The 144,179-nt window shown below is 48.6% G+C and overlaps 1 protein-coding gene across 1 annotated transcript; it reads left to right on the plus strand.

The window, feature by feature from the left end:
• Window positions 1–26,081: 26,081 nt before the first annotated feature.
• On the plus strand, window positions 26,082–105,407 carry LOC119373689 (uncharacterized). The gene is made up of 4 exons (XM_037643754.2): window positions 26,082–26,194; window positions 39,065–39,236; window positions 48,103–48,366; window positions 102,040–105,407. Exons 2-4 carry the CDS (start codon window positions 39,094–39,096, stop codon window positions 102,200–102,202), a joined length of 570 nt encoding a protein of 189 aa, XP_037499682.1. The 5' UTR covers window positions 26,082–26,194; window positions 39,065–39,093; the 3' UTR covers window positions 102,203–105,407.
• The last annotated feature ends 38,772 nt before the right edge of the window (window positions 105,408–144,179 follow it).

Here is a 144,179-nt window from a genome sequence, read left to right on the forward strand (position 1 = left end):
TCCCGACGCCATACGGACCGGGACTGTTTTCCCGAATGTTCCGTCGTACTTTACGAAGAAGCTCCCACCGAAAAGGAAAACAGCAGCGTCGAATGGTTGCCTCAGTTTTGAGACCTTGGCACGGTTTCCCTCGCGTGGCAATGTTTCAGAGGGCCTGTTAAATAGCCTTTTGGGTCCGAGCAACAGTTGCGACCTAAAATTTGTGCAAAACAAGCTTGATGATCTTTTAGACGTATCGCAGCTCATAGAGGTCCATGAGATATTAAATGCATGTGATGCCCTTCCAGACCACCGTGATTTGGTTGGGGAAAAAAGTGACTCGCGTGTAACATACTATGTTTGTGGGTATGTAGCTCGAAGAATGCTAAAGAAAACCAAATGTGGTGACTCTGCAGAGTTGTTGCTACAAGGGGACAGCCAGGGCCCGCGTCCAAGATAGTCATGTTTAACAAATCACGTGGATAGAGGAGGACTGATGTGCCCTTCACAAGCACTGAGCTGGTCTTGAAAATGGAAGATGCCTTTACGCACTGCTTTAGCTTTAACAAGCTGAAGAGCAACAGCATAAAAGATCTCATCTCCTGCCTCTCTATTAACAAGCTTAACACGGTTGGCTACGCACAGCACAATGTATAGGTCACAAATGAAGTGATCAGAATTTATGTGATAACTAGGCTTCATTTTCTAGTGGCAGATGAGAACGCATCAAGACAGGCTAAAAGAGACAAGATGAAGCACCTTAAGATGAGGCGAACAACATGATAGAATGCATTTATCTTGTGAACATTAGTGTTTGTATAAATATGAAGTTCCATTTTGCCTTATTTTATGTGAACTCGAAGAGTTGATAATTAAGAAGTTCTGCTGCCTAGAAGCATTCAACATTCCTTACTGCGAATGTGAAGTCTTACCTCATAAGTGTGATGTTTTGCTATATTATTCCAGTTGTACCAGTTAAAATTTTGTGCATTATGTGAGTTTGTTAATATTTTTTTCGTGTTATGTACTTGTACATTGCTAAAGATTTATAGATTTTTGAATAAATGTTCATTTTAAGCATGGCCCTGTCCTGAGCTCTTCCAAGCGAACATGTTGCTCGTTATGTACTTTGAAAAGTAAGGCAGCCAATCCTTGCCAGAACTTAATTTTATGAGAATTGCATGCACTCACCACTTTAATGCCACTGGTCCGTGCGTGTATATATACTCATGCGAAATTGAAAGTTACGGCAAGGTTCAAACCACCCTGGTTTCACCGTTGTCTAACACACGGAGACGAAGGCGACCGTATGTTTTTTTACCTCGCATGATGTCGACGTGAAAGTGTATTTAGTGGAAGATGAACTGTACGACATGCGCGCTGCCATTGATCTTACAAATTTCTGGCAGATAGCTCGATTACAGAGCGTGCGAAGTCCCCTATTTCGCAGCGGAGGCGACCGGTCGCGCGTCTTTCGCATCTCCGTGCCGACAGCAGCGCCGCCGCAGCGTCCTGAAGATCCGCTCTCTCCACGGCGCGCCGTTTCGCACACCTCCCCATCTAGCCACCATACCAGCGGGTCAAACATGAAGTGATTCTTAGAATAACAGAGAGCTGAGCTAGTTGGTAAGTATTCATTCTAAAAAGACAGGGCGTGCAAACACGGACACAAGAAGAAGTCAGGACACCACAAACGGCGTTTGTGGTGTCCTGACTTCTTCTTGTGTCCGTGTTTGCACGCCCTGTCTTTTTAGAATGAAGTGATTCGCCATGTCGAAAATTCCTTCCATCCCCGCCGCAAGAAAATCGTCGCCATCAGACGACGATGAGCCCGACGACGGCACACCGCGCGAAAATGCGTCACTGTTCTGTGTGCTCACGTGACCGAGCGTTTCACTCGCTAGGTGGTGATAGCTGCACCCGGCGGCTTGTCGTTTTTGGAGCTCTGTCAAACCGAAACTGAGGCTGTATCGGTAATGAGGAGCTTATAATTAATTATCTGTCGCGCGCTGCAGCAAACGATGTGCCGTGTTATAACTAACAGGCCCCCAGCAACACACTGCAGCAAAAAAACACGGGGCGAAAATCTTTGTGTCAGGACTCCTTTAAAGCCACGTTCAGCAATGGGTGATCTGCAAAAACAGGCTCCATGCAACAGTTCCCGCTGAGTCCCGGCTAGGCATCCAAAAGCATTGTTTAGTGCGCGCGACGCCTGCTTGACTGGCAGGTTACACACGTGGAGTTTATATATATATATATATATATATATATATATATATATATATATATATATATATATATATATATATATATATATATATATATATATATATATATATATATATATATATATATATATGTTATGATCGACCATTGAACCTTACGCCTGCTTAAGCCACAACGCCATCCTTTTCATTAAAATTCATTATCCTCGTAATCAAAATGGAAAATTCAGTTATTGGAGCAGGATGCTCACTTTGGTTGCCATGTTCTGGCACCATACACTCGAACACCAGTGGCTGCGACGTCACCAGATATTGATAATTTTGCTCAAATCGAGGGGACAAGAAAGTAGCCAGAAAGGAGCCAAGTAGCCAAGATGATTTTTCTGCCGCCACCGGCCTAAAAAAGTAGCCAATTTGGCGCAAAGTAGCCAAACCTGGCAACCCTGTCCGCGAGCCCTCTCCCGCTCAGCCCGCAGCCGCTTTCGCGTCTGCTTTTTTATTATTGTTGTTGTACTTCACTTTGACGAAGACAATAAGATACTGCTGCGGCTCCGTCACTGACTGTACGAAATGCTAAATAGCTGCTCAGAAAAAAATGTTACGTTCCCCATAATGCCTTTATACCCCTGTCACACGGACAGCCTTAACCGCGTTTAAGCTAACTACGGTTACGGTTAACCGCGGTTAGTGGTAGCTACACGGCAGACGTAACCGCAGTTAGTCTCCTAACCGTAGTTATCGCAAACCGAGCTAGACAAGCACGGTTTGCCCTCACAAACCGAGAAGCTGACAAGATGGCGGAGCTGTGAGTGCACCAGCCGCGAACCGGCGCACTTTATTCGGCATCTTCGCGGAACGCGTCTCCAGTTGGCGAACAATAGCCAAGCAAAACTAGTTGAAAACGAGTTTTGGGAAAGGCGAACAACAAAGGTTATTCCGTGTTTGCGAGAGGGCACAGTATTATCGCTACAGGTTTCTTGAGAGGAAGTGCTTTTTGCATTGTTCGTGTCTAGCCGCCTCACAGAGCTGCAAACACTGAATATGTAGTCGAAAGTGGAACGATTCATTACACTGCTGTTGGGGTTAGCGGAGGTGTATCGTACCACGAAACTTGCCGAGGGTGTGCCCAACCATACGAGCAGCACGTGGTTTCGTCGGCTTGCTCAACTGAGCTGACTGAGCTCGTGTAGCAATGGCGAACCCGCGTTCGCGTTAACTGCGGTTAATCCTGTAACCACGGTTTAAGCATAACCGCAGCTAAAGCTGCCCGTGTGACAGCGCCCTGACTGCCGGCGTCGTCTGCTATGGCCACCGATATGGAAACCAGGGGGGGTCGAGCACGCTGCTTTTGCAAAAGGTACGTAACGTATCATTTTGCGTCGAATGGGCTTTAGTGCGTGCTTGCGGCAAAGAAACATACTTTTGCTGCAAAAATAAGATATGCGTGCAACCGTGCAACCTCATTCATTGTAGGTTTGCATATAAAAAAATTAACGGGCCGCGTTTGACACAAGGATGGGCAAATTTACATTCGTGTTTAGTACACATAACCGTATATGAAAGCACGACGAAAGCGGTTTCTCCGATTTGTGGCAAGCAATCCAGCATGCTTAGAGATTCATGCAGCCGCAACCTTTCTCATATGATTGGAGACAAAAACACGATAACCATATGCACGCGCGTGCCTCGTTCAGTGTTGTAGCTAGATAGCATTCCACATGAGTTTGTCTGCGGCACGATTTTATTGTATATCCGTTGCTTCTCATTGCGCGAATTTTCTATGTCACACGGTGCATTTTCGACCGCCACCGAGCCACATCGGGATGAAAATTTTCGACTACTGACTCCGTTATCCAGCTTGCACAAGGAGGCCAATCGCGATCGAAAAATACGGTCCCGCTCGGGCTCGATTGCGATAACAAATGCACCGTGTGCCAGCCGGACGTATTACTTGCGCACTTGAATGACCATGCTGCAAGGTGTAACTTGCCGTGGTCTAAGGGCAATTTTATGTTGCAGTGAAAATACCAGCGTCCAACATTTATAAAGCTTCATTGATAAGCAGTATGACCCTCTGCGGCTGATGTTGAAAGGTGAATCAGTATTTGAAGCTGCTCGCTTGTAGCGTAAAACAACATAAAGAAGGACAAGTGACAGTGGCTATGTGCTCATTTTACGGAAATAATCTATAAGTAAGGGCTGAAGTCGGGAGTCCTAACGGAAACCCTTGAGGTCAGGAAAATACACGAGGACCATTAAAATTATCACGGGAGGGGCGGGGGGTGCAGACGTAATGTATGGCGCATGTATGACGTAAGAAAGGTTTCATCGAACACGCAGAAGCCACGGATATAGACAAGGCAAAAGATAATGGACAGAGAAAAGAACTGGACTTCTCGGCTTTATCTCTGACATGGAGACAACGGCGCACACGTTTAATCGTCATGACGGCAACTTTCCACACATGTCCGCACGTTGCCTACGTCATATTTTAAAACATACATAACCGGACGGTTTGCACAATCATTTTCGCTGTGAAGAAAGCTCTCGTGTGGGAGGCGAAACGTCTTGCTTTTTGCTTTTATGTGAATATTCGTGGTCGGTGTCCATGACAGCACCATAGGCTTGAAATAATAAAAAAGAGACAGGTGACAGCGACATCATGCTCGTGAAAAGCAGGGTAAAAGCTCACGCCTGGCCCCTTCGCGTACGTAGTGCACTGGGGCACGGAGCAGAAAAGTACCATACCGCCGATAACTTTCACTGCACTCTTCCGGAGTGTGTACTCTCTGGGGGTCCACACACAAGACGTGAGATCAAAACAACGCTGTTCAAAAGCGAGAACGCTACGAAATCCCGGTTAAAAACAACGCATTCAACCGTCCGCTTCCCTTCGCCAGAGCGAGGCGAGGTCACGTGATCCAACCCTGCACGTCACAGCGATTGCAGCGCCCGCGTCTCCAGTCGTGGGCCTCGCGCCCAATAGTGGCATCAGCTGCAGAAGGAGACGAGCCTTTTCGTTCCACGAAGATACATCAGAGATCGATGGGTATCGGCAGGAAGAACTTTGCCACCGCGGGAGGCTTTGCCACGTAAGTCGATATCTGGCTTTTTTCCTGCCAAAACCACGATATGCTTATGAGGCACGCCGTAGTGAAGGCACCTCTAGCATATCGCCTCCATCAAAACGCGGCCGGTATCGAACCCGCGACCTTCGGGTCAGCAGTCCAGCACCGTAACCGCTACGCCACCGCGGCGGACGTAAATCGATCATTATGCTGTTTCGTGTACATTTCTCCAAGTCTTTTATTAGATGAAGCTTAGCCTTGATACTGACGCAACTTGTCATTACCACCTACGTTTTCTCGGACGGTTTTGATAACAATGAAAGCGGCACAGCTTGCTCGTATTGGCTCGGCTATGCGTGAAACCGGCGACAGCAATTGCAGCAAAATTTTCACTGTTTATCTTTCTACTTCCGGACATTTACTGCACGTACCAGTAAGTTTCGCTAGAGAACGCTGGTTCCTCTCTGAAGCAAGCACTTGAACGCAGCATGCGATGAGAGAAGTGCTGACCACGCCTCAGGGAAAACCAGTCGGCTACGTCGCATCGGCCGGTGGAAGGAACGCATAGGAAAGTGCGTTCGGAGTGGTTGGCACCTGTGTGCGAGAGAAATCCGCGGGGGACACGGAGGGATTGCGGATCACGTGACCGCGACGTCACGGATTAGTGAGTGGGCGCGACCCCCCTCGCGTCTCCTCGGAGGACACGGGGTCCTATTCCCCGACAGGAGAAACGGTCCCTTGGCGGTTGGGGATATAGCGGAATTTCGGGCTCTTGTTTGGCCACATTGTTGCACTTGCTCCTGCAGAGAGCGGCAGTGGGCGTCCAGTCAGCAGCTGGTGAAACGGCTGGTACAAGCACGGCCGCTGGATGAAAGCGGCCGTGGCGGTAGTCTGGTAACACTGGTCTTCCCCTCCGTCCGTGTGAGTGGGGGACATTTGTGGGGACTTCTCCTCGCGAGCTGACGTCACTAGGCTCCGCCTTTATCCCCCGAGGATTTGTCCTCCGTGTGAATACCGCTTATCGATCCCTCCTCCTTTTCGGGGACCACTCGAAATGCGGCTGGGATGTTGGTGGTGAGGAGGAACCTTCGTTACATCCAAAGGGTGCTCACTAATGCACAATAGACAAGTCAGTAGATTGATTTGATTACAGTATGACATTTCGAGTGTGCCTTTTTTTAGGCTATGTATTAAAAGCGATAGCAGGGCAAAAGTGGGATCAGCACGAAAACCATTTTGTAGCTTGAACGTCATCGCGCACAGCACATCCGTGGTTAAAACCGAAACGTTTCTTTGTGCGATGAAACAGTGACGAAACAAAAACTGGGGAAGATACGGGCGAAGAGGGTAAAAACGTAAGTCCGAACATTTCTTTTTTTTTTATCTTCCTTAAAAATCTAGTGGCAAAAACAGCGGAGCTCGCAACCTTGTCTTCCCTCACTTCCCTTTTCCACCCCTTATTGTCATTATTATTGTCATTATTATTATTATTATTATTATTATTATTATTATTATTATTATTATTATTATTATTATTATTTAGTTTCGCTAGGTATTATTAAGCATTGCCAAGCTTTTGTCAAGTTTTGCAGTAAACCCCATTTGTTGCTTTGAAGGACCCTTCGCAGATGACACATGGCACTGCACCAAGTTCTTTAGCGCTGGTTCGTGGGCTCCGTGATTAACGCCGCAAAAAGAAAAAAAAAAGCGCATTACTCTCACAAAAGTTTTACATCTTGTTTTTTCTGTTGAAATACGTAGCTAACGACCCAATTATCACGGCTGGAATCCTCGAGCGCGCGATGGTTAATTTTTTGGAGACGGTTTCAAAGAGTGAGGCTTTTCATGTAAACGTAGCTTGCTACGCGAGCACACGAAACCGCGTTCGGACAGCGAAGGCTCTTTGGGTGCTCCCCTCTGGGGCTTCAGTAAAGTCCCAGAGGGGAGCCCCTCTGGGATGTTGCAAATATGTGTGACCCTCAGAAAATGCACTGCCGAGGCAAGTACGTCAGCCTTTGTACTCCCGAGCAAGCCTGTCCTCTTTTTTTTTTTGTTTGTTTAAAAGGTCTGCCAGGTGAGGGCGCTCGCAAGGATCATGGCAGCGACTCGTGACGCAGGTGGCGGTTAGTTGTTTACACGAAAACCAAAGGCGCGTTTCGCGTGCAGTGGCGCGAGGCGCACTTTAAAATTGATTTTAAATTTGTTCTACACTACATTATCCGTTGATATTACGTAGATGATGCGTGTGTGCCCACACATATCTATCCCACAATTTATCTCGCCTTCAAAATTTTACGTCAGCGCCCATTATGCAGACTCTAATACATCGCACTATCGAAAAATCAAATGGCAATGCCGCAATTCAACATGGCGACTCCAACGACGTGATTTTCACAGGGGAGATGAAAGACCTATTTTCTGGACTGTGTAACGGGAGTACAAACGCTGTAGTCACAGCATCAGCAATGCATTTCTGGGGGTCACACCTGATTAAAGGGACACTAAAGGCAAATATTAAGTTGACGATGATTGTTGAAATAGCGGTCCAGAAACCTCGTAGTGCTACTTTTATGCCAAGGAAGTGCTTATTTTGAAATAAAATCACGTTTTAGTGGTCCGCATCGCTTTAGCGCACTTCAAATCACCCGCCTGAAAGCGGTATTTCGCACGTCACTGTTGCTGTGCCCAACGTTGCCCGCCTTTACTGCGCGGCGGCGTGCACAATTCGGGCATCCGGCAACATCACATGCATGCGGTATTTTGTCGAACTTTCTGTCAGCGACTTTCACGAGCGTGCAGAACACAGGCGGCAGTACGTGATACCGAAACTACCACTGAGACGCGACCGCGTGAGCGAAGCAGGGCGCCGGGCGAAGCGCAGTTCGGTGGAAACGGAACTTTTCAACCACGCGTGTCGTTCCCCATGGGCAACGCCAAAGAGGTTCTTTTTACCATAAATCAAACAGAAACGAACAAGCAGCATTTTATTACGTCTCTTGATGCACGGAAGGTTCTTTTTTTATTGCAGCTAGTTTGATTACGAGTGATTAATTGTCGTCGGACTCTCCCATGTCATTGGCATCATTTCAAAAATGTCCCGCTCGTGGCGCTCATCGTGTGATACATTTAGCTTAATTTCTCGGTAAGTAGGGCACTGCTGTTGATAATATTGCCGTTTTAGACGTTGTCATACATTGAGCTTTTACTCTAACATAAATTGTTATTTGCCTTTTAGTGTCCCTTTAACACAGCCCAAAAGGTATTATGGCGGCGCCCCTTCGTTGAAAGGGCGCACTGATCTGTGTGCGAGAGTCCACCTCTTCCGTTCGAAAAGTAGATGTGCTTTCCCGCAAAGCAACTACTCCTTTGTCGCGTGTCACTGTGCATGAACGCCTTAGCGAAGCATTTCCCCAACGGAGTGCCCGTGCGTCAGGGGTACCTCTATTAAGTCGAAGGCCTTTTAGTCATACATGAATTCCATGTAAAGGGCATTTTTTTTCGTTCAGCAGATTTGTCGGTTATTTGATTGATCACATGCAGAGGAGAACCATCGACACATTGTTTGTGTTAACGCGTTACTTTTTTCAGTAACTTAGTAGCGTACTCATCACCATATCGGTGCTGTAACGGGTGGCAATGTACTTGCTTTAACATTTTACGCTAACGTGAAATGTCACGTTACTAGTTACAGTTTGTTCCAATTACTAACGTCGCTCTCCTTTTCCAACAAAAAAAATCACAGCATATCCACGGGGTGAATGATGATGAGTGGGGCGAAGCTACGGAGGGAATCATCTGTAAACCGTGAAACTCTTCCGTGAAATGCGCCCAGTACATAATATAAAGAGTGTGAAACATCGTGTATATATTAAACATCAAACTTTTATTGTACTGTTGGTTTACGTGGTCCTTTCATTATCACTTGTGATCGGTGAAATGCAAGGAAGAAGTCCGCTCCCGAGCGAAAGAGCGCCAAGAGCGACCGCATTCCCCGCTCGCCCTGTGCGAATTAAAGGCAAGGCTAGAGGGAAGACAGGACGCGCGTTCCACGACGCGAGGTCGGTAGCATGCCCAACGAAAGCTAACGGAACGCGATCGTGCAAGTGCTCCGGCTTCGCATCGCCTCATGGTTCCATTTAGCGTCCCAAAACCAAACATATTGCTCAAGGTGTGCCTTGCGTTTTTCGTAGAAATAATTTCTTTATCATGTACATTAAGACGAAAAGTTGAAAGCTCACTAGAGTGTATCGCCCGCAAAGTATGTCTTTTAGTGTGATTTAACTCTCGTACGGCAGGGTCCTCGCGCCGTTGCCGGTCCACCTCGCCCGTTGACGATCGGGCGAGGTGGCTACATACAAGTACTACTACTACACTTTAAGAAAAACATCTGGCGTTCTTTCGTTCTGCTTTTACAAAACATCTGGCGTCTTTCGTTGGTTTATTTCATCAATCAACGGCGTTTTGAACAAAATTTTTATTGTTTAATCACGCACAGGAGAAATCTCACCAGGCACTACCTTGGAGGTAAACAATGGCTGCTAATGGCAATGAGAGACAGAAGAAGTCGGCTTTTAGCTAACACTTACACTTCTACTTCTACTAACGTTTCCTACTGAAACATGCCAATGGCTGCTAATGGGGAATGAGAGACAGACGAATTCGGCTTTTAGTTAACGCGCACGCTGCGAATTTTTTATTGTTCAACAACGCACAGGAGAAATCTCCCACCGGCACCACCTTGGAGGTCAAAGCGTAAGACTTGTTACTCACTACTACGACCACGACGACTACGAGGGACGAACGGGTGCCGCCTTAAGGAGCTTCGCCCCTAAAAAAATTCGGCAGATCCCACGCAATGTGGGAATCGATGTAATGCGAAGCCGCGAGCAAACAGCTGCATAAATCGTCTTGTTTGTCATTGAAGCTAATGAAGTCATTGATGTCGTGACATCTAGTTCGCTATATATCGCGAGATTGTCATACATGCATGCGTGTACAATCTAGTATATAGGCTTCTCAAGCAACTCTTAGCGGCGCTGCTGCTCTTGACAGGCAGCGCCATCTCTGGCAGAAAAAGAGAAACTGGGGTGTAAGCAGCGAGCGCTTTCCCTTCTCTCCACCGCGTTGCCGCTCGCTTCTGTGCACGTGCAGAGCCCTCGCGGTGCACTTGCTGCGCCTCACAATGTACCGCTTGTAGTGCGGCTTCAAAAGGATCTTCAAGCTTGACTGGCACTTCCGAAAAGCGAACTTGTTAAAAGGAGAAAGGCTCGTCAATCATGTTAACGGTGAAGAGCAGACGATCGACAACAACGACGCCCGACTCAAAGCGAAATGCATTTCCCAAGTCACGATTACACCGTGTAGCCGTTCCTTCGTCGTACTCGAAAGCAGGCATGCAGTCCTGCTGCGTTGTGAACTGTCACAAAAGTTTAAAAATGACGAAGAGCCGAAAACTTCATGTCATGTTGTACCGTTTCCAATGCAAGCAGTGCGAGGAGCAGAGGCGTGGATTATGGCAGTTCGCCGCACTAAGCAATGCTTTCGCGGTCTTGTCACCTTGAAGTAATTTTTGTCGTACACGGTATTACGAACTATTAAAGGACCCCTGACACCAAATTTGGAAACTCGAGATGCTTGTGTTGTTTGATAGTCCTGCATACGGGGGCACTTCTGACCGATTATGAGTGACGAGCGTTTCCTTTAAGATATTTTAATTTCGTTTTAAAGTAAGCCTGAGGGCTCACCTGAATTTTGAACTCCTATCAACATAACCACTAGTATGACGTAGACGTAGGCCCCTTGTGACGTTGCAGAGGTAAAGCAAGTGTTGTCGACGTCACAGACAGAAATATGCGCGGTGCACTGTGGTATATTGCGAAACATGTTTGCTCTTTGCTCCTCCCACCTTCTCCTTCTTCGGTACGGGTCGGCAGGCAGCGTGAGCTCTCCGTGTGTGTGTTCTCCAACTGGCAGTTCAACAAGCGCGTGGCTGACGTCACCCAATACTGAGCGCACATCTTATCCTCTTTCGGCGCGCGTTTTGAACCTACACTAAAAATGACCATAATTAACGCTGCTACGAATAATTAGACATCACGTAGGAGCATTTACGGTGTCATTCCGTGATTACAAGACATAGACCTACTTATTGCAACATAAATGTCACAAACAAAAAATCGGCTGTCAGGGGCCCTTTAACGGGGAGAAACGCGATGATCGTGCTCACTTGAAAGGGAAGTGCGTTTGTGAACCGAAGCTACAACAAATAGACAGCCGCTGTACATTTCGAGATTGCGCGCTGGCTTTCCGAGTCAATCATTTGTAATGTGACAGCAGCGGAGCATGTGGGCTTACTACACCACAGTTTAAATAACGTACCGTGAGTATACTAAGTGTTTAATTCAGCTGATTGCGGTACATTTCCCGTCGCGGCTCACTGTAAACAGAATTAAGCTGCATGTTTGCACTGAGCGTTTATATTGGCCTTGCATGCGACACGCCGTGATTGCTTAGCAGGCTGAAGTGTTGCGCTGCTAAGATTGTGGTCATTGTTCTCCAATATGCCGAGTATTTCTGCTATCGGGCCCGTAACAGGAACGTCTCAGGAACATAAAATCACCATTACTTTGGCATGGCCAAAAAATTGCCGGAGTTGGCCTTTAAAGCTCAGCTAGCTGCTTCGCGTCTTAATCGGCGGTTGATTCTCCAGCGGCACGGACGACTTGACTCCAGCCTTCTCAGAAAACAGTGCCATGGCCGTATAATTTTTTTTTTTTTCGCACGCTGCAAACGTTTGTTCACGAAAGTACACGGCTGCTACTGTAAGCATGCCATATCAAAACAACAATCATATGATTCGTAGTCCACACCGCAGAACATCGATAGCGTGTAGGGTTTCATTTCGGAGTGCATGGGGACCATTATTCATCTTTAACATGACAGAATGAGACTGGTGTAATCGTGACTTGGGAAATGCATTTCGCTTTGAGTCGTGCGTCGTTGATGTCGATCGTCTGCTCTTCACCGTTAGCATGATTGACGAGCCTTTCTCCTTTTAACAAGTTCGCTTTTCAGAAGTGCCAGTCAAGCTTGAAGATCCTTTTGAAGCCGCACTGCAAGCGGTACATAGGCTTCCAACGCTCAAGTTTGCGCAGCGCCGTCCCACGCCCCAGCAGAGAGAGGGGAAAACTCCGGTAGCTCGGACGGGTCGCTCTTGGTTTCCCCATTGCGCGCGCGGAGAACGTGCTCCCCGGGGCTTTTATCTCGCATACTCGAAAGAAGGCATGCAGTCCTACTGCATTGTGAACTGTCACAAAAGTTTAAAAATGACGAAGAGCCGAAAACTTCCTGCCATGTTCTACCGTTTCCAATGCAAGCAGCAGGAGCAGAGGCGTCAAGAGTGGATTATGCGATGCTTTCGCGCTCTTGTCACCTTGAAGCAATTTTTGTCGTACACAGTATTACGAACTATTAACGGGGAGAAACGCGATGATCGTGCTCATTTGAAAGGGAAGTGCGTTTGTGAACCGAAGCTACAACGAAAGACAGCCGCTGTACGTTTCGAGATAGCGCGCTGGCCGCTTTCCGAGTCAACCATTTGTAATGTGGCAGCAGCGGAGCATGTGGGCTTATTACAGCACAGTTTAAATAACGTACCGTGTGTACGTTAGTACGAGTACTAAGTGTTTAATTCAGCTGATTGCGGTACATTTCTCGTCGCGGCTCCCTGTAAACAGAATTAAGCTGCATGTTTGCACTGAGCGTTTATATTGGCCTTGCATACGACACGCCGTGATTGCTTAGCAGGCTGAAGTGTTGCGCTGCTAAGATCGTGGTCATGGGTTCGATTCACGCATACGGCAGCTGCATTTCGATGGGAGCTAAATGCAGTAACAACGGCGTACTTAGATTTACGTACACGTTAAATAACCCCAGGTGGCCGAAATTAATCCGAAGTCCCCCACCAAGGCGGCAATTAAATTTTCGATGGCTTCGCGAATTCAGATGAGCTTATCATCGGGCACAAATCTCGGCATAATCATAAACTTGCGCGATCCCAGTACGTATCAGGGGCGTAGCCAGAAATATTTTTCGGGGGGGGGAGGGGGGGTCCAACCATACTTTATGTACGTTCGTGCGCGCGTTTGTACGTGTGCGTGTACATATACGCAAGCAAAATTGAAAATTTTCGGGGAGGGTTTGAACCCCCCCCCCCCTTTGCTACGCCCCTGTATAGATGCTGGCCAAGCGAGCTGTCGAAACAACCAAAGCGACATTCGAATAAGCGAACAGGGTGCGTGATCAGGCGTCGATATTATTCGAAATGAAACACGCTTCCGCAAGAAACATCCATGGTCGAAGTGGGCATGAAATATCTATTTTTTTGCGCGTATCATTATGCTGTCAAAGGGAGCTCTAAAAAAATCCAAAGTGGCATTAAACTTGCGATCCGACGTTGTTGTCATCCGATGCAAACCTCGGCAAAAGTGAAACTCCCACGAAACTGAACACTGCGCATTGCGATGCAGCCAGTGACTCAACAGGGCAGATGTAAATTTATGCTCTTCACATTAAGTTCATAATACATTTAAAGCTGCACGACAAACTTGGCATCCAAGCAATCAAAAATTTATCAATAGAAAACGCACGCGAAAGCGTGCTGGATGTTTGCTGATAGCTCCGAGTAGACACGACTGCCGCTACGAATGTGCGTTTTACCGGTAATATAATTACAGAACTCGCGCAGTCACCCCCATATTCATGTCAAAGAAATGTGCCCGTTCAGCATCGGCACGCACGTAGCGCTCGCACAAACAGCATCGTCCTTGACGACCTGTTCGGTCCCGAAAAGGTGGTCGATCGACCATCCTCCTCTGGTGAGATTCCCACCGTGCAAACGTTTTTTCCATCTCTGGGATCTTTCTAAACCTCCAGAGCAAGCGATACATGAAGCTGCACGTGCACGGCGAGCAGACAACAGCGCGTGCAAGGTGCGTGAACGTGCGGAGACAGCGCTGTCAAAAGGCAGGTACGGGGAGAGAAGCGACCGGTTTTTGCGAGGAAGGCGGCGAAACGCGTGCGACGTAGCGCCCCCCTGGCCGAGCTTGGGCAACGCCACCTGTGAGGCGGCGCAAGTGCACCGCAAGAGCTCTGCACGTGCAAAGCGAGCGGCAACGCGGTGGAGAGAAGGGAAAACGCGCGCTGCTAACCACGGCCACCTGGATCGGGGCGCGCGGCGGTGTCCCGATCCGCCGCGCGCCCCGATCCAGGTGGCCGTGTGCTACACCCCAGTTTCTCTTTTTCTGCCAGAGATGGCGCTGCCTGTCAAGAGCAGGTCTTTTGCCTGATTCGAGGGTATTCTTCATCGCTGAAAATGGTTGCGCTGCTCAGCTACTAAAAACGAGGTGGTGCTGCTAGAGGACGGACGTGTTTTTCGTGGGCTCCGGAATGACAGCGTCAGATAAGTGTTTTTTTTTTTTTTTGCATGATTCGAGCTTGTTTCTTTAGTTAAGCCACTAGATTGCAGCTTAATAGAGCTTACAACTTTGTACTGTTGGTACAAAGTGGTGTGACAGTCGCTTCGGGTGTTTTTTTTTTAATATTTGTTTGTTCGGCCACCACGTGGCTGAAAGGTGCACGGGTGCTTTGAAGTGTAACATACTTGCGGAGTTTTTTTATATCATTTGGCTTTAAGTGTATCTAATCTGCCGCGTGAACGATCTATAGACATGGTCAAAAAGACCGTAAAGTGTTCAGGATGCGGAATGGGGCGGAAAATAGAGGTTTGTGAGGATGAGACGACAGAGAGAGCTGACGCCAAGTGTAAGCAATGCGAGTTAGAGGCGAAGATGGAAATAATGATGGCCGCCCAGAATGAGCTCATGGTGAGAATCTCCGAGCTGGAGAAAGCGGTAGCGACAGAGCGGGAAAAAACGATGGCTATGGCGGAAAGGCTTAAGTCAGCCGAGGAGGAATTAGCAAAGGTAGCCATGCCAGCAAAGGTAGCCATGGGGAACAGGGAAGCAGGCGACAGCGGGAACAATGGGGCATCGACCCCCACAGTAGTAGGCGCGAAGGGGGAAACAGGTTTTGAAAAGACAGGTGCAAGGGTCACAGGACCCACCTTCCGCGAAGTAGTCTTGGGAACGGGAGGGGACAAAACAACAGCAGTAGCACGCGCTAGTAACAGGTGCAGTGGCCAGGTGCGGGAGAGTCCAGCAGAAAAGTCGGATCACGTGATAATCGCCGGGGACTCGAATTTAGCTACATGCGCAGAAGCAGTCAAGGAAAGGGTGAGAGGCGACAAACGAGTTTTAATAGGGAAGTTCCCGGGCCATAGGCTGGGATCAGTGATGAGACAAGCTAACGCAAAACTCGCAGCTAAGTCTAATGGACGTAACCTCGTGATAATCGCGGGAGGTCTAAACGACGTCTTGAGTAACGAATCAGCCGAACTAGCGACCACATTGGCGAAAGGGGTCGATGACATGCGCGCCATTTCCCCTCAGGTGCAGATAGTGGTATGCACAATACCGGAGGTACCGGTGCGTGACGGCAACCTGCAAAGAGCGGTTGTCGACGCAAACAAAGAGATATGGCAGATGAGTAGAGAGAAAGGCATCGAGGTAGTGGAAATAAACAGAGAGGTGCACAGGTGGGGTGGTTTTCGAAGAGACGGAATACACTTCGATAGCAGGCTTGGCCATGAGGTGGGTTGGCGTCTTGCAGGACGCGCAGTAGCTTTTTTGGGGGGCACGCGGGCCCTTCGGTGCCCATGGTAGCTTGTAATAAGGAAAACAACCAGGGGGACTCTTTGACAGGTAGTATAGCGAAAAAACAGAGAAAAGGTAAAAGAAGGGAGAAGGCGCGTGTTGCAATTAGTTACATTAACATGCAGGGTGGCAGAAAAAAGGCAAAATGGTTAGAGATTGAGGGACAGTTAAACAAGGAACAGATAGGTGTTTATGCGGTTACAGAAACACACCTTAGAGACTTGGAAGAGCCACCACATATTGAAAATTATGTTTGGGAAGGATGTAACAGGATCACATCAGAAAGGAGAGGTGGGGGGGTTGGAATGCTAATTCATAGCAGAACAAAATGGGAGAGAGTGAAACAAACGTGTTCAGAGCACATATGGGTTTCGGGCACAGTAGGTGGAAAGAAAACGTGGCTAGGTGTAGCTTACTTGTGGACAGGGAATAACTGCAGAGAAAAGAATCTGGAGATAGTGAAATGCATAAGCACCGATATTAAAGAATTTGGTCATGATGCCGAGATAATCCTTCTAGGGGACATGAACGCTCACATTCATGACCTTGACGGATATTCAGACACCAATGGCAAGTTATTGCTAGATCTCTGCGAGCAACATAGTCTTGAGATAGTTAACGTGGGGCCTAAGTGTGAGGGGCAGATCACGTGGGAAGTCAGAAACAGGCAATCGAGCATTGATTACTGTCTCATGACAGAAGGAATATATGACAAACTTAGAGAGATGAGAATAGACGAAGAAGGCATTAACAGCTTGGGTAGTGATCATAAACGCATAATATTACAAATGGGATATAAAACTGAAAATAAGAACATAGAATCAAAGTTTGGCAGCTCGTATCTAAATGACAAACAAATAACAAATATAGCCGCAAGAGTCGAGGAAAAAGTAGACGAACTACCAGGCAAAGACTGGAAGTATAGTGAGCTGCTACATGTAATCACGAAAGAAATGGAAATAGAGAAGAAAACTATTTGTTGGAAAGGAAAGAAAAAGCCAAAAAGTTGGTGGAACAAAGAAATCCGGGAAGCGATCGAGATGCGACGTCAGGCATCACGGGAGCACAGACAGGCAAAAAAGGAGAAGCGGCCACAGGACGAAGTCAACCAAATATGGGAAATATATTTAGAGCAAAAATCCATTGTGCAGAAATTAGTCGAGGCAAAAATTAAAGGTGAAAGTGAACGCTGGATGACAGAGATTCGCGAAAAGAAGAAGGCCGCGCCTAGGATATTTTGGAGCCACCTAAAAGCGCTGGGTAGGAAGTCTGTCACAATGCAACAACATATGGTAGATGAAGGAGGAAATAAATTGGAAGGATATGAAGCGCTAGGTTACATCCGACAGATAACAGCCGATTCGTTTAAAAAGGTCCCCCAGGGGATTCCCCCGGTGAGTAAAAGTACGCAAAGGAGTGCAACCGACGAAGATGTAGTACTAGAGAATTTCAATTGGAAGAAGGCCGAAGGAAAAATTCCTAAGCGCACTACTCCGGGCTTAGATGGGGTTCCCGTCAGCCTCATTAACGAACTCGGACATAACACTAAAGAAGCACTGCTGAAAGCTGTAGAAAAGTGCTTACAGGAGAGGGAAATACCAGACAGTTGGCGAAAAAGTAGAATGACCTTAATCTATAAAGGCAAGGGAGAAAAGGATAACATTCGCTCGTATAGACCGCTAACCATTACATCGGTGCTATACAGGTTGGCGATGCAGGCAGTAAAATTAAAAATAGAAGCGTGGGTAGAACAAAATGATATTTTGGGAGAACTTCAGAATGGATTTCGAATCGACAGGCGGTTAGACGATAATCTGTTTGTTCTTACCCAGTGTATAGAAATATCTAAAATAGAAAACAGGCCCTTATACGTAGCTTATCTAGATATCACCGGGGCGTATGACAACGTTAATCAGAAAATTTTGTGGGATATATTGAAGGAAGTGGGCATGGGTGACGACTGTGTACAGCTTTTGAGGGAAATATACCGAGAAAATACAGTTTGTATAGAATGGGAAGGAATAAGTAGCAAGGACAGCGTTGAAATTAGCAAGGGGCTGAGACAGGGATGCCCTTTGTCCCCGCTGTTATTCATGCTGTACATGGCGAGGATGGAAAAAGCGCTAGAAGGTAGCAACATTGGATTTAATTTGTCACACAAACAGGCCGGAGCGATGGTTGAGCAGAAGCTTCCAGGTCTATTTTATGCTGATGATATTGTCTTATTTGCGGACAGTCAAGATGATATACAGCGACTGGCAGATATATGCGGAAGGGAGTGTGAGGCTCTAGGACTAGGATTTAGTGCAACAAAATGTGGATTGATGGTATTCAATGATCACGGAGACCATACGGTATTAATACAGGGCCAAAAAATACCGAGGGTAAGCGAGTACAAGTACCTCGGAGTATGGGTAAATGAGGGGGACAGATATATGGAGGTACAAGAGAAAGAATCGGTAGCAAAGGGAAAGAGGAATGCTGCAATTATGAAGCACAGAGCTTTATGGGGATACAATAGGTACGAGGTGCTTCGAGGGCTGTGGAAGGGTGTGATGGTTCCGGGGCTTACATTTGGGAACTCAGTGGTGTGCATGAAGTCAGAGGTGCAATCGGGAATGGATGTAAATCAAAGGACGGTGGGCCGCCTCGCGTTGGGCGCTCACGGGAAGACGACAAATGAGGCGGTAAAGGGTGATATGGGATGGACAGGCTTTGAAGTGAGGGAAGCGCAGAGCAAAATGAGATTCGAAGAGAGGCTGAGGAAAATGAAGGAGAGTAGATGGGCAGAGAAGGTTTTCAGGTATTTGTATAGAAAAAGCGTTGACACGCAGTGGAGAAAAAGAACTAGGAGGCTCACCAGTAAATATACGGCTGGCAGTGCGGGCGATATGGCAACAAGGAGCATTAAGCGGAAGGTCAGAGAGGCGGAGAGGACTTATTGGATGACAGCGATGGAAAAGAAGCCGGCTCTGAGTAACTACCGAAAGGGAAAAAACGAAATAAGGAGGGAAAGGTTTTATTATAATTCAAGGGGAAGCGCTTTACTGTTTGAAGCAAGGTCGGGTTGCCTTAGAACGCGTAGTTATAAAGCGAGATTCAGTAACGAAGAAGAACAATGTACATGCTGCGGGGGAACCAAGGAAACGATGGAACATGTACTGATTGAATGTGGCGATATTCACCCAGGTGTACGTGTGGGCACGAGTCTACATGAGGCCTTGGGTTTTAGGGACAACGATGGAGGGCTGAACACGTCCGCGATAGAAATAAGTAAGAGACGGTCGGAGTGTTGGTGGCAGAAAAGTAGAGATAAAGTACAAAAATAAATAATTGGGGAAAAGAAAAGGTCATTCTGCCTTAAGAGGCAGAGAGATGGACCGTGAATTTATATTTTTGGTATAATAACATAGATTTAATCAATGTAGATAAGGCATTAGGACAACATGAAACAAGGAAGTTTTTTTCTTCTTTCTTTTTTTTTCGCCTTCGAGCCTGGTGGCAGACATGTCACCGCCCCGTTTTAAAGGGGACGCTCATAGCATCCATCCATCCAGCAGCGCCGCTAAGCGTTGCTTGGGAAGCCTATAGGCCTCCCAAGCTCGGCAAGGGGGCGCTGCGTCGCACGCGTTTCGCCGCCTTTCTTGCAAAAACCGGTCGCTGCTCTCCCCGCACGCCGCTGGGAAGACACGGACAGCGACATGCGGCGTCAGAACCACCGGCCAGGTTAGTCTACCAGACTACGTTGAAAGTGTTCTAAAACTTGGACCTAAGTTCGCCGTGGAGCCAAGGTTGAGTGCGCCGGAACTTTTGAGCCTTGTGCGACGGATATCAAAGTGTGCCCCGGAAGGTGAAGTGAATCGATGTATATCAGAAGGGGTAGATGTGATCTCGCGAAACAATCCCAATGCTTCACGTGTGCCTGTAAGCCGCGTAGCGTCTTAAGGCAGAAGCAACTGTGTGTTCTGCCAGCAGATAAGGAAGGTGGATTTGTTGTCCTCGGGGAAGGTGACTTTAACGAGAAAGCCTGCTCTGCAGTTGCCAATGTTTGTAACGAGTGTCACGATGTGTCCCTTAGGAAGATACAACTAGAAGCAAAACGCCTTTGCAAAAAGGTGGGCCTTAGTAGGTTGTTCCGTGATATTGACGAAGCCAAGAAAGATAGCCTTCACATCATGTTTAGCGCGAAGACGCACAAGCCCGAGTGCCCTTTAAGGGTAATAGTATCAGAGATAGGATCATGGAAGAAAAAGTTAGCTCTTTTCTTGCAAGGAAGACTCGGAATTCTAAAAATTGACGACCCTTTTTTGGTTAAGCTTTCCGGGGAAATTGTAGAGTTCCTGAAGAATAACGCAGACAAAAGCTTGTTGGCCTGCTCCTTTGACATAAAGGACCTGTATTCTTCCTTCCCTCAAAACGAACTAATCGCATGCGTTGAAGAATGTATCGACGACTATGGCGCAGTTGCTTTTCAGAACTCAGCCGGGGTATCTGCTCAATGCTTTTTAGATTTGCTTCGCTGCTATCTCCGCTCGACATTTGCCACATGGAATGGGAAAGCTTTCCTACAGAAGCAGGGCGTCTGTATCGGCTCATGTTTGGCGCCGATACTAAGCGACATTTTTCTAGCCCACCATAACAGGAATCTGGCACAGGTCTTGTCAGAGCATAGGGTGGTCAAAGTTGTAAGATACGTGGACGATTACCTTGTCCTCTTCGAGCCGGAATCACAGGTATCGGTAGATAAACTCAAAAACGTTTTTTCTGCTGGCCTTAGCCCACTCATTGTAACAGTTGAAGAGCCGTTCGATAACGTGCTACGGTTTTTAGATACTGAACTTGAATTCATGGAACAGCACACGTGTTGGGAATATAAACCCAGAGCTAATAAGCCCATGTTGCCATACCAATCTGCTCACTCGAAGCTCGTAAAAAGAAGCATTGCCAATCTGTGTTTTGGAAACGCATTGAAGGAATCCTGCCACCATAAGATCCATGAAAGTCTTATGAGTCAGTCCAAAAGGTTATTGGCAGCTGGTTTCCCAGAGTCTGTACAGGTGTCGGTTGTCGAGGGTCTGCTTAAAAGGTGCCGCTTTGACAGTAGTCCTCAGGACGCAGCCATCCAACAGGCGAAAAGTAGGAGCAGAGTGGCAGTAGTGCCTTATCTGCACAAAACGGCTCACAATCTAAAGAAAATAGCTAGTCGTGTGGACATCAAAGTAGTGTTCTCAGCCCCGGAAAAACTTGGCAGATTATGTAGCTTGACGGACCCGTACCGCAGGCCAGCTGTCAGATGCTCCAAGAAACATCGCGACCCTCTAGTGGATCGTGCACAAGAGGTGGTTTACGAGCTCCCACTGACCTGTGGAAATAAGTATATAGGTCAGACGGGAAGATGCCTTAATGATCGTCTTCGTGAGCACAAGTTAAATGTCAAAAACAAGAATAATTACGGCCATTTGTCTACACATTGTTTGGAATGTGGTTGCGTACCGGTGTATGATTCATGTAAGGTGCTTGCAAAGCATAAAGATAAGACGTCCGAGAGATAATCGAAGCCCAGGCTATATCTGGCAATGGTGACACGTGTGTGAGTGCACCGTCAATTGACCTTCTAGATCGGGAGAGGGCTTTTCTGGTTGGCTAGTGGTTGGACTGGTGGCGTCACTGTGCACGGATATATAGTTTGGTGGTTTCTGGAAATAAAATTGTTGAAGTTAGCGCATTGTGTTGTCGTGTTGTCGTCACCCTTACGTCCCCATTTGTAAGCGCTCAATATGTTTTCGAATATTTTCTAATTCATCTCAGAGTTGACATAGGGGCGATATCGTCAGACCAGCTTTGTGTAAGTATAAGTTTAATGGGGGGACACGGCATCGAAATCTGGTGATCGTAACTTCAGATTGTCTAGATTGGCTCCAATGAGACTTCCATGGGAAGTTTAGACGTTTGTATTCCGGCCACGTTGTTTTTGATTCCGTCCTATCAGTGTGAATTGCCAATTTTCTGTATCTGATTGCAGTGAAATATTCTACCACTGTTTATGCCGTTTCTTCTTTCTTTCATCCTTTTAAAATTTGGATCACGGGCCAGTGACAAGTCAAATAATCAGTAGAAAATGCCCCTCAAACAGATTTGTATTTGCAGAATATGTTGTCTTAATAAACAACTGAAGCGACCGCTTAAGCTATAACAAGTTAAAGGAGCACTGACACAAAATTTCGAAGGCGAGATAATGAGTTAAATAGATGTATGTGGAGCCATACACAACGTCTACGAAATATCAAGGGCCAATATAGCCTAGAACATATTTAAAATCAATTTTAAAGTGCATGCCGCGCGACTGAGCGAGATGCGAGCGCTTCGCGACGCCGACATCAACGCGGGGGGTGTGTAAACAAACCTACGTCACGACTTTGTGTTGGCTGGTGGCTGGTTGTGCCCTTGCGCTTGTGCCGTGCTACCTGCATGGAGGAAGGAATACTTGGCTACCTGCCATTTGTTCCTCCGTGCCTGGGGCTTGGCGTGTTCTAGTTGTGTTCTCTTCCGCTGTTCGCTCGTCGTGCCCGTTGGCAGATGTTATGGCTCGCTCACGCTAGCGGCAAGCCTGCCACAACGGCGCGGTGCCGCAGAACGTCGGCCGTCGCCGCACGCGCGAGAGCTGTCCAACTTGCACGGCAAGCTTCGCCGGCGAGGCATTCGCGCCTCCGAAAAACATGGCAGCACTACCAAAAGCGGTTGTCGTCCACTTCGAATCTATCAAGTGGCCGCCGTGCGCTCTGTAACGTGTAAGTTCCGAACTGATGCTTCCATTTGCTTTAGATTCATGTCCTTAAGCTTCGACAGCAATGTATTCGTCCCGATTCGGCGCCGTTTTTGAGAGCCATAGTCAAATAATCGATGCTGTAAGCTTAGCGAGTCGAGATGGGCGCTTCCGAATGCTCGGAGGACATAGATTACGCGTTTGTTAGTTGTTTCTAATCCTCCATAGCTGGCGCCACTTGACCTGGTTCGGCGCCCACCGCACTCGCACTCGCGCGTCGCCTACGTGACAATTTTGCGTGTTCACGTGGCCAGCTGTGGATATACCTGTCCTCCGGAAGTAGTGCTGCCTAGCTCGGTGGTTTGAAACCGAAACTGCGACTGGGCGCTCTAAAAACGTCTCTAAATAAATAACCGTCGCGCACTCGCGCAAACTAGGTTTGCAGCCGTGATCAGTGGATCATAAGCTATCTATTGCAACTAAAAAAACAAGGTGCAAAATTTTTGTGTCAGTGCTCCTTTAAAAGAAGTCGTGAACCGCGTAGCGACTGGTTTTCAGAAAACAAAGATGCTTCTGAGTATACAAAGCATCTCCAACACAGTGAGTCAGGGAATGCCTTTGCACAGACTTGCTCGTTAATAAAAAAAGTGTAATTTCTTGGTTGTCTCAAATGGGTACCCTTGGCACGCCTGCCAATAAAAGTGCCGAGAAAAGATGATACGCATTTTTGTTTTATCAGCAAAGGGTTTCACTGCTAGTTCAGTCACCGAAGAACAATTCATATAGTCGTCCAGAAAACAACCTTTGGCGGAAAAATTCGTAACCTCAGCTTCGCACAAGGTGTAGTGGTAGCAAATGGTATTTGCTACCATTTGAGAATTCTTTCTGGCCATCTTAAGTTGAATCCACTGGCATAAATAAAGCTTCTTGTGCCAGAATTAACCCGCTCTTTCCTGTCCGGTGCATGTTTTAACAAAGTAAGTAAAGCATGACCATAAAAAAATTCGGCACATCCCATGCATTGTGGGAATCGATTTTATGCGTAGTCAGCGAGTAGCAGCCTAAACGACATTTTTTGCCTTGAGCCAATCGTTACGAGGTGGATCGACGTCTTTGTGTAGATTGAAAAATAAATGTGGAGTTTCCCACCGGAGATCTTCATAATGATGTCGCGGTGCCGGCACCTAAGAGACTAGAGTTATATTAAATTCTTTAATTTGGAAGTCGGACACTCTCTCCTCTCTCTTTATATATATATATATATATATATATATATATATATATATATATATATATATATATATATATATATATATAGTGGGAAAAGAATCACGCGGACCCCGATAGAATAAGGAATGAAGAAAGAAACTACGATTTTCGTTAGTTTGGCACTGTATATTTTCACTAACGTTTCGTCTGGTGGACCTGACTTTGTCATATATATATATATATATATATATATATATATATATATATATATATATATATATATATATATATATATATATATATACCCCGCCACGGTGGTCTAGTGGTTATGGCGCTCGACTGCTGACCCGAAGGTCGCGGGATCGAATCCCGGCCGCGGCGGCTGCATTTTCGATGGAGGCGAAAATGTTTGAGTCCCGTGTACTTAGATTTAGGTGCACGTTAAAGAACCCCAGGTGGTCGAAATTTCCGGAGCCCTCCACTACGGCGTCTCTCATAATCATATCGTGGTTTTGGGACTATATATATATATATATATATATATATATATATATATATATATATATATATATATATATATATATATATATATATATAAAGAGAGAGAGAGGAGAGAGATGTGAAAGAGCAAGTCGCCCCCCCCCCCCCCCCGAGAAAAATGAAACTCTCCGCCTATGCTCTGCACAAGCGCGGGGAGCTCGCGACTTCCGGTCGAATCCGTCGCTTTTCGCGGAGTAGAGAGAGCTGCTCCGTGAAGTGAATGTGGCGGTGGAGCTGCTCCAGATCTGCCATTGAAACGTACAGGGATGTGGAGAGGGTGGCCCGCTATAGCGTTATATATATATATATATATATATATATATATATATATATATATATATATATATTTCTGTACTTCATGATGAAGTCCAACAAAAGAAAGAGCGCTTTGCATGAAATCGCCTTCCGAACCGTTGCTAACCTTGCTCTTACTATTACCTGTAGTCGGATATGATCGAAGCGCAGCAGCCTTCGCGGCTAAGGAAATAGTCTCGCTCGTGCACTCGGCAATGTTCTCCGAAGGCGAGGTGGCCGGCCCGTGACGTCAGTCTGGAGTGCATGCATTGGCGCAGGCTTGTATGCAATCGCCTTCGAGGAGGAAATGCCGCAGACTTGTAAAGTTGTATTGGACGATATGTAGTGTCTATTCTAGGACGCCGATTCCTGTGGTCAGTGCAGAAAATTATTGGACGTATGATGACTTGCAGTGGATCAGTCCTCGTTGTTTAATCGGCTGGATTGCTATCGGGTTGCCACGCATTGAGATTCCTTTAAAAGTTGAAGGATCCATGAGGAGTTGTGCACTCTCATTTAGTAAAGGGGCTGTGACCCAAGAATTCGCGGTTTTCAGCAAAATCTAGAAGTAAATGGTCTATTGTACCTATACCATAGGCGTATCTACCGGGGGGGGGTGGGGCAAGGGGGGCGCTAGCCCCCCACTTTCGACAGTAGTCATTGTCGGCTGCAGACTGGGAAACTAACAAGTCAGGCAAAATTTTACTTGAACGCAGCAATAACGTAAATATGTTATGAAATTTGTCCTCCAATTCAGCTGTGACGACTGTCCTCCGTGCGTCATGACCACGCACTGTAGGCTCTCTGCGGTGCGGGCTGCCTATTCCACGCTTTCACGCTCTGCACTCCAGCATTGCAGAGGAGGCTATCGCTCAGCTGGGGCTCTATAACATTACAGCAATCTGTCATTATTTTATTTCGTTCTGCCTGGCCTGAAATTTACGTAATCGGCGACGCAACTACGGGCGGGAACCAGTGAACGTTTTATAGCCCGATCAAACGCTCTCTTTTTTTCAGAAATTTAGTTTCTTTGAAAACGATTAGCATCGCCACTGCTCCATATCCAAGTTGCTGTGAGTTGAATAGTGTGCAGAAGTGTCGAGTATTTTAGTTGTATGATAGCCACGAGAGCTGAAATAGATTCCCACTTTAGTCTCCGATTAACCTGCTTCACCTTGCTTATATGGTAGCCTGGAGCGGTCGCGGCGGCTTTTAACAAGGCTGTGGAGTCGATCACATTGAGAAGCCCAGCTTTCAAGTTTGCCCCATAACTTGATCTACCTCTCCAGGGACAGGATCAGCGCCCACGGATTTCTGAACTAAGAAGGCTGCACACCTGCAAAGGTTTGTGTCTGTTCCTAATAATGTTTATTTCGCTCTCTACCTCTCTGTCAGCAAAGATGAGTTCACAGAAAGTTGTATACGCGCAAGAACAGCTCAACATCGTTGCACTACTACTGAAAGTATCTATCATACACACATGAATCCATCTCGCCCGCTGCTAAAAGTAGCCGCTGCCAATGTGATTGGCGGGCAGCCTTCTTGAATTACGTTCAGAAAGAGACACTGTGGCTATTCCGAAAGAAAATATTGTTCAGCACAGTAATGCGCTGCCTATTGTGCAGACTTCATTTTAACACCACGAGTTTTCGTGTACTCGTGACGTCGCCTAACAAGGAGGTGATTTTATGGCACACCGAAAATTTTTGACGAATAGCAAATAACCAATGACCAATAATACACCGTATTGAAGATAGTTTATTATTATTTTAACACGAAAGTGTTTTATGCCGGGGTCCACCAAGACTTCAGTGACGTATTTCCGTCACGGAAACGACGTCGAAAACATTTACACGATCGGATGGCAAAGAAAAAAAGGTTCCGTCAACGGGCATCGAACCCACCCCGCTCGGTCCGCAGCAACACATACCGGGCACGCTATCCGCCTCGTGCGCTGCTGCTTTGAGATGTACTGGTGGCGCCACCAACGGCGAACGGTGGCGAAAGGTGGATACGCGCGGCTCATAGAAGCCGTGGGGAAAGCGCCCGTTACTCGCCGTTTTTCTATTCATTTTTCATTCTGGTTTGATATTTGTACTGCCGACGCTGCTCCACTAGACAACCATGCCGTTTGTTACGTCGATTGTTCTATATTATTTGTTTTAAAATGACAAGCCCGTTTTTTTATGCGTGCGCGCGATGCACTGCGTACGTTTCTTACGTGCATATGTCCAAGTTGTTTGCGTGATCTGTTAACACAGATGAAATAAAAACTGTTCCAGTACAAAACAGCATTCTTGTTTTATTGAACACCCCAAACAGTACAACAACAATGACTATTACGGCTGTATGCCTGCTTAAGAAACGCACAAAAGACACGCGTTTTTATCTTCGCCCAAACTCGCAGCACTCAACTAGGCCAAGAAAACCCAAATCTAACTTGCTGAAAGTTTTAACAGCCGTCACACAGCTGCATAATAATGCGTGAAAGTATTTTAGCAAAGGACCAACAAACATTCACACAGCGTTTTTTTTTTGTTCACAGACCGTGTTAACGTATAAGAAAGTTCTAACTGCATTGCAATCACATATTTCGGAATATATCTAATCACGTTCACCATTGAAGCCACAATCCTCTAACACATGCGCTTTAAATTGAGCATGGCATTACTCAGACTTATATATGAAATGCGCACGCGTGGCATTACTCAGATTTATATAGGAAATGCGAACGCGTCTAATGTATCTCGTATGCTAGGTTCTCCTTTGGTACGTGCAGCTCAACATAAAATACCATTCTGGAAGTAATGTTCGTGGAGTAGCGAGCATATAGAAGGGCAACTACTTACAGCTTCACTTACCTTTGCAAAAACGGTATTCCAATTGCAATTCAATATTAACCGACGCAACAACGATAACAACACACTTGTTGCACACAGGCGTATCAGGCTGACGCGCGAGGCCAAGCGCGGTATTTTAAGTGTAGCACAATCGTGCGCGTACAGTACGCTAGAATATTCTGGCACAATGTCGTCAAGCTTGCAGTCACTTCAGCGGTTCCCACGATGTAGCACCAATTGACGTCCTCGCGTCATCAAACTGCTACGACGCCGAGAACTTCACACACAGCTGACTTGGAAAAACGCGGTCTTGCAGGAGGCCATCTTGTCCAGCAACCAACAGACAAAAGTCCACAACTGAGGCCTCTGAAACATTGCCGTTGATGAGATGGCAGCTGAACAAAATCAGGGCTCATCGTCCGACGTGTGGTCACCGCCTGAACACAATATTAACGTTGCAACGTTCAAGGAAGACGCGACGAAAGCGACGAGCCCAGCCGGTCTAGTCGGGTGCGCTACTGCACATAGGAGTGCCTCGATGTGGAGGGTCTGGCGACGAGGACATCGAGGTACTCTAACCACTCTAACTGCACAAACTGCACAGTGCACAGCGCGCGCTCTCACGGCCACCGAAAGAAATAAAAGAAAGTGGAGAGAGGGGTCACCTAGGAGCATGTCGTATCGGTGGAAGCAAGAGGAAGTGTTGCGTCGTCGGTGTGGCGTATTGTCGAGAGATTGCGCTAGTTTGTTTTTGCGCAACGGAATCGCAAACTTCATTCGAAATGCATGGGGGGTTGGGAGAGGGTGCAACCGCCTGAGCCGAGCGGTGGCGCCACCATACCGATGCACGAGGCGGATACACTGCGTCACGGTCACAGATTCTAGAGTCTTTACAAACACGCCTTTTATATCTACCACTCTCCCGGTCGCCTCCCGGTCGGCTAGAGTGCCTCGATGCGCGCGCCCCCGCTTAGAGTGGTGCACGGTGTAAGAAAAATAATTTAGGTGTGGACACTCTGCCCGACGGCGCGTCCACATAATGTTCGCCTCTTTCCTCCTCTCGGCCCCCATGTCGCAGCGCCTCCCACGCAACCGCGGCCGGCGCATGTATTAAAGGCGAACATTATCTGGACGCGCTCTCCTTCGCGGCGGGCGGAGAGTGTCCACACCTAAATTATTTTTCTTACACCGTGGAGTGGTGTCAGCTTTTGAAAGGGCAGGTGCCGCCTCCTCGGCCTTGGCGGCAGCGTGGCCGCCATTTTGAATCCCCCGCCCGGTCACTTGTGCGTGGTGCGCGTGCTGTTTTTAGGCCGGTGCTCGTTTCCCTCCAGTTTTATGCGCTCGCTACCGTCACCATGGCCGGATGTTGCGTGCCGCAGTGCACCAATCATTCCAGAAACGCTGGGAGCTGTATCGTTTTAGAAGATACGAGGTTTCTTTGGACAGTAAAAATCAAACGTGATAAGCGGCATCCGAAGAACACATTACGCACTTGCAGCGTAAGTTTCTGGCTGGTATTTCGAATGCACATGCAAGGATAAATTCTGCCGGTGTTAACCTTGCGTAATAAATGGACACACTGATATCAGCTACATGCTTAAAATGCTTTGGTTCACGTGTGCATGAATCCTGCATTTTTCTTCGCAAACATTCTTTACTGCACTTGGTTGGTCCTGTATCTGCCTTTGATTTCTTTCTTTCGCTTTTTTTGGGGATGTGAAATGTATCATGGAATATATTATGCGCCTTTGTCTGCAGATCAGATCCTCTTTTTCGCTAATAATAATTATTTGTGAGAATTTACGTCCCAAGAAACCCGATATGATTATGAGAGGCGCCGTATATGGTGGAAGGCTCCCGAAATCTTGACCATCTGTTGTTCTTTAACGTACACCTAAATCTAAGTACGCGGGTCTCTGTCATTTCACCTCCATCGAAATGGGGCCGCTGCGGCCGGGATTCCATCCTGCAGCCTTCGGGTCACCAGTCAAGCACCATAACTAAAACCACGCCGGGTTCTTGTTTTTTATATTCCTTTCCGTGTTTCAAGTACGCCTTTTGTGCTGGTCTGATGCCCATGTATGTATGTGTGCAGTTACATATTTTTTATCCTTCCCTGTTTCTGTGTTTCAAGGTTACATTTTCGCCCTGTCTTAAATAATTACGCAGTTCCTGTCTTTTTAATTATTTACGATCACTGTGAATTGGCTAGGGGCAGTTGTGTTTTATTGTGTAATTTGCGTTTTATTTGTGTAATTGCTTCTGTCAGCGCAGCATTAGTGCGCACAAATAAATGGCCTGTACACTGGATATTAACGCGCACGCGCGCGCACACACACACACACACACACACACAAACACACACACACACACACACACACACACACACACACACACACACACACACACACACACACACAACACACAACACACACACACACACACATTCAGTATTTTATTTCTTTGAGCAAGCATATTTTATTTATTAATAATGTAAGCCCTGAAGGCTCATACAGGAATGCGCATACAAACAGTTCTCGCGAAGCGTCTATACAAAGAAGACGCGTGAAAACAACAAGACGGGGAAGCATTGTGTACAGTGACACGCTATATGTCAGTAAAAAAATACAAGAAACAAAGTCAAGTTGTACAATGAGTACGTCATGGAAAGCCAGTTAATGAAATAGAAACTCACAGGCTCCCTTATGCGTTCGCTTAAAGGCCAACTCCGGCGATTTTTCGAGGTCGATGGATCTCAGTGAAATTCACTGGGTACGTTCCTTTGCACGTTTCCGTCATTTATGCCAAATTACAGGCTTGAGACACGCGCAGATTGTTTGCAAATGAATTTTAAAGATTGTCTGCAAACGCCCTCCTGGCTTCCCACAATTATTGGCAACATTGCGTCTGTGACGTCAGTATTGGGAAGGCGGCGGAAGTGACGCAGCCGAGGGCACCGCTACTTCGGCGCTTCGGCCGCTACAGCGAGCGTCTGCTGTGCACAAGGCTACAGACAGCGTTGGTTTGGCCCGCGCTTAGCTGGTCGTCCCGGCTGTCACAGTTTTCATACTCCGCGCCGGCGTGACCGGAATGCCTTGCACGACTTCCGGTTCGTTCGTAACAACGTCTACGTCATACATAGACAGTACACTCGGTTGGGTTTCGGTTTCGGTGTTGCGCTTTTTTGCTTATTTAAAATTATTCTCCAATTTGCCGAGTATTTCTGCTATCGGGCCCGTAACAGGAGCGTCTTAGGAACATAAAAGCACCATTACTTTGACATGGCCAAAAAATCGCCGGAGTTGGCCTTTAAAACGGCTCGAAAGCGAAAGCCATCTTCTTCTCAGTTTTTTGCGCACAAAGCGCGGTTTTGCATTGCCTCCAAGATCGGAGGCACCTTACCTGGTTTTGTACTGCCTCCGTGATTTGCCCACTTTTGACCAAGCTACGATGTCATGTGATAACGGCATCATATGACGTCACGTCAAAATTTGTGAAGCCATGATGACGTCATCACGTGACGATGTTTTTTTGCATCCCTCGTCCTCAACGTCGTGGTACGCTGACGCCGTAGACGCGGGACGCCGACGGTCAAATTTCGCGTTTGATGAGGCATTTGAGGCTTTTGCCTTAAAAAATACGTCCGCCACGGTGGTATAGTGGTGACGGAGCTCGGCTGCTGACCCGAAAGTAACGGGTTCGATCCCGGCCGCGGCGGTCGCATTTAGGTGGAGGTGTGCGATGTCAGTGCAGGTTAATGAACACCAGTTGGTCAAAATTCATGCAGCCCTCCACTACGGCGTGCCTCATAATCATATCATGGTTCTGGCAAGTAAAACCCCAGATTTTATTATTAATAAAAGAGACAAATAAACGACGCCGTGCATCTGCCGCACAAAGTGTAAAAGAGTATTGGAAACACTCAATAATTTGGGCATGCGAGAAAACCTGCAGATACAGAAAAAGAAACTGCTGATACAAAAAGAAGAACGAAAAACGCACTGATACTGCCCGCATGCAGTTTCACGGCATTGAAAACAAACAGTTTTGAAAAGAAAATCATCTAATAATCTCTATTAATATAAGAAATTACGTGAACTTCAGAGAAAAGCGCTAGCCCCCCCCCCCCCCCCCCCCCCCCCACTCGCGAGCGAGTTGGTACGCCACTGACCTATACATATATATAGATTGGACTATAAAAGAATATTTCAGTGCAAGATAAGCGTTAGCAGTCGCTAGCCATTTTACCATGGCGTGTGTGACGTCATGTGCAGCATGTAGCGAAGCCGTCGTCTTCTATCAAAGTTTCAGCCGTTGAAAATCATTCAATTTCAATGCTAAGCTGAACAAATCTGAAATAGCTCGATTGCAGACGCTCGCACAGCAAGCAGCTTGTTACGTCATGGCTCGCGAGTGCGCCAGTGTTGCCAGACTCTCAGGCCGCCCGAGTGTTTATAAAGATATTCTATTATAGATTAAAGGGGTGGTGCCACTAAATTTGTGGCTTGCGCGTTCTTTGCTGTAAGCGTTTCCTATAGCTCCAGGAAGCATGATGCACGCACCAAGATTCATGTATTCTCGCTAAATAATTTAATATCGCCGTTTGATGTGGACAACTTTCGGTTTTGGTTTCTGGGCGCCGAGGTTGGGCAGTGACGTAGAAGTGTAGGAGGCGTGGTCACGTGACCACACAAGGCTGTGACGCACTTACCCAGGAAGCTATCGAAACTCGGCGAGTGATGTAGCAACCGATGCTTTGCCGGTACTATAGTGAATTAGAATATATTCTAGTTCACTACAGCCGGTACGTACGTTGCGGAAGTGGCGGAGGTCAGGAGGTCACTCATGTTACTACAGCAGATCTGGCGTGACGTCACTACAACTTTCGTTGCCCATCCTACAGATCTACGTCAGAGTTGGCGCGCTAGCGATGGGTTTCGATCGGGAGAATGGGCATTTAGGTACACTTTGGAAGTGAATTAAAATATATTCTAAACGTTTGCTGTGTCCGACGCTTCGTGTGGAATGTCCTTACATACAGGGGAAACCCCCAACAGGCTTGTTATAGCCTCGAAATTTAATGGCACCACCCCTTTAATTGCACGACCGAATCGCTAAAATTTCGCCAGCTTTTTTGTGAACGCACGAGAAGTTTAGCCCACGTAACACGGATTATTATTGGGTTCAAACGCTGGCCTTGAGAACGGCAGCGTGCGGTGCGAAACCTCAGGCGATGATGATGATGCCCTTGGGAATAATGAGATTCTTTTTTATTCTTCTGTATTTATGGATTCTTCCGTTTTGTAGGGTTTCTCAAAAAGGCGTCTTTTTCATGATACGAGCGTCTCGGAATGCGGCGCGTTTCAGCTTTACCTTCCTCGGCGCCGTTTCTTACTGCAACTTTCACGGCAGCCATTCTCGGATGCACTGAACCGGTTTTTTTTTCTTTTTTCTTCTCTCCCAGCCTAACTTCCTGCCCGCGGGTCACTGGGTTGAAAGGTGGCTTTGCAGACCCGGTCCGGCAACTTCTCCTTCCTCGGCTTGCCTTCTTCTAAAGCGTCTCTGCATCTCAGTGACGCCTGGATGCTACTTGGTCATGGTCAATGACATGTGGTCATTTTCATGGTCACATTATAAACTCGTTTTTCGTTTCTTGTTTGGGGCTTGTACCTATTGAATTGCTCATTGGCACTTTCCAAGGTAGTTAGCGGCAGGTGACACTGTCGAGAAAAACCGGTGCTTGGGAATCGAGCCCTTCCTGCTCTCTCTGCAGAGAAATTCATAGGGCGCTCACCTAAGACGACTGGAAGGCGAAAGCCATCTTCTCAGTCGGTGTCCGGTCCCGCCACCCTTCGAAAGCTTTCTGCATCTCCAGGATCGGAGGCACCTCGCCTGGTTTTGCACAGCCTCCGTGATCGAACCACCTTTGACCGAGCTACGATGTCATGTGATGACGTCGTCATGTGGCGTTACGTCACGTGACACCAGGATGACGTCACAAATTTTGTCGATCTGTGACGTGACGTTTTTTTTTTCATTACTCGTGTTGACGCCGCCGACGGGGGACACCGCTCAATTTTCACGTTTGATGAGGCATCTAAGGCTTTGGCCTTAAAATGTACCATCAGCTCGATGTTGTAACTATAGGCGAGACATATTGCCACGCCCACTTCTTGTCTTGTTTTGATGTATTCGGGTTTGACCGGCAGGGACGGTTATCAACGCTCGACGCTGTCCGCGAAGCATTGTTCGAGAAGCTTCACGTCTATAGTAGATCGTTCTGTTAAGATTGCGCCCCGCACGCGAACGTTCCAGCTTTGTCTAGAGATAACGCCGCCACCAGCGATATTGCTGGAAAGTTCGATACCGCCTGTATAAAAGCCGACGCGATTGACCGCTTGTCAGTTGATCGACGGACGACGCCCTGTTCGCCGCTATATTTGTACAGCGTGTATTGCTGTAGTTATAGTTCTCATTTTCCGGCCACAAGTTCGGCCAAATAAACAGTTTCATCCTGCAAACGCCGACTGCTGTCTTCATCGACGTCACGACCACGTGACATCTGGTGGAGGTGCTGCTTCGCTCATGTTCCGGTCGCCCCCGTCAGGCCGTGAACCCAGTCCGGGCCGCAACGAAGACATCGACGCGTACCCCGAACAGCGAGCAAGCCGCAGGACACAAGGACTACCTCCAGAATACCAGCCTTTACCCGACAAGACCAGGAAGACCCCGACCATGACCAACACAACAGCGACAATGACAGCAACCATGCCGCTTGCACCCGTGCTGCTACAGCGCCCAAAGGAACCACCGACCTTTCACGGATCATCTGCTGAAGACCCGGAAAGTTGGCTGGAGAAGTACGACCGCGTCGCCATTTTTAACGAATGGACCGATGAAGACAAGTTAAGACACGTCTACTTCGCCTTGGAGGACTCTGCCCGAACTTGGTTCGAGAACCAAGAGCGAAGCCTCACGACGTGGGACATTTTTCGCACAAGATTCCTTGCCACATTCACGAGTGTCGTCCGCAAGGAGAGGGCCGAAGCTCTGCTGGAAACCCGTGCGCAGCTTCCAAACGAGAACGTGGTGCTGTACGCGGAAGAGATGAGCAGACTGTTCCGACACGCCGACCCAGCCATGCCCGAGGACAAGAAAGTCTGCTTGCTCATGCGAGGGGTAAAGCAAGAGCTCTTCGCTGGGCTAATGCGGAACCCACCGTCGACAGTCCAAGAGTTCGTCTCAGAGGCGACGACGATTGAGAAGACGTTGGAAATGCGCAACCGGCAGTATAATCGCCGATCGATTCAAGACAACCCAGTTGTTCATGCTGTCGGCTCCGACGATCTGCGCGAAACGATCCGAGCGATCGTGCGGGAAGAACTACGCAAGCTCTTACCCTCACCACAGCCTGAAGTTGCGTCGATCGCTGACATCGTCCGAGAGGAAATCCAGCAGTCTCTGGGCACCCCCGAGTCAGCGCAGCCGCAGCTGCAAGCAGTGACCTATGCTGCTGCAGCCCGACGCAACGCCCCCCCTCCTCGCCCAAGTCAAGACGCCGCGCCGCCTCAACAGTTCCGCCGCCAGGCACCACCGCCGCCGCCACCGACGTCACACCGCCCGCCAGCCGGCCAACGATACACGCCGAGGAAGACCGACGTTTGGCGCGCCCCCGACCACCGCCCACTCTGTTACCATTGCGGAGAAGCTGGCCACACTTACCGCCGCTGCCAGTACCGACAGATGGGACTGCGTGGATTCGCCATCGACGCGCCGCGTCCACAGCGAGGGGAAAGACCACGTGACATCGCCGACTACCTCGCGGGAACGCAATGGACGCCCCGACAACCTTCCCGTTCGCCGTCGCCAGGCCGCTACGTCTCTCCCCAACGCCGACCATACACTGGCCCAACTCGGGGCCGGTCACCTAGCCCGTATCCGGAAAACTAAGGGCAGCAACCGATGGAGGTGCGGTTGCTGTACGACGAAATACCGAAGATCCTCCGCCGCCGACGACAACGCCGCAACGACATCTAAAGAACACGCCGCAAGCCGAACGAAGCCCTGACGTCGAAACTTCACGGCCCGAAGAAGACCTGACGACACAACGACGAAGCAGCGGGACAAACCGACGTAGCCGTGATCCGACGCCGCGACCAAATCGAAACGGTAGGCGACGAACGAGTGACCTCGACGTTCTCATCGACGGCCACAACGTCACCGCTCTCGTCGATACTGGAGCCGACTATTCCGTCATCAGTGGACCGTTCGCGACGAAGCTGAAGAAAGTCAAGACCGCCTGGGAAGGCCCCGAAATCCGCACAGCGGGAGGTCACCTAGTAACGCCGGCAGGAATCTGCACAGCGAGGGTCTCCATCAACAACCGGATTTATCCCGCAAGCTTTGTAGTCCTTCAGCATTGCTCCCGAGATGTCATCCTTGGTATGGACTTCTTAGGCCTTCATGGTGCAGTCATCGACCTCAGATCGAAGTCGATAACACTACCTACAGAAAAAGCATTACCGCGGTACACGCCGCCAGGGAAGCATGCCTTGAATGTGCTGGAAGACCAAGTCACCATTCCCCCTCGCTCCAGCGTCATCATTTCCGTCGGCTCTCAGAAAGTAGCAGACCTGGAAGGCGTCATTGAAGGCGACCAGCACCAGTTGATTAACCGCGAGATTTGCGTCGCAAGAGGAATAGCAGAGTTGCGGGGAGGCAAAGCAACAGTGATGCTCACAAATTTTAGCAACGAGTATAAGCACGTAAACAAAGGCACGACAGTCGCCTACATCGAAGAAATCACGGCTACGTCGATGGCTTTCGCCATCGCCGATTCTTCCGAGCCAACACCGACGAACCAAGCTTCTCAACCAGTTTTCGACGTTAATCCTAGCCTTCCGAAGCATAAACAAGAACAGCTCAAAACCCTGCTCTTGAAATACAGGGACTGCTTTTCGTCATCGTCAAGAATCCGCCAGACCCCAGTCGCAAAACATCGCATCATAACAGAGGAAAATGCCAGGCCACTCCGGCAGAGCCCGTACAGAGTTTCAACGCGAGAACGCGAATCCATAAAGAAACAAGTCGACGAAATGCTACGCGACGACATCATCCAGCCGTCGAAGAGTCCATGGGCGTCACCCGTGGTGTTAGTGAAGAAGAAAGACGGAACCCTACGCTTCTGCGTCGATTATCGCCGCCTGAACAAAATCACGAAGAAGGACGTCTACCCTCTCCCACGGATAGACGACACCCTGGATCGACTCTACAACGCGAGGTACTTTTCGTCGATGGACCTCAAGACCGGCTATTGGCAAATCGAAGTCGACGAGAGAGACCGAGAGAAGACTGCCTTTATAACACCAGACGGCCTCTTCGAGTTCAAGGTTATGCCCTTTGGTCTTTGCTCGGCACCTGCGACGTTCCAGCGCGTTATGGACACCGTGCTGGCTGGACTGAAGTGGCAGACTTGCCTTGTGTACTTGGACGACGTCATTGTGTTTGCCTCAAGCTTCGACGAACACCTCCGGCGCCTTGACACTGTACTACAAGCAATCAAGACGCCGAGACGAGGGCCCTGCCTAGAGGCAGTGCCGCCGAGGTAGCGAAGTTCTTCGTTGAGAACATCGTCCTGCGTCATGGCGCCCCAGAAGTTCTCATCACCGACAGAGGTACGGCGTTTACTGCTGACCTAACTCAGGCAATACTGAGATACAGCCAAACAAGCCACCGCCGGACCACAGCGTACCACCCACAGACAAATGGCCTGACCGAGCGGCTAAACAAGACCATCGCCGACATGTTGGCCATGTATGTCGACGTCGAACACAAGACGTGGGATGCCATCCTTCCGTATGTGACCTTCGCATACAACACGGCCGTCCAAGAAACGACGCAGATGACTCCGTACAAGTTGGTCTACGGAAGGAGCCCGGCGACGACGCTCGACGCCATGCTACCCAACGTCACCGACGAAGAAAACCTTGATGCCGCCGCTTACTTACAACGTGCCGAAGAAGCTCGACAGCTCGCCCGCCTGCGCATCAAGACCCAGCAGCACACCGACAGCCGTCGCTACAATCTTCGACGACGCTTCGCGGAATACCAGCCCGGCGACCGTGTTTGGGTCTGGACGCCGATACGCCGACGTGGGCTTAGCGAAAAACTCCTTCGGCGATACTTCGGGCCATACAAGGTTCTTCGACGCCTCGGCGCTCTTGACTACGAGGTGATCCCGGACGGCATTACGAACTCCCAGCGACGCCGCGCACGACCTGAAGTCGTCCATGTCGTGCGCCTTAAGCCGTTTTTTGCGCGTTAGCGAACCTGGGGACTCTATTTTTCTTCCTTTGTTATTGTAATTTATTTTTGTATGCACTTGTTTTTTTTTCTCTCTTCTATGTTCTTTCACAAGCATCGGGACGATGCTTTTTCAGAGGGGGGCAATGCCACGCCCACTTCTTGTCTTGTTTTGATGTATTCGGGTTTGACCGGCAGGGACGGTTATCAACGCTCGACGCTGTCCGCGAAGCATTGTTCGAGAAGCTTCACGTCTATAGTAGATCGTTCTGTTAAGATTGCGCCCCGCACGCGAACGTTCCAGCTTTGTCTAGAGATAACGCCGCCACCAGCGATATTGCTGGAAAGTTCGATACCGCCTGTATAAAAGCCGACGCGATTGACCGCTTGTCAGTTGATCGACGGACGACGCCCTGTTCGCCGCTATATTTGTACAGCGTGTATTGCTGTAGTTATAGTTCTCATTTTCCGGCCACAAGTTCGGCCAAATAAACAGTTTCATCCTGCAAACGCCGACTGCTGTCTTCATCGACGTCACGACCACGTGACAATATTTATTCACTTATTTATCTTACCCCGGAAGGAACATTCACTAGGGGGGTTTCAGTGAAGTGACAACAAATAAGGCATAAAAAGGAACTGCATAGAAGGCGAAACAAAGAGGCATGTGCACTGAAAAAGGAACACTGTATGCAATTGTACTAAAGGAAAAAAAAAAGTTAGTCAAGATATGAACTTGCAATCGTTCGCGAAATTCAGCAGGGTTTTTTTTAACGAAACGATTGGAAAGTTATTCCATATAGTGGCATGGCACGCTGTAATGGAAAATGTCTGCGGCTAAAAATGCGCCAGAAACAGGGTGTTATGAAGTCGACTGTAGATTTGCGTGAAGGAATTTCAAGCGAGAGTCCACGATTCATGGCAGCAACAGAATGACGGAATTCAAGTTAGTAAGCGAAATGTCGGGAAAATATATTGGTGGAAATGATAAAGCTCTTCGTTCCTAAGTGCCGTTGGCCGCTAATAATTAATCGTAAACGAACAAAGCTCGATGTAGCTCTCACCCTTGCAGCACTTGGGACGAATCTGGCCCTCGTAGCCATGGCTTGCCACCTTGTCCTCCTCAGCCTGGTCGCGTGCACCGTGCTGGCTCACAGTCCTGCAGTCGGCAGCCACGACAACGTCCTCAATGAAGTCGCTACGGGCAACGCAACCGTCCGTGCACTGCACTCCTCGCATTACAGGTGAGACTGCAGTAAAAGCTCGTTAATGCGGATTAACATAAATGCCGAAAGAAAACATACATCAACGCACTATCATTTCCTTGACGTAAATCCTGTACTTATTTTGCATAAGACCAGTGCCGCAATTTTCGCCATCCTGCGACTTCGTTCTCAATGCGACCACGGCGCCAGAGCCCTCCCTTATTACGTGCCGCCACGCGACGACACTTCTTTCGCAGGTAAAATGGCGCGCGGCAGCTGGTCCATAACGATGTAGCACACGAGTTTTATGCCAGCATACCGATCGCGGCTGAAGGCTCTTCATCTTCAACAGCGTCAGCCATGTTTGAGTTTTGTGACATTGCGCGCGCATAAAACCAAGTATTGTTACTGAGCAGAGTACTTGGCAGTACAGCTAAATCAGTTTTCGCTGAAAAACTTAAACGCTCTAGTTATTGATGATCCCTATATTGTTAAAAATTCAAAATAAGTGACAACGTTTCTGGCTTCTCTTGATTCCTGCAAGTCTGCCTTTTGGATATAGATGTAGAGGACTTGTGCTCCCTTCAAGCTGCCGTGCGCCATTGTATAGACGGAGATGTTGCTTTCCAGAATTCTGCCGATATCTCGGTCGATAACTTTATGATCTTACTAGAGTATCCTCAGCTTATGTGGCTTCTGGCAGCGCGATATTCATCCAGCGAAAGTGAATTTGTATTGGTCCGTGTGTTGCCCCAGTACTTTGCAATATTTTTTACTTGCTATTGACCGTATCTTGAATAACCTATTGGACAGCGAGAAAGTAGAGCACTGCACGGGCTCGGGCCTACCCGAAAACCCGGGCCCGGCCCGGCCCGTGGGCCGGGCGGGGCCGGGTAAAGTAGTTTTCATGGCGGGCCCGGACCGGGCTCGGGCCTGAAGCTCCAGGCTTAGGGCCGGGCCCGGGTTTGATGTGGCGGGCTCGGGTCGGGCCGGGCTTGGACTTTGCTCCGTTCTTAAAAGGTAATTAATTGAAACACCGCGTCTCACAGGCATAATTTTATTATATTACATTTATTACTGTGATTACAGAGCAACATTTGGGATTAAAATAATAACGAAAGCAAATAAAGCACGGAATAGCGAGGTTTTGCTACTTGCATATAAGAGCCTGGTCTATTTACTTTTAGCTCGCCCGTTTCAGATAAATCAAGTAGCTCATATGCAAGAAGCAAAAGCAGTTCAGTTCTTATCCCTCATAAAACTTCTCCAAATAGCTTACCCCACATAAAAAAAGCGTTTTTTAGAGCTAAAATGTGGGACTTATATGTATGCACAGTGTATGCGGAACAAGGCACATTAAAGAGAAAAACGATTTTTCTATTATCAGTAAATTACTTTGACCATTCCAAAAGACCCACGCTCGCCCCGACAAGACTCTTGGTAAGAGAGAAAACTCGCAGGAAAATGCAGGTAACGAGGCCAACTTGAAATTCACGCAGCAAACGCCGTGACGTCATAGATTCTGATGGCATCTACTGGGCCCTACGTAGCTGATAGTGGGTAAAAATGAAGTACATTGACCTCTGAGGGGCCTTAACAGACTTAACGTACCAAGTTTCTGGAAATTTCGTTGAGCCAAGGTCCCCAAAATACGACGAATACAGTTTGAAATCCGTGATGTCACGTGCGGAGATTTCAGCGTGTTAATATATGTGATATAGCGTCGTAGAAGAGCGATGGTGTTTGGGGCCCTTATATACACTACAGCGAAAGCTGTTATGAGATGACAACAAGAGCCAGTTTTGGCGCCGTAGTTTTCCGCTGCCGCTGCCCGTACCCGCTCTCGCGCGAAATAAGAAAAGCTGAAGATAGAAACAAATTCCAGGAACGGATGGGATTTGACGCCGGGCCCCGCTGCATGGCAGTCAAGTATTCTACCACAAGGCTACGCTGGTGCTTGAAACTTCTCGCAAAAATAGGTCTCTTGTCGGACAAGCAATCGTGTTAACATATGTGATAGAGCGTCGTAGAAGAGTAAAATAACAACCAGGCGTCACACAATGTGTATTGCACAACGAGTGACCGGGTCGTTCATTGCCTCCAACCCTTTACAGAAGGTTCAGTCATAATTCTTCATCGTAATCAGCCACAGCACAACAAAGTGCACATAATGACTTACAGATGTGTAGCGGGTACCTCGCTTATCCGTACAATGACGAATAATGGTATAGTGGGTGCTTCCCTACTTCATGAAAGTTACGAATATTTATGGCATAGTGGATACCTTGCATGTGTGCTTGTATTGCCCCAAGAGAGTCTACAACGGGCCCAAGAAAGGCCGCTCTTTCAGCTTTCGCTGTGCTGCGTGTTCCGCGCAGACCTGGTGATTTTTTCGTTGAAACATATTTTTTTTTTCTAAATTGGAGCCACAAATTTGCAGCAAGCTTTGACATCGTTCTGCAGGTTTGCTTTGTTTTTGTCACTTTATTAGGGGGATATATATTTAAGCCGCTAAATACAACTGGCACTTAATACATGCTTTGCAATTGCAACCTTGAATTAACCACCTTCTGACTTTGTGCGATTTTCTAGCCGCGTTCGCGCAGCAGGTTTTATACGCCTGTCAAGTCGATATCATAAAAAGAGACTGCAAGCATGACGCGAGAGCCGAAAAAACGAGGCGAGCAGTTCATCTTGCTTCACAGTGGTTAAAGCTCAGCTAGCTGCCTCGCGTCTTAATAGGCGGGTGATACTCCAGCGGCACGGACTTGACTCTAACCTTCTCAGAAAACAGTGCCATGGCCGTATAATTTTTTTTTTTTTCGCACGCTGCAAACGTTTGTTCACGAAAGTACACGGCTGCTACTGTAAGCATGCCATATCAAAACAACAATCATATGATTCGTAGTCCACACCGCAGAACATCGATAGCGTGTAGGGTTTCATTTCGGAGTGCATGGGGACCATTATTCATCTTTAACATGACAGAATGAGACTGGTGTAATCGTGACTTGGGAAATGCATTTCGCTTTGAGTCGTGCGTCGTTGTTGTCGATCGTCTGCTCTTCACCGTTAACATGATTGACGAGCCTTTCTCCTTTTAACAAGTTCGCTTTTCGGAAGTGCCAGTCAAGCTTGAAGGTCCTTTTGAAGCCGCACTACAAGCGGTACATTGTGAGGCGCCGCAAGTGCACCGCGAGAGCTCTGCACGTGCACAGAAGCGAGCGGCAACGCGGTGCAGAGAAGGGAAAACGCGCGCTGCTTAGACTCCAGTTTCTATTTTTCTGCCAGAGATGGCGCTGCTTGTCAAGAGCAGCAGCGCCGCTAAGCGTTGCTTGGGAAGCCTATGCCGCCGCCAATCCGATGAACCCCGCGCCGTTCACGCGCCACCGCCGGCGATTTTGGGACCGGCGCGCAGGTCTAGTCACAAAGGTTGCAACGAAATGAACATCACGTATACATGAACTGATCTTCAAAGAAACCGCAGTGAAAGCGATACGACACCGTGCGAAGAAACCGAGTTAAAGCAACAATCAACGCGATGGCAACAAGAAGACGCGCAAGAAAAGATGGCAGGATGAAAATCAACCTTAGCAAAAGTGAAAACGTAAAAACGTGTGAAAATTTCATGAAGGTTGAGTTGTCAAACAAGTTTTTTAACACGAAAGTGTTTTATGCCGGGGTCCACCGAGACTTTCATGACGTATTTCCGTCACGGAAATACGTCAGCAAAATGAACGCCATCAGAGGGCAAAGAAAAAAGCTATAAGAAAATGTTTGGTTGACAGGAGTCGAACCCACGACCTCAGTCCGCGACGATGGATGGCGGGCGTGTAGCCCACTGAGCTACCGCCAAACACATAACGAGGCTGCATGGACGCGCCTTTTATTTATTTATTCATTCGGTACCCACAGCGCCAGAGGCATTACAAAGGGGGCGGATTTCACATTTTCCTCTCACACACTTTCACACTTTCCTCTCACAGTGTTCTTGGATGGATGGATGGATGGATGGATGGATGGATGGATGGATGGATGGATGGATGCTATGAGCGTCCCCTTTATAACGGAGCGGTGACATATGTGCCACCAGGCTCGAAAAAGAAAATCTTTGCCTCCGCAATAGACCCTTTTCATAAATACGCCACCTGACGGTGGGCTTTTCGTCAGTTTCGATTTTGCAAAGAGTTCTGGGATAGGATTCGCCATGTTTAGGGGAAGGGGGCCTGACTATGCGCACGTGCGCCCGTGTAATGTGCCCGTGCGTGGTGCCAGGCGACTGCATCGCTGCATCTCACCGCCTCCGAAACCTCTGCAAATGAATCCCCCCGTGCCTTGCTTTGCAAAGTTAGTGCAACTGACTACGGCGTCGTAATGAGTGACCCGTCGACCGGGTGTACGAACGATCTGACGCCGCGCCGAGGCGGACGCATAACCCCTCCAACTCGGAACGAGGAATATCGTGCGTCAGAGCTAAAAGCTGCTGACGGGAAGTTACGTAACTGTAGCAGCATCGCCTATGATGAACACAACGGTAGCCGGCTTGCAAACGAGGTGGACGCGCGAGACTGGAAGTCTCGAGCGGCCAGTGCCGAGCGCTTTCGCGTACTCTGTTTCGCATACAACAGTTGTAACGGTGTAGAGGCTAGTGATACTCAGAAAAAGATGCGTTTGCGCTAACAAATAGTTCAACATCTTTACCGCCAGACTGCGATTTCGTTTTCTTTTTTTTCAGGCTGAGTAAGACATGATTTCTGCCTTAATTGCAAATAAGCAAACTCTATTATGCGGCTTTTAATGTGCTGTTTCCCATCACTTGACGTTTCGTTGTTTCAGTATTTTATTTGTAGCCGGTCGCGATGCCTCACGCGTAGGCTCGTGCTCGGCTCGCACGAGCATTCACAACCGCGAAAACCAAAGAAAGCAGACACGCGGATTTATACATTTCGCTGACCGAACTTATTGCACAGCTTGAATAGCGGTGCGCTTGATGTGTGAAACTGAGTGTAGTCGGGTCCGCCGAGGCATCGCAAGAACTTGGCTGCCAGCAGCGACCTTCTGTTTGGCAAAATACGCTGTATGCACTTGCTACGGTGGCTTGGCGTCATCGCTGCCCTCGCTATCATGTCCTGACTCCACCGGCTACATCAACAAACTGCCAGTTTCATTCCGCACGCTTCGTGGCCCTGAACCGCGCTGCCAGCAACGCACTTCCCATTTTCCCGCAAAGCTGGCGATGTCGGAATTCTACGTCGCCAGCGTCGAGTACGGAAGCCACTGCAACGCGCTTACGATGTACTATACCACGTCATCCATCGCGGAGACGAGCATTTCACATAAAAATCCACAGCATGCCTACTCGGCCTAGCGCTTCCACGAACATAGTGACATTGACGATGCACTGTACGCAGATATGTGACACGTGTGTTTGTTTACATCGGTCTGTCGCACATACCTTTCCGTTCTCGTAGCGGTAGCCTAGTTGGTAACACAACGGAACACAGCACCTTCCAACCATCTTTAGCAACACGTTTCCGCACAACGCGCGGGCTGACTGCCACGCTAACGGAACGTCGCGCACCGGCAATCGCAGTAGGCAGCCACCTTAGTCGCAGACAGTGTCGTCTGCTGCGGCGCCCTGAACATGATGGCTTGGAGTAGTTCGCGTTAAGGGCGCTTGGGGGCGCCCTTTTACGAAAAGGAACATAGATTTAATCAGTGTAGATAAGGTGTTAAGCCAACTTGAAACAAGGAAGTTTTTTTTTTTTCTTCGAGCCTGGTGGCAGACATGTCACCGCCCCGTTATAAAGGGGACGCTCATAGCATCCAGCCATCCATCGTCTATCAAGCGGCTCAGGTCTCCGTTATATAGCGAGATTCAGTAAAGAAGAACAATGCACATGCTGCGGGGAAAATAAGGAAACAGCGAAGCGTGTTCTGATTGAATGTGGAGATATCCACCCAGGTGTACGTTTGGGCTCGTGCCTTGGGTTTTAGGGACAACAATGGAAAGCTGAACACACCCGCGATTGAAATAAGTAAGAGACGGTTAGAGTACTGGTGGCAGAAAATTAGAGAGAAAGGACAAAAATAAATATTGAAAAAAAAGGACATTCTGCCGTAAAGGGCAGAGAACTCGGCTGAGAATTTACGGTTATTTTTCCTGTAGTAAGATAGATTTAATTGAAGTAGAGACATCAGGCCAACATCAAGAAAAAGAAGAAAAAAGGAAAACATATTTTTTTAATCGAACGGGTGGCATACTTGTCATCGCCCCATTGTAAAGGGGACGTTCATAGCATCCATCCATCCATCCATCCATCCATCCATCCATCCATCCATCCATCCATCCATCCATCCATCCATCCATCCATCCATCCATCCATCCATCCATCCATCCATCCATCGGTCTATTAGCTCCGGCAACGCGTCGTTGCTACCATAGTGTTTCCTACAATACTTACTAGAGGGAACTCTGGCGCTAGTGTCTATGGGAGCTGCAATGCGTCGCGCTTCAGCCAGCATGGGAATCATGGTTGTACACGGATTTGTCTAAACTTCGTTCTTTCGGCTCCATTTGGCTCCGCGTCGCCTGCATCCGCTTTGTCACAAAACGAAGTTCAGCAAAAATCAGCAGTTTAACTTCACCACTTTAACTTCTTTAGGCTCACCGATTCAAATCTGGTCACGAAGTTCACAACGATCCATTCTTTTATCCGAAAGAAAACCAAAACATAGCAATAAACAAAGCCACAAGTGCGTTCGAAGCCCACAAGCACGAAGACTAGGCAAATCCGTGTACTACCCATCACTCCCATGGTGGCTGAACGATCGCAGCGCCAGAGTTCCCTCTAGGTCATTTTAGGAAACTCTATGGTTGCTACGACCGTCCCACTCGGCGCGTTTCCTGTAGGAGAAGTGTAATTTCGTCAGCGCTTTTACACACCACGAGGTGGCGGTTTTAGCCCAAGCGTCGCTCATAGCATCCATCCATATCGAAAAAAAATTGGCCGAGTATCTGCGTGCTTCGCTGCAAATGTCGTCTAAAGACGATAGAAGAGGCGCTGCGTGAGATATGGACGCCATCTGGCAATACGTCGGGAAACATGAGTGCTGTGTTGCGGGCTGTAGTCCCGACGCAGCCACAGGCGAAGACCGGCGGTGACCAACGCGACCGGCGGGGACGCCGGCCAGCCCGAACACGCGGTTTTGCGCAATGCGCCGAAGAAACGTCCGCACTCAACGAGTACTCTCCACAAACTGTTATTTACACGTCGCCTGGGTAAAACAGGAATGCCAGAGCGGCGCCCCCTGTCATTCGTACAATGCAATACTGAACCGAAACACAACATGAGCTTTTGCAGAGGGCACGGAGGAAGACAAGTTTCAGCGCAGTCGCATTTTCAGCGCAGCTTAAGAAACTAGGGTCTTTAAAATTGCGTACTTATGTATTTTCTATTAAAGGAACACACCGCCTAATGCTTACCTAATGATGTTGCGCGTCAGATATGCGTAATATTTACTTTTTTATCGACAACGTTCACAAGTATGAAGAGCCATACCAGTTCAAGATGGGTGGGCGGTAAGCAAGTGGTTCAACCTTGGCCGGGTGGCTGAATCGAGTGACGTGCCGACAAACAGAAAGACAGACAGACCAAAATTTCTGCATTTAGGTTCCCCAAGAAAGACTATCGTCTTTAATAGCTCTCCGACGCCCGCCTGGCTGTCGCACCGCGTTCCCCGCTCGCCTTGTGAGAATTAACGGCCAGGCTAGAAAGAAGACACGACGTTCGTCGCGTTTCTCTTCGTGTTTCACGACGCTTTAAAGGAGTGCACATCGAGTGTCAGTGTTTACTATGTGCTTGTTGATACCATCTTTGCGCGGGATTCACCATATGCGGTTTCCAGGTATATCTTGACAACTTCAGCCACTGCAAAGGTTAAATCATGATGATGGGCGTTAGTCGTCGGTACGGAGATGTGCCACCAGGCGTCAACCTGGGGGCGTCCATCGAGCGGTGCTAAACAACAATAGACATTGCACATGCTCTATACCAATGCACTATAAGCAATCAACTACTTCTGTGGCGACACGTTTCACTTTTGTGTAATACCGATTCCTATGACGCATAGAGTTTCCTACAATACTTACTAGAGGGAACTCTGGCGCTAGTGTCTATGGGAGCTGCAATGCATCGCGCTTCAGCCAGCATGGGAATCATGGGTAGTACACGGATTTGTCTAAACTTCGTTCTTTCGGCTCCGTTTGGCTCCGCGTCGCCTGCATCCGCTTTGTCGCAAAACGAAGTTCAGCAAAAATCAGCAGTTTCACTTCACCACTTTAACTTCTTTAGGCTCACCGATTCAAATCTGGTCACGAAGTTCACAATGATCCATTCTTTTATCCGAAAGAAAACCAAAACATAGCAATAAACAAAGCCACAAGAAGCCCACAAGCACGAAGACTAGGCAAATCCGTGTACTACCCATCATTCCCATGGTGGCTGAACGATCGCAGCGCCAGAGTTCCCTCTAGGTCATTTTAGGAAACTCTATGCTATGACGGAGGGATCAGCCATCTTTTTTTATAAGGATCGACCTGAACTCGAGATCGGTAACAAAACATGGAGAGAATTCAAACCGCGTCGGAGCTTCCACATTACAGATGACTTTCCAGAAAGGCAGTTGGTAAAATTGAAACAGATTATACACACTTGTCGTTGCGGTCATGAAATGCTTCGACAGTCTCTCTTTCTGAGGTGGTGTTTTCTAATTGCGAGGAAACTCACCTTTGCATCATTTACAATGTCGGGCCAAGGCGAGCAACACTTGAGTGTACCGCAAGATGGTCGAAGTGTATCTGTCAAAGGCGGTGTCTTATAGTGATGTAATTCATGCGGCTCAGGTCACCGTTGGAGCTGGGCCTAATAGCCGGCGCGGTGTCTGTGCTGCTGCTGCTACCGCCGTGGGAGAAGAGCGACCGAGCCCTGGGAAACGGGCTGGCCGGCCTCAGCGAGTTCGTGATGACGCGCGTGGACAAGGGCCTCGAGAAGTTCCCCAGCGTTCCGAGCCTGGACCCGCAGGAGTGCATGAAGCGGAGCGTCTGCGAGGCACACAACCAGCCGAACAAGTACGGACTCTTAGGACTCGCCCTGCAGCTGCTGTACCCGTGAGTATGCTTGGTATGGGAGTAGAAAACATCCGAAGAAGCCGTTTGTAGAGCGGATAAGCATGTGGAAACACGTAGACGGATGTCGATGCTGTGAGACCACAAAATATATATTTCGTCTGGAACCATTTTACACGGACGCGAACAAGAAAGAACACGCGCGACCGTCTCGTGCTGGTATATATAGCTTCGTCGTCGTCGTCTTTTCCTGGTAGGATTCTTGTAGCCCATGCTAGTGCGCTACAGGGCCCCTCTTCTAGCGAGGGTTTGTTGCAGGTGGCCAGAAGCGGACTGTTGAGCCGCAAAGTGCACGCGGCGAGTATGCCAGTCCGATGTGGTTGTAAGATGCGACGTTGTCCAAGTGTCGGTGTCCAAGTACGCAGGCTTGAGACGGTCGACGAAAACAGTGTCTTCCCGGCCGTTGATGAGCAGACGGAAGTGTTTAGGTGTGCGGTTGACGACCTCAAACGGGCCATCATACGGGGGCTGCAAAGGCGTTCGCACGGCATCGTGTCGCACAAAAACGTGCGTGCAGTGTTGGAGGTCGAGAATGACATAGCCATTACGAGATGTTCGTCGTTGTGGAGACGGAACCACGATACGCATAGCGTTGCGTAGATGGTATGCATAGTCAGAAACGTCTTCAGATACCGTGGGCGGGTCACTGAAGAACTCACCAGGAACTCGAAGAGTGGTGCCAAATGTCAGCTCGGCGGCGCTTATGGAGGAGTCGCTACGAAGAGACGTGCGGATGCGAAGTATAACGCAATGAACGCGTTCGATCCATGATGAAGGAAAAGTGGAAGCCATGAGTGACGCCTTCCGTTGCCGATGAAAACATTCAATGATTCCATTGACGATGGGATGGCACGAGGCAGTCTTGATGTGGTTGACACCGAGGAACCGAGATAGATTGGCGAACGATGTTGAGTCGAACTGGCGATCACGGTCAGTCGTAATGGTGTAAGGGACACCGTAGCGGCTAATCCTCAGAGCGACGAGCGCTCGGGCTGTCGACTCCGCAGTTATGTTTTGAAGAGGCATCGCTTCAGGCCATCTTGTGAATCTGTCAATGCAGGTTAACAGGTAGCGATGGTTCCCTCATGGACATGGAGGAAGTGGACCGACAATGTCGACGTGTAGGTGGCTAAAGCGAACGTCCGGGGAAGGGAGCGTGCCAAGAGGAGTGACAGTGTAACGATGTACTTTATACTGTTGGCACCTGAGGCAAACACGTGACCAACGACGGACGTCTGCGTTAATGCTCGGCCACACATAACGTGCGGTGATAAGTCGCTGTGTGGCGCGAATGCCAGGGTGAGCCAAGGAGTGCAAGGCATCAAAGACTGCTCGACGGAACGGGAGAGGTATGTAGGGATGAGGACGTCCTGTCGACTTATCACAAACGAGGGGCACGTCACAGTCAGGCACCAAGACGTCAGCCAAGACTAGAGATGTACCGCGGTTTTGTAGCAGCTGGAGCTCCTCGTCATTCTTCTCGGCGGCAGCCATGGCTGTGAAGTCGATGCTTGTTCGGCCGTATTGTGTTGCATGAATAGCAGCGCGAGAAATCGCATCGGCAACGGCGTTGGCTTTTCCACTGACGTGGCGAATGGCGCTCGTGTGTTCCGAGATGAAGGCGAGCTGTCTGATCTCGCGGGGCGCGTAAGAAGTGCTGGTGGACGCTAAAGCAGACGTCAGTGGTTTATGATCCGTAAGGATGTGAAAGACGCGTCCCTCGAGGAAATGGCGAAATGGCCAAGTAGATGGCGAGTAGCTCTCGGCCGAAGGTGCTGTAGCGGCGCTCGGGAGGGGCAAGCTTGTTGGAAAAGAAGGCGATGGACTGCCAAGCGTCAGCAACGGACTGTTGCAAGACGGCGCCGACGGCAGTGTCACATGCGTCTACCATGACGGATGTTGGGGCGTCGCATTTATGGTGGGCGAGGAGCGTAGCGCCGGCAATGGCTGCTTTGGTGTCTCTAAATGTATGCTCAGCCGCATCGTTCCAGGGTATACTGGCGTAGTGGGTGTTTTGAAGCCCGTGAGAAGGTCGTTGAGATGCTGCAGTATATCGGCGCAGAGAGGAGTGAAACGACGATAAAAGTTGGCGAGCAAGAAATTCACGCAGCGACCTGGTGGTGGATGGCTGAGGAAACTCACGGATGGCACTTACACGAGTATGTAGTGGACGAATGCTGTGTGCGTTGACGCGACGGCCGAGGAAGTCCAGCTACGTGACCCCGAGCTCACTGTTAGGGCCGTTAACAACGAGGCCGAACTTGCTCAGTCTATCCAGCACTTGACATAGATGGTGCTTGTGAGCTTCAGTAGAGATACTGAAGACGAGTATATCGTTGAGATAGGCGAAGCAGCAGGTCAAGCTACGTAACACCTGGTCGACGAAACGTTGAAAGGTTTGTGCCGCGTTGCGAAGACCAAATGGCATGCGTAGATGTTCGAACAGGCCAAAGGGTGTTATAATGGTGGTCTTCGGAATGTCTGCGGGTTCGACTGGGATTTGGTGATAGGCTTTGACCAGGGTCGATCTTGCTAAAAATGGTGCAGCCGTGCAGTGCCGAAGTGAAATCCTGGAATGGGGAATCTGGTACCGATCCGGAACAGTGGCCTTGTTAAGAACACGGTAATCACCGCATGGTCGCCAATCACCAGTATTTTAGGGACCATGTAGAGTGGTGAGGCCCAATGACTGGAGGAGGGACGGATGAAACCAAGGTCAAGCATGTGCTCAACAGGGGCGTAGGCAGAAATTTTTTTCTAGGGGGGGGGGGCACCACCTTGATCTGAAGTGGGGGCCGGGCAGGCAGATGTGGTCGAGTGTCATTTTGTGCTCTGTGTGCCATGGCAAAAAAAAAAATCCGGGGGAGGGGCACGGGCCCGGTGTGCCCCCCCTGGCTACGCCACTGGTTCTCAAGCTCCTTTTTGGCAACAGCGAGACGATCTGGTGCGAGGCGACGAGCCCGGGCAAATACGGGAGGGCCCTTCGTGACGATGTGATGTGTCACGCTGTGGGCGGCAGAGGACTGAAAGGAGGGTGGTCGGAAGACATCCGGAAACTCGGCAATAGACAGTTATAGTTTAGCGGGTTTGGCGGAATAGCGGGCTTAGCGGAATAGCGGGATCGAAGTGCGCATGCGCAGTACCGTAAACGACCCGTAGCGTTTACCGTACGCACGCTTTTTTTCAGATTTAGCGTTAGCGTGTTTGCGTGGTTAACGTAGTGTACGTAAGACATGGCGGCGGTTTTGGACGCCCGCTTCGAACTGAATTTAGCGTTGATGTGGACGGATCAAGAAGGTTAAAATAAAATTTGCTGGAGTGGAGGAGGCGCCCGTCAGCTGAAGCCGCGTGCCGCCATCTTGCCATAGGCAGAAAGCGCGTCTTCCGCAACGCATGCTGCAGCGGCCGCATATGTTCTAGCTGTTCTCTGGCGTGGGGCGTGGTGGCGTGCGGACGTTGTTGGATACATTGTGCGTTGCGTACGGCTGTATAAATCGAGCGAAAAGGTACTCTGGGATGAAGTTTCAGTTGTAAGCAGAACATTTCGAGCTCGATGAAAACTTCTCTATATGCCGGAACATATGCTGACAGTCCGCAATCTAATTTCACATCTGACGGTCATTCTTTTTTCCTAACCAGTTTCGTAAGGACTCAAATGTTCGAAGCACGTCGGGGCAGGCTGTTTGACGGGAAGTCTGGAGGCCAAAAGACGGCGATCGCATATGTTAGAGGCACTTTTCGCCAAATTGTTTCGACCGGACTAGGCTGCGACCTGGGAGTTGTTCGACTAGCTGTGCTTGACGCATTTGTAAAACACTTGAAAAACCCAGTGATACACATTCTTGTGCTTGTTGATACTGGTGCGGAGCGCGAATAGGAAAATAACGCACCGCTTGCTATTCATTGAAATTGTAGCGAAGCGTTCGTAGTCGCTAATGGGTCGTCCTCTCGAGCGCCTTCTAGTGGGTCGCCTCTTCTCTGAGAGCACGCTCCTCGTGCAGAGAGTCGGCCCCGCTTTTGACTGTCGCCGTCGCCGAGTGCCCGCTAATAAACGTCTTGACAATTTGGTGGAGAGTGCTGTGCCCTTTCAACAACTACGGTCCGCATTCGATGCCCTTGGAGCTTCGATCCCGTACCGTGCCTGCTACCATGACTCAAGACGCCGCCCAGCAAACTCTTGCGCCGACGCCATGTCCAGGTGTCCCCCGCATCCTCGACCCTCCTGTCTTCACCGGCGCGGATGGCACCGACGTCGAGGACTGGCTCGCGATCTACGAGCGTGTGAGCGTCCCCAATAAATGGGACGAGGCAGGCAAACTGAGCAACCTCGTTTTCTACCTCGCGGGTGTGGCCGGCCTATGGTACAACAACCACGCATCCGATTTCGCTACGTGGTCCGCTTTCAAGACCGCCATCATCGACGTCTTTGGCCGCCCTGCCGTTCGCAAGCTGCAAGCCGAACAGCGTTTACGTGAACGAGCCCAGCAGGCCGGCGAGTCTTTCACGAGCTACATTGAAGACGTGCTTGACTTGTGCAAGAAAGCCAATGCGACAATGTCTGAGTCCGACAAGGTCCGAAACGTTATGAAAGGCATCGACGACGATGCCTTCACCATGCTGCTTGCCAAAAACCCTCGCACTGTGGCAGAGGTCATCACACTGTGCCAAAGCTACGAGGAGCTGCGCCGGCAGCGGCTGATGACGCGTCGACCTCCATCACGCGACGCCGATCTCGCTGGCTTGTCGGCCACGTCGGACCACTCCGTCTTACTCGCCGAGATCAAGTCCTTCGTGCGCGAGGAAATTGCCCGCCAGTTTTCTCTACTGGCCTTCGCTCACCCACAGCATGTCGAGCAGCCGTCGACCACACTGCTGCCTCCCCTACGCCGGGCAATCGAGCAGGAAATCGCAGAGGTCATGCCGGAATACCACCAGCCCCCTCCAGCGCCTGCGCCTCTCAGTTACGCGCAAGTTGCAGCCAGGCCGCCCCCAGCGCTCCCTGTGGTGCCCCCGCTAACTTACGCCGGGGCCGTCGCCAGCCCTCAGGCCTTCGAAGCGAGTGTGCCGGCTGCGTACGCCGACGTCATTCATACGCCTCGACTGCAGACCACCATGCAGTCATATCAGCCGTCGCCCCGTCCCTCGCGTCCTGCGGCATGGATGGGACCTAGTCCGGCAAGCCGATGGCGCACTGCCGAAAACCGCCCCATCTGCTTTGCGTGCGGTTGGGCCGGTCACGTCGCCCGCTATTGCAACCGCGTGCAGCCGCCTCGAGTCGGATCAACCGTCACCAACCAGTCCAGCCGCCCGTATTACGACCCGCCGCCGCCTATGTCGCCGACGTCACGCCCAGCTTCATCTACCCGCCGTTCACCGTCCCCACGACGCCGATCACTGTCGCCGATGCGGCCTCGTCCGGTCGCACGAGAACAGGAAAACTAGTCGTCGCAGTCCAAGAGGCAAGGGCTGCGACGCTATCGAACTGCCAAAGCCCTCAGCAAAGCCCATCAAACGTAGTAGACGTGTTTGTAGATGGTGTGCGCACATCGGCCCTTGTAGACACTGGAGCTGCTGTATCCGTTATGGACGCTAAATTTAGCCGACTACTATGAAAAGTGACGACGCCACTTTCCGGGCTCTCCCTCCGTACAGCCAGCGCCCAAAGTATTCACCCGACAGCGGTGTGCACCGGCCGTGTCATGATTTAGGACGCTCTGTACACCGTCGAATTCATCATAATTTGTTCATGCTCCCACGACGTCATCCTGGGATGGGATTTTCTCGCACGTCACGACGCCGTAATTCGGTGCGCACCAGCCGAAATAGAGCTCTCACCATTCCCAGATTTGACGCCGGCGGACAGTCTACCGGCTGCGACCAAGGTAGACGACACCACACTTCCTGCAAACTCGTCAACGGCTGTGTCAGTCTATTGCACCGGTCTCGCTGACACCGTTGCACTCCTTTCTCCATCTGACCGCGTTTTCAACAGGAAAGGCTTGCTGGTGCCATTTGCGACCGTGCAAGTCACTCAGGGCGACACCGATATTTTTGTTACGAACCCATCCCCGTACATTGTTACACTGGTGCGAGGGGAATGTCTCGGCAGAGCGGAGCCCTCGAAGACGCACAAGTTATGGACGCACCGGGTGACACGCACTGCGCCAGCTCCCGGTCGCTCAGTGCTGTTTCCACATCTGATTCGTCACCCGCTGATGTATTTGGTTCCTCGATTGCTGACAACCTTACATCGGTCGAGCGTTCCCAGCTTCTATGTATGTTGGAAGAATTTCGTTCTTCGTTCGATGTCGCGCAAACTTCTCTCGGCCGCACGTCTGCTGTCACGCATCACATCGACACTGGCACCCAACCACCACTGCGGCAACGTCCATATCGCGTATCGCCAGCAGAGCGTTGTGTAATTAACGAGCAAGTCGAAGACATGCTACGCCGCGATGTTGTTCGACCCTCCAACAGCCCGTGGGCTTCTCCTGTCGTTCTCGTTGCGAAGAAGGACGGCTCTGTGCGGTTCTGTGTGGACTACCGACGACTCAATAAGATTACCCGTAAGGACGTTTATCCCCTACCTCGAATAGACGACGCCATTGACAGCCTGCAAGGAGCAGAATTTTTTTCATCGCTCGATTTGCGCTCAGGGTACTGGCAAGTCCCCATGGCTGATGACGCTCGACCGAAGACAGCGTTTGTCACACCCGACGGCTTGTACGAGTTTAACGTCATGCCGTTTGGGCTGTGCAATGCGCCCGCGACCTTTGAGCGGATGATGGATACCGTTCTGCGCAACTTGAAATGGCACACGTGCCTGTGCTACCTCGACGACGTCGTCGTTTTCGCCCCGGACTTCACGCATCTTCAACGCCTGCGGCATGTTTTGACGCGTTTGAGCGAGGCCGGGCTACAACTGAATCTAAAGAAGTGCCGATTTGCAGCACGGCAGCTGACGATACTAGGATACGTCGTGTCCAAGGACGGAATTCTCCCTGATCAAGCCAAGCTTCGGGCCGTGACAGAGTTCCCCAAGCCTACGTCCGTCAAGGAACTGCGCAGTTTCGTAGGATTATGCTCCTACTTTCGGCGCTTTATCCGAAACTTTGCGACTATCATATCGCTGCTGACGAAGCTCCTTGGCAGCAACGGGCCCCTCAATTCGTGGTCGTCACAGTGCGACGACGCTTTCGCAAAGCTCCGTCGTTTGTTGACGTCTCCTCCCATACTACGCCACTACGACCCAACGGCCCCTACAGAGGTACACACGGACGCCAGCGGTGTTGGCCTCGGCGCTGTCCTTGCGCAGCGCAAACCTGGTTTCCCAGAATATGTCGTGGCATATGCAAGCCGTACGCTTACTAAAGCCGAGACCAACTACACCGTCACGGAGAAAGAATGCCTGGCAATCATCTGAGCCCTTGCGAAGTTTCGGCCTTATTTGTATGGTCGCCCATTCGATGTTGTCACCGACCATCATGCACTGTGCTGGTTGTCGTCGTTGAAGGATCCCTCAGGCCGTCTCGCCCGTTGGGCACTTCGCCTGCAAGACTACGACATCCGCGTGCTGTACCGCAACGGACGCCAGCATGCTGACGCCGACGCCCTGTCGCGCTCTCCCTTGCCTGACGAAAATGCCCACAGCTCAGTGTCTCACTTTGCCGTTTCTTCCATCGACATTCACACCATTGCTACCGAACAGCGCAAGGATCAGTGGATCGCTTCACTGATAGACTTGCTCACTGATCCATCGGCAACGCCATCCACTCGCGCGTTGCATCGTCAAGCCCACCATTTCGCCGTTCGCGACGACCTGCTCCATCGACGCAATTACAACGGCGACGGCCGCCGGTGGCTACTAGTAATACCCCGCAGTCTGCGTTCTGACATATGCGAGTCGTTCCACTCTGATCCGCAGTGTGCACACTCTGGCGTATCGAAAACCTACCACCGCATTCGCCAACGGTACTTTTGGCGAGGCATGTACCGCTACGTGCAGAAGTTCGTTCGCTCCTGCATCGACTGTCAGCGCCGCAAAACTTCAACACACCTTTCGCCGGCAGGTCTGCACCCTCTACCTTGCCCTGACCGACCGTTTGGGCGCGTTGGCATCGATCTGTATGGACCACTTCCTCTGACATCCGCTGGTAACCGCTGGGTCATCCTCGCTGTCGACCACCTCACGCGATACGCTGAAACTGCCGCCCTCCCTGCGGCTACTGCGCGCGATGTGGCCTCCTTCCTGCTCCAACGATTCATGCTGCGTCACGGTCCGCCCCAGGAGCTGCTTAGTGATCGAGGCCGTGTCTTCTTGTCGGAAGTCGTGGAAGCCATTCTCAAAGAGTGCAACGTTGTTCACCGCAAAACTACTGCTTACCACCCGCAGACGAATGGCCTCACCGAACGCTTTAACCGCACGCTCGGCGACATGCTCTCGTTGTACGCCGCCGCCGACCACACAAATTGGGATGCCATTCTGCCCTTCGTCACGTACGCCTACAATACCGCCTCTCAGAGCACTACTGGTTTCTCACCATTTTTCTTATTGTACGGCAGGCACCCGTCGCACACAATCGACACCATCCTTCCCTACAAGCCAGATCAATCTGAATGTGCGCCTATTTCGGTCACGGATCAAAAGCTCATGTCTGAGTAGGGCAGGGCGATGTTCACTGCAGCCTTCCCCAGCCTTCCCCCATACATACAGCAACCCCTAGGGCACGAAAAGGCCAGAAAGGCACGTATTCCATCCGAGCTGCGGGCGTTTTTGTTAACGCTGCACTCCTATATTCTCCATCAGCTTACGAGTATGTACGCACGAAGTTTAATCGCGCACTGTCAGCAGAGCGCTCTATACGAGAACGGTGTACAGAATTCCATCAACGGAAATGCTGGCTTCACAGATGAGTCACTGTCCCGAAAAAGCTAGCCCAATGCCGCACAAAAACTCAACTGTACTTTGATTGTTGATGACAAATGAGAAAACATGTTGAGATTGTGGGCGACTAAACGGTTAGATATGCGGACTTTGGGACTGGAATACACTATGACAGACTCCATATATGCATAAGACTCCCTCACATGACGAACGGAATAAACAGGAAAATGAATGCCGAGAAGTGAGGTGTGCTCTTACGAGGATAATTACAAAAAAAAAAAAAAAAAAACAGTGATACAGGCCCTTCGGTGTGCATGCTTGCAAGAAAAACGCCAAAAGAAACAGAATAAAACTGACCGCATTCTTATCTGCGATTTCGCTTCTTATTCTTGACAACTTCTTCCTTGATGTTCGTTATTGTAACCAATAAAAACCACGGCGGAAAGACGCGGTCAGCGCGGCGGGCGCGCTTTGGCTCCCGTTTCTTGCCTATGGCAAGATGGCCGCCGCGCGCGCGGCGCGGCTTCACTGCGGCCCATTGGTAAGTATAGGCGGCCTCCACTCCAGCAAGTTTTATTTAAACCTCCTTGGGACGGATCCACTTCTTTCGTAGCAAACGACTGTGCGAAATGGCTTCGCTTACCTTCAGGTAGCTTCGACGACACGGTATTACGGATAACTTAGCGTAGTTTTTGAGATCGCTTCTCATTTCGAACGTCCTTAGGCCTATCTAGACAATCGGTGTAAACAAGTCTGCAACATGAAAATTTTCGCTTTTGGTGCTTAGTTCATATTTATTTACTTTTATTTTCACCAAAAGGAGGAGTAATATTGGTGCGTGAGGGAATACAGGCGAGCATTCTCGGTTTTGTTCTTTTCGCTTTTTTTTAACGCATTCACCATTCGCTAGGTGGCGCCACCGTTGGCTGTACGCGCTCCGGAGGCCGCGCATGCGCAGACGAAGCAAGCGCGGCAAAACGCGCGCGGTACGCGAGTGTTCGCGGCGACTGATATCGACCTTGAGACGGCGCGCGCTCGGAAGCGCCTGGAGCCCCAACTGTGGCATGGCTGTTGGCAGCACCGGCTTGACCGACAGATGATGATACACATCATGTGAAAAATTTTAGTTCTTATTTACTTTTGCATGCATCTAACAATAAAAAAGGTAACAGAAGGAGGTTTTGTAAGTATTCTGATGAACTATCAGTAATTTTGTACGAAACGATGTCTTGCACGTATGAGGAAGCGCGCGCTTCGCGTGCGCCTTCGCGCGTAGTGTGTGGGTGGAAACCGCCATAACTCGCCGGAGACGGCCGGGCTGCGCGCGATGACGCGCGCCCCGTGCGCGTTTGGGAGCGTACGTGCGGTTCGGGCTTAAAAGACGCTTTCCGCAACCAAGGTTTGCGGCACGGTAACGCTATTCCCTTAACCCCCGCATCACGCTAACGCTAAACCATAACTGTCTAATGACGCTTGACCGAGGGCCGGGAACGGTTGTGTGCGCCTGGAGAAGCCGGAGTGGTGAAGCGCGACAGGAAACGCCCGGTATGGCTAAGCCCTGTATGGCTAAGAGTCCAGGATGCGGCTATGCCTCATGTCCAGGGGCGGATTATCCAGGGTTCAAAGGGTTCAAATGAACCGGGCCCTCCGGTTTTAGGGGGCCCCCCAAGGGACAGAAAAAATGGCCGACTTCGTTGTTTTGTTCGAAAAAGTTTAACCCTCCTGCTGAATTCCCCTGATAGAAACAGATTATCTATTTCAATAATCAATATACATGCTTCTAAGCGGTTGTTCGTTGCATGACGTGCACAATATTGAAGTCAGTTCCCAGTTCTGCAGTCTGTGGTAAAAACCTTTTACTCGCCCAATACCATGCATCGTGTACAGGGAAAGATCTGATCCAGCGGATGGACACATATAGCAGCCTGACGAGGATTTTAGCAGCTACGGTCCAACACGCAATGCGAAGGCGCATAGAGAGTGGTTCCTGTTTGAAATATCGTTTAATGCGCTGAATGAAAATAACCGGTAAGAAGCTGACGCATAGGTATGCTATAGTATGCTTTCATTATAGTGTAAACAACGCACCATGAAATATTTGTATGTTAAGGAACTTCCTGATTATGCAAGGACTCCGAAGGAGTAATGGTTTGATTCTTCGCTTCTGGCATTGCCGTTCTGTCTTAATTCCTGCTTGGTGGTTATATAGGGAAACTTGAGACTATCACTTGGTAAAGGTTGTGGACAGGAAATATCTACAACATATATCCACTATCTGGCCGCCAGCAGGCCCTCACCGCAATTGCTTGAGCGTTGTGGTGGGGGTCCTCAATCGACCATCACTTTTGAACTTTTACGCAACGCCCTGCATAGCACATGCAACCACGGGCGTCTCAGGTGAACATGATGCTTCTCGAGCCGACCGGATGCGCGCAGCTTGTTCGAGATCACATAACACCGCTGCCGCGCTCAACGATCCACAAGGCAGCACGGCTCTTATGACGCATTCTTCGGTTAAAGAAATTTCGTGCGCCTTCACGCTCTGGAGCTCTGTACTCGTCGTTGTCACTGCAGAACAATCGGATATGCTGACCTTAAAGGTAAGCGCTTCAAAATTTACATTCGTGCGAGTATTGGAAACAACTGCAAGCGCATTTCTTATATTTGGGCACTTTAAGATGGCTAACAGGTACAGTGTGCACTTTTCGTGCGAGAGTTGCAGAGCTTCTATTTTCGTTACTTTGCAAAGATTGAGGCACTACCAACATCTTTGCCAGACCCTTGGGAATATTTAAATAATATTCAGTGGATTAGCATTTCAATGCTTTTATTGCGAATATATTATTACGCAATGACTAAGTGGGTGCATTTGCTCTTGTGTTGCCTCCGTCATTATCAATTAATTTTATGAATAAGCAAGTACGAGCTTTTCTTACTAACTTATTCAGAGCGGCCGATTTCGCCAAGCTTCGACATTTTGTGTTTTATTTTTGCCACCTTTGGAGACTGTCGGTGACCATTCATTGGAATGAGCGAGCATCGCTGTAATATTCACCTGAACCAGAACGCTTGAGAATGCCACCCGCTGCGAAGATATGTGAACCATAATGATATAGATATCTTATTGTAAAGTCAATTCAGGCTGTATCGTCTTATTCTGTGGACTTCCTTCGTATTGTAGACAGATCCAGATCATGTCGAGAGAGTAATCGGTAGACAGAAAGCAGCAGAAACCCAAACTACGCGATAAACTCTCGTCAGTGAGTTATCGCCAGTATCAGATTTCTTCGGCAGCGTTTCATTGTCTTGTTCAACTACCGTAATGTTACTCATAAATTTGTTTTGAGAGTATTCTTCATTGTCCCCCTTAGTAAAAATTATTTCTAGAAAAGCACACTTTGAATAAGTTACTTATAGATCATAAACTTGGCTTGCAGGTTCTGTTACTGTACCATGCCACGGAAAAAGGAGTTCTCTGGCGCTCGAAAGCGCCATTTGGCAACGGAGGGAAAAAAGAAACCTCAGCGACACTTTAGGAAAAATGCCTAAGCTTTCTAGCTATTTTACCAGTGACAAGAGCTCGGCCAGTAATCCGTCGACCAATGAGACCAGTGAAGGTGCCCCAGCAGACCGTGCGCTCAGCGAAACTGTTTGTTCCCAAGCAGGCGCAGTCGAGGCGCTCTCTTCAATGGCTTTAAAGCCAACAGCCTCGACGAGCATGGTCGGGGAACCAAATTCATCGCACACTGCGTGAAGCCCAGTTCTCCAGGGACGAGCAGCCCGACTGAGACAGATCAGCCATTGCCTGATGAGCGTCCTTGCATGTCTATGGAGCCTGCGGACTGGTTTCCTCTGCGCGTAGCCAGTCAACTTTTGGGTGGCACAAACCCAGGATGTATGTGAAAATGCTAGAAACATGCAGGGTGATTACTCTCGCTCGAAGCGGTACTTTCAGCCAACTGACGCGGCACCGAAGGGCCACCACCGCCACTTCAAGCAAGAAATGTTCTATGCTCACCGCACCAGCGGCGAAGTAGTCTTGCGCGAATGGCTGCTGTACAGCCCTTCCAAATGATCTGTATATTGCTTTCCCTGTACTCTGATGTCAGCAAGAAAGGACCAATTTTCGGAACCAGATGGGTTCAGTTCATGGAACAAGGCATATGCAAAGTTACAGACACACGAGGAAAATGAGTGTCATAGACAATGCGTGCTTGGCCTGTGCAAGCGACGTTCTCTCAGAACGTCGGTCATTCGATCCTTTGAAGAGCGGTGATGCGGTGATGTCGATGTCAGAGGGATGTTAGCACATTAATGGCAGTCACGTGTGTGTACACTGACATTGTATAAATGTGCCTTCTTCACAGAAATAAAGATCAGTTGTAAGTCAGCGCCTGTCGTCGTCTGTCTCCCTTTTGTGTTCGTCCAAAGATTCGCGCTATTTTCCCTCCCTTGAAGAGCACTGCTCGGAACGGGCAACTTACTGGAGAAATGTTCTTCACCGCGTAGTTGCAGTGGTAATGTTCCTTGCAGAACAAGGGCTCAGAGTCTTGTTCCTTGCAGAACAAGTTCCTTGGATCTCTTGAACTAATCGCCAAGTTTGATCCTTTCGTTTATAAAGAACTTTGGGAACCTTGGACGTGGAAAAACATCTTACCTCTCCTCAACCATTGTGGAATGGGTTGTAGAAGCCCTCGGAGCTGAAGTCCGAAAAAAAAAATCACTTGCGCGGTTGAGAGTGCCAAGTACTTCTCTCTTTCAGTTGATTCTACACCTGATTCGAGTCACAGGGATCAACTTACAGTGGTCGTTCGCTACGTTGCTAACGATGAGCCTGAAGAACATTTTCTCGGATTTTTGCCCATAACCAGTCACAAAGGAGAAGGTCTCGCGAAGACAACGCTCGACCTCTTAGAAAATGTTGAAGTTAACTTCCAAGACTGTCGTGGCCAGTCATACGACAACGCGAGCAATATGGCTGGAAAATACTCTGGCATGCAGGCTCACTTGAAGAAAATCAATTCGCAAGCAAATTTCAACCTTTGTGTTGCTCACTCTCTTAATCTGGTCGGGGCCCATGCAGTAGATTCTTGTGGGCAAGCCGTTAGTTTTTTCGGGCTTGTACAACGTATATACGTTTTCTTTACCGCGTCCACTCGTCGCTGGGCTGTACTCCAGGCTCATTTGAAACAAAACGCCACAGCGGTAATCCGAAAGCAAATCTCAGACACGCGGTGGTCAGCGCGAGCGGATGCAACGAGGGCTCTCGTGGCAGGTTCTAAGGAAATCAAAGCCGCCTTGAATGAACTATCTGAAGATCCTCAAGAACGAGCAGAAACGAAGCACGAGGCAAAATCTTTGCTGAAGGCAATGCCAACATTGGAAACCGCGCTGATGGCCGAGTTTTGGAATAGAGCAATTGCAGCGCTTCAGCGCCACCAGCAAGGCACTTCAGAGTCCCACACTTTCATTGAATGCTGCCGTCAGCCTGATGAAATCATTGTGTGATTATGTATCCGGCTTAAGAGAGAGTTTTGACGAAATTGAAAAGCTTGCGACAACGCTTCGTACAAAAGCGAAAGCAATCTATACACTGTAGGACAGCACTGCAGGCACAAGCACGCCAGAGCCACAAGATCCTTCCGCAAAATTCCGCTGTGAAACCTTCTTTGTCACTATTGACAATCTCGTACACGCTCTCACGTCCCGCTTAAATGCTTACACCGAGGTCTGCTCGCAGTTTGCTGTTATTACAGACTGGAAATGTTTTTCACCAGCGCAGAGACGCCTGCAGGCAATGGACCTCGTGAAAAAGTACCCTTCTGATCTGGCTAACACATTTCCCGATGAGCTTGAGCAGTTCATTTCATATGCGAGCAACGAAGGTTGTTCTTCTGTGGCAGACATGCTGAAACTTCTAATTCGCGAAAAGCTTGAAGGTTCTTTTCCTGATGTCCATGTAGCTCTTAGAATTTTTTTTGTGCTTAATGGTCACAAATTGCACTGGTGAACGATCATTCAGCAAACTGAAATTGATCAAAAAAACACGGCTGATCCCTCCGTCATAGGAATCGGTATAACACGAAAGTTAAACGTGTCTTCACAGAAGTAGTGCTTATTGTGTAGTGATATATGAGAGCTTGTACAATGTCTATTCGTGTTTGGCAGCTATAGCACCGTTTGACGTGGATGCACCCAGGTGGGCATGTCGATCATGGGCATGTCTCTATCGCGACGACTAACGCCCATGATCGTTATTAAACCGTTGTGGTAGCTTACGGTGTGAACATATATTTGGACACAGCGAATCGTGAATCCCGATGATATCAACAAGCTCATAATCAACACTGGTACCCGGTATGCGCTTCTTCAAAGCGTCGTCAATTAAGGAGAGAAACGGCACGGTGTGCGCTTTCTAGTAATGGGTAGCCGACGCCTGTGCTCATGCATACATAACACACACTGCACTTCAGCAACACGGGAGGTAGAGGTTCGTAGCCTGAGCCGCAAACGCGTGCGTCTCGCTGGCCTCTGTCTCGCAGGCGCTGCTCTCGTTCAACCAAGACAGGACATTCGCCCGTCGAAATCGCGTCCTTTCTGCAACGCATATTGCAGCAGTTTTGTTAGTCGGTGCTCCCGCAATTGAAGCAGTCGGCCGCGGAGAAATCCCGTCGGTGCACGTGGAAGCTGCACTACTCCGATGAGCCGACGCACGCTAACACGAAGCCAAAGGCAAAGAACGTAACTGCGTCAAGGGTGCCTCGGCGACGCCAGCGCGGCCAGTCTACCTCTCTGGTATCGAGACGCTTTAACCATTACCTGCGATATCGCGTGCAATCTCGGAGGAAGCGCTAGTAAGCGTCGATCGTGAAGCATTACTTCTTTTCACCTCTCACAGACGGCGGCACCGCCCCGCTCCGGCCGCCGCGAAAGAGAATGTGCGAAAGATATAAGGCGCGTTCGCGCCGCGTCTAGCATCTCCCGAGTTAGCTTAGTCGGTAGCGCGTCGGGCGCTTGCCGTCGCGGCCGCAATGTCGTGGGTTCGATTCCCAGCGGGGAATCTTTTTCTTGGTTTTTTCTTTCTCACCCTTTGGCGTCCATTTTATCAACGTCATATCCGTGACGGATGTACTTGGTGGACCCCGGCATAAAACACTTTCGTGTTAAAACAGGCTTCGATCAACGATGGCCGACAGCCGGCTCAGTGATTTGTCACTGCTGAGCGTAGAGACGGAGGTTCTTAGGAGGGTAAATGTTGAAGAGCTCATCAACAAACTGTCTCAGCAAAAGGCACGAAACCGCTTGTAGAAACGTACATACCTTCTTTCTTTATATACTTAAAAGAATAGTGAAAACAGAGAACATGTTAATAGGTATACACGCCCCATTTCAAAGTTGAATTTCTGCGAAAGGGTTCACCAATTTTCTACACTGCGTTTAAGAAGAAATATTTCGTAAAAATATCAAGATATTCCGCAGTTTAACCGCAGAAAAGATGTGTGCAATGAATGTGTTTCCTTCTCCTATAGCCCTATGAAAGTGAATATTGCCTGCAAAAATGTAACCCTATTACATGTTTAAAAGCGAACGATTTGTGCATAAATGAACATACGTGTCGTCGTTTTTTATTAAAAACGTTTTTGTGAAAGTTCTACATGGATCTCATTTTTTATAGGCGCCACCTTTTCCTAAAGATTTGGCCCACCCCCTTTCCATATTGAAAATATTTTAATTTTCAACCATCTGTATTACTTGTTGTGATCAGTAGGCATATACAATATGCATAATAGCACTATATCGAAATGCTGCCTTAGAAGAGCTTAAATGTGTGTTGTATGAAATCAAAAGTAGCTAGACGACTGGTAGCGTATTTACGGTAAGTACGTGCGAACAGTTTCTGAAATAGGCCCACCTGTCAACTTCGACAGTGTTCGCACGCAGGCAACCAAAGCGTGCGCTACCGAATCAGTGAAGCTGAAGCAGATAGAGGAAGCTAGTTTTCACAAAGGCGCTCTCTGATTTTCGAGGAAAGATGACCTATCTTGAAATAAGGGTAGGCAACGCTACAGGTTAAGACGAATGGAAGAAACACACACGGTGCTTGGACTGCACTTCTAAGTGTCGTATGCATTCCTTCTTTTCGTCTAAACTTCTCGCACAGTTTAGTCTTCTTTCAGTATGATCCAACGAACCAGACAAATCTTAATGCTGTCCATGTGTCTTCGTCTCCTGGTATAGTTAATTATTACGATGACAATCTCTCCACGTGCTCCGCAAGAAAACGCCCAGGTGATATTAAACACTCCGGAGAGGCTTAGAATAAATAGGGCTTGTGTTCTTTGCAGCTAAATCTAAAAAGACGTCAAGTCTCAAGCATGCGAAGATGACAAAGCGGGAAAGAAAGGGGGCGGGGCGGGGGGGAGGGGCCCCCCTTATTTTTTTTTTAACCGGGCCCTCCGCACTGTTAATCCGGCCCTGCTCATGTCGACGACGAGCTTGTAGTGCCATAGGAAGTCGGCTTCGATTATTGGTTGGCACATGTCCGCGATGACAAAGAGCCAGCGAGAGGTACGTCTGAGGCCAATGTCAAGAGTCACCGACTTTTGACCGTAAGTCCGGATAGTCGATCCGTTGACCGCGGTGAGAGGAGGGAAGTTGGGAGGATGGCGTCTTTCAACCGATGTAGGAGGAAGGACGCAGATTTCAGCGCCAGTATCGACGGGGTAGCGGACCTTGCTGCGACGGTCGGTAACGTAGAAGAGGCGACTGTGCCTGGGGCCGGGAACAGCGGTCGCCGTCACTGTTCGGCCCGGTCGTTTCCCACGTACGAACAGGGCTGGCGACAGTTGTTTGCGCGCGACCCGTAGTGACGGTGGTACCAGCAAGGCTATCGGGACTAGTAGAACGGTGGCCGGAGTAATTAGGGCTGGGGCGGCGAGTTCGTGATGAAGGACGTGGCTGGTTTGTGCGAAAGGCGGCGGATCTGTTAGTTGTTCTACCTTTCGGGTGAGCTCCTCATTAGCAGTGAGGAGACGCGCATAAATGTCGCCAATAGCTGTGCTGTTGGGCTAAGGGTCCTGAGGGTGACGAAGCGTGGTCACGGAGGGAAAACCAACATCCATAATCATGTCAGCCAACTGAGCCAGAGATTCAAGTGTGGATGCTGAAGACGCTGTCAGAATCATGCGGACCTGTGTTGGAAGGCGCTGCAGAAAAATCTCCCGAAGGGCGGTGTTCAAGGACGCAGCGAGATCGGGCGCCAAGGTTTGCATGCGACGCAGTAGGTCAGTGGGTTTACGATGGCCGAGCTCCTCTAACGTAAGGAGTTGCTGCAGTCGATTTGTTCGCTGTCGGTAGTGCGCCTGATGAGGGTCTCCTTAAAGGGACACTAAAGGCAAATATTAAGTCTGTTGCGTTGCGGGGTTTGTGTGGCATTCCTTGGGAAGAACCACACCGCTCGGCTGCTAGGTACGAACTGCTTTTATTGCCAAAAAACGGCGCCTGCTCGCGAAGGCGTGGTCCGTGCGCTTCGTCCCTCGTGAAGGGGAAAACGCAACCCAATATGCCTTGTCGTCGCTCTGGCCGCGCGGCTGAGTGACCGGAAGCCGGTGCTTGCGAGTCCCGGAGCGGCGTCCCGCCTATTTGCCGGGAGCGTCGCCTGTAGAACATCACGAAGTCGACGTTGATTGTTGAAATAGCGGTCCAAAAACCTCGTAGTGCTACTTTTATGCAAGGAAGTGCTTATTTTGAAATAAAATCACGTTTTGGTGGTCCGCATCGCGTTAGCGCACTTCAAATCACCCGCCTGAAAGCGGTATTTCGCACGTCACTGTTGCCGTGCCCAACGTTGCCCATCTTTCGGGCCCACCTTTCGAGCACCATTCGGGCATCCGGCAACATCACATGCATGCGGTATTTTGTCGAACTTTCTGTCAGAGCGACTTTCACGTCGGGATCTTCATTTTTCATTCTGGTTTGATATTTGTACTGCCGACGCTGCTCCACTAGACAACCATGCCGTTTGTTACGTCGATTGTTCTACATTATTTGTTTTAAAATGACAGGCCCGTTTTTTTATGCGTGCGCGCGATGCACTGCGTACGTTTCTTACGTGCATATGTCCAAGTTGTTTGCGTGATCTGTTAACACAGATGAAATAAAAGCTATTCCAGTACAAAACAGCATTCTTGTTTTATTGAACACCCCAAACAGTACAACAACAATGACTATTACGGCTGTATGCCTGCTTAAGAAACGCACAAAAGACACGCGTTTTTATCTTCGCCCAACACTCGCAGCACTCAACTAGGCCAAGAAAACCAAAATCTAACTTGCTGAAAGTTTTAACAGCCGTCACACAGCTGCATAATAATGCGTGAAAGTAGTTCTGTGCCTCGGATGTGTTCTGTTCGCCAAGTCTCGAAGGCTTATTAAAGGCGTGTCAACTGCGACGTCACAAGTGGTGGAGGGTGCTCATCGGTTCCCCGTCCTCTACTCGCCCGCTTTACCTCCTGGAGCTTCGTTCAGGTCGCTGTTTGTGCCAGTTCTCCACCAGCATGCCGCAGGGCGACCCCTCAGGCACTTCTTCATCTACTCATCTACCTTTTCCGCTACGGCTGCCGCGGCTTCTCTACCTTGGATCGTCAGCGGGCCCCATCGCGATCCCCATTTATTCGCTGGACATCGCAGTGAACATGTGGAGGATTGGATCGACCAATACGACATGGTGAGTGCTGCGAACCATTGGGACGATCCGCAGAAGCTCCGCCCCGTCTCCTTCTACCTCACAGGCGTGGCGAAGACTTGGTTTTACAGCGAAAGCTGTTATGAGATCATTTCACCGGCCGTTTTTGGCGCCGTAGTTGTCCGCCGCCGCCGCCGGTGTCCGTAACCAGTATCGCTCGAAATAAGAAAAAAAAAAACGAAATAAGAAAAAAACTCCAGGATGGAACGAGGTTTGAACCTGGGCCCTCTGCGTGGGAGCCCAGTATTCAACCTCTGAGCCATGCCGGTGCTTGAAACTGCTTTGCAAAAAGGTCCTATACAAGCTTCATGTCGGGAAGGAACCACATTAGCACATGCAATATAGCGTGGTAGAAGAGTAAAATAAGCACCAAGCGTCGCACAACGCGAATTCTATAACCAGGCGTCACAGAATGCGAATTGCGCAACGAGTAGGTTGTTGAATGCTTCCAACCCATTACAAAGGGCTCTGCCATAATTCTTAATCGTCATCAGGCGCAGCATCAACAAAGTGCGCACAATGCCTTACATGCGTTTAGCAGGTACCAACGCTTTCCGTAGAATGACGAAAAATGGCACAGTGCCTGCTGCCCTACTTCTCAACAATTACAATGATTTGTAGCGTAGTGGGTTCCTCGCAAGTGCACTTGTATTGGTTTCCAAGGAAGCCCATAAGCGCATGATCCACTTCCTCGGGGTCTCAGTAAAATTACAATGATTTATAGCGTAGTGGGTTCCTCGCAAGTGCACTTGTATTGGTTGCCAAGGAAGCCCATAAGCGCATGATCCATTTCTTCGGGGTCTCAGTAAATTTCTTCGCCCCCCCCCCCCCCCACGTCTCTCTCCCACGTCAACGTATGTTATACAGCATGACGGGAGAGGGAAATAGCGACCGGGCGTCACCCAATGCAAATTACATAACTGGTGGGCCGTTTAAAGATTCCAACCCATTACAAAGGGCTGAGCCATAATTCTTCATCGTCATCAGTCGTCGCGTCAACAAAGTGCACATAATGCCTTACAGACGTGTAGCTGGTGTCTCGCTTCTCCGCAGAATGACGAATAATAGCTTAGTAGGTGCTTCCCAACTTCACAAAAATTGTGATTTATGGCGTAGTGGGTACCTTTCTAGCGTACTTGTATTGTAGCCCCAAGAGAGCTTAACGGGCTCTAGAAACGCCGCTCTTCCAGCTTTCGCTGCGACTGTGCTGCGGTTTCAGCGCAGGCCTGGCGTTTTTTCAACCATCAGATCGACTTTCCCGACTGGAGCACTTTCAAAGAGCGTCTCCGACAAGTGTTAGGTACTCCAGCGGTTCGATCCGCCCTTGCGAAGAGAACACTGGACACTCGCAAACAAGAACTGGGTGAGTCTTATACCTCGTATATAGAGGATGTCCTTTCTCTTTGTCGTCGCGTCAACGCTTCCATGGGAGAGTCAGACAAAGTGCGTCATCTCCTGAAAGGCATCGCGACTGTCGCCTTTAATGCTTTGGCAATAAAGGACCCAGCTACCGTCGCTGATATTGTAGCTACGTGCCAGCGCCTGGACGAGCTCGAATCCGCACGGTTGCAGCCGGACACCCCTCATAACAACCATACTGCCGATCCCTCGTTGCGCGCAATGGTCCGCGCCATCATACGAGAAGAACTGCAGTCGCTCGGCTTTTCAACGGGTGCGGTCCCTTCTCCCACCTCCAGTACCAGTTTGCATGACGTTGTTAAGGAGGAGTTGGCGGCTATGACTGGTGCTGGGTATACAGACCCTCTCGTCCCTATGCCACAACCAACATACGCGCAAGTCGCCGCAGTTACCGCGGCCACCGTTCCATCGATGCCGCCGAAGCCGACGCCAGCCCACCTGTCTTCAATATCCTCCAGCGCACATAACCAGCCCTACTATCCACCATGGAGCCCAACTCGACCTACCTGCTACTACTGCGGCTATCGTGGACACATCGCACGCTTCTGTCGCAAGCATCAGCAAGACGAGCGTCGCGGGTTTGACACTTACGAACGGGACGACTTTGCCACTGGGTCCACTTTCCAGCGCCGTCCTTCTGCTACGCTTCCCGGCCGCTCTCCCTCTCCACCTGCAACGTTTGAGACGGCTCCGAGCTACCGTCCTGCCAGGCGCCGCTCGCCGTCACCCCTTCGTCGCTCGACGTCACCACTTCGACCAGCCTCTCAATTCGCCGACCGTCGCCCGGAAAACTAAATTATGCAGCTTTTGGAGGAAAAGCGGCATCTAGCGAAATGAGAGAAATCCCTCCAGCACGTCCCCATAATATGATCTCTGTTTTGGTAGAAGGCATAGAAGTGGAAGCTTTAATAGACACTGGTGCTAGTTTGTCGGTTATTCACGGTGGTTTGTGTTCGCGTCTCCGGAAAGTTACTACTCCCTACGATGGACCTACGCTGCTCGCTGCTCAAGGGCACGCCATTCGACCTTCTGCCATGTGTGCTTTTCGTGTCTACATTGATGGAGTTCTGCATTATATAGAATTCGCAGTGCTTAGTTCGTGTGCCCAGCAGCTCGTATTAGGATGGGATTTTCTGTAACGGCGTCCGCTACCATCTGCTGCCGGCAACGTGTTCTCCGCATGACTGATACCGCCTATTCGCTTCGCGCAGATGACACACCATTTCGCTTTCTTGCTGCAGAAGACACCGAGCTACCTCCCCGCAGTCAGCGAATTGTTGCCATCACGTCTGATGCCATTGACCATGGTGACCTGCTCGTACAACCATCTGCACGCTGTCTCACCAGATTGATAGCCTTTTTATCAGGGCTGGTGCGTTTAGACGATGGCTCCGCATTCGTTTGTACAACAAACCCGACATCCGAAAAAATTCTGATTCCTAAGGGCATAACGTTGGCTTGCGTCGCTATATCAGAGCCTTTTTCTGTTGTTCCTCTTCAAGCGGCTTCCCCTGAAGATCACTCTGTTGGACGATCCATATCCATCTCCACCCTTGAAGCTGCCATCAGCTCCGACCTGACCCTTTCGCAGTCACAACAGTTGATCGCCTTGCTCACCAAGCATCAAGCTTCGTTTGACGCGCATTCCCCTGTATTAGGACAGGCATGCGTCACCACGCATCGGATCGAGACTGATGGTAGGTCCATCGTTCGTCGCCGACCATACCGCGTATCTCTAGCCGAGCGGAAGGTCATCGAAGAAAACGTTGACGACATGTTGCGACGGAAGATAATACGCCCCTCGGCTAGTCCTTGGTCATCTCCCGTCGTCCTAGTTCGAAACAAAGATGGTTCTATACGATTCTGCGTGGATTAGCGGGCGCTAAATAAGATCACGCGCAAGGACGTATACCCTATGCCACGTATAGACGACGCATTGGATTCGCCAGGGGGCCGAGTACTTGAGGACGATAAAGAAAAGATGAGGACGATAAAGAAAAAACGGCGTTTTCGACCCCATGTGGGCTTTACGAGTTCAATGCCCACATCGGCCTCTGCAATACTCCCGCAACATTCGAGCGCACGATCGACACCGTTCTGCGTGGCCTCAAGTGGAAGACTTGCCTGTGCTATTTGGACGATATTGTTGTTTCCTCGTCAACGTTCTCTCAACACCTACAACGTTTGGAGGAAGTGCTGACGTGCCTCTAACGCTGGCCTTCAGCTGAACACGAAAAAGTGTCACTTTGCCAGCAAGACCATTAAGGTCTTAGGCCACATTGTGAGTAAGGACTCCCGAATGTGAATCGGCGTTAGCCATCTGAAAAACGCCCTCACGTCCGAACCAGTACTTCGCCATTTTGATGAAACAGCACCCACACTCCTGCATACTGACACTAGTGGTCACGGCATCGATGGTATTCTGCAGCGAGATCAGTCATCACGTGAGAGGGTCGTCGCGTATGCAAGCCGCGTACTGACAAACGTTGAGAAGAATTACACCATCACTGAGCAGGAGTGCCTAGATGTCGTTTGTTCGGTGCAGCTGCACTGACCAAACGACAGCTAGGCTTCTAGGAGTTTCGACCTTATCTACATGGCCGTCATTTCACCATCGTTACAGACCACCATACTCTATGCTGGCTTTCAACACTCAAGAACTTATCAGGACGCCTTGGTCGCTGGATTATACGTCTGCAAGCATACCATTTCACTATTATCTACAAGTGTGGTAAAAAGCGCCAGGACGCAGATGCGCTTTCTCGCTGCCCAATTCCTACGGCACCGTGCACTGGTTCTGCTACTAACTTCAGCGATGAATGCTCGGACGGTCCTTCCACGTATGTCTCTCCCTTAGCCGCTCTTGACCAGATATTTCCTGACGATCATGGCTTGATGATGTCTCATCAACTCGCTGACTCTTACTGTCGACGCATCATAGACCGCCTTCAGGGAAATTCGCGGCCGCCTAATGCCCGCCTTCGTCGACAGCTGACGCAGTTCAAGCTTGATAACCACGTCCTTTACCGTCATATCTATCACCCAGACGGTCAACGCTGGGTGCCCGTTCTGCCTCGCTCTCTTAGAGCTGAGGTTCTTAAGGCCTGTCACGACGACATGACTGCTGGTCACCTTGGTTTCCAGAAAACGTACGACCGCATTAAAGGTCGCTTCTATTGGCCTGGCCTATCCACCAGTGTAGCGAAGTACGTCACTTCCTGCAACCTTTGTCAGCGCCGAAAGCTCCCGACATCACCTCAAAGCGGCGAGCTGCAACCACTTACGTGTCCGTCGGCACCATTTGAAGTCGTTGGCATCGATCTGTATGGTCCTCTCCCCACGACTCCCACTGGTCATCGCTGGATAGTAACAGCTGTCGACCACTTGACACGTTACGCCGAAACAACCTGCGTGACTTCGGCGTCGGCTTCTGAAGTGGCTGCATTTATGCTTAAAGCCTTAATCCTACGTCACGGTGCTCCTCGTGTCATTCTGAGCGACCGTGGCAAAGCTTTCCTTTCACAAATTGTCGAGGAATTGCTCAAAGCCTCCGGTACCACGCGCAAGACAACCTCCAGCTATCACCCCCAAACCAACGGGCTAACTGAGCGATTTCATCGCACACTCTCCGACATGATAGCCATGTACATTGAGCCATACCACACAAACTGGGACGCAATTTTGCCATTTGTAACTTTTGCATATAATACCGCCGTACAACGCACAACTGGCTACTCGCCATTCTACCTTGTCTATGGCCGATCGCCAACTTCCCTTCTTGACGTCTCTTTCTTGTCCGCCCCTGTCACTCCATCTGCATCCTCCTGTGAACAATATGTGTCCCGCATCCTCCGCTGTCGCCAGCTCGCCCGAGTGAACACTGAGGCAAGACAACAGCACCGCAAGAGTCTCCATGACGCATCTCACAGTGCTGTGTTCTTCCACCCCGGGGACGAGGTGCTACTCCGGACTACAGTTGGCACTCCTGGCTTGTGCGACAAATTTCAATTTCGGTTTCTTGGCCCATACACAGTCTTGGAGCCGACCTCTCCCGTTAATTATCGCGTCGAACCTGTTATTGCTCCCAATTGACCGGCGCCGTCGCGGTACCGAGATTGTGCATGTATCTCGTATGAAGCCTTTTACAAGGCGTTCTCCGTACCTTTAAGCTGCGGCCAGGATGGCCGCTTGCACGCGGGGGAAATTAGTGTGGGCATTTATAAGGCACTTCATCATGTGTACATTATCATCATCACATGGTGTTCTTCATCATCTTCGCTTGTGGGGACATATCTGGAGATCGTTCTGTGCCTCGGATGTGTTCGGTTCGCCAAATCTCGAAGGCTTATTAAAGGCGTGTCAACTGCGACGTCAAAATATTGTCGTTCTAGACTTTGTCATACATTGAGCTCTGACATAAATTGTTATTTGCATATTGTCCCTTTAAGATGATCGTAAGGATGATCGGCTGGAGGAGAGAGTAGAACGTCGCGAACGACCGCAGCAGTATGAGGCGGAAGCGCTTCGACGACATGGTCATACATGGTCAACTGCCAGGTGAGCCGACGACGACGGAAAAATGACTCCACGGTGATGAACCAAAGTTTCGAGTCCGACGACCGGAACTCGGGGAGCTTGAGAGCGGAAACCTCGGGCTCGCGGCGATGAAAACGGTACCTGCTGAGAAGTCATGACTAGAGACCGCATTTTAGGCAAATGCCTGTTTTGTTCCTTACGCTCCTATCACGCCATTTTGATATATGAGCATGAATTAGAGGCTAAGGAGGGCTTCTATAGTGTTTTTATAGTGCCTATAAATGCCTATTTTCAAAAACTGGCGCCTATATGCATAGGCGTGCGCAGGGTTCTCCATCAGGGGGGGCGAAGGTTCATCGCAGCGCCCCCCCCCCCTTGTAAGTCAATGGACGAGACAGATTTTGCTCCCCCCCCCTTCTTAGGTGACTATAGGGGGTCAATGTATGGGGCAGATTTTGCGCCCCCCCCCCCTCTTACGTTATTAGGGGGGGCGCCCCCCCCCCCCCTGTGCGCACGCCTATGCCTATATGAACGCTATTTAGCTCAAGATTCGCTTCCCGGTGCACTTTGAGCCCGTTATTCAAGTTACCGCGCAACAATGACTGTGCGGAACTCTATGGGGTTCACCGTAGTCCTCCAGTTCAACCAACTCCCGGAAATAACCGCTAGCAGCAGTGAAAAAAAAAATTCGGCAGATCCCACGTACCGTGGGAGTCGGTGTTATGCGAAGCATGCGGCGGGAAGGTGACTGTGGAGTAATTTTTTTACAGAGCGACATGTCACAAAATGACGCTAAAGATTTGTATAAATTTTATACGCACACATATATGTTGAAGAGCCGTATATGTGTTATATAACGAGTTGTTTACTGTTGGGTAATGCTGCCAACGCCAGCGTGGGTATTACCAACACCAGAAGCGGTAAGCTGATATGTAGTGCTTATACTTGTCCCTTATGATGGAGAACGCACACACGTTGCACGAACCCCAGTGCATGTGTGGAATAAGTTCTCGACAGTTCTTGAACAAGGTCATCATTACCGTGATCAGTGAGCACCAGCAGCTGATCATGACTTGTTATAGGATCAGGTTGTGATCGCGGTGACGAGGGGTCCATGTGTAGTGAAGTATGTGGTATAGTAGAGCTGTTGGAATTCGTGGATGCCTCGGTCATTTCGTCGACAAATTGTGAGTCGATAGAGCCGGCGACACGTCGGAACCTGAAGCCACCCTTCGCGTTGGTGAGGTATAGGCCGTCGAGGCTGGTAGGCCTGGATAGTGCTACGCAGACCAACATCAGTGGATGGCGCTTGTCGTATTCGTGGACTACCTGGGCGTATGTGGCCAACGTTGCCTAGTCTAAAAGCGGCTGTCAATCAATCGGGTATATTCCTCAGTCAACATGAGGCCATCACCCAGCGTCGTAAGAAATGAAGAGGACACTGCGTCAATCTGGCGGACGAAGTGCACTTTACGGTTCGATGATGTGGATATCATATGTAAATTTCATTAATGTATTCCTCAGGGGTCGAGCAATGCTTCAGTATAGCTTGCTGAAACATAGGAACACAAATGGAATGTTTATTAGACTGCTATAAAAGCGGAGCCAACACGAACCACCGACGTTAACCTGATATGACGCTTGTATCGTAGGAGTACATATGTAGTGCTCATTGCGTTCTTGTAAAATTAGATAGCAAGCACCACAACCACAATTGACGTTGCACCGACATTACGCCTGCGTAGGCTGTCTTTCCAAACAAGTTTATAGACCTGGCGTGGCTCAGTGGTAGAACACCTGATTGCCACGCAGAATGCTTGGGTTCGATTCCTGCTGGGATCCTAATTTTCATTCTTTGCTTTGGTCAAGTCAGCGCTGACGATGTTGGTTTTTAACTCTCGCATTTAAGTTACCAATGTCTGTTCTCGCCGTTCCTGGGTAGATGTAAACTGTCTATCACCTGTGGCGCATACCCGTACACCGCGGCCCGTGGCAAACGGGTATGTGCCACACGTGTCCAGTGGGAAGGGTTTGACGACGTACGCGACAGGATTTTCACATTAATCATGTCATGACCCGACAGTCATATTCGTCAAATCCTCTTACCCTCCCATGTCAATTTTGTTCTACATTAGGTTAAGGAGGCGAGCATGAGAGCACCCAGACGTAGGCGGCTGATAGATAGATAGATAGATAGATAGATAGATAGATAGATAGATAGATAGATAGATAGAAACGCTCAAAGTGCCAAAGGTTCGCTAAGAAATGCTTCGCATTTAATACGCTATAGCAACAGTGAAATACGGCTAGCATACGCCGCCGCGCTGACATGGCGCGAAGGATTGGCGAATGCGAAATTGCGGAGAGCCATCAGGGGGAGAGTGAAAGAAGAGAGGAAAATGTGATGTGCATTTTTGAGGAAAAACTGGTATGGCGCAAAGAGGACGAAGTGAAGACACGAATTAATTTATTCATTTTTATTGCCATCAATATTCAATACTCAAAATACTTTTAAAAATTTCATAAGATGAATTCTTGGCCAATCCCCGTATGAGCCGTGTGGCAGAGGGTACTACTATACTACTGTCAGACACGGGTGCCGTGATGTGCACGCGGCTTTTGTTTAGCTTGTAATTTACGTTTTAAGCCTTTCCCTGCCAATGACGAGCTGAGCTTGTCCACAAAGTTTGTACCGCTCCAACCGATGACGAACTGGGCTCGTCCACAATGAAAAAAGCGTTTGCAAAATTAAGCTATACCCTCATCCCATTTTGCTGAGTTTTCTTTGGCTTGAAGAGATGGTGCAGTTAAAAAATTTAAAGGGCCCCTCACCAGGTTTGACAATTTTGAGCTAACGAGCGCAATGCATACACTGGGCGTTCACGATCACGTCTGCCAAAATTTGCAACGCTGCGCGCCGCGGAAATGGGTCAAATTTCAAGCTGAACGCTGCTTGCCCTTCCTCTCGCGGGCGCGCGCTTTAGAGAATGAGGGGATGACGTGCATGAGAAAATGGCTCTACGTAGATCGTAGTGCTGTGACGTCGCTACTCTACGTAGACGACTGTGCTCTGACGTCGCCAACAGTAGCACGTGACACGGCGATAATTATTTGACACGACATGTGTAGTTTGTGTAATTTGTTGCTTGAATAGATTAATAAAACTTGAGAGAAATAATGAGACACACAAATGGAATGTGTGCGTCTTTTTAATTTTTTTTTCGTGAATTGCAGTGAGATACGGGGCTAATGTGACTCCCTTTCCCATGCGTTCGTGTCCCCGCGGTTAGCGCATCGAGCAGACGCCAGCCCTGGAAACGAAAGTAATGTTCTGGTGCGTTCGAGCACTCATTATGCTCATTTATTCTACCGCGTCCAAGTAAACATTAATGCGGCACTGGCTCGTGATACCGCCACTCTCGTGCCCGTACAAATGTTTCAACTTTCATGCCCGTCCCGCAGAAACAGGCAGTACACCACAGAGAACGCCGACAAAGCGCCCACGGCCGCTACATAAAAAAAAAAATTGGCCGCGTATCTGCGTGCTTCGCTGCAAATGTCGTCTAAAGACGAAAGAAGAGGCGCTGCGTGAGATATGGACGCCATCTGGCAATACGTCGGGAAACGAGTGCTGTGTTGCGGGCTGGTAGTCTCGGCGCAGCAGCAGGCGAAGACCGGCGGTGACCAACGCGACCGGCGGGGACGCCAGCCAGCCCGAACACGCGGTTTGGCGCGAAGCGCTGAAGCAGAAGAAACGTCCGCACTCAACGAGTACTCTCCACACACTCTTTTCTTTACACGTCGCCCGGGTACAACAGGAATGCCGGAGCGGCGCCCCATGGCATTCGTTCAGTGCAATAGAGAACCGAAACGCAACAATGAGCTCATGCAGAGGGCACGGAGGAAGGCAAGTTTCAGCGCAGCTTAAAAAACTAGAGTTTTTAGAATTACGTATGTATGCATTTTCTATTAAAGGAACACACCACCTAATAATTACCTAGTGATGTTGCGCCTCAGATATGCGTGATATTTACTTTTTGATCGACAACGTTCACAAGTATGAACAGCCGTACCAGTTCACGATGGCTGGCCCTTGGGCAAGTGGTTCAACTTTGGCCGAGTGGCTGAATCGAGTGACGTGCCGACAAACAGAAAGACAGACAGACCAAAATTTCTCCGTTTAAGTATCCCAAGAAAGACTATCGTCTTTAAAAAAGGTAGCGGCCGTGCAACGCCGGTCGCGTGCTCGGGCTGGCTCGGGCACGTCATGCGCACGTAACCATGCATGCGCATGACGTGTTTATGCGTATGTGTCAAGTGAAGAGGGCAGGGAAGGGATTTGGCTTGCTAAGGCTACACGGGGCGAGTGGCAAGGGTTTGAAACTCGCCTCCTCGCATCATGGTTTTGCGCCGCTACAAATTATTGTTTTTCTCAGCTTGTAATGAACCGATTTGAAAAATTCTTGCGGCATACTGCTCTTCATTCGGCACACAACAACTTTGAGCGTCTAACTAAAATTTGCTATGTGGCCTGGTGAAGGGCCCTTTAAAGAAAACACGCCCAAAGCATGCCTCTTGGTCGAAAAAGGACTTGATTCTGGTAACCGGAATTAGAAAATGTGTTACTGAACAAAATTTTCGCCGCCGAGATAAATGGCCCAATTGAAAGATTGGGTGCTGAAACTTGTTGAAACAACCTTCATTTCAGCCAGACTAGCAGAAAATAATGAATTTAATGCATTTTTCGCAAATTGGCGCGTCTAGCGGCCGCGCCGCGAACTAGAGAGGAAGTGACGCGAAACTCGCCGGATACTGACTCGCCAACCATGCTCGCTGCAAAATCGCTTACCAATCGACATCGCAAGGCGCCACCCGCTGCCGCGCGTCTCTCTCAAAACGTGTTCTCACGGTCGGGAACATGGAGGAAGGAAAAATAAGGAGAGGCCCTGACGTCACATTCGTGAAGCCTCCACATCGCAAACACCCGCATCGCCTCCTAGCGAAGGAGCCTCGAAACATTTCGCGATTTCCGCCGTGTCGTTTGCAAGCGCATGCGCGATTCGAGCCTTTTTTTTTTCCGCCGTGCAAGCGGCGCCGCGGCGCAGTCGATTCACGCATGCTGCTCCTTGTGTGTGTTCTTTAGGAAAGCTACGCAATGCCCAGCTGTTGTGTATGGTTGCGTATACCCGGTGCAAATCGCGTGCTCTGCGGAAAGTACCGGGCGTCACTTTTCATGTGTACACTCTAAGAAAAAAAGGACTAAAAGGGGTAGGGAGGTTACTCCTTTTGGGGATCAACTGATTTGCCACAACCAATAGTCCTTTTGGGGATGAACTGCAAGGGGATAAACAGTTAGTCTTTGAAGGATGAACTGCAAGAGGACTAACGGTTGGTCCTGTAAGGAGTAACAGTTGATTTTCGGAAATGGTCCCTGAAAGAGCAAATGTTACTCTTTTAAGGAGTATCGGTTGATCCTCAGAAATGATCCTTGGGAGAGCAAATCGCGCTTCGCAATTGTAAAAAATGGTGGCCAAGTTCCTGCGCTCTTAGGAACGGACATTTCACGGAAACATGCCACTTAAATAGTGCTTTAGAAGTGGTACCCAACTTATATGTATTAACTGCTAATAATGCATTCAGTGAGCGCTTGCAAGCAATAATGCTGATCATTCGAATTTACTTTGCCGAACTTGAGAGAAATTGTGTATACCGGCTTCAAGACTTGCCCTAGCGAGAATATTTAGCTGCGTGCCCTGATCTTTCAATCCTTTAAAACACTTTGAATCCCATGAACAAGGTAAAAACTTGGCGAGAAGTGGCAAACCACGACACGGGAACACAAGTCACATGAATGACACCAAACACACACGCATGCACAGTGATTCAGGTTACCAACGGTTTTGATTTCTTGATTGTGTAAGTTGCAGATAACCTACGGTGTTCTATCAAGTATTCAAGGAAGAAAGGAAAACACGATTCTATTAACATCAATCTTTATTTTTACGAAAACACCACAAAGGAACGAATGCCATCATTTAGTTGGTGTAGGGCCTGTTCCCGAATTACTAGGGCGAGTCCTACCTGGAAGAAATACAAAAAAGAAAATTTTGTTACAAAATAAAGTAGCTAGAAGAGAACGAATTAATCACGTAAGCCCCAATTTTTGCGCAGTCGCATGCTCAAGAGCATGCGACGCACAATGCTTTTTTAGTATTGATGTTATATATAATACAATGTATCAAGGCAATGAAAATAATAAACTTGCCTTCAAAATTAGCAGAAGCACGTTGTTTGCAGAGCCAGTAAATCCAGAAATTGTTGATCACACCTCGATGTGATGGCGTCCATCTCTGAAGCTTTGCAGAAAGGAAGCTGCGATGGAGTCTTGCATGCAAGCTGATGTGTCCATTTTTCCGCAGGAAAGTTACGATGATGGGTCCAATAAACAGCCGGTACACAGAAACAAACGCGCATGCGCGTCCACAATTGCAGCACATGCAACGAGGTATGTTCTTCAGAGCTGCGTTGATAGTCTGCGTAAATAGCGGCACTCGCTGACCCCGAAACAAGAGCAAGATAGATCACAAGTGACGAACACGACCCGCACTCGACACTCCGGCGAGCGATACTGAAGAAGAAAGAGTGCGGCGCGGAAGGATACCCAACATAAGCGCTGAAACGTCCGTCAGAGTTACACCATTGTCACCGCCAGTGAATATTGGGAAGCTTATTGGTGAACTAAGTTTCAAGTCCTCATAATTGATGACGCAATATAAACACCCTACAAATTTATTCATCTTTCCTCGCGTTATTTTCTTGATCGCAGCAGTAAGCGGGCCGACGCGCCGATGCCTTCTTGTCATCTGTGCAGTGGGCATTTGGAACACGCGTTCGCCGAATAGACCGATCTCATCGCGAGTTGCACTACGCCACCGCTGCCGCCGTGCATGCCGGTACTTGTAGTACTCGGTACGTTCAGCTGCCTACAGCTGGTGCATTGGCGAGCTGCATTAACGAGCTTTGGCGGCTTTATTTGGATGAATTGCGTTGGTTGGGTTGACGTGCTGTGTGCTAGGATGCTACAACAGGAGCCTGGAGTAAAAGGACTCGGATTTTACGTGTGCTCAAAGGATTTCAAGCTCTGACGGGAATGTGCGCGACAGTCAACGAAGTCGGACAGAGAGGCAACTAACGCGCACTTTCTTGTTCAACGTGTTTGTGAACTCCCTGTGCATGATGCATCGTGGTTTATAGCAGTGCCCTATTGCGTCATAACAACCTTGCTGCGCGAACGATGGACCGATCAGCGACAGCAAAAAGTTCATATAACGTGAGCTCGATCCCTTTGCCGGGGCGATCGCCGCTAGCGGCGACACATTGGATACAACGTCCTTCCCGGGCTCAACAGAGATCGCTTTAATATATAGGGAGACCTAAATCGACCTCTCACCAAATGCGATGACGACTGTCAAGCGTCTAGCATGAATGAGACCTGTAATATAAGCCAAGATTATAACTGCATGCTGTGTACAGCTCGCGCCGTGGAGCGCACGGCGAAAACTCGGCCGTGCCGGCATCGCAGCCAACTCCGCCGCCGGGATTTCCCTATTCCTTTCAATATGCGATATTATTGTGAACTCATCGTAAAGCGGGCAACAGCGGTAGCAAAGCTGAACTTCTTTATGAGCGTAGGCTATTAACCGTGCACTGCTGTTTCGAAGCGATATATAGGCCTAGCGACAATACCAGCGCCGAGCCACCGGCTGAGGCCGCCGCCGCCAGCCGGAGCGAGCTACTGCTTATCCGTCGCATTGCGTGTGTCGCCAAAATCTCTTACTGACTCATCCATCCCTTGTACAGCAGGAAATATTATGCCATTCACGAGATTTTTGTGATGTTAACCTTTGGCAAGCGGCATGAGCGGCCAGTCACCGTTCAGCGGACGCGCCTCTAACCTGCTTCACGGCGACTGTTTTATCTTCATTCACGTTTAACGTATTACTGTGATCGAAGTCCTGCGTTGACAACACAGTCTACATGGAAAGTGTCGCCTCGACAAAAAGAAAAAAAGCTCAATGAGCTTCTTTTTTTTTTTTGTTCCTTCGGCTTTTTTTTTCTCCTGTGCTCTACGCAGTTTGGGCAAGTTATTTTCCGGATACTGTAGCTTGTGTCGCTTGCATGCTTGCGTTCACTGAAGAAGATATTTGCTCTCATGACGACGGGAACGTGATTTCTTTTTTTTATTACTAATAGTTAATCAGCAAAACGACGCAAGCGCATCAACCCGACGAGACGACCTCGTCACATGTAAGCACTATCAACTGTTCTTGTTTTCCTTTAGCGCTAGGATGCAGTTAACCTGAAATAAATAACATGCATTGGAGGTGCGGACACAGTTTTCCACCGTATTCAATCGTCTTGCGTGTCGAGGATTGGTGCAAAACGCCAATATACCTGAAACACGCAGCAAGCAGCCGCACCAGCAGCGCTCCGAGAACTACAACTAAGATGGCGGCAGTGCCACCGTCGGAAACTCGCGCATGCGCAGATGGTTTGGTGGGATCGGTCTATTCCTCACCCCTCAGGTCCCCGCCGCCTGCAACCCGCACCGCGACGGAGTAGAAAGGAGGGCTTCGGAACAATAGGGAGCACCTGGCCGAGAGCTAAGCTCATGACCTTTGAAAGAGGCATTCGTGGGATCTACGATCACTGCTTCGCGTTCGATGCTGAGCCTTGCTGCAAACAAAGGCCACAGAAAAAACGTCTTCCCATCAACCTCTACCCGCGGGAGTAAATGCAACAGTTCGTCCTCCCATTAGTCTTTTCCGAGGTATGTCTAGTCCTCCGAATTTGCACACGACACGCACTTCGCGACAGTTGGTCCTCTCGCGGACTAACGACACGATTTGAGGACTAAAGCTGACTTTACTCCCCCTTCAGCCGGTTTTTTTCTTAGAGTGTACGTACACGTTCGCTTCATTGCTGATCACTAATGCATGGTATTTGCATGCAAAGCTCTCGGATGTGCGCTCTGTTGCTTCTTACTCATTGTGTCAACTCAGAACACACGTGAACTTTTGTTTTTGGCGTCTGATGCGCCGTAAATAACATGCGCCGAAGGCATCGTACGTTTTTAGAGGCTGTGTCGTCCAACGAAAGGGCAATAAACTTATGTTGTTGTTATCGGACTACGCGATGTATGTATTGTGCGTTGTGCGCTCGCTGCGTGCTTGTTGTTGTGTGCGTACTGGAATTACAAACTTTACGTGCACGATCGCGTATACAATACAGCGGTGTCCTCTTTTCGACGTGAAGTTACGTCAACTATAAGTTGGCGTTGCGCCGAATAGTTACTACGCTCACTCCATATACACGAACAAAGAACCGCTAATCCGGCAACAGATCGGGAAATCGGGCTACGAGAAAGAGAAGGCCTCACGCCCAGCAGAACGCGTAAGTCACTGCTAGGTGAGTTCGAATACGATGATGCAGGGGCTGAACGTTTTTGATCACGGCACGTACCGGCATTCTGTACTGTTGCACAAAAACGCTCCACGAAGAATTTCAGCACGCAGCGCTCGGGCCTGCCACGCACGAACAGCCTGGTAAACGTCTGCTTGCAACATTTTACTGCGTGCGAACCGCACAATACGCGCTAAGTTTACGCCGGGACTACAAATCTGCGCAGAAGCTAACCACCGCGAAGAGCACGCCGCGGGGCGTCTGCTGTTTTGTTTGCCCCATACCGGTTTGTTTGCCCCATAAATCTGACGTCACTTCCGCCACACTTTTCGCAATGCATTGGAATACGATAGGGCCTCTCCTTAGTATTGCTTCCTCCATGGTCGGGAAGGTGTTCTTGAGAGGAGAGGTGGAGAAAGGGAAGTGGCAGGGCAGGAGAGAGCGTGCCGGTTGCCCTGGTTGCCCCCCTCTTGCTGGAGCATTCGACGTCACGGCCGTCGACAAGCGCACTGGCGTGCAGCTGCCGCGCTCTCACAATCCGCTAAAAATACGGCCAACTGCTCGAAATTACGTGAAATAAACGCTGTTTATAGGAACAGTCGTGTCGTCCGAGTCGAATGCAAGTGTTTTCGTAGCTTTTTCAAATTTTTGTTCAGTATCCCTTTAAGAAGAAAACGCTTGTTCGCCGAGGTTTTGTGGAAGGAATAATTTCAGTTGTCCTGCGAGTGAAGCAGCGATTGCAGAGAGCAGCATATTTTTTTCTAAATAATCGGATTCGGACGAAGACCGCGTCCGAACGTATATCGGCAGTAGACGCCGATAAGTGTAAACAACCCCCCCCCCCCCCCCCCCCCCCGACGCGCTCAAAGCTTTCTTTCACGGGCTCCCTTGTCCCTGCGCATTATTTTTTTTTATTTCAGAGACATTTCATGCACCCACCGAAGACAGGAAAGGTTAGGGCACTTTTCGTGGTGCAGTGCAATGAAGCCAACGCTCTGCATGGTTTCGAAAAAAAAAATATTTTGCTTTTATCTTGCGAATAAAGCGCCTTTAACTAGTTTTTCAGTTGTTTCAAGACACGTAGAATCAAATCGACGAAGGAAGAGAAATGCGTATTTTTGTGTTGTTCTTGGGCAAAAAACTCTGTAGGGAAAGGGTTCACCACCAAGGGGTACGCGATTCGACCCGGCCGATAGGAAGAATCCCCTCCTCCTGGTCTTTAGCGATCTGGATGTCTGCTCCTGCTCTACCCTTCTCAGTCATGCCGTGTGTCGTCTTCAGAACGCAAGGTTATCGAGGAACAAGTCAATGACATGCTCGCACGCAACGTTATCAGGCCTTCAGCAAGCCCTTGGTCTTCTCCTGTTGTCCTAGTTAAGAAAAAGGACGGGTCCGTACGATATTGCGTTGATTACAGGGCACTAAACAAAATTACCCGGAAGGATGTATATCCTATGCCTCGGATTGACGATGCCCTTGACACCTTACAGGGCGCTGAATACTTTTCAAGCCTCGACTTGCGATCTGGCTATTGGCAGATCCCGATGCACGAGTCTGATAAAGAGAAGACCGCATTTGCTACACCTGATGGCCTCTTCGAATTCAATGTGATGCCTTTTGGGCTCTGCAATGCCCCAGCCACATGATTGACACGGTACTGCGGGGCTTAAAATGGAAGACCTGTCTTTGTTACCTGGACGACATCGTCATCTTTTCGTCCAGCTTCTCACAACACCTAGAACGTCTAGACGAGGTACTAACGTGTCTAGCCAAAGCCGGTCTCCAGCTAAATACCAAGAAGTGTCGGTTTGCGAGCCGCAGCATCAAAGTGTTGGGTCACGTCGCCAGCAAGCTCGGTATTGAACCTGATCCTGACAAGGTGGCCGCTGTCTTGCACTTTCCTAAACCCACTACGCTAAAGGACCTTCGAAGCTTCCTCGGCTTAGCGTCGTACTTCCGCCGGTTTGTCCGTGATTTCGCCACTATCGCAGCACCTCTTCACAAAGTTCTGACCTCAAGTGCATCCTTCGTTTGGACGGATGGCTGTGAAGCTGCTTTCCAGACCCTCAAGCGATGCCTCACGTCAGGGCCAGTTCTTCGCCATTTCGATCCCACAGCACCTACTATCTTACACACTGACGCAAGTGGGCGTGGAATCGGCGCTGTCCTGCTGCAGCATGACCAGACTTCGCAAGAGCAAGTAGTGGCTTACGCAAGTCGCACTCTCTCTCCAGCTGAACGGAATTACACCATCACTGAACAAGAATGTCTGGCCATCGTGTGGTCTGTGCAAAAGTTTCGCCCTTATTTGTACGGCCGCCGTTTTACGATCGTGACAGACCATCATGCGCTCTGTTGGTTGTCCTCTCTGAAGAACTTGTCAGGACGCCTCGGCCGTTGGGTGCTCCGACTCCAGGAGTATATGACTACATTGTCACTTACAGGTCGGGTAAGAAACACCAAGATGCCGACGCTTTGTCGCGTTGTCCGCTGTCGCAAAATAACCATGACGCACCTACCTCCTGTGTGGCATCTCTCAGCGAAGCGACCACGCCGATGACCAGCCTTAGTCCGATAAAGTCCACTGCGCCGGATGACTTGCTTCAGTCCGCAGACCTCGCCGCGCTACAACGTGCAGATACATACTGCCGTACAATCATCGATCGGCTCACTGGCTCGTCCCGTGCTCCCAACAGCCGCTTACGACGACAGCTCGCGCGTTTCGAACTTCACGATGGAGCGCTCCTTCGGTACATTTACCATCCTCTCGGTAACCGATGGGTCCCAGTCATCCCTCGCTCACTTCGACTCCAAGTTTTAGAAGCCTTTCACGACGACCCGACGGCTGGCCACTTAGCTTTTCATAAAACCTACGATCGCATCAAGACTCGCTGCTTCTGGCCTGGCCGTTCCAATAGTGTTTCCAAGTACGTCGAGTCCTGTTCGTCATGCCAGCACCGAAAACGTTCGACATCTCTTCCCGCCGGCCCTTTACAACCTCTACCGTGCCCGTCCGCTCCCTTCGAGTTCGTGGGCATAGACTTATACGGACCTCTTCCGCTTACACCCGCCGGTCATCGCTGGATCGTTACTGCCGTAGACCACTTAACTCGCTACGCTGAGACGGCAGCTCTTCCTTCTGGTGCTGCCTCCGAAGTCACTTTGTCCTGCGTGCCATTATCTTACGCCACGGCGCCCCTCGAGTTCTCCTTAGTGACCGTGGCAAGACGTTTCTTTCTCATGTCCTCGCTGAAGTCCTACATGCCTCTGACACCATCCATAAGACCACCTCGGCATATTACCCGCAGACAAATGGTCTCATCGAGCGTTTTCACCGAACTTTTTCCTACATGATCTCTATGTATGTTCAGCCCGATCACAAGAACTGGGACACAATACTGCCTTTCGTCACGTTTGCCTACAATACGGCGATACAACGCACTACAAGCTACAGCCCGTTCTTCCTCGTGTATGGCCGTGCACCGTCTTTTGTTCTGGACACCAGCTTCTTCTCCGCACCCTCTGTCCCATCAGCGTCCCTTCCAGAAGAGTTTGCTGCCCGCGTCGCCCGCTGCCGTGAAACTGCCCGCGCCAACACCTCTACCATTCAGGCCAAGAGGAAAGTTCGTTGTGATGAGACACGTAGAGTTGTGTCTTTCCACCCAGGCGACGAAGTGCTCCTCTGGACACCTGTCCGCACACCGGGGCTCTGTGAAAAATTCGTTCACAGATACCTGGGCCCTTACACCGTGCTTGAACGAACGTCTGCGGTGAATTATCGCGTCACTCCTGTTAGGGACTATACACGCGCTATCCGCACACCCGCTCAGCGCCTGGCGGGACACCTGCCGCCCGCAAACGGAGGAGGAAAAACCGGAACGACGCCAATCGTCGCACACGGGGTACCGGTTTTTCCTCCTCCGTTTGCGGGCGGCAGGTGTCCCGCCACGTGCGGAGCGGGTGTGCGGATAGCGTGTATAGTCCCTTAGTTCGGCTTCGGACCGCCGCCGTCGCGGTACCGAGATCACCCATGTGTCTCGCCTGAAGCCCTATATCCGGCGTTCGTACCCTTACTAAATGGACGTCTTGCTGACCGCTTTCGTGAAGGGGGAAAATAGTGTGAGCGCTGACTGTGTTGGTCATCATCTTCACTTGTGCATACAAATCATCGTGATCATCATCATCGTGATCATCATCATCGTGTTGGATCGCCGGTGTTCGGTTTTTGGTACGCGCGCCTTTGCTGTAAATACAACAATCGTTCCGTATTACCTGACGTCGTCGCACAAGGTATATATATATATATATATATATATATATATATATATATATATATATATATATATATATATATATATATATCTCTCGAAAGAATGTTCCTGGCTATTGGTTTAATTATATGAAAGAAAACTAGTCACAGCGAAAAACATAACATGTTATGTTTTTCACTGTCTATAGCTTTCTTTCATATATATATATATATATATATATATATATATATATATATATATATATATATATACGGAAGAGTACTTCGGTTGCCGCAAGGTTATAAGTATAAAAGTATATGCGCCTTCATAAAAACAACTGTTTATTTTGTCTACGTTTCGACGGGAGCCCCGTCTTGTTATGTTATATTGTTATGTCCTGAAGAAGACGGGGCTCCCGTCGAAACGTAGACAAAATAGACAGTTGTTTTTATGAAGGCGCATATACTTTTGTACTTAACTTTTGTATTTCAACTCATCCCCCGAGGAAGGGAGGCCCCCTCCCGAAACTGTTGGGAAATTAATATTTATATCACTGTTGACAACGCCTCCGTTGTATTATACCCATATATATATATATATATATATATATATATATATATATATATATATATATATATATATATATATATATAGTAGTGGGAAAAGAATCACGCGGACCCCGATAGAATAAGGAATGAAGAAAGAAACTACGACTTTCGTTGGTTTGGCACTGTATATTTTCTCTAACGTTTCGTCTGGTGGACCAGACTTTGTCAAAGTAACAACTACATCGCGGTGGGTTTCCTTATAAACACGCTTAAAGCAGATACAGTGAAACCTCGGTGATACGAATCTCACGGGACCACCAAAACTATTCGTATCATCCGAAATTCGTATCACGAGAAAGCATGGAAAATTGGCATGCGACAAAAGAAAGCTGGCGTACATTTTCATTTATTGTTTTTTCAGGGCCGCAGCAACGTCAGGAAGAACCCTGAATGATTGTCAGTTAAGTTTTTAGATGTCGGTAATCATACCAGCACTCGTAAATATACGGCCCGTGCGCGCGTATTTAATTAGATAACCAGGTGCGTTGTGACCCGCGACAGCAGTAGCGCCTTCCAAAAGTACCCTTTTTCGCATGACACCGCAGTACTGCAGCGAAAGTAACAAAAGAAGCGCTTTGACGCGATGGATCCACAAAATTACAGAACCACGGTCCTGCGTTATGATTTTGTTATCGCGAAGGTGTTGGGGTTGTTTTTTGGAAGATTTACGGCCGCGCCCGCACAAGTGCGACCTCAACGGTCGCGCATGTTGACGTTGTGAGGCCTGACTCCTTCGCCAATACCGTTCTCGCCTTCTTTCGGTCCTCGTCCACCTTTTATAGGATGTCTGATGCACGGGGCAGGCACGTGTAAACACAGTACAAGGACAGCAGCCCGCGTCGACGCGTTAGAAAAAAAAAAAAGCATGGGGTTAATGTCTTCTGTAATCTAAACGCGAAGGCACACGGAGGCACATAAGAGCCTCAAAGATTCGCGCACACAATCTCGGAGGCCGTGACGCGTCTCTGAAGGTTTATTCCGACCGTAAGAAAATTGTTTTTCTTACACCGTGATTCTGACGATTTGGCGGTGCGGCGCGCATGCCCACGCTTGCGTTCCCGCGCTCGCACTTGCTTGGCGCATCTTCCGCGACGGCGCGGACAGCACCTCTTCGTACCTGGGCGGTAGCGTACGTTCGTATCAAACGTCGCTGGGTGAAAATCGGTTCGCAACAACCGTACTCCATTACATTGCAGCCAATGGGCCTTGGCCGGGACCAACGAAAAATTCGTATCACCCCGAAATTCGCATGAGCTGTGATCGTATCACCGAGGTTTCACTGTAGATAGTTTCAAAGAACTTATCGATAGCAAGAATGACAACATAAGATAGCGGTCACACGCAGTCGACATGGATTCATGCGCGCACATTTGGGACTCGTGGCAGCGAAGTCAGGTTACACAGAGTAAGATAGATTGCACACGCAGTTGATATGGCATTACACACTAGTGATATGACAGAATTATTGGATTGCACGTCACATGGAGGAAAATGGGGGGGGGGGGATGACATCAGATCTGCGCTTTATCTATTTTTTTTTCGCAGGAACGTAATGACATGCTAGCATTAAACTGCGAACAGTCTGAAATCGCAAACAGAAAATCTACGCAGCACTAAGATCAATTTTTACTTTTTTTACTTTTTAACTTCTCCTGAAGTACGCTTCAAACACATCAAGGTTAATACGAGAAGAAACTAAAAAAACTAAAAAAACAGCACAGACACCGTACATGATGCACGCAACTGAGTACGTATGCACGTAGTCTGGTACGAAAGCTGAAAAATAGTGGGTGATTACCAACGTAACCGTAGAAGAAGCACGAGCGATATTAGAAACAGGGCTGCCTATCCGGTTGAAGACCAGGTTATGATTAATAGTGCTTAGTGGGAACGCTTATAAGCGTGCCTGTGCTTTCGTTGATACCGGATGAGACGGTGTTAAACTTATAGATTAGGTAAGACTCGCGGGCTTCACGATCATGATGAGAACGAAAGCCTGACTCAAGTATAGTGGCCCGAATATTTTCAAAAGAATGTCCAGGTAAACGAATGTGTTTTGATAATGGTAGGCTAGGAAGCTTATTGGAATGCGATTTTTGGTTGTTAAACGGGCCCTGCACCCATATTTTACCCTCCGATTTTTACATCGGAACGCGTTCCTTGTATCGTCCTGAGATGAATGCAAAAAGAATTTTGGAGATAGACGCACGGAAACGGAAGTTATTGAACTTACAAATTCAAAATAAGAGCAGACGACAGAAATCGGCGTACCCTTTCGTATTTCACTCGCCAAGTGACGTGTCACCGGAGTTTTGTCTGCTTCCAATCAAAACGCTACTTACATTTTGCCATACCGGAACCCCGCAGCACATGGTGGCCTTCTAGTCGCAAGCGGGCGCGGCTCCTTTTGACGTGCACACAATCAAGTTTACTCAACACAATGCTGGTAGGTGACAAATACCAAAGACGACACCAGCAGTTGATGGTAGGTACGCAAACACACCTAGACACCTCGAGCACATGGTAAGGCAGAAATGCAAAGCACAGTGTATTGATAAAGGCTGCGCCTTGAGTAGGCCGTTCGTCAGCGCCATCTGTGTCGCAGTTTCAGATAAGTTAAAATCGATGCACAAATTGGTGTCCTTTTCGCAGCTCTAACGAGCATTAAACACATTAAAATGGGTAAATTCCACATACTGAGTGTGTCGCAAGCGTGTACTATATATTATTTATTTCCCACCAATCAAAACGAACAGCATAAGTCACGCACGCTACCTCACTTCCTGTAACAGAAATTGTCGTTGTACGACGCTGCAATCGGCGCGGAAACCCATTTCGGAAGCAAATTAAAATATCAAACGCTTCGTTCTCGCCGCTTTCGTTGGTGCCACAGCAGTCATCAAGACCCATAGAAAGCAAACGGCCGATAAAAACAACGTGCGTAATTGAGGGTGCAGGGCCCCTTTAAAGCGTAATCTAAATGAAGTTTCCGTTTGGCCAATGTACTGTTTTTTGCAGACGGTACACTCAAGCATGTATATAACGTTAGAACTAGCGCAATTAAATGAACCTCGAATGTTAAGGGAGAAGTCTGAAAACGTGCTAATGGCTTTCTGTGTCGTTTGCATATGTACGCACACCTTGCAACGTGCTTTGTTGCAGGGTGCACAGACAGTTATTTCGGGCTTATTACTTTCGATGACGTTAATAAATCTCGGAGATTTTTAGACCGTCGGAGAAGTTAAAAAGTAAAAATTGATCTTAGTGCTGCGTAGATTTTCTGTTTGCGATTTCAGACTGTTCGCAGTTTAATGCTAGCATGTCATTACGTTCCTGCGAAAAAAATAGATAAAGCGCAGATCTGATGTCATCCCCCCCCCCCCACCGCATTTTCCTCCATGTGACGTGCAATCCAATAAATTCTGTCATATCACTAGTGTGTAATGCCATATCAACTGCGTGTGCAATCTATCTTACTCTGTGTAACCTGACTTCGCTGCCACGAGTCCCAAATGTGCGCGCATAAATCCATGTCGACTGCGTGTGACCGCTATCTTATGTTGTCATTCTTGCTATCGATAAGTTCTTTGAAACTATCTATCTGCTTTAAGCGTGTTTATAAGGAAACCCACCGCGATGTACTTGTTACTTTGACAAAGTCTGGTCCACCAGACGAAACGTTAGTGAAAATATACAGTGCCAAACCAACGAAAGTCGTAGTTTCTTTCTTCATTCCCTATATATATATATATATATATATATATATATATATATATATATATATATATATATATATATATATATATATATGCGTTCGAAAACCGATAAGGTACCTGTAACTGGATGCCAGCCATGCGGCAAGGCTCGTTGCAAGGTGTGCAAACATATACAGGCAACCAACTTTGTTGAAAGCACACATTCCAATTTCAAATACTCTCTTCACTCAAACCTTGACTGTGACAGCTCTAATGTAGTATACCTTCTAGAGGTAGGAGTATGCAGTATTCAATACATAGGTCAGACAGACACGGCCTTCCGCACCCGCTTTAATAACCATCGTTCCCATGTTAATTCGCTTCCGCATCTTCCTCTGCCTCAGCATATATATTCCGAAAACCCCCCATTTGATTCCATCAAGGTTACACTCCTGCAAAGTGGTTTCTCCAGTACAAGGGAGCGTGAACAGCGCGAATCATATATGATTTATAAATTTAATACATTCAAGGCTGGACTAAATATCAATCCGGGCATACTGTCTTCAATTCGTGCTCTGGAAGATTCAAGTTAATAATAATCTTAACGGAAAATCTCTCTCTCTCATTTTTCTTTCTTTATATATTTCTTATATTTTATTTTATTATTTTTTTCGGACATCGCTTTAGGAGCACGCTGTCGGACATACAGCATGCTCACACGCGTTCCAATCTAAAGATATTCTCCACTTTCTTCATAAGCATTAACTTGAGCCACAGACCGGAGATCGTGGCCACCTGTTTTTTAGTGAATGTGCCGTTGTACACTCTTCCCGGACTTTTACTAAGTTTTTTGAATTGACTGCTTTTAAGCGCTTATCCCTTCTTGTGAAGCTTCATCCCCTTCTCCACTTTCTTCATAAGCATTAACTTGAGCCACAGACCGGAGATCGTGGCCACCTGTTTTTTAGTGAATGTGCCGTTGTACACTCTTCCCGGACTTTTACTAAGTTTTTTGAATTGACTGCTTTTAAGCGCTTATCCCTTCTTGTGAAGCTTCATCCCCTTCTCCACTTTCTTCATAAGCATTAACTTGAGCCACAGACCGGAGATCGTGGCCACCTGTTTTTTAGTGAATGTGCCGTTGTACACTCTTCCCGGACTTTTACTAAGTTTTTTGAATTGACTGCTTTTAAGCGCTTATCCCTTCTTGTGAAGCTTCATCCCCTTCTCCACTTTCTTCATAAGCATTAACTTGAGCCACAGACCGGAGATCGTGGCCACCTGTTTTTTAGTGAATGTGCCGTTGTACACTCTTCCCGGACTTTTACTAAGTTTTTTGAATTGACTGCTTTTAAGCGCTTATCCCTTCTTGTGAAGCATCATCCCCTTCTCCACTTTCTTCATAAGCATTAACTTGAGCCACAGACCGGAGATCGTGGCCACCTGTTTTTTAGTGAATGTGTCGTTGTACACTCTTCCCGGACTTTTACTAAGTTTTTTGAATTGACTGCTTTTAAGCGCTTATCCCTTCTTGTGAAGCTTCATCCCCTTCTCCACTTTCTTCATAAGCATTAACTTGAGCCACAGACCGGAGATCGTGGCCACCTGTTTTTTAGTGAATGTGCCGTTGTACACTCTTCCCGGACTTTTACTAAGTTTTTTGAATTGACTGCTTTTAAGCGCTTATCCCTTCTTGTGAAGCTTCATCCCCTTCTCCACTTTCTTCATAAGCATTAACTTGAGCCACAGACCGGAGATCGTGGCCACCTGTTTTTTAGTGAATGTGCCGTTGTACACTCTTCCCGGACTTTTACTAAGTTTTTTGAATTGACTGCTTTTAAGCGCTTATCCCTTCTTGTGAAGCTTCATCCCCTTCTCCACTTTCTTCATAAGCATTAACTTGAGCCACAGACCGGAGATCGTGGCCACCTGTTTTTTAGTGAATGTGCCGTTGTACACTCCTCCCGGACTTTTACTAAGTTTTTGAATTGACTGCTTTTAAGCGCTTATCCCTTCTTGTGAAGCTTCATCCCCTTCTCCACTTTCTTCATAAGCATTAACTTGAGCCACAGACCGGAGATCGTGGCCACCTGTTTTTTAGTGAATGTGTCGTTGTACACTCTTCCCGGACTTTTACTAAGTTTTTTGAATTGACTGCTTTTAAGCGCTTATCCCTTCTTGTGAAGCTTCATCCCCTTCTCCACTTTCTTCATAAGCATTAACTTGAGCCACAGACCGGAGATCGTGGCCACCTGTTTTTTAGTGAATGTGCCGTTGTACACTCTTCCCGGACTTTTACTAAGTTTTTGAATTGACTGCTTTTAAGCGCTTATCCCTTCTTGTGAAGCTTCATCCCCTTCTCCACTTTCTTCATAAGCATTAACTTGAGCCACAGACCGGAGATCGTGGCCACCTGTTTTTTAGTGAATGTGTCGTTGTACACTCTTCCCGGACTTTTACTAAGTTTTTTTAATTGACTGCTTTTAAGCGCTTATCCCTTCTTGTGAAGCTTCATCCCCTTCTCCATTTTCTTCATAAGCATTAACTTGAGCCACAGACCGGAGATCGTGGCCACCTGTTTTTTAGTGAATGTGCCGTTGTACACTCTTCCCGGACTTTTACTAAGTTTTTGAATTGACTGCTTTTAAGCGCTTATCCCTTCTTGTGAAGCTTCATCCCCTTCTCCACTTTCTTCATAAGCATTAACTTGAGCCACAGACCGGAGATCGTGGCCACCTGTTTTTTAGTGAATGTGCCGTTGTACACTCTTCCCGGACTTTTACTAAGTTTTTTGAATTGACTGCTTTTAAGCGCTTATCCCTTCTTGTGAAGCTTCATCCCCTTCTCCACTTTCTTCATAAGCATTAACTTGAGCCACAGACCGGAGATCGTGGCCACCTGTTTTTTAGTGAATGTGCCGTTGTACACTCCTCCCGGACTTTTACTAAGCTTTTTGAGTTGACTGCTTTTAAGCGCTTATCCCTTCTTGTGAGGCTTCATCACCTCACAGGCTTCAGAAGCAAACGTGGAGGTGGGGAGCCGACGTGAGGGGTGACAATGGGCTTGAGGAATGCATCCATGTTGTGTTAAGGCTTCAAAGCATTGGAGCTCGACTAGTGACTACAGGAATGTACCTCACCTGGACGATCTGTGTATATCAGCGTAGTCGTTTTTTTTTTTTCAGGAAACACGTGTTTTTCATAACAATGTAGATGCGCTGAGTGAAGCACAAACGAGAAACGTAACAAGGAACAGGACTAGAGATGCGCAAACTTTCCACTGCTGAAACTTTCAGCTTTTCTGAACGCGTTTTTCGTAGGTGAGGGTATGTGCACGTGGTGTGTTCGCGACCTTTTTTTTTTTTTTTTGTTCGGGAAACACGTGTAACTCTTTTGTCAGTCAAGGTATGTGCTCATGGTGTGTTCGCGACTCTTTTTCGTCAGGTTTCCTACTTCTCTCTTTTTTCTCTCTCTTTGTATGTACCTTTTCTTAACCGTTTTCTCTCCCTCTCGGCTCGGAGAACGATGATATGAAAGCGCATCGAAGCCTGGTAAATTTCATCCTGATGAAGATCGGTCTCCGATCGAAACGTCGACAAATAAACAGTTTTTTAGAAGCGTATACCTTTTTCCTATATATATATATATATATATATATATATATATATATATATATATATATATATATATATATATATATATATATATATTAGCAGCACTAACGATGGGCCAGATCACGGTTGTTCCCATGGGAGGAATAAAAATTTCGGTCTTTTATTTGAGGTTGACACATACGGTACATTTCATTTATATTCCTTGGTATTACGTGCCAAAACCACGATATGATTACGAGGCACGCCGAAGTGGCACCGGATTAATTTCGACCACCTCGAGTTCTCTAGCGTGCACCTAAATATAAGTATATACACGGGTGTGCTTGCATTTCGCCCCCATCAAATTGCGGCCGCCGTGGCCACTGGAATCGCACCCGCGTCCTAGGACTTAACAGCGAAACAGCTTAACCGCTGAGCTACACCGCGGGCAAAGCAACATTCAGATGCATGTACACACCGGATTTTCCGTCCGATGGCCCGCTACAAAGCGCAAGGCATCATTAATAATCATCACCAACAACTAATATCCTCTAGCTGGCCCGGGCCCGGGCCGGGCTCGGGCTGGGCACGGTCAAGTACGCCCGGGCCGGACTCGGGCTGGGTTCGGTCATGTACGACCGGGCCCGGGCCGGGCCCGCGCTTGGAACCATGGGCTCGGGCTTTATAAAGCGGGCCCGGGCCGCAAAATCCGGCCCGTGCAGTGCTCTAGCGCGTATATCCAGCACTACATTCTTGTTGCGCCCGCTGAGCTCGCCCCTACGACCTCGGTTGACTTTGTTCCTATTTGTGTACAACGCGAAAGTACCCTCAAGTGCTTTATGGAACGGCTCTTCAACATTGCGAACCAAGTGCTGACGAGAAAGCAGGTTCGTCTGTCGGATACTAACATCGAGATGCGACTCTTGCTGAGTGCGAACAAGGGACTTTAACAAGTTGCGTATATGTATCCTGGAGATTATTTTCTAATCAGACTGCAATATTGAATGAGCACTCATTAAACGCATACGTATCGTTCTTCTCCGTGCGGTTTCCTGTGCAAGAAACTTATTTATATTGGTGCATGTGTGGAAATTTCTATTTGAATATCTGAAGCGCAGTATTCTTAGTGCCACATGTGTTGCACTTGTAATAGACGAGCAGGGTAGTTGCAGTTAGACATGCCGGTGGTCTCTAAAAAAAATTCTTCTATTAGCGTTTCTTTAGATTCCTTCTATCTACATGCTGCCGCCGATGTCTAATTCGCAAAAATATGTCGCTCTATGTTAGCTTTCAAGTGTTCACTTTATCTTGCCTCAGGATATTCCGGCACTGTATTTTGATTAAAATTCAAATGTAACAATAATGTAAGGACACGTTCCAATTTTCGAAATCTAACTGGAACGAGTTCCTTTCGCATTGAAGGAACTTGTAACGGGAACACTATTTTTCACCAAGCCCGAGGGGTGGTTCATGTTTCTTCTCTGGTAAGGACATTTTGTTGTCGCACTTGGTAAAGGAACTCGCAGAAAAGGCAAGCTTCCTTATGATGTTCGAAGCTTGTCGTTAAGGCAGCAGCTTTGAGTGAATTCCGCCCGTTTTGCCTTGGATTCATTTTTCACGGCACCTGATGCAATTTCAAGAGAGCTTCTTCTCTGCTAGTCACTTCCACGAGAAGCTCTGCATTGTTGCACTTGGCAGTGAGGATATCCTGTGGTAAGCACTTCCCAAAAGGGCACTGTACGCTTCTTGCCGAGGGCCTTAATAAGTCTTCGAATTATTAACGAAGTCGCGAAGGAATCCGGTCGTCTGCTGAAGCCACGTGCTTTAACTGAAGCTTACGCGAGCGCCCACGGCAATTTCCTTACGCCCGAAGCGTTCTTTGAGCATGTCCACGGCAAGTTCATAATTGCTGTGTGTCAGAGACAGTTCAGTTATGTGCCTTGCCGACAAGGTTGCTCTTCAAACACTTATCAACGTTGGACTGTACATAGAACACTCGTACTGATACCAAAAAGAGCCCCAGCTGCTTCTATCGAATTTGTTCATCTCCACTTTCAGAGCTCGTCTTTTGCTCTTAGGGACACGAGTTACGCGTTCAGTGCTTGGGCGTTTGAGTGCCGGCAAAAGACCTTTTTCAAGTGATCCCAGAACACCCCTCGGGCGCGCGAAGCACTATGGGAGAAGTGTGTACGGCGAGCCCGCCGGCTGTTCCGTCGCTCGCTGCTCGTTGGCGCCGTGGGAGCACGAAACGAAAAAAAAAAAAACGCGTCGCCGCTAGTTTACTATTATTAAATCCTAAATACTACACATGTCTGAACGCACCTACATGTATCTCTACGAATGAAATGCGAAAGGAATGATGCAGTCAGTGAAGGTGTTAACGAGAGGATGTATACCGGATGTAGCAGTTAAGCGGCATGCGAGTTATCACGTGCCGATACGTGCAGTCAAAACGTGCTATCGTGAGCAATGTGAGCTGGAACACCGAATTCGTATTTATTCAATGATTACTTGTTCACAAGCCGCTATGACATTTAGTGCCATAGCGGCTCGTGATCGGGTTTAACCAAACTGTAGAGAGGTGTTAGTGTTCAGGTATACGGATGATTATTTGATTTTAATTAACAAGTCACGTGCTGTACAAAGAAGTGAGCAAATTGTAAACGTGTTTAAAGAAAAAGGGATGGGACTAGAATTCACTTGCGACATGCCTTGCTCTGGTAATTTGCAGTTTCTTGATACATGCTTTCAAGTTTCACTGCGGAGCATGTTTGCGGGCAGTATAGCCCGCGTTCAGCGAAATCGGTGTTTAATTTCGCGTCGGCGCATTCGAATATTGTTGAACGAGGAATTGTGATGTCATGATTACGCACAGCATTGGAAAAAAGCTTGCGCACATAAGATGAGCAGTAGTTTCCAGCTGCAAAGTGACCAAAGAGGCGGGATATCCTGCGTGTCGCTGTATCGGTTTGCGAAAATCTGTTCGCGTGGCAAAGAAAGATTAACACGGACGTCCTCCATCCGTAAATAATGAAGAAACTAGAAATATTGCAATTAATCCACATATGTATAAGAAGTCGCATGGCCTGACGAACGTAGGGAAGCGATGTGGGGGCGAAGGTTCTGTTTGCCGCCCCAAATAAGCTTAGTCGCATTAAGGTCGCAGGGGTCTGCGGTGGGCAAAAAAAAAAAAAAAAAAGATGCGGTCAGAGGCATGCCAATTGTTTTGTAAATTGTGTTGGAGTTAACCGCAAATTTCTCTTTCTTGTGTCCACATGTACATCGGGCAGAGCATCGAAATTCATTGAATGGATCCGTCTCATCTCGCATTGCTATGTCTGTCATGAAAATGTAATCTCATCTTCGAAAGCACAGTAATTTTGTACCATCAACCTAATCGGACAACGCGAGAAATTTCGGAGACATATCATGTCACAAATAACGCCACACTTTGTGTCAGTGAACCTTCTCAGTCGTTACAAGACAATGAATTCAGCTTTACTAATCGACTGTAAGCACGCGTCTTGGTTGTTTGACTTTTTGTGCCTCTTAATAAGACGCGCGACGCACTCCCATTCTTGTATATATGCTTTTTTTTTCACGCGTGCATTAAACTTTCAGTTGTGTGTGAGCGCTGGTTTGTTCATTTCCTTCCTTGTACTGCTCCTTTTTTTTTCGCTCTAAGTATTATTCCAACCTGCAGTTATAGCACCTACGAAGGTTAGCAGGCACTTATCGTTAGTTACATATAGGGTGCGAGCGACGCAGTGAATGTATCTCATTTCCGCAAATGCCGACTACACTTACAGTGTACTCTTTAATCATAACCTCACACTGTACTCGTCGACAATGTCGATGGAAGTTGATTCCAATTGCATCCGCGAATCATAGACCGCTCCTGCACTTCATAGGCAATCGAGTTGTATTTTCTTTTTTTCATTTATGCCGTAAGGCGCACTGGCGCCAAAAAAAAAAAAACAAATAAAAGGTGACGCTTCTGAGCCGCTCAACTGGTCCAACAGTGGGGCAGATGGAAATCGTCGCGAGGCCGTCGCAGCTAAACACTGAAGTTCGTGATTGAATTGCGCAGTAAATTGTTGCACCTTGCCAAATTCACATGTGTCTAAGAAGTCCTAGCACGGCGCAAGCGGAAAGCTACAGCGCAGGCCCGCGCACTCGTCGCGGCGGCTGCTGCGGCGTACACACATTTCCCATGAGCGCTTGCGCGCCCGTTGGTGACGTTCGTGTGCTTAAAAAAGGTCTATACATGGCTTGCACCTACGTCACTTGACGTCACTGCTGGGAGCGAGTCGGCCATATTGGTGAACAGTGGTTAGACCTTGTTCAGCGCTGCCTGGTCGCACCTGCGAGCTTCTTCCTCTACTATGGTTATATGCGCAGTTGTAGGCTGCTCTAATCGTAGCGACAGCTGGGGAAGAAAGAAGCAGCCCACTAGTATGAGCTTCTTTCGAATACGAGAGGTTATTGAAGCTCAGTGCAAGCGTACGAAAATGCTTGGCGCGAACCGTCAGAGGACCTGGCTGGCGCGCAGGAGGCGTGCAAATTTCGACGAACAAAACCCCAACGTTCGTGTGTGTGGAGCGCACTTCGTAGCATGGATGCTCTTGCGTTCGTAGGAAAGCCGTCCGCGTTGTTCGACGAGACGAACCCAGACTGGGCGCCGCCGTCTCTACGGCTCGGCTACAGCTGCAAGCATGCAGGCCCTGCGCGACATGAGTGCACGAAAAAACGGCGTCATGAAAAATGGCAAGCGGAGGCCGAACGGCGCCGAGCACAGGCCGATGCGTGTTGATGAAGCCGAATGCGGTTCGCTCCCGATGACGGTCCGCATGCAGTGAGTAAACCATCAGCACTACGTTCACACACACGTACTGCATCCTTCTATGTTTATGACATACTGGACAACACAGGAGACGTGCGATCGAAAAACGCGCTGCGGCGTGTGCACCTCGCAGCATTCGCACGAGAACTAAGCGCGAACATCAGCACTTGTTGATTTAGCAGCGTTCGCGCATCGCTATTTCAGAACTCGGAGCTGGCGAAGGGGCCATTTTCATGAACCATTCAACTTACCTTGCAATCACGATCAAATTTACGGTCGCGAAGCTCGTTTTCAGACAGGCTCTTTACCCAGCCGCTGGTAAACTAGTCGTGCGGTTCCATTGATTTGTACGCCTTTATTTCGCCCAGAGTAACCAGGTCAGTGCTGAAAACCAAATAGTCCACGATGTCCTCGTACCTGCGACACGTCTGGGAAGACGGAGATGTTCGATGACGTGTCCGTTCCGAGTCGAAGCGTGTAGGGATCCACTCCGTCGCACAACCGCACCTTTTCCTCATAGCGAGAACTCGCTTGCCCTATCAGTTCTGAATAGTGCGCCGCATTTAACGGCTGCCTTGTGCCAACCGGCGGCATGATGCACGAGAAACGGCTCGCGAAAAAGAAAATGACCGTGGGAATGCGGTTCCGTCGAACTAGGGTGGCTAGTCGTACTGAACACTGTAGTCGTCCTACGGCTGGTACGTGCGGCTGTTCACCAATATGGCCGCCGCAGTAGGACCGCAGCAATGGTGACGTCACGTGCAAGCCATGTATTGACTTTATGCGTCTGGTGACCTTTGCAAAACACATATAGATGTTTTCTAGCTGTCAGCGCTCTCCGATTCAACTTGCTCGTCCATTGTGCTGTCTAGCTCTCTTATTAGGTGGACGTTTGTGTTGCAGCTCACCAACAGTTTTTGACGCAGATGAGTGGTGCGATCTTGTACGCGTTCCAAAATAAACACGGAGGCGTGGCATTACATCCAGCCGCACGTGACCGCACGCGATTGGTCAATGCAGGGCCGCGACGTCTGTCGCGGTTCACATGGGCCATTCGCGTGCGGCTGGATGTAACACCACGCCTCCGTGTTTATTTGGAATGCGTACAAGATCGCACCAGAGATGAGCGACCTTCGTCACGCCGGCCCGCAGTGGCAATCATGGCGATGCCCTTTCGGGTCGTGGCAGGTCCATTCTTCGGTTTGATCACTTGGGTATTTTTGATTGAAGGAAAACTCCTGCGGTTAAAGTTCTAAATCCCGCGTTTAATGCAGCTCCCGTGAAACCTGAGGAGCACGGGCAACCCAGTGATTCCCTTGACAATCGCCAAGGTGGTGGCGCCCTCTCTTGCGCGGCGCGGGTATCAGCCGGATGCTTCAGACGCGTTTTTGGCTATTTTAGGTCAATTATTGCAATTGATTCTTAGCGAGTTCTATAGTTTATAATATTTTAGACTTTATTTTCCACTGGTTTTGAGTATTGTTAGTCTTAATTGTCTTAGGCCTGCATTGACTGTAATAATTTTGACTGTATTAAATTGACTGCGTGACCACGCGACATGAGACGGTGGCCGACAAGCCGGGCCCTAAAGTGCTTAGAAGAAATGTTCCTTTTCTGCACAGGCCGTACTCAGCACCGGACGAGCCGACGACGGTGGTTTCCAAGTACCAGCTGGCGGCTCGCTACGGGCGCCAGGAGGACGCCGACTGCTCGCGCCAGTACGACGGCTGCATCGTTTCTCCGCTCGAGATCGTTCAGACGATCGTCGGATACTTCCTGCGATAGTCCAGCGAAACGTTGGCCACTTCACACCCGCAATATGCGTGTTTCAGGCCGAGGAAATGAAACCTCGCCCTTTTTTCCTCGATGCTCACGCCAATGGTACTACATATTTCCCGGCCGTTGTGGCCTTCAGCAGACAAGGCACTTTGATGGCTACAAAGATTTACAGAGGGAAATTTGGCCGGATCATATAAGCATTTAACTGTGCATAACTTAAAGGGGCACTGACACAATATTTCGCGGCTGAGATAGCGCCTGCGGGATGGATTCCCGCGAACATGCGTATATCATCTACCAAGTATCGACAACGAATATAACATGGAAGGTAGTTTATATGAATTTCCAAGTTCGCGTGCGCAACCCAGCGCTATACGCCACACATGGCGACATAGACATCGTTTGAGGCGGCGTGAAGGTGACCCTGAACTTCCGCCACGTCACTGCAGCCGTGCACGTAGTAATGATGTCGTCATAGTAGACATTGCCCTTTCGCCATGCTGACTACTACTCGGCGGCTGCTTGCGAGTGCGCGCCCGAGTCGAGAACGTCATCGCCACCAGACGGCGATGACGGCAACGACATCGCGCGGCACACGCGACAGGCGAATTACGCGAGCAGACGAAGTTCGTCACCGTTGTGAGTTTGTTTGGTGTTGGTTGCATCTGGCGGTTCTCCTAAACCTAAACTTAGACTGGTTCGAGTTAAACCACAGACAGACACGACACGGATGTCCAAACTCCAGAGACAAAGTCGCGCTGAAACCGAGCGTTCGCACCTCACATAGACCTACGGGCATGTCGTCGTTGGCTTCCCTCGTTTCAGGCTCTTCTCGCAGCCGCCGTTGGCTCCCTGGTATTCTCTCGTTGTACGTGCTCGTGGTCTTCGGCTCACCGTCGTCGCTTCGAAGCCATTTCTTGGGCTGACTGTTGTCTTCTTAATTTTTAGTGAACCAGCGGTGAGTAGTGGGATTTGCCTAATTTCTCAGGCACATATCCGTTCATGATGATGATAACTTTTGTGGCAATTCGTTTTACGACGAGCCAACAGCCTCGATGTTAAAACGCGCCAGACCGAAAATTTTTGTGTCAGTGCCCCTTTTGATTGCCGCGCTTAGTAAGTGTGCATCTCGAATCCATTTTACACGCTAAGCCGGGAAATACCTTCACATTTACGTGACGCTAAATACAAACATTAATATATTGAAATGAAGCGATGGCCTCTACGTATATCATGGAGGAAGGAAAACTCAGGAGAGGCCCTATCGTATCCCAATGCATTGCTAAAGGTGTGATGGAAGTGACGTCAGATTTATGGGGCAAACAACACAGCAGACGCCCCGCGGCGTGCTCTCCGCGGTGGTTCGCTTCTGCGCAGATTTGTAGTCCTGGCGTATACTTAGCGCGTATTGTGCGGTTCGCATGCAGTAAAATGTTGCAAGCAGACGTTTACCAGGCTGTTCGTGCGTGGCAGGCCCGAGCGCTGCGTGCTGAAATTCGTGGAGCGTTTTTGTGCAACATTACAGAAAGTAACAAGCGTCGAAAGCTGGGCGAGTTGGTAAGGTTTCATCTTCTAGCAAACTGCGCGGCAGACGGGACACAAAGAAGGAACGCTCGTCTGTCTCTTTCGTTCCTTCTTTGTGTCCCGTCTGCCGTGCAGTTTGCTAGAAGATGAGTACAGAAAGTACCGGTACGTGCCGTAATCAAAAACATTCAGCCCCTGCATCATCGTATTCGAACTCACTTAGCAGTGACTTAGGTGTTCTGCTGGGTGTTAGCCCTTTCTTTTCCTTTGTCGTAGCCTGATTTCCCGATCTATTGCCCGATTAGCGGTTCTTTGCTAATGTATATGGAGTGAGCGTAGTAGCTATTCGGCGCAACGCCAAGCTATAGTTGACGTAACTTCACGTCGAAAAGAGGACACCGCTGTATTGCACACGCAATCGCGCACGTAAAGTTTGTAATTCCAGTACGCACACAACTACGAGCTCGCAGCGAGCGCACACCGCGCAATACATACATCTCGTAGTTCGATAGCAACATCAAAAGTTTGTTTCCCTTTCGTTGAACGACACAGCCTCTAAAAACGTACGATGCCTTCGGCACATGTTATGTATGGCGCGTCAGATGCCAAAAACAAAAGTTCACATTTGTTCTGAGTTGACACAATGAGTAAGAAGCAACAGAGCGCACATCCGAGAGCTTCGCATGTAAATACCATGCATTAGTGATCAGCAATGAAGCGACCGTATATGTACACATGAAGTGACACCCGGTACTGTCCGCAGTGCACGCGATTTGCACCGGGTATACACAACAGCTGGGCATTGCGTAGCTTTTCTAAAGAGCACACAGCAACAGCATGTGTGAATCGCCTGCGCCGTTTGCACGGCGAAAAAAAAAAAGGCTGCAAAAATTTCGCGACTCGCTCGCATGCGCTTGCAAACGACGCGACAGAAATCGCGAAATGTTTCGCTGCCCCTTCGCTAGGAGGTGATGTGTTTGCGATGTGGAGGCTTCACGAATGTGACGTCAGGACCTCTCTTTAGTATTCCCTCCTCCATGACGACGTCAACAAGAGTGGGTATAACATTGCGCAAAAATTAACACGGACACAAGAGAGACGATGTAACACACAGGGCGCGATGTGTCACTTTGTCTCTCTTGTGTCCGTGTCAATTCTGTGCGCAACGTTATACCCACTAATGGCAAACCAACAGGCCCAAATAGCAACCTTGGTCAACAAGAGCTTTCATGTGCAGGCTAGGATGCAGTACCATGTTGCATTTAAGGTGATAAATTAAGGCCGTATCCTACAATCTCACATTTGACCTGTCTGAGGTCTTTCCTCGTAACAATTTAGCTGCTCTTTTCACTAGCGCCACGTCACGCGTTGCAAAGACGTGACCTCAACTGTGGTACTCGCGGCACGTGTCTGTGCCAATCGATCTCTGCGACATCATGCTGGCATATTTATTAAACGTTTTTTGCAGTCACGTGTCTCTTATACTGAAGACTGGGCGAATCGGTTTGTCGCAGTTGAACTGGCACAGCACATCACTGTGTTGGCCGTTCCTTCCCGCGATGCGCTGTTCAAGTCTCGTATTCATGCCACCCCCACTTATTGGACAGACAGTTGCCAACATATTTGACAACACATTGATTGACAACATATACGACATAAAAGCAACACGCCACTGCGCTCTGGTGCCGGCGCCAATCTTCAGTTTGATTAAAAGAGCTGTGAATGAAATGTTTCGTTATTGTTCATTCGAGTGATGACCACGAAACGTGGTCTGAGCAACTGTGCACCTTGTGAGGTCTCAAGATGGGCCGCTCTCGGAACACACGGAGACAGTTCACGCCGTCGAGCAACAACGACGTGTACATTTATTAAACACTACATTTACATACAACGAGCTCGCCTGCCGAATCTGATACACAACTAGTACAACGCTAAATAACCTTATACAATGCCAATACAATACCCGGAAAACATAACACACACCCAAGACAACGTAAGACATACAATGCACCGCAAATGCGACGTCGCCGACGTTCGACTCACCACGAAGGGCCCGCGGGAAACGAGCCGCGGTATCGTCCCCCACGGACCCACCGCGGGAGACGACCATCCACGCACGCTACCATTTTCCTAAACGGCTCGCTGCTGTTTTCTGTCCGCCGGCCTAGCTTCTCCCGCAGGCGACGCTGCCGGCGCCACCGCGCTAACCCTGACCCGCGTGAGTACAGCGCCACTGCTCGCTCGGCGGCCGTTTAACCTAACTGCGGCCTTGGGATGCGACATTTGTTTTCGTGGCCGCTACAGGGAGCGACCGCAGCGCCGCCATTCGGTAGAGCCTGAAACGCCTGTTTTAGGCACTTTTTCTACCTGAAGACGGCCACTGGCCTAGGTACTGAGAAGAACGCCCCTAGCTCCACTTGTCCCTAGCTTGATCGGCAGCCATAGGCCATGCGCGCTTCACGCCGGTAAGGTAGCCACCCTAACGCCGGTGTCAACCCACGCCAAAGTAAGTTTTTGCATTCGCTGTCCTGCGGTGTTTTCTACCGCGCGACGGAGCAAATGAGTTAAATGGGCCAGGCCTTCTGCCTGGTGTGTTGTGTCTGTGTGCCGTTCGCCTTCGAACTCTACCTTTGTGAATTTGCACCCTGTGTGAGCATGGGCCAGTCAGAGTATATGATTACACCACAGTACAAGTGCTTAGCTCGAGCTCGGTTGTAGTCGAGGTGGAACTGCATTCAACAATTCATTATTTACGTGACACTACGGCCTCAGTCCCGAAACTTGATTTGGTGCAATTATGTTACTGTTACTGCAGCTTCTGATCGGTGCAGCTATTTTGCTGGAAGGAGGCTTCAATGTAATAGAGTTACTGTTTTGTACTACATGTCCGTGTCGTTCCATTTGATATGTCATGATACACTGCACGTGTAGATGGTCGACGCTACCATCTGTGCAATACATTACATGGTTCTCATTGCAACTGTCTAGGGCTAATTGTACCATTTTTATTACGTACCTCACTTCGCTGCAAGTGTGCTTCTTCACAGCCCTGTGCTTCTTCGCAGCACGGGGCACAGGCATAACAATTGCAGCACGTTTGGTGTAATGCAGTCCTACCATCAATTTGTATAGGCAAGACAACACATAGGACAGTGCACATTGGAACTTTGTGCAAAGTTTAGGTATTCCCTGTGACCTTGGGTGCTGCTGACAAATGTCCCATTTGTCTGGTTTGTGTAGAATGCTAAAATAATTTGCTGCATCAGCCAAGGCAAAGCAGAAAATTAAGCTGGAAATGGCCACTTCTCTGCATTACAAGCCCTGTGGAGTGGTGCTGTAAATTCTGCATTGCCAGATATTGTTGCGTTAGAATCTGACTACCTGCAAAATTCTGACTGGCACAAGCACCCAGTTGCTGTATTTCTGGTAGACCAGCTGCACTATTATTACAGCTGTCGTTTCCCTTGGTTTTGTCCTAGCAAAGACGCCACCTGCTTCAAACAGCCCACGTACAACTGTGATTAAAACTGTGAATAGCATGCACACATACACACTATAATCGCTATGGTTTACCTTTAGATGCAACAGATTTCAAAGAACACTGACTGCAACGGTTGATATCACTTCCTTTAGAAACTTGCTCAAAGCACATATCGTTCTGGTGTAAAGCAGCTTGCACAGTTGTAAGAAAGCGGGCAGTTACCATTACAATTTGCAGTGTTCCACTACTTTATTCTTTAAGGGGCTCCACAACCACTTTTCCAAGTAATCGAATGACCTCAGTATCGGGCCTCACGAATCGATTGCCGCAAAAATTTCTTGAATTCGTCAAGAACGAATAGAGTTACAGGGATTTGTCACACGCTTTCAGTGCTTCCCCTCTTCTCTCAGCTTGCTTGAAGGTACACATGGAGGGATGGCATAGAGGAAAGAATTCACGTCATGAGCTTGAGCATGCATGATGAAACACGATTGCTCTCTGTTCTCATTATTCCTGTGCATAAGTGTGGCTACTATAGAGCACAGGGCCAGCGTGTGGCAGCACCTTGGTGGCAAGAAAGGCATCTTATCCAAATTCCGCTCTTTCTTTATGTGGGATATTGGCCTGCTATGTGTTGTTCAATGTCAAACAGCAGGTGCCGACAGCTGCGAAGAGGGTGAGCACAGCCCCCTGTATGAAAAGAGGGTGCCTGTGAAAATGGCAACTTCACGCTCCACTTCTAATCTCTCTTTGTTGCGCATGACTGCAAGGCTTGGCTGAGCTTTTCATAGTGGTGTCTGCTTTCCACAGGATGTGATTTCTGAGCAAAGAAACAACTGCTTGCAGTGCGAACTCAACACAAGGACAAAAGAAGACGCGGTGCTTGTTCGTGCCTTTTGTTTTTGTGTCAAGTTCACACTGCAACCAGTTGTTTCTAATGATCTACCAACTTTCCAACTCTCGTTGACCTCACCAAGACTACATTTTTTCACCAAGCCTGACGGGTGGTTCATGACCTCTTATAACAACTTTTTCATGAAATGCAACATTTAAAAAAATCATAGAATCGGCCCACATTAGTAAACACAAAAAAGTGAAAAATTACATTTATTGAAATTCTACATCTGTCTTTCCACTACTTTCTTTTTCTGTGTGCGATTTTCAACTTTAGAAGGCATCTGATTATTTATTTATTTGAGAATACCTCACAGGCCCCGTAAGAGGCATAGGGTGAGGGGGCATACAGTACAATTCAATACATTGTATGGTTGTATACACACTCTACATTTCAGAATTCTAAATGTGCATGGTGTGGCTGCACTATAACATGCATAAAATATACAGCTGTATCCTTACCAGGAAATGGCTATATTTTCACATTAAGCTGAGGCATCTGCATATTTAAATAAGTGTTGCAATACTTTATTGGATGGCTGTGCATTTGGGCACATGTGGCTGGCGGTTATCACAATCTTTGTATACAGGGCAATCTTGAGCGGTCATGCTTTATACCCTATAGATCTTCGACTAAGATTTTCTTACTTGTTACTTTTATCAGTATCGAAACTTTGCAATATTCATGTACCTTACAGTAGCTTTTTTTTGGCGAAACCGACCTGTTACTAGAAAATGTACTAATATGATAAAGGTCTTCAAACTTAGGCTACCTCTTCGTGATTGTTGCCAGAAGAAATAATTTACTCCAGTAATCAGAGTGGAGTGTCTGGCAGTCCTATGCAATCTTTACTGCTTGGGTGGTACTTTGTAAGTGTACACAATGATCTGCAGTGATGTTTTCAGGCTTGCTATCATGAAAGCAGTAAAACAAGCTGGCCACTTTTACAGCAGTATACAACTTATCCTGAAACAAGCAAATCACAGTGGTACCACTACCTGCAGCAGTGACAGGTTGTATCACAGCCTGTGCCCTATACTGGTACATCATTGAAAGACTCATCTAGCCTGCACAGATGTCATTATTGTAATTGCACCTCGAGGTGGCTAACTTCTTTTTAGTACCGTGTCATCTGTAACTCCGCTCATTCCCATTCTTTACTGCTTTGAAAAAATTTTGCGGCAATAGATTCATGAGGCAATAAACTGATAAGCTATTATATGATTACTTGGAAAAGTGTTTCAGGAACACTTTAACATACACTGTGTGTTCTAGCATGCTGCTGTTACCAAGGTTGATGCACAACATGGTTTTGACACAAGAAAGAAGTCAAGACACCACAAACGCCAACTATCAACTGCAAAGGCACACAATGGTGGGAAAAAAAGAAGACATGAAAACTTATCTGCGCATGCTGATGCAATAGACGAACTTATCAATCCGGCACGTGTGGGGGTATACGTGAAAGATAAGGCAGTTGATTTATTCTTTATGCAAGTTAATAGACGGTTAGCTCATGCATGCGCATGAGCTAATAGTGCGCATGCATGCGCACTATTATCGATATGCCATGCCTCGATTATTAGATGAGTTTGTTCATTCATATGCCTGCAAAAAACTGCGCATTTATCGAATTTTGGCGTGGACTTACACTCTCAACAATGTAAAGATAGATTAGAAGGTGAGCCTCCGCTTAACAGTATTTTATGTTCCAATAATCTCTGGTTAACACAGCGGCTCGTCTGTCCAATGTAGAAGCAGCTGTAGCTAAAGGGAACCTTATAAACCACACCTGTACAGGAATCAGTGAATTTGTTGGCATGTTTTATGAAACAAATGTTATTCCGCATCTTGTCTACTATTACTCGCTCATTCTTTCTCTGCACAGTGCACAAATCTTACCTAGATAATTGGCAGCCGTAAAGACGGCATTAACGCTGTATCTGCTTCCCACTTTCTTTAGCCTGTGAGACATGCAATGAATGTAAGGAATACCTACGACATGTTTTTTTCTCATTGCTTTCTGCAACCATGCTCGGACTTAGCATAACGTACTTCTTTAAACATTCCGCGATAGTGGCCGCCCTGTCTTTGCACGCCCTGCCTTTTAGAATGAATACTTACCAACTAGCTCAGCTCTCTGTTATTCTAAACATGGTTTTATTCCACAGCCCTGGGGAATGTCTTGGAATGCTTGTTCTGATTACAGACTGAAATGTTGCTAATCTTGTGGGTCCTTATTTCTTCTTGGGCACCTTGTGCACTTGTTTCAGTACACTAGGTCAATACAAATTTAAGTGAGTCAGGATATGCACTTTAAATGATGTCTTCAAGTAAACAACAAAAGTGAGCTTTCCACATTGTAACTGTTGTTGGAATTTCAGAAGCAACACAGCAAGATGACCAAAGGATGTACCACTTCAAGATGGAAATGGCTATGTTCAAAGATATTTTATAGAGATGTACAACAAGGAAGATATTGGGATTCTCGCTGCATCGACATATGCGATCTGCAATAGCAATGTCCAAAGCTTAACGGGCACTTTCACGTAGAGAGCCTTCCTTATTACAGCACTTATTCGCAAAATTCCTGCAGCAACATGTTCACATCGTACAAGTGCGCATCTCTCCATCCGAAATTTTGGACCGCAAGGTTGTTTACTGCCACTTGAAGAAACACCAAAGCCTCCAACCCAATAGACAGTAAACAAGAGTAAGGTAGCCAACATAAGAAGGTGCAATATGGAGAGAATTGAACATGCTTTTCTAAAGAACAGAAGAAGCCTAAAAGCAGTGAAGATAAAATTGGGCACAGGCAAAAACCAGGTGTATGCACTAAGAGAAAGGCAAGGCAGTTTCACTACCAATATGTATAAGGTAGTCAAAGCAGCAATGATTTTCTACAGAGATCAGCCAGGACAACAATGGTAGTAATAATAGTAGTAGTAGTAGTCCAGACGAATCTCACCAGCAATGGCAGGTGAAGGAACGAAAACTTCTTGTCAGAAGAATTGGTATCTGTTCATCTTAAAACCACTTCATGCACAAAAAAAAAACACCCCTAGAGAAGATTCTGCCAGGAGCAGACACAAAAGCAAGACAATTATTGGAAGCTTTTTACATAAGAAAGCAAGAAAGTTTGTGTGTTAGTGATACTTAAGTAGTTTTATATAAGACTGAGAAACAGTTTATTGAGCGTGTGTTATTGTATTACCCCTGATGTTCAAATGGATGTTTGTTGCGCAGGCGCGAATTGATGGTACATCTGTGTGTGTGCTTTCTGGGAATTAAAGCAGCTGTGAGTGGCGCCATGTCCAGTCATCTTCTCTCGTGGTGTGCGTCTTTTTTTTGTGTCTAAAGCAGCTTTAACATGAAGGAAAGAAAGCCTTAGAGGGAATGCAGTGGGGCAAAGCAGCCGGTTATGATAAGGGGTGTTGCTGTACAGTGATGCTATTAGTTTTCTTGTGCCCTTTGCAGCCATCTGCCACTGGTCAAAAAAATGCAGCCCAGGAATTTTTCAGCTGTGCCAGACGGCTATGGCGAGGAAAAGCATTAAAAAAAGTAATAGCATTGCTCTGCGATAACACGCCAGGTAACAGCAGATCTGTTTAAAGACGGGGGCACCCTGTTCTTGAAAAACTGGCCAGTTTGTATATGCAATGCCTCTTTACTGTGAGCGTGCTGAAATCTTTGAAGAATGTGAATATTGCCCTAATTAATTATGTATGACATTACTATACAGTTTTATGTACTTATAAGCTTTGTTTATCAATGTCTTGTATTAATGTATTTTTTTTGTTTTTGGTACAGTTAACTTATGTAGCTATTTGTAATTTGTATCCAATAATCATGTGCAGGGGGTCATGGTATGGTCTCATAACCAAGGGACCCTTTTCTGTATATCCCTTTTTGTTGTAATCATGCTTTGCAAAATAAATGTTCGAATGAAAAGGGGCATCAAGAAATTGAAAAATTAGAAGCCGATCAGCTTACTCATAACTGCTAACAAGGTATTTGCAAAAGTAATAGCTAATAGAATTAGGACCACCTTAGAATCCAATCAACCAAATGAGTAAGCAGGATTTCATACAGGCTACTCAACAATAGACCTTATTAGCACTGTTGATGTTATGGATAAATGCATGGAATATAACCAACCCCTATATATAACCTTCACAAATCATGAGAAAGCATTTTAGTCAGTTGAAACCTCACCAGTCGTGCAGGCATTGCAGAAATGGTGTGTACACAAATTGTATACAAAAATACTGGCTAAACTCTAGCTTGCTGAGCCGTAGGAGTACATATGTAAATTTTATTACATTGTTATAAAACGGACAGTCAACACTGCCACGCCAACTGTTAGACAACCGTTGATTAAAACATTATTCACGATCTAAACGGTGTGGCTGCAGCATGGTGGTCATTGCAGCACATTTGCTACAGTAAAATCACCAACTATAAATGGTATGTCTTTCTCTTGTCCAACCCACACAAGATGTCTTATAAAACTTCCAGTGTCTATTTTCCATGTTCCTGGCATAATTAGACCAGGTGTCTCAAACACGCGGGCTGGACCTTTGGTAGCGGCATACCCACGAATGACTGTCTTTGTCCCACACTTCTTTTTCTTAATAGTCTTTTAGCAAGCTACGGAAATATGGTACATAAATACGGTAAGGCAGTACGGTAGCGCTCCTCCTTTCCTGCTCGTTGTGCTTAAGCTGCTCCCAGTTCAGGTGACAGTTCAGGAAACTGTGCTTCCTCAAACGACTGGTTCCTCGTTAACAATGTGTAGGCTGACAGGCAACAATGATGCGTGACAACCGCACAGTAACTTGAGAAAGCTTCTGTGGTGTTGGGTTGCCTTGACCGGCAAAAGCACAACGAGCGGGAAAGGAGGAGCGCTACCATACAGCCTTACCGTATTTGCGTACTATATTCCCGTAACTTGCTAAGACTCTAATAAGTATGTTTATGAGCTACAGAGACGCGACTGGTTTTAAGCATTTTTTTCATGTGGCACCCCCATGTGAGGGTGCAGTGCGGTGAAACATAACCATGGAACAAAAACTGTATATTTCAGAATCAAGGTCCAGATTTCAGTCATTATGGAGATCTCTCGAGTCCTGCTGTCAAATCCCTCGAGAAATGACCAACATATGACATTTTGTTCAAGCTAATGTTGAAACTAACTAAATGGCAGATACAAGAATGAAGCATCAAGTTGGCGATTGCAAGTACGCAGCATATTGTTTAACTGCATACACAAACTGTCAGTGCGTGGACGTTGTCAAGGCTTTTCAAAGATAATTTAAACTTTAGGCAAATTGACATCTATGGTGACTTGTGCGTGCTGTCGGGAAGAGCCTTTTTTTTTCTTATAATTATTATTAATCAAGTGGTGTCGTATGTACAGTTATCAGTCTTGTCAGTGAGCAATTTCCAGCTGCTGCTTTTTCATAATTCAAAACATTCTTCGGATGGCACTAAAACAAACAAGAGCCTTCTTTTTTAAAATGATTCCTATTGCTCCCTTTCCATTATATCTACAGGAGGCCTGCACTGAGCTCACTGCACTAAGCACACTGAGCCTGCACCGAGCGCATTGAGCTCGGCCTGCCAGGCGGCGCTAGCAAGTGCCTACATCTGGTCATTGTAGCCGTAGTCGTACAGCGACCAGGCGTACAAGTCTGATGTCACGAGAAAAAATATCGAAACAATACGCACGGCCAACAACCTTGGTTGTAGTCCTAGAATGAGGACCACGTGGACGACCACGGCTATGGCAGCTGCCGCCCTAGTGTTCCTTGCTCATGACATCATGTGATTACCTCCTATAGCATCAGCTTTCATATGCCAAAGCTTAATTAAGACGGCAGACTACGCAACTGCTGTTAGAAGCAGAAGCAGTCTACGAGGCAAAACATGTGGTATTGTGCAACGTGGAGGTGGACAAATATCACATAGCAACGTTCGCTGGACTAGTTCTCCAAACAACGCCGGCAGACAAAGAATGGGCTAGAAATCGCAGAAACTGAGAAGTTACTGCAGCAACAAGCTTGCAGCTACAAAGCAGGGTAAAAACAAGGTGTAGAGACTGCAACAGAAATTTTTAATGTGCAAAAGTCTATGGCAAGTTTTCCAGCAATTTCGGTGCCAATATTGTGTCTATAATGCAAAAGGTGTGGCACTTTTCCAACAAGAATGCATATGGCTTTGTAGAAAACAAATGGATTTGGGACAGGTCAACTTAATTGAAATTAGCTTGAGTGCATCAACCTAATTTTGGGGGTGATATGGAGGTAAGAAATGTATGGGCCACTTTGAGGAAGAAAAGCATCATTAGCTGGGCAGCGTTCACAGGCGAGTCTCGGTGAGTGCTTCCTGCTACTCACCGAACATCGCAGCCCCACGTCAAAGCAGAAATCTTCCTTGCGGAAGTGCTAGCCAATAGCTGTTTACAATTTCTAAGTTCTGCATTCGCAGATTCATGCACCTTCTTACCCTGCGGACACATGCGAAAGCTGGCAGCAGGCTCCATAGCGTACGCCCTGCATGGAGCACTGGCCTACCATACAAAACTCCTCCAAAGACAGTGGCTACATAATGTAGTGATTTCTTTCAAGTGTTGTCGAGCGCACAGCAACAGCAGGAAAACCTCCCCAGTCACTAAGAATTACAGCGCAGGTGGCATTCTAAAGTTTTGTTTTCAGCTCGCTCTGGTGCTCCCAAAGCAGACTAAGCAGTCACTATGACCACATGAGCCTGCCTAGCACGTTGCACCAAAGGTGGCGTCTGCTCTTCCAGTGGTATGCCTTACGCCCAATAGTTGATATGCGAAATGCGCGGCGCCATCTCGTGCACAAGTTTAGAGTTAGGTCCGCCATCTTGGTAGCGTCCACGAAGCGGAGACTCCGCACTGCGCTGCCGTACACGACGAAACCCGCACGGATACAGAAAGCGCGAAAAGTGTTCTCTTGCGCAAATCGACCCACATCGGAAATGCCAACACACTGTTGTGTACCCTGTTGTAAACAGCGAGGACCTAAGGATCCTGGCGGGAACAAGGTGCGTGGTTTTTGCTTCACACGCGTCAGCGCCGTGTTGTTTATCCGCAGCCATGCTGTTAGAACGTATGCGGTGAATTTGTACAGGCTGGGACTGAGTAATATTGGGACTAAGAGAAACGTGAACAGCGGAAAGCGTGGCTTTCGGCAAAGTCCTACTGCGACATGCCTTGTCTGTCTTTAGGCGAATCTGTGCTCGCAGCCAGCGTCACCGTAGCGTTAGATTCTTGCTCCGGCTGGCGCTATCGCACCGCGTGTGCTTATCACCTGCCAGTCGTGCCTGGCACTCGGAACCCGATAGGATATCGCCAGCCGGACTTTAACGAGGACTTTAATGCGGAGCTTTGCTCATGTACAGGCCAAACCTGGTGCCACGATAAAGATGGTTCTGATAAACACGTTCACGCCAGACGAGTATTTACGACCGTGGTCGATGATCCCTCTTTCATGGGCCAACTAATCGGATCGAGTTTGCTGGCCTCTAGTGCACCTGACGACCGACTATAATGGTGGCCTGTCGCGCTTTGCTTAAGCCATATCGTGCAGAATCTAAAGCAAGTTAATCGAAAGCAAATTAACCGCTATCTAAAGTGCTCGCGTGACGGATGTGCATATCGTCCTACTTTTATTTCAGGCGAAGCATCTTTTAATGTTACAGCCAGGTCAAAATATTCTAGTATTGTACGTACATACAGGTTTCGGTGGATGACTTCTCAACGCAAGTTTTAACTACCTGTATTTCTTGCAACCTGCAGGTTTCGTATCACCGCTTCCCAACAGACAACACAGTATACAAGAGGTGGATCATCGCCATCAAGCGTGATGAAGGGAAATACTTCAAGGTGACGAAATCCACAAAAGTCTGTTCAAAGCATTTCTTGCCATCGGACTTCATTCCGGGTGTATCTTGTGTCAACAACTTACTGAGACGCCTGCCCCAGTGTATTCAACTTTGGCAAAATGCGACAGCAGCGCAAGCCACCTAAGGAGCGAACACAGAGTGCCTGTCTGCAAGCACATCCGATTTCAGATCAAGATGCCGCTCAATCTTCGACTGTGGAAGACCGGGGAGCTGGTCCTTTGGCTGCAGCAGATCTCGAGTCTGATTCAGCTGAAATGGAGGGAGACCACACTAGCTGTTCACCTACTGCTGGCGCATTGGGAGGTTCTGGCAAGCCTGCCATTGAGGTGCAACATCTGAAAAGAAAAGCCAAACCAGTTGTGACATCCATGAACGCAGTGCAGGTTGTTAAAGCAATACTTATGTCCGTATCAGTGGTGTTATCCCTCAACAATGAGACATCCATGAACGCAGTGCAGGTTGTTAAAGCAATACTTATGTCCGTATCAGTGGTGTTATCCCTCAACAATGAGACTAAATAAAAATTTAATCGTGGTTTTTCGCGTGGCGATATCATCATATGATTAGGAGGCATGCCATAGTGGAGTGCTCCGGATTAATTTAGGCCAAATGGACTTCTCTCATGTGCACGGCAGCGCAAGTAAACGGGCGCTTTTTCCGTAGCACCTCCATCGAAATGCGGCCGCCGCGGCCGGGATTCGATACCGCGATCTTGCTCTCAGCAAGAGCCATAGCCGACTGAGCCACCACAATGGGAGACAAAAACTGATCACAGAGCCCTTCGATAGTATCAGTGCATTTGTTTCTCACTTGTTTAAGGGGCGATTCGGAGTCTGCCCCAATGCCGTGGCTAGCTTCCACCAACAAATAAGAAAAGAAACCTATGCTCTCACTGCATTCGACTGGGACAGAACTTCCATATCAACATGAGCGAGATACGGCTTCAGGTGAGCGCGTAATCGCCGAGAGCCGGCACAGGGCAGGCACAGTGGCATCAGACGCCGTTCGCCGAGCATGTCACTAGTACTACACCAAAAAGCTTACTTACCCGAAGTCACAAGTGTTCATGCGAAGCGATGATGGCGCACAGTATGCCTCGATGGTAAAGTTGTACGCCTTCTTGCGCTGACGGGCAGAGGGTCGTCTTTGATCGCAAAACGACTCCAACGTGTGCTCCGATATGTTCGGTACGACCGTCAAATCTGTCGTCCAGCCTGGGCTGCTAAGACTCTGAAAGCACGGCTGCTGGAGCGGAGCGAGAGGGTTTGCCATTATATATATGCACCTGTTACGCGCGGTCGAAAACCTTCAATGCAATGCAGATATATCTCAGCGCGACGAAGCTGGAAGCTTCCGTCCCGTGTCCTTTCTTGTGTTTGTCCTGCTTTGCGCCTTAAAAAATCATTATGAAGCTGGAAGCGGAGGCTGGAGCTGGGCGAACACCTACGAACACGCCGAACACTTGACGCTACCAAGATGGCGACCGGACTAGTGGTGCCCAGTGTTAACAGACGACCAAGTAGTTTTGCATATCGTCTATACCAGTTACGGAAGTGGCCATGAGAGCACCCGGATAAGGGCAGCTAGAAGTTAGATGGAGTAGATAATAAGGAAATAATTTTAAATGCCTCAAGTTAAAGGCACGCTGAAAGCATAGACAGCTCTGCACAAATGCACAATGTTGGTAGGTCCTTATGGTAACAGGTTGTCTAAACCATGTCACTTAGTAGGCTTTAAATAGTGTAATATATGAAGACTGCACTTACACCTATGTCTTCGGTCACCTCCGCTTGGCTTGCTTGCTTGCTTGATCCTCTTCTACTGGCTCTTACCCACAAAGGGGGATTGGCCATGAAACCGGCGGGGAATGCCATTCATGCAAACAGTGCGATTGGTTCCCAATGTGGTGATGTTGTAAACATATTGTAAACAGATGAGCCATGCCGCCCTATTTAACGCCTTGTTTGTTCTGCATGCACGAATCGTATTTTATGTACGTGTAAAAATAAAACAATTTCAATGTACGCAGCTTGCAGCATTCAATGTAAGCATCGTAGACAGTCTGCCACAGCTGTATCGGCGCACTCGCGCTAGGAGTGGAAAGGATTTAAAGGCTGGGATAGTAGCCGTAGCAGCCCGTGGAGGGTCCCCTGTAGCGCCAAACACGTGACTGGCTTCTTGCGATGCAGAAAATAACCTAGCACTTTCAGACTTCAGGAAGCATGTCAATTTCTTTTTGACAGATTTTATGCCTTCACGGGCCCCTCCGATGGCGTAGTATTGACTACCTTCTTTTGCGAACAAGGCAAAGGCAACATTCTGCACGTTGCGTCACTTGACGAACGAATGCGACCTCGTTTCAAAGTCCGGTGAAAAGGGCAGAATATAAACACAAAGAACGACAGAAAGTTTCTAGAGGTAGGAATCAGTCTTTAAAGGGGTGGTGCCACCAAATTTGTGGCTTGCGCGTTCTTTGTTGTAAGCGTTTCCTATAGCTCCAGGAAGCATGATGCACGCAGCAAGATTCATGTATTCTCGCTAAATAATTTAATATCGCCTTTTGATGTCGACAACTTTCGGTTTCGGTTTCTGGGCGCCGAGGTTGGGCAGTGACGTAGAAGTGTAGGAGGCTTGGTCACGTGACCACACAAGGCTGTGACGCACTTAGCCAGGAAGCGTTAGAAACGCGGCGAGTGATGTAGCAATCGATGCTTTGCCGGTACTATAGTGAACTAGGATATATTCTAGTTCACTACAGCCGGTACGTACGTTGCAGAGGTGGCGGAGGTCCGGAGTTCACTCACGTCACCACAGCAGATCTGGTGTGACGTCACTACAACTTTCGTTGCCCTTCCTATAGATCTACGTCAGAGTTGGCGCGCTAGCGATGGGTTTCCATCGGGAGAATGGGCATTTAGGTACACTTTGGAAGTGAATTAAAATATATTCTAAACGTTTGCTGTGTCCGACCCTTCGTGTGGAGTGTCCTTGCATACGGAGGAAACCCGCAACAGGCTTGTTATAGCCTCGATATTTGATGGCACCACCCCTTTAATCGGACGAAAAGCGTCAAAAGCCGACACATGAGAAGACACGATGTCTGGTTCTCTAGTGTCCGTATTGGCGCGGCTCACTTTCTTCTACGATAAACATGGGAGGAGTCGATCCCGCCTACGTCGTGCCAAGATGCAAGGACAGCGGTCGCCGTAAAGACGATACATATTTGCTTCACTACGCAGACAGCAGGAACGTCGTGCAGCACGCAGTGCTGTTTTGCTTACCTTCTAGTGGCAAAGCGCAAGTGTCGCGCATCAGATTTCGATGCTTGATATCCCGGATGGTGCCTAATATAACCATAACGTACACAGGCGCATATATATTCCACAATATCAAGTACAACAGTGCAAGGAAAGGTTGCAATCGCTTGGAGTTTCAAAAAGTTAAACAGGAAGTCTCCATGACACCAGTTGCAGGAAGCAGGTGGCGCTTCGCGCAGTCAAAAACCGAAACTGAAAGCTATCCTTGAGCGCCTCCCGTCATTTACGGCCGCCGACCCATTCACTTCGATGAAAAGAAATCGAGAGAACGTTGCTCCACGGGAGATATGGGGATTTTTGCTGTATTTTAAAACACTTATGCGCCATATGGCTAAAATGAAGGTGTCGAATAGTGGTTTCTGCATCGAATTCTTTCCTTCAGCAGCAATTTTCACTCTTGAAGAAGACAAGACTGCTTGTCGAAACGCTGACTCCAGCGACACTCCGTGTCCAAGGATTTTTCACCTTTTCAAGCCTCCATCTTCCCCTGAACTTCTGCCATTTTTGGATTATCAATTTTGCTGGCTAGAGAAGCTCCAGAAATTAATCCGATGCCATATTATGCAGACATCCCTTTAGTTATCACTCTTGATAGAAGTTATATGGAGGCATAAAGAAAAACATAAATGCCTCAGCTTGCGCCACCGAGGTGTAACAGGCTAACAGTGAACAGATAAAACTTTTGATTGTGAAATGCTGCCATGGTACAACGCTTTGACTAGGGTGTCACTGGAGCCAACATTTCGACAAGCCGACTTGTCTCCAAGTTGCAGCCACGAAGACAAGTACGCTTGTCGAAACAGCTCCAGCAACACCCCGTGTACAAGAATTTTTCATATCAGCAAAATCGGTGTTCTTTTGTCCAAAGAATTAGTTAATGCTGTTTATTCTGACATGGCAGTCGCTTAAAGGAGCACTGACACAAAAATTTTGCACCTTGTTTTTGGCAGAGACTGCTGCGCCGCGCGGCGCACGAGCCACCCCCACACAGAAACGGCTGCTGCGCCGCACGGATGTGACGTCATGCACTTTTCCGGTTCGGCGCTTCGTTTGAATAATAGTATATGGTTTGAATAGTCGGGAGTGTCTAGCGTTACGTCTAGACGTAACAATAGAAGCTGTGAAAGTTACGTCCAGACGTAAAAATGAAAAATGTTAAAGTTACGTCCAGCATGACTACGATACAAAACCGGCTTGTTAAACCCTCCGAACTGATCGGCAGCTGTGGCGTAGTTAGCTAGCGCAGCACATAAAGGACGGGTGAGGTCGCTGGTTCGAGCCCCTTCGCAGTTTGTTTTATTTACTTTTTTTTTTGGTCGTGCTACTATTGTTTTTACATTTGCGCCTCCTCATCGGCCTCCCGTCAGCCTGACTTGCTGCTGGTGGTCCTGTCCACAGGCCCTTTGATGATGACCCTCGCAGAATTGGCTATATTTATTATGATAGTGTTTTGCGAATTAATGCTCTTAATCGGCGAGACGCAGGAGGACACGAAAAGTTCAAATGCAGCTGGCTGCATCAGTTTCTCCGGCACACGCGTCAGGAATGTTGATTTCCACGGTTTATCAAAGTTTTGATGACAAAAAGGCGGACTGCAACGTAGCCACGCCGAATATGCAACAGGAAACTTTTTTTTATGTCGCTCAACATACCGTCACCACCTGACGAGGTAACCGGCAGGCCGCTTCAAAATACTGACGTGCCAAAGTAATGCTATAGGCGATTAGCAGTTGATAAACGATACCCAAGGGCAAGTGCCAACTGCATTAGCCCATCTACCTACAAAACAGCTTGTCTGCCTTGCTGAATAACACGCACGGCCTGTGACAGCACGGGAGCATTTCCGTAGCAACGGATGAGAACGGCCGTATGTTTTCTCACTTAGCATAACAGCCTGCAATGCAGTAGCTTTGGCCTTCGGAGACCACGGGCTTCGTAAGTACACTTCGCAGACGCAGTGGGGTTTCATGCATGTGCGTCCGGACATTCACACGCGAACTGTGCAAAAGCATTTATTTCATCGTCGACCTTGCCCTTCGCGACAAGCAAAACTCGGCGGCAAGGACACTTTCACCTTCCACAACAACACGCTTGGCATTGCAATCTAGAAAATGCAGTACGTCCAACAACAATAATCCACACTTCACACTGAGAAACTTTATGGTGCACACACTCTGATGAAGCTGCGGCGCGGTGGACGGCCGCGCTAGCTCCAACCTCCAGGATCAACTGGGCATCCAGCAATCCCTTCAGGCAACGACGACACAGGGTCTTCGGTCCTCCTTGGGGGCGGCCTAGGCCCAGGCCACGAATTTGCCGGAGTTTTCAATAAGGTTGTTACCACCACCACACATCGCAGCTACCATCTCTGCCCACTACCTTTCGCAGCCGCAGCGCCCATGGCGCCCCCTGTATTTAAAATGCTTGTGATATGTGCTTAATTAACAAATATAGGCTAATTGACTCGTGAAACACCTGTTTAGTAATATTTTTTGTAAATTTAACGTATTATACAATAATAGTTTATACATTCAAATAGCTTTAAGTAATAATTTTTAAAGTGACGTCACTTCCGTGCGGCGCAGGAGCCACTTCTGTGTGGGGCTGGCTGCTGCGCCGCGCGGCGCAGGAGACGCTGCCCTTGTTTTTTTAGTTGCAATAGATAGCTTATGATCCACTGATCACGGCTGCAAACCTAGTTTGCGCGAGTGCGCGACGGTTATTTATTTAGAGACGTTTTTAGAGCGCCCAGTCGCAGTTTCGGTTTCAAACCACCGAGCTAGGCAGCACTACTTCCGGAGGACAGGTAGCCACAGCTGGCCACGTGAACACGCAAAATTGTCACGTAGGCGACGCGCGAGTGTGAGTGCGGTGGGCGCCGAACCAGGTCAAGTGGCACCAGCTATGGAGGATTAGAAACAACTAACAAACGCGTAATCTATGTCCTCCGAGCATTCGGAAGCGCCCATCTCGACTCGCTAAGCTTACAGCATCGATTATTTGACTATGGCTCTCAAAAACGGCGCCGAATCGGGACGAATACATTGCTGTCGAAGCTTAAGGACATGAATCTAAAGCAAATGGAAGCATCAGTTCGGAACTTACACGTTACAGAGCGCACGGCGGCCACTTGATAGATTCGAAGTGGACGACAACCGCTTTTGGTAGTGCTGCCATGTTTTTCGGAGGCGCGAATGCCTCGCCGGCGAAGCTTGCCGTGCAAGTTGGACAGCTCTCGCGCGTGCGGTGACGGCCGACGTTCTGCGGCACCGCGCCGTTGCGGCAGGCTTGCCGCTAGCGTGAGCGGGCCATAACGTCTGCCAACGGGCACGACGAGCGAACAACGGAAGAGAACACAACTAGAACACGCCAAGCCGCAGGCACGGAGGAAGAAATGGCAGGTAGCACGGCACAAGCGCAAGGGCACAACCAGCCACCAGCCAACACAAAGTCGTGACGTAGGTTTGTTTACACACCCCCCGCGTTGATGTCGGCGTCGCGAAGCGCTCGCATCTCGCTCAGTCGCGCGGCATGCACTTTAAAATTGATTTTAAATATGTTCTAGGCTATATTGGCCCTTGATATTTCGTAGACGTTGTGTATGGCTCCACATACATCTATTTAACTCATTATCTCGCCTTCGAAATTTTGTGTCAGTGCTCCTTTAATTCATTGCGCTCCAGACAACATAAGCATTTTAAGTCGACTCATTTTCATAAGTAATGCTGCATGGAATGTGTTATACTGCGCTTCCAAAAGTGGAAAATTTCAACAAATGTTGTCGATCATAACCTTTATTGTAGCAATTCCAACCAATATGCTGGCCACTTGGCATAGCAATGGAATTGATGACTTGGTCCAAGAACCTGCACGCAAAAGGCACAATAAGTACAAGGTGTCTCCATCGAGCAGGCATATATCACCACAACAAAAATCGGAAGGCTGACTTGGCAAACGCACAAGCAGCAATACTTTGTCGAATTGTCGAACATTTGTAAATGCCAAAAGCAGGGGCGGTTGAACAGCTGATTTTGTCTCACTTAATGAAGTAAATCTAGATATGCTAAAGAATATAGGGTAGGCAAAATTAACGAGCTCCTCCACAGCACTGTGTGTGACAATCATATTGTGGTTTTGGGCATATCTGGAATTCTAATTTCATCTTGCATACAAAAGGCATATTAAATTAAAAAAATGTTTCAGTCAAGCATGCACATACACCTGCATACCAAAAAAAAAGTCGCAGTTTCGCCGCAAGGGCGAAGCAATGAATGCGATAGCAAGAAATTAATGCTATACGAAGTGAGGCTCGCCAATGGATACTCTCAGTTTGAACAGCGCTCCTGTTGCAAAGGCGGCCGAAGCAGCGAAGGAAACTAGCGTGCTTCAAGTGTCGAGCTGTGACACTTGATAGCTCGCGCTCATCTTCTGTTTGTTCGTTTAGCGGCATCCCTTCAGCTCGAGTGACTTTCGTACGCTCCGTAACATGAGCGCGGACATCACGGTGAAACCTTGAAACATTACTCTTCCCCTCACCACGAGAAAACCGCGCGAGCAGACAGCGGAATTGCAAGGTCTCCCTGCGCAAATATAAGAAGCGAGCGAGCTCGCCGACGACTTTTCAAAGCGTCCGTCGCGCTCCTAGCGCCATCTCGCTGGTAATGAAGAAACGCTTATTATCGCTTGCCGTCTCTGAGTCCGTCCAGCGGTAAAGGGTGTGTATATAACGCTCGCCGTTAGCTATGTGGAGGATCTGCGTTTCGTGGCGTAGTGGATAGCGCCACTCGCTGCGGAGCAAGAGGTCCCTGGTTCGATTCCGCGCTTCGGAAGCATTTTTCTGAATTACTTTTCTTTGGTGCTTTTATATATATATACATACTTATACATATACGGTGCATGACGGCGGCGACGGCGACGGCAAAATCCAGCCGAGACTGTCCATATAATTGCTATCGCAATAAAACAACAAGAGGCTATAGTTTGGTCAAAAGACAACAGACGATGCAGCACAGGGTGACAGAGGTTTAGGGGAAAATTCAGCCTAGTTGGCAACATACTAAGAATTTTTTGCACATAAGCAACACGAGGAGAAAAATGGAGAGACAACACATGCGCTAACTTTAAACAAAATCGTTTATTGCACACGAGGCAAACATTTATACAGTGTTGGTGCCCTCACACTGCACCAAGAAGCCATGCACAGAGATTTGTATTTTTCCGCTTCATTTTTACAAGACGTACGTAACACTAATCAACTAACGAACTATTGCACAATCAAGAAAGCAGATTCTTTATCCGACAAGGACAGGGACAGAGTGCTAACACGATTGGTACCCAATTTTTGCAATTCCTGCAGCTAATAGTATTATAAATCTCGTTAGTTCAGCTCTGTTAGTTGACAAAACCTTTATGTTCTGCAAGAAAGGTTCACACATTACAATGCTATCTTAACCTATCATTCATGCAGCTGCTTGTTTGCCCAGCATACTGCTTACTGCAGAAAAGAGGTATCTGATAACCAACAGCTTGTCTACATTCCGCAAACCACATCCTATATCGTTTTCTTACGAGCAGTTTTCTTCCGTGCTTGACTGCAAATTCTGCAAATTGATATCAGCTTTCATAGAGCTGGAAAACTATTTGCACATTTGTATGTGACACCAACCTTATTATGTAATGCTAAATTTTGTGCAAGTATGGCACATCAGCTATTCTTTTTTGAGCGACATCACTGTTGGAACAGCCAACTAGAGCAATGGAGCGGTACTTCCTAATTTAAGCCTTTTACGACTTACACTTCTGTTTGTGCGACGCGTTGTGTGTGCACCTTTCCCATGTGCTGTGTGTCCTGTTGAGTTGTTACGCTATCCAACTAGTTATGGAAAGGATGGCATCACGTGCTAATGTACAAGTAGTTTTTCAGCTCCATGCAAGCTGAAATCGATTTGCAGAATTAGTAGTCAAGCACCAAAGTAGACAATTGCTTGCACAAAACGACATAGGACATCCTGAGAAGCTGTCGTTTATCAGATACCTCTTTCATGTGGTAAGTGGTATGTCAGGAAATGAGCCACTGCATGAATGATAGGTTAAGAGAGCACTGTAATCTTGTGAACAAATGCAACGATGGAAGGCTGGCGTCACAGAGTAGGGCATGAGAGTATGAACCTTTCTTTCAGGACACAAATGTTTCATCAGCTAATAGAGTTGAACTAACGAGATTGATAATAGAAGCTGCAAAAAATGTAAAAGTGGTACCAATTGTGTTAGCACTCCGCAACTATCCTTCTCGAATAAAGAATTGACTGTATTGAATGTGTAGTAGTTCGCGAAGTGATTATAATGTGCCATATATTTTGTCAAAATAAAACAGAAAAAGACATATCTCTCTGCATGGCATCTTGGTGAAGCACTAGGGCACCACCACTGTGTCTATTAGTGCCTTGTGCGCAATAAACCATTTCGTTGAAAGTTAGTGCAGACGTTGTCCCTCCCTTTTCGTCCTTGTGTCGCTTATGTGCTAAAGATTCTTACCAAGTAAGTTGAGGTTACTAATGAGTACAGACAGGAAAAAAGATATGTTAAAGGGGTACTGACATGAATTTAAAGAATTTTTGGATTGATGCTCTAAACAAAAATACTGGCGTCGAGAGACCTAAAACGAGTATTGTGGTGCCTGGGAATGCATCGTATATATTTTATTTATCGCTACCTTAAAAAGACACTTTTGGTTTCGATATCGAGGGGGCGGCTTCTCGGTGACGTTTCATAGCAGTGTGATGTCACGGGGATACAGAAACTCGCGACGTACTAGCGGCAAATCCATCATCTGCCCGTGGTGCACATAAACAACAATAAGTTAATTGTCGTCCAGTGACCCTGACAGTGATTTCTACGATATAGGCTGCATGCAGGATGCAGAACTTGCAAACTCGGGGGAACTGTCTTGAATCGTCAGGATAATGCCCACTGCACTGTGGCTGGCTTGCAGATGCTCAGCGACGAAAACTTCAGTCAAATTAAAATATTTGATACGTGTTCTCCGACTCCGGTGTGTGGACATCGTTGACACTGCATACCAAGGAAACCAAAAATGTCCCTTTTGCGATGTCTCAAAATCGTGTCAGTACTCCTTTAAAATTAAAGCAATTTCAACCACAAAATACACATAAGCGCAGCAGCGAAACATTGGTAAACAGCACTAAACTTGTAACAGCCAAAAGCAGGTGCAACTGAACAGTTGATATTGTCCCACACAGTGCAATTAAATTTAGGTGTTTTATGGAATCCCGGGTAGCCAAAATCAACGAGTTCCTCCACAACAGTATGTCTCACAATTGTGACCTGGTTATGGAATTACCAGAATGCTAATTTCGTCCTGCATGCAAAACGCACAATGAAGTCAGTCAAACATATGCATGCAGCAGCTTACCCTATGTTTCAGAAATTACGACAAATCGGAAAATTTCCAAGCATGTTTTTGACACTTTCTGCGATGCCGCAATGGTTATTTATACCACCTGCACAAATCCTTATAAGTGAAACACACGGTGCATTTAGAAATGTTCACGCATCCGAGGGCAAGCTTGTGAAGCATTTGCGCGTTTTCAAAATATTTAGTACCGATGAAAGTGGCACCTGCACTATGTTTGGTAGCAAGCCCACTTTTGTAGCTGCCGAGCCATTTGTTCTAGAAAGTCTATATCGTTGTCAGTGCCACGGTGCAATTAATAGGTCCCCAACTGCTGCAAGTGCAATTAATAGGTCCCCAACTGCTGCAAGTTCATAGGTAGAAGGGTATGGCACACCAGCAGGCGTTACTTGTGTGAGGCGGTACCGGACATAATACACCTATGCTATTTAAAACTCGGCATGCCTTAGTTGGTTACTTGTTTTGTACTGAGCGCACTATGACAGTATGTACTTACAAATGCACATTATCATTATCATAACCACTGCTATGTTTGTTAGAGCAAGCTTACTCTCTCTTTGCACTTTGAAAGCTCGACACCTTGGCAGACATCGCTTGGTGTTTAGTCAATGAACTTTTTTCCAGACATGCAGCACTGCACTTTCCCCTGATGTTGGACTTTGGCAAGAGGATGCGCCAGCCAGCAAATGTCCACTGGAATGTGAATGCACCGTGCAGAATTTGCACATTTTCTCTGTTAAGTTGGCAGCAGAGACGCCGCCGGAGACATGAACAAGTCGGTGTCACCAGGCAGAAGACAAGCGTTTATTGTGCGCTTCTAACTTATATCATGAAAGGAGGGGAAGGGGGCAAAGGGGGAACAAGGCAAGAGAGAAGAAGCATGCAAGTTCTGTCTTGCGTCCACTTCGGCAAACGCTGGCGTTGCAACACTTCTTCCGCCTTAGTAACCATAACGGTCCACCGGTTTTTTTGTTCTCGTTGACCGTCGTAGTAGTGCTTCTGCGGACGTCTTCGGTCGTCGCTTTGTTGTCAGGTAGCGCCGATTCCCGAGTGTCCTGGCTCTCCAAAAACAATCCTTTGTCGCACCTTCGTACTTGGTCCATATGTCGACGGACAATCCCTGCCTCAGTCTCCACTTCCAAAAGTCGAGCACCGGTCGTGGCCCTGACCCTTCCCGGCGTCCATTTGTCGCCCGTTCCATAGTTTCGCACATAGACGGATTGACCGGGGGCGAAATTCCAGTCGGTGTCTTCCGTCGGCTTGGTCGAGACACTGTGGTGGTTCCTGGTAGGAAAAGACAAGTCCAGCCTTGTGCGCAACCGGTAGCCCAAAAGCCTTTCCGAAGGTGACAGTCCGGATTGTTGAGGAGTATTCCTATAGTTACAAAGCACGCGGGCAAGGGAGGTCGTCAACTCGGCGTTTCCAATCTTCTTTAATCCGTCCTTAACAGTCCGCACAGCGCGCTCAGCCAGCCCATTGCTCTGTGGGTGATGCGGAGATGTTCTGATATGTACAATGCCATTGCGCTCCATGAACTGACGGAATTCGAAGCCCGTGAAAGGCGTCCCATTATCTGACACCACCCAGTGATTCCACTCCTGCGCCAACTGCGCCAAAGTGCGCCAAATTGTATTTACTGCGCCATCCTGATAATATCGACGAAAATTGCGCCAAACTGCGCCAAAGTCGGGTTTGGGGGCGTCTATCACCGGCAATCGCACGGCCGGCGCGTCAGAACATGTGCAGCTTGATCTGGGGCTGCCAAAGTCGCAACCATGGACCAAGCATTATTCCGCTGAATAAATAGCGCTCGCGCGTGCGTCCCGAGTAAGCCACGATGCCATGCACGGTGCCGACGCAGCTTCTGTTCTGCAAGTCGGCTCGACAGCAAAATGCGCTCTCCGCAGAGGCTCGTGACGTCTAGGCCTATCGGTAGCGAGAAATTGCGACGGCGATTCTTCGGCGGACGTCGTCTGTTCTAGAAACGCTGCTGATAGCTCGTTTCAAGCGTCGCACGGCACGTAAGGAAAGCAATGTTCAGTAATAACTACATGTGTGCTGCTAAAATATCTGTCACTTCTGTTTCCGGACATCGCGGAATGAAATCTGGGATCGCTAGCAGTATAATATATGGGACAATATCGAATTTTCCTTGCTTCGCGTTTATGGAAGAGCACGCGAACGGTGGAAACGCGTTCTCACTTTTCCTCAGATATGCTTTATCCACGGAGCTTCATTCGGAAGAGCCTTTTCGTAATTGCTTATACCAGCACGTCCGAGTTTGTAATCACTCTGCGGTAAATACCCCCTAAAAGGCCCTGCCCTTTCGAGCTCACGTGCTAGGGTTCCAATTCGAATTTTTTGCTTGCTTTTTAAAAAATGTCATCTCATTAATAAAAGCATATCTCCCGGTCGGAGCAGCCGCAAATGCGCAGCTGTCAATAGCGGGCCCGTCGCTGACGGCCCACAGTGAAGCGGCTACCCCATGTTACACGTCCGCCCCTCGCTTTCGGGGGTCAATAGCTGACGGTTAAAAAAAACTCAGTTTCGCTTAAGGGCGAAGCAATGAATGCGATACCAACAAATTGTATTGTTAAACGAAGTAAGGCTAGCAGCTAACTCTTTTGGATCCGATCTCGCGTAACTCAACAAAACACTGGTTTAAAGGGACTGTCTACCGCTCGGAAAAATTTTTTTGATTGTGGTGAAAATGAGAAGATCGTTCGTCACATCGGCGGCAACGAGCGCGCTTTCGTCCCATAAAAAAAGAATTATAATTTTAATCTGATGTTGAAAACCGTGAAAGAATGACCGCTAGCGTCACCCAAAAGCAAAGTGGTCGCAATTCCCGCAATCTATAGGTGTGACAGACTATCCACGCTGGTGGACTTATTTTGCTTAGAAACAAACATGTAGAACTTGAGAGTGTATATTCCGCTCTTGAAACAGCTTTCGATTGCGTCAAAAAGTAATTTTTGCCGTATTTTTTTATCTCACACGCCCAAAAAGACGCCTGGCGGCGCTGCCGACGCCGCCGCTTTCGAGTTCATCTGCTTCAACACCCCGCGCTGGTTGTACCGTTACGCTGCACTGTCGTTAGGATGTCTCACGCGTGCTGCGCTGTGTAGGCATGCATTTATAATCGCTACATCAGTACAGGAGTTTCGTTACATCGTTTGCCTGCAAGACCGTTACAGAAACGTCTGTGGGAAGATTGCGGCAGCAGTGCTAATAAAAACGCATAGACTGCAATCATAGCAAAACGAGTGTTCTGTAATCGTATAATAAGGCTTCATTTAACCGATGGTGCGCTTAAAACGACTGTTACATTCATTGTATTAGTGTTCAGAGAAAAAAAAAAAATCCTACAGAAATGACATGTGCTTTCGGTTTTAAGTTTTACCGGCACTACAGTCGTCATCGCGTCCACCAACCAGTGTTGTGGGGCGTATTCACACCAATGGAAGAAGACCGAACGCAGATCGCAAAATTCTGTTTTAAAATTTTCTACTCGCTTTCCAGAGAAACCGCTGCAAGGTTGGACACTTCAGACGGTATGCTTTCGAATGCGGTACAAAACAGAAAAGCGATGAAGGACGGTAGACAGACCCTTTAAGGGAATATGCCCGCTCCAGGAACCGAAGCGTTTTCTTGCTCTGAGTTCTCTAAACACGAAGTAAGCGTTGAGAGCACAGCAAGTTTACGAGCCGTCTCCTGATGCCTCGAGATAGCGCGCGCAAGCGACTGCGCCCTTCGAACGATGCGGTCCCCCCCCCCCCCGCTCCCCTGGCGTCCTTTCCTGCTCCTTACGAAAGACGGGCGGGTCGTTTCCTCTCTGTTTGATGAGCAATCGACGGCAGGCCCGCACGCGGGAAGATGTTATCTCATGCGCTGTCCGTGCGACGGAGACAGACGGCCGGCTAGTTTAATCTCCGCTTCAGCCGCGTTCGTCGCCAGCGCTCACGAGCTTTTACCGGCGGCTAGAATGCGCGTCGTGATGTTATTAATTTGGTCTTTATACAGAAAATTACGGCAATGGCGACGGCAAAAATCCGCGGAGAGTGTCCATATAATTGTTATCACAATAAACATTTGAAAAAAGTTAAGGAGCCATTTCACTCTGTGAAGTGGATGATAAACGAAGCTGTTTCGCGCATGGCAAAAAGGTGACATGGTGGAGGACAGTTTGGTATGTAAGGCCAGGTTGTTAACGTTCAATACGCAATATTAATGCGAAAGCCTCAGATGCTTTATCAAACACGAAAATTGACCGTCGGCGACGTCAATCGATTGATGCAAAAAATAATCATCATGTGATGGCGTCATCATCACGTCATAGACGTCAAAACTTGTAACGTCATCATGGCGTCATATATCGTGATGTCACGTGATGACGCCATCACATGACATCGTCGCTCTACACTGCTTCTGTGATCGGTGCGCTGATCATGGAGCTAGCGCAAAACCAGGTGAGGTGCAGAAAGCTTGCAGAGTAGGAGGGGGAGGATCAACCCGTCGATCGAGAAGAAAAAGAACCTGGCTTTCGCCTTGGAGTTGTGTTGGGGGAATGCATTAGGGACAGTGTGGCTCTTTGACATTGAGGCACTGCTGTACATCACGGCATTTGTCTACCACGTCTCCTGATAACCACATATATGTATTTAGAGTGTTATTTCATAAGGTGCAATTTTATTGGTCCGGTATTCTGTTTATTTGCTAGTGTCGAAAATAATCGCCGAAGAGGTTAATCCAGAACACTCAACTGCATGAGCCCTTATTTTTTCGTTAGCGAGTGAAATATGGAGTTCTCCTGAGATTATTTTTTCCATGGGATTTGCAATGAATCGAAATATTTCTAGCCTTCATAAGAGCCCCATAGTAATATTCTGGTGCTTGAATGTTATTGCAATATGCTTCTGTAGTGCACTCCAGGATGTAAAATTCGCTGCTCCAGAGTGCTCCCAGATGCCAAATTATCTGCTCCAAAGTGCTCCAAGATGAAAATTTTGCTGCTCCAAAGTGCTCCAAAACGGAAATTTTGCTGCTCCAAAAATTGCTCCAAATCAGAAGTCCTCGGTAGCATCACTGCACCACCGTACGTGGTATTCCAAACTGGGCAAACATTGTTCTCAAGATCTCGACGGTACTTTGGGAATTGGCATGTGCTACCGGCACAGCCTCAATCCATTTGCTATGTGAATCCACCACAATTAACACCATCTTGCCACGCAGAGGTCCCGCATAGTCAATATGGAGCCGCGACCACCTTTCGCCCGTCTCCGGCCAGTTTACAGGAGTTTGTGCTGGTGGCATAGGCAGTGCTTGAACGCAGTTATTACAGTTGGCAGCTACGCGTTGGATGTCCTGGTCCAACCCAGGCCACCAAAATATCGATCTTGCTCTAGCCTTCATTGATGATACTCCCTGATGGGAGTCATGCAGTAGCATGAGAAACTTCTTGCGGGCGGCCGTAGGTACCACCACGCGATGACCCCAGTACAACAGGTCGTTTTCCACCGACAGCTCATACCGCTTCTTATAATATTCTGAGAGCTCGCTGTCTCCTTTAACGCCCCGTGGCCAACCACTGCGGGTGTACTTGCATACTTGAGAGATGAGGTCGTCTGTCGCCGTTAGTGCTTGCAACTGTTTAGTTGGCACAGCAGCGATGTCCTGCTGATCTAGGGATAGGACGACTGGCGTGAAGTCTTCCAGTTCTGATGCATGCTGTGAGGGTATGGGTAAACGGCTCAGTGCATCGGCGTTGTACAAAAGTCTCCCAGGTTTATGCTGCAAACGGTACCTATAGGCGCCTAGCGTGATAGCCCATCTCTGTATCCGAGCTGCTGCCATGGTAGGGGTTGGCTTGTCCGCCCTCAATAGACCCAGCAAGGGCTGATGATCGGTCATTAAAGTGAACTCTCTTCCAAGTAGATAGTCGCGAAACCGTGTGGCGCCGTAGACCAAAGCCAGCGCTTCTCGCTCAATCTGAGAGTAATTCTTCTCGGCCGAGGTCAAGGTTCGCGACCGAAACCCTATCGGTCTATACTGCCCATCCACTCGATGAAAGAGAGCGACTCCTACACCATAGGGTGAAGCATCGCATTCTAAAAACAGCTGTATAGATGGGTCAAAATGAGTCAGTACTGGGGCGGTACACAATGCCTCTTTAGCTTTTTCAAATGCATCCTTCTCTATTGCTCCCCTTGACCATCGGCTTGTTTTTTCCAAAAGTCGATACAGGGGTGCCAGTAGAGTCGACAGGTTCGGTAAAAACTTGTTGTAGAAGGTCAGCATGCCCAAAAATGATCGGAGCTCAGTAACATTCCGAGGGGCTGGAGCAAGTCTGACGGCCTCGGCGTTCTTTTCTGTTGGGTGCAATCCTGCGGCGTCGATTTGGTGACCTAGGTAAACCACCGAGGCCTCGTTTATCCGGCACTTGTCAGCGCGAAGTTTAATGCCGTGTTCTCTGAATCTTTGCAAAACTTGTCGAAGCCTTACGTAAGGCTTATCAGCAGTCTCCGCGATTAAAACGTCGTCCAAGTACGCTTGCAGCCCGGGTATGCCTTGCAGTATGGACTCGATCGTTCTCTGGAATATTGCCGGTGCTGAAGCAATTCCGAAAGGCAACCGGTTGTAACAAAACAACCCTTTATGTGTGTTTATGACAGCCAGCTTTCGCGAGTTCTCGTCCAGTGCAATCTGGTTGTAAGCATCTCGTAGATCCAGGATACTGAATTTTTCTCCGCCTCGCAAGTTCACGAAGATGTCGTCTATGACCGGCAAAGGGTATCGCTCCATTTCACACACAGGGTTTAATGTTACCTTAAAATCTCCACAAATGCGCACGGCGCCGTTGCTCTTCAATACCGGTACTATTGGTGTTGCCCATTCTGCATACGGTACCGGTGATATTATCCCAGCTTCTACCAATCTATCCAGCTCAACGGATACCTTATCCAGCAGTGCAAAAGGAACTTTCCTTGACTTGCAAAATTTCGGGACTGCAGTGTCCTTGATGTAAAGCCTAGCTGGGGGACCCTTGATTAGACCAAGATCTTTCGTGAACACGTCAGCATATTCTGCGAATATGGCATCAGTTCCTGCTGGCTTCTGTTGGCTTGCCCCGCTCGGTGGCGTAGTGACGTGCAGAACCGGCGTTCCTTCTGCTGCAAGCTTCTGCAATAAGTCCCGTCCACACAGGCTGGGACCTTCACAATCCAGCACAGTAAGGTTACAGTCGACCTCCGCTGACATATAATAAGCCTTCATTGCCAATGTGCCTAACACAGGCAGTTTCCCTAAGTAACATGAAAGTTTTAAGTGAGTATTCTGCAGCTGGGGCCAATGGTCGCGATGTGCCTCATACGTTGCTTTAGGAACTATGCAGACAGGAGAGCCTGTATCCACGTCCATCTTTATGGTGACACCATTCCACACGATGAACTTCCTTATGGGTGGAACCAGAGGCTCCATACTAGTGACGGACCAAATTTGCAATGTGCTAGAGTCACTGTCATCACTTTGTTCTGCATTTTCTGTAGTTAATGCTAGCGTTTTTCTGGTGCCGCCCGTCTTTTTACACATGCGAGCCAGGTGCCCTTGCCGACCACAACTGTAGCATCGACGGCTCTTTTGAAAGCATGTAGAAGCTTTATGACCGTACTTGCCGCAGCATTTGCATTGTCGCGGCTCATTCTTTTGCTCAGTCCTTGTGGTATCGGACGCGCGCCGTTGGCTAACTTTCAGAACAGTTGAAGTATCATTGTGCTTATCTATCTGCTGCGAACCGTCTTCTGCGCTTTCCGCAGCCAAAGAAAGGGCTTCTGCTTCTTTAAGAGTCAAGTCGCTTTTCGCCAGCAACTGCTTTTGCAAACTTTTTGAGCGAACGCCACATACGATCCTGTCTCTCAACATTCTGTCTAACATAGACGAAAAATTGCAGTTCTGGGCAATCTTTTTAATTTCAACAATGAACGCTTTCACGGACTCCCCTTCTTCTTGTTTACGGTGGAAAAACTTGAAGCTCTCCGAGATTTCGTTAGGCGTTGGAGCATAAAAGTCATTCAGCGTTGATACTACCTCGCTGTAGCTGAGAGCGTTCGGCTGACGAGGCGCCACTCTTCCGCATAAGACTTCTATCGTCTTAGACCCTAGCGCAGCGATCAACAATGCCCTCTTCTTAGCTTCATCAGTAACTTCATTGGCTTCAAAATACGCTTCAACTTTTACAAGACAAGCGTTCTACTTATCTGTTTCTTGGTCGAAATCCGGGAGCCTATGTGCCATGGCTGTCGCTGGGTCCCGCGCAGAGTTAGCGTTGCAGAGCTCCTGTCGTATAGCCAGCGTTGAAAGGCCAGCGACGCAGGGCCAGCGTCGGCATAGGTGTTTTCCATGGGTCGCTTCTACTCGTCGCCACTGTTAAGTTGGCAGCAGAGACGCCGCCGGAGACATGAACAAGTCGGTGTCACCAGGCAGAAGACAAGCGTTTATTGTGCGCTTCTAACTTATATCATGAAAGGAGGGGAAGGGGGCAAAGGGGGAACAAGGCAAGAGAGAAGAAGCATGCAAGTTCTGTCTTGCGTTCACTTCGGCAAACGCTGGCGTTGCAACATTCTCCAAACTTGTTGACTATCTTCTGTCCTGATCGGCTGGGACATGCTAGTGTGCACACCGTTGAACCTTCGGCAAACATTTCACAAGGATTTAATTGGCTTCAGCCCGTGGCAGGAGCACCAGAAAGATGGTAGACAAGTCTGCTATCTGAAAGGCTATGCCTTACCACCCTGCAACTGCCAAATTAAACATAGCACACAAACTCAGTGCACCAATTCCAGACACGGTAATTGAGCAGCGTTTCCCTATACAAATAAACTAGTTATCGTGAAATGTAATACCGAAGGATTCCAACAAAAGTATGCAGATCTTATGCGAATTTGTCTTTCTTTTTCGAACGTCGATGAATTTGCATGGAGGTAAAGCATCACCTTCGAGATTGGAGTCCAGGAACTCACCCTTTCCAGTTTTTTTCTTCCTTCAGAAACTAGGCAACTAACAACGCCAAATGCTACTTTGAAAGATGGTGACGATAATACTGAAACTTTCTGCAGTATTTGAGCACGTATGGACCTGCGGTATGTGCAAAATCTATCTCATACAGGAACGTACCCATCCCTACAACATGCTTTCAATAACAAACAACGGAAGAAACTGTTGATGTACTTGATGTCTTGAGCCTCTAATTCATGATAGAACATAGCATGTGTTAAGGCGTTTATTGACGGCGGGATTGACGGCGACGATGCACAACGACAGAGCGCAGACTCGCAGACTCTCACGAGCACGAGCACGAGGGGCGCGCTCCCCGAGAAGAGGCGAAGAGGGTGACCCACTAGGAGGCGCTCGAGAGGACGACCCATTAGAGCGTTCCAATGCTTCTCTACAATTACCCCGGGTACGAAAAGGGAGCCGCCTGGCGACCTAACAGCTGGCCACTATGAGCGAGTCATGGTAGGGCTTGAGGCGCTCCACGTTGACAATGTCGCGCCCTCGACGGCGCATGTCCGAAGATGGTTCAATAGGTTCAATCAGGTAGTTGACCGGGGATGTGCGTTCGACGACACGGTAGGGGCCTTCGTATTTGGGTAGTAGTTTAGAAGAGAGGCCAGTTCCAGTGGTAGGAACCGAGAGCCATACGAGCGCTCCAGGGAGGAACGTGAGTGCAGAAGGGTTGGTGGCACTGCGAATGCTCTTCTGACGCTCTTGGTCCTGCGTAGTAAAGGTCCTGGCGAGCTCGCGACACTCCTCAGCAAGTCTGGCTGTGGCAGAAATAGGTGCACACTCAGATCGATCCGGCTTGTATGGAAGGATTGTGTCGATTGTGTGCGACGGGTGCCTGCCGTACAATAAGAAAAAGGGTGAGAAACCAGTGGTGCTTTGAGGGGCGGTATTGTAGGCGTAGGTGACGAAAGGCAGAATCGAATCCCAATTTGTGTGATCGGCGGCGACGTACATCGAGAGCATGTCGCCGAGCGTGCGGTTAAAGCGTTCGGTGAGGCCATTCGTCTGCGGGTGGTAGGCAGTAGTTTTACGGTGAACAACGTTGCACTCTTTGAGGATGGCTTCGACGACTTCCGACAGGAAGACACGGCCTCGATCGCTGAGCAGCTCCTGGGGTGGACCGTGGCGCAGCATGAACCGGTGGAGCAGGAAGGAGGCTACATCGCGCGCTGTAGCCGCTGGGAGGGCGGCAGTTTCGGCGTATCGCGTAAGGTGGTCTACAGCGACGATGGCCCAGCGGTTACCAGCTGACGTCAGAGGAAGTGGCCCATACAAATCGATGCCAACGCGCCCAAACGGCCGGTCAGTGCAAGGTAAAGGTTGTAGACCTGCTGGTGACTGATGCGTTGAAGTCTTACGGCGCTGACAATCGATGCACGAGCGAACGAACTTCTGCACGTAGCGGTACATCCCTCGCCAAAAGTACCGTTGGCGAATGCGGTGGTATGTTTTCGATACCCCAGAGTGCGCACACTGCGGATCAGCGTGGAATGATTCGCATATGTCAGAACGGAGACTGCGGTGTATTACTAGTAGCCACTGGCGGCCGTCGGCGTTGTAATTGCGTCGGTGAAGGAGGTCGTCGCGAATGGCGAAATGATGGGCTTGACGACGCAACGCGCGAGTGGATGGCGTTGCCGATGGATCAGTGAGCAAGTCTATCAGTGAAGCGATCCACTGATCCTTGCGCTGTTCGGTAGCGATGGTGTGAATGTCGATGGAAGAAACGGCATTGTGAGACATTGAGCTGTGGGTATTGTCGTCAGGCAAGGGGGAGCGCGAGAGTGCGTCGGCGTGAGCATGCTGGCGTCCGTTGCGGTACAGCACGCGGATGTCGTAGTCCTGTAGGCGAAGTGCCCAGCGGGCGAGGCGGCCTGATGGATCCTTCAATGATGACAACCAGCATAGTGCATGGTGGTCGGTGATGACATCAAATGGGCGACCATACAAATAAGGTCGGAACTTCGTAAGGGCCCAGATGATCGCCAGGCATTCCTTTTCGGTGACGGTGTAATTGGTCTCGGCTTTGGTAAGCGTACGACTTGCATATGCCACGACATATTCAGGGAACCCTGGCTTGCGCTGCGCAAGGACAGCGCCAAGGCCAACACCGCTGGCGTCTGTGTGTACCTCAGTAGGGTCCGTAGGGTCGTAATGACGTAGTATGGGAGGAGACGTCAACAAACGACGGAGCTTCGCGAAAGCCTCGTCACACTCTGAGGACCACGAATTGAGCGGCCCAGTACTTCCGAGGAGCTTCGTCAGCGGCGATATGATAGTCGTGAAGTTTTGAATGAAGCGCCGAAAGTAGGAACACAGTCCTACGAAACTGCGCAGTTCCTTGACGGACGTAGGTTTGGGGAACTCGGTCACAGCCCGAAGCTTGGCGGGATCGGGGAGAATACCGTCCTTGGACACGACGTAACCGAGTATTGTCAGCTGCCGTGCTGCAAATCGGCACTTCTTGAGATTCAATTGTAGACCGGCCTCGCTCAAACGCGTCAAAACATGCCGCAGGCGTTGAAGATGTGTGGGGAAGTCCGGAGCGAAAACAACGACGTCGTCGAGGTAGCATAAGCATGTGTGCCATTTCAGGTTGCGCAGAACGGTATTCATCATGCGCTCAAAGGTGGCGGGCGCATTACACAGCCCAAACGGCATGACGTTGAATTCGTACAAGCCGTCGGGCGTGACAAAGGCGGTCTTCGGTCGAGCGTCATCAGCCATAGGTACTTGCCAGTACCCTGAGCGCAAATCGAGAGATGAAAAGAACTCTGCTCCTTGCAGGCTGTCAATCGCGTCGTCTATTCGCGGTAGTGGATACACGTCCTTGCGAGTGATCTTGTTAAGTCGTCGGTAGTCCACACAGAACCGCACAGAACCGTCCTTCTTCGCAACAAGAACGACAGGAGACGCCCAGGGGCTGTTAGAAGGTCGAATAACATCGCGGCGAAGCATCTCGTCGACTTGCTCGTTGATTATACGGCGTTCTGTGGGAGATACGCGATATGGACGTTGCCGCAGTGGCGGCTGGGTGCCAGTGTCGATGCGATGCGTAACGGCGGACGTGCGGCCGAGAGAAGTTTGAGCGACATCGAAAGAAGAGCGAAATTCTTCCAACAGGCCCAGAAGCTGGGAACGCTGGACTGGCGTAAGGTTGTCAGCAATGGAGGAACCAAATACATCAGCGGGTGATGAACCAGACGTGGAAACAGCACCGAGCGTACTGGAACTGTGGCAGTGCATTTCATCTGGTTCGTCCATAACTTGAGCGTCTTCGAGGGGTTCCACGCTACCGAGACATTCCCCTTGCACCAACGTGACACTGTACGGTGATGGATTGATAACAAAAATAGAGGTGCTGCCCTGAGTGACCTGCACGGTCGCGAAAGGCACCAGCAAGCCTTTCCTCGTGCAAACACGGTCAGATGGCGAGAGGAGCGCAACGGAGTCGGAGAGACTTGCGCAGTAGACTGACACCGCCGTTGACGAGTTTGCAGGCACCTTGGTGTCGTCTTTGACATGTACCTTGCCCGCAGCCGATGGATTGTCTGCCGGCGTCCAATCAGAGAACGGTGCGAGCTCTATTTCGGCTGGTGCGCAATGAATGACGGCGTCGTGGAGGGAGAGAAAATCCCATCCTAGGATGACGTCGTGAGAGCAGGCAGGAATTATGATCAATTCGACAGCGTAGAGAGCATCCTGAATAATGACGCGGGCGGTGCACACCGCTGTTGGGTGGATACTTTGGGCACTGGCTGTACGGAGGGAGAGCCCCGAAAGCGGCGTCGTCACTTTCCGCAGTAGTCGGCTAAACTTGGCGTCCATAACGGGTACGGCGGCTCCAGTGTCGATAAGGGCGGATGCGCGAACACTGTCCACAAACACGTCAATCACGTTCGAGGGGCTTCGCTGAGGGCTTTCGCAGTTCGATAGCGTCGCAGCCCTTGCCTCGTGGACTGCGACGACTAGTTTTCCTGGTCGCGTGAGCCCGGACGTGGCCGCATCGGCGACAGTGAGCGACGTCGTGGAGACGGTGACCGGCGGGTAGATGTTGCGGGGCGGGACGTCGGTGACATAGGCGGCGCTTGGTCATAATAAGGTCGGCTTGATTGGCTGGGGAGGGCTGATGCGACCCGAGGCGGCTCCATGCGATTGCAGTAGCGTGCGACGTGACCGGCGCAACCGCACGCGAAGCAGATGGGGCGGTTGTCGGAAGTGCGCCAGCGGTTCGCGGGCCCCATCCATGTCGCAGAACGGGATGGACGAGACGGCTGCTGATATGAGGGCATTGTGGGCAGAAGTCGGGGCCTGGGGACGACGTCGACGTACGTAGGCGGCACAGCCGCGTCGAAGGCCTGGGGTCCGACGACGGCTTCGGCGTAACTTCGCGGTGCAGCCACAGGAATCGCTGGGGGCGGCCTGGCTACAGCTTGCGCGTAGCTTAGTGGCGCATGCACTGGAGGCGGTTGGTGGTATTCAGGAATTACCTCTGCGATTTCTTGCTGAATCGCTCGGCGGAGAGGAGGCAGAAGGGCAGTTGGCGGCTGGTCAACATGCTGCGGTGGAGCGAAAGCCAGGAGAGAGACCTGACGGGCAATTTCCTCACGCACGAACGACTTGATTTCGGCGAGCAAGGTGGAGTGGTCGGGAATGGCCGACAAGCCCGCGAGATCAGCATCGCGTGATGGCGGTCGACGGGTCATCAAGCGCTGCCGGCGCAGCTCCTCGTAGCTTTGGCACAGCGTGATGACCTCTGCCACTGTGCGAGGGTTTTTGGCCAGCAGCATGGTGAATGCATCGTCGTCGATGCCTTTCATAACATTCCTGATTCTGTCAGACTCCGGCATGCTCGCGTCGGCTTTTTTGCACAAGTCAAGGATGTCTTCAATGTAGCTCGTGAACGATTCACCGGCCTGTTGTGCCCGTTCACGTAACCGCTGTTCGGCTTGCAGCTTACGGACGGCAGGGCGGCCAAACACGTCGACGATGGCGGTCTTGAAATCGGACCACGTCGGGAAATCGCATGCATGGTTGTTGTACCACATGCCTGCCACACCCGCGAGGTAGAAAACCAAGTTGCTCAGCTTGCCTGCTTCGTCCCATTTATTGGGGACACTCACCCGTTCGTAAATCGCGAGCCAGTCCTCCACGTCGGTGCCATCCGCGCCGGTGAAGATAGGAGGGGGATGCGGGGGACACCAGGACAAGCGGTCGGAGCAGGAGGCGGCGTTTGCTGAGCGGCGTCTTGCGGCATGGTAGATGGCACGGTACGGGATCGAAGCTCCAGGGGCATCGAATGGAGACCGAAGTAGCGGTGACGGTACAGCACTCTCCACCACTTTGTTAAGGCGTTTATTGACGGCGGGATTGACGGCGACGATGCACAACGACAGAGCGCAGACTCGCAGACTCTCACGAGCACGAGCACGAGGGGCGTGCTCCCCGAGAAGAGGCGAAGAGGGCGACCCACTAGGAGGCGCTCGAGAGGACGACCCATTAGAGCGTTCCAATGCTTCTCTACACATGCAATGGAAGAATTTAGGAAGCTTGTACATTAACTGCTGACCTAAAACAGCCAGAAAATATTCCAGGATGTCGGTGTTTGTCATAAGAGCCATGCTAATACATGGCAATAGCAGATGGTAATGAAACTGGCATGCTTTCATCCGGGCTCTTTGGCTCGCTCTTGCTAGTAATCTTAGCACTGTTAACGATTACGAGAATCTAAAAAGGAAATTTCCTTTTCCTGGAGGGCTATTGAAGACTGAATGACACAGTTATGCCCTACCTTCTGTATTTTGCGGGCCTCGAAGATTTCGCGTGTCAACTGGTCCGTGGTGGCGGAAAAGAATCCTCATTCTAGAAAATTCTGCGGTGTACCCGCAACCTTGGCAGTGCATTGCCAAGTGCGTCGAGCAAACATTACTTCTCGGGGAATTTTGATGCTCCCTCAGTTGCGAGTTTACGCGTCGCCCCGATTGCCCAATGTAAACACTTCCACACGTGAAGGGTATGCTGTACACAATGCCAATGGCACAAAAACATTCGTGCGCTTAATGGAATATGAATCCTTCACCACTGGGCCTTTTTCCGCACTGCTGTGCAGATATCACCAACTTTATTCTTGGTTGCGAACACCACTTTAATGCCACGACGTCGTCATGAGTTTCTTGCCTTGTAAGAGCATGCGCAGTAAGAGTATATCCTGATGTTTCTTCAATAAACTTTTCAGTTGAAAGTCAGCACTCGTGTCGTGTCTACTCGTCCTTGGTCTCTGTTATTTCGCACTGTTTTGCCTCTACCAGCTATGAATTGTTACCAACTCGCCCAATTTTCAATCATACTAGCCTGTAAACCTTCGGCCTAGATTTCTTTTACCTTGAGCGGTAGTCCTGCCCACGGTTTTTGAACCACGAGAGCCCTATTGTATGTGTTAGCCTCCTGTAAAGCTTCGAACAACGGCTTGAAAATAGAATTTTGAATCACAGCGCAAGTTGCCCTCATTAAAGCCAGACCGACGCAAAAGCTGTGTCCCCTTGAACTTCATGTCTGGCTTCTTGGCAGAGCAGTGGCCTGTGCCCATTAAGCTAATGAAAAAAGGCTGTTGCTAGGGTTACGTCCAGGCGTAACTGTAGTCACCGCTATTGTTACGTCCAGTTTAAAGTCCCTAGATTTTTCCCTGTTGAAGAGCAGGGAAAAATCTAGGGACTTCAGTTCGGATGTGGTTTTCCACAGACGTGAGTACATATTCTCCTGTTGCTCAGTGAAGGCCCTCTGCGCCCTTCGGGCGCGGAAAACTAATCGTGGCTTCGCCCTCGCTTCGCGAGTGCGGCCATTTCGCTATCGCTCAATGGCCGGTTGGCAGGGTCACGGTCACGCGCTACTGGCCGCTGTCGCGGCCACGCGCTGTTTAGCCCGCGCGCCTGCCCCTTCGGGGCAGGCGGAGGCGCACGTAACCCACGAGCCGCGTCGTGCTTCTCTGGCAACAGACTTCAGCAACACCTGAGACAAAAAAGCAGAGAAAAAAATTTCACCAGCAGTACAGTGTACTAGAATGGGGCAGTGGTCTCACTGCCGTATCCCTGCGCCGCGCCGCCATGGCCCTCTCCGCGTCGACAGCCTGGGCACCCGCCAGGGGCGCTGCCGCCAGTTTCTCCCGAAAACTTCTCTTGCGGGGTGCGAAGCGCGTCCCCTGGTCGGGGTTACGCTGGTTACGATGTAGTTCCGGGGGGATCAACAAACGCGGAGTTGAAGGCGGTAAGAGGGCCACCCCAATGACACATAAGAGAGACCACAAAAAAAATGGAGGGAGGAGGGGGTCAAGCATTTTATTCTTCTTTTAAGCTGATTCCCCTGCAGTGCATGTTCACGCCATTCATTCGTTTGAAGGACCTTTGTCGATTGGCACCACTCGTGCCGCTTTGCGGCACTTACGTATGCTTGTTTTTCTGAAGGATCGGCATTTGTGTCTGTCCGCAAACTGCAACTGTCTCAAAGACGGTCCGCCGCTGCATCTGGACGCGCTACAGCCTCCGGCCGTCGTGCACATAGGGCATGCAGCGTACGCGCAGAGAAATTGCTGGGGCAGCGTTTGACAACAAAAACAGCTGGACCCAAAGAAGCTAGGAGTGACCGCGTAGTCAAATGCGGTAACAATAAAAGCAAAAAAAAAAAAAAAAACAGGAGGGTGGTGACAGCAAAACCATACTCGTATAGAAAAAGGAGATGTAGAGGGGAGACTGAAGTAGCTGTCATTAGGAAGCGGGAGACCCGTAGGGATTGGGCTCCTTTTGGGATGCTCCAGTGCCTGTTAGATCAACGTCGTCGTCGGCTGTTTATTGGTCGTGACCATTTCTGCATTGTTATCATGGCAAGCATTTGCGCATACATAGGCATGCAGTGGTTTGTGTAAATAAAATCAGATCAGACGTCTATCAGGTCAGGAGGAGAAGCAAATCTGCCTGCTCATTGGCGGGTGTGCGGCTGTTCTCCTGATCTGAAAGGCACGCAAATTATTGGTAAGGGAACCACGCAATTAGTACGAACGGGAAGTGATTGAAGCGGAAATCTGGAAACATATGGTTCGAACAAATGAATTACTGTATCTGTCACTATCAAAGAAAGAGATTGCTTATTTTTAAAAAATATGGTTACTGATGTCATTCTCTCTTATTGTGAATCACACGTGTTTTTATGTACGACGCATGCGCGCTTGGCTTATCAGGGAACGTTATGTGGTTTCATTAAACCTGTTGCTAGTTCCAGCGAGTGTCTTCTCTTCTTTTGTAAGCGTCCGTAAGCTGGTTTTTTCGTTTCTTCAAGTATGTACACCAACAGGC

This window comes from Rhipicephalus sanguineus, chromosome 11, assembly GCF_013339695.2.
Source record: "Rhipicephalus sanguineus isolate Rsan-2018 chromosome 11, BIME_Rsan_1.4, whole genome shotgun sequence".
NCBI classification, from domain to species: Eukaryota; Metazoa; Arthropoda; class Arachnida; order Ixodida; family Ixodidae; genus Rhipicephalus; species Rhipicephalus sanguineus.

Coding starts and splice junctions, on each gene's coding strand:
- LOC119373689 (XM_037643754.2), top strand. CDS start 39,094: ATGGCTTGCCACCTTGTCCTCCTCAGCCTGGTCGCGTGCACCGTGCTG. Junction 39,237..48,102: donor CTGCACTCCTCGCATTACAG/GTGAGACTGCAG, acceptor CATGCGGCTCAG/GTCACCGTTGGAGCTGGGCC. Junction 48,367..102,039: donor GCCCTGCAGCTGCTGTACCC/GTGAGTATGCTT, acceptor TTTTCTGCACAG/GCCGTACTCAGCACCGGACG.